Source organism: Chiroxiphia lanceolata, chromosome 1 (assembly GCF_009829145.1).
Source record: "Chiroxiphia lanceolata isolate bChiLan1 chromosome 1, bChiLan1.pri, whole genome shotgun sequence".
Taxonomy (NCBI): Eukaryota; Metazoa; Chordata; class Aves; order Passeriformes; family Pipridae; genus Chiroxiphia; species Chiroxiphia lanceolata.
The window spans coordinates 141,092,931-141,211,459 of NC_045637.1; the positions used below are offsets into that span (position 1 = coordinate 141,092,931).

Genomic DNA, 118,529 nt, shown 5'->3' on the forward strand with positions numbered 1-118,529 from the left:
AGCAAGTGAAGAGCACCCATGGCATGGAAGGTTCTGGTACCTTCCAAGCTAGACAAGCAGCTGAATGCTGGGCTTGTCCTTGCTGTGTGGTTGTTCTAATGGCGTAGCCAGAGAAAAGAGAAGTGAGGTACCAGCAGTACTGATACTGCCAGAAAGTGCTTATTTGGTGAGAGAGGGGACTTTCAAACACTGATGTGTTTTCTGATGTGTTTCCTAGATTACTTTTCTCAGGAGTAGAAAGCAGGTAGAGATAGAGTATGCCAGATTTGGGTCTTCAGGTCAGATTATGCAAGGCTACAGGTTCAGTTCAGACCAGCCTGGGGTGCCATGAAGTTCAACAAGAAGAAGTGCAAAATCCTGCACCTGAGAAGGAACGACAGCAGCATGGCCACACCTGGAGTGCTGTGTCCATTTTTTTCTGAGCTCCCCAGTGCCCAACACATAGAGATATGCTGGAGAGGGTCCCCTGAAAGGCTACAAAGATGATTAAGGGACTGGAACGTCTCTCCTGTGAGGAAAGGCTGAGAGAGCTTGGACTGTTCAGCCTGCAGAAGACAGGGCTCAGAGGGGAATCTTATCAATGTATATAAATATCTGAAGAGAGCGTGCAAAGAGGAAGTAGCCAGGTTCTTTTCAGTGGTGCCCAGCAACAGGACCGAACACTGAAACACCAGAGGTTTCCTCTAAACATCAGGAAGCATTTTTTCACTGTGAAGGTGACGAAGCACAGGCACAGGATGATCAGGGATGTGGTGCAGTCTCCATCCTTGGAGATGCTCAAATGCCATCTGGACATGATCCTGGGCAATGTCCTCTAGGTGTCCCTGACTGAGCAGGGCCTTGGGCCAGATGACGTCCAGAGCTCCCTTCCAACCTCAACTCTACAGTGATTCTGTGATTCTGACTCTGTTTCCAGCAGGGCAAAATTCCAGAGACCCTATAGCCATGGATGACTGGGATGGTGGCACTGACTGCCCATTTGTATCACAAGGCTCCTGTCATGGGTCTTCAGCAACCTGCTGCTGGAGTTTTAGCACTGGCAGGAAAACTACATGATAGCCACTGGCGTGTCTGGCATTTCCAAAGCAGCCCAAGTTACATGTGCCAGCCCAGGGTCAGATACAGGGCGGACACTCAGGAATGTCCCTCTGGGTCTGTGTGTTTTGGTGCAGCCTGTAATTTTTCGTTCCTTTCTAATTTTTGTAACATGAAGAAGCAAACATGGAAAATCTTGTTTCAATGCCCAGTTTGTTGTAAAAGATCGGGAATGTCAAGGCTGTGTACAAGGCTGTGTAGCTGCACTTGTCTGGAGAGCTGTTAATGGCCTGGAGGAATCCGTGCTGGGTTAGAGGTTTGCCCTGCTTCTTCTCAAAGCTTTTTTCTCTGCTCACTGCTAGAATTAAATAGAAAAAAATAGGAAAGGAGCCTTAATAACAAGAAGTACAATAGGGTATTTTTTCCTTTATAGACTTTCTTAAAGCAGCTTTTTGTTAGTTGTATGACATTTCTTCGTGTGGCTCATGGGCATTCCTTTACCTGGCCTGGGTGGTTCCCTCTGGCCGCCTCACACCTGGAGGCTGTGGCTCCACCAGTTGCCTTCCCCTGGCTCCGCTCAGTGTGCACATGCCTGACATTTCAAGGTGATGGCTTCGGCAGAGTTCTGTACTTTCTGACATCTTTTTGAAGGCCAATTTCTGCAGCAGCCATGGTCTCTGTAAGCTATAAGAGCAACAGTACATTCACAGTACATTCAATCCTTCATCCTCCCATCACCAGTGCATGAGTTGCAGGGTGGAGGGTTTGGGGATTTTTTACAGAATTGTCTTATCTGCAGAAAAATTCTAGGAGCTGGTCTCTCATCCTGCTTTGGAGATGCATTCATTTCTTGCTGTGGATATTTTTGTTTTGTTTTCATTTTTTTCCTGCCCTTGTTATTTTTATCCCTTGCTTCACTTTTACAAAGGTTTTTGTTGAGCCTGGTTTCCAAATTGCTCAAGGAGAGAAACTTGCTTCTGCAGGCGCTGTCTCGCTCATTCCTCACTCTGAGCTTCAGTCTGATGGACTTATCTCCTTTTTACCCTGTGTCCTGGTAATTTAATATTATAGACAATCCATGATAGAGACCAGCCAAGAGTTTATGTCAATTACGTAAGCTTTTTCTATAAAGACATCGTCTGGCTCTTCAAGCAACTCTGTTATTTGAACTAGTGTGTAAATCTTGGCAATGCAATGCAGTGTTATAAACAATTAAACAATTATTTTGACAAACAATAAAGACATACCTTTGACATTTTTGGTGACATGAACATGCTTTATTTTTGCATACTTTAAATACAGTGAATATTATTTTCTCCAATGGCTCCATTACACTGGGAGTCTTCATCTTGTCTGTCTGCACAGCTTCAAGTAGGGTTGTTGAGCCAAGCATTGACTGACATAAAGGGAACTTCAAGATTAAGGTTGCTAAAATAACTGTAATTTGGTCCTTTGCCCCCCAGTGCTTGTGCCCCACAAGGGGAGATGTGGAAAGCTCAGTTAGCATCTCATGATCCCTCAACAGGAGCATGTCCAGTGCAAAGACATTTTAGCTGGTAAGCTCCAGCTGGCATTTATTGCCCATGTGCAGTTTACAGAGACTTGGTGGAATGACAAAATCCCATCACCAATGTGAGAGTGATCTCTCAGCAAGTTTCTAAATTTCTGCCTTGAACAATAGATGTGCTAATTCTCCCTAACAAAGGTCTGTCACCTCAGGGTCTTCCCCTAAGGTCCTTATGGGGTTTCTCTGAGCAGGTTTTGTGAGCAGGTTTTGTGATGGCACCTCTCCAGGATTATGAACCAAAGCAGAAATCCCACACAGCAAATCTTGTCAAACTTTTCTGCTTTTTATGCTTTCATAGTCCACTGGAATCTTGTATTAAAAAGTTTTGGACTGCTTGAACTGCTTACAGTTATAAATACTGAGATGCTTTGGGAAAGGGGTATGGGGAGATGAGTAATTCTTATGAACTATGGGAAACATAAAATGCAAGGTGAGGAAAAATAAATGAAAGGAAATGGAGAAGAGAGAGAATTGTTAAAAAGAACTGAAGACAAATTGTAGGCTTTTCCATGTATGAGAAAACCCTAAGTGTGTGCCAGTAGTTGAGCTTAGATGAAACATCCCCAAGGACCTTGCCTAACCATGTCCTGCCTCCCAGGTCCTGGACACTCACAGGTGCTGTGACCTTAAAGCAGTACTTACCTTCTCTGGTGCAAAGCTTGTTTTAAGCCCTGTGTGTGAGCAGAAGCTGCTTTCGGTGTCTTTCTAACCAGAGAGTTGCTCCTTGGGCAAGTTGGGTACTTCCTCTGTGAGGGTGAGCTGGGTTGCAGGGAAGATGGTCTGTGAGTGAGACTTGAACTTGCTTCATAAGCACAGCCTGTGCCTCTGGCACACTCCATTTTTTGTTCCTTGCTCTCTTGGCTTGTCATATTCAATGACACACAGGTCTCATTTCCTCTTCTTCCCTTCCCTGCAAGCTGCTATAATTTTGGTGTGTCATCGAATATCCTTGTGAAGACTGGGCAGAAGCTGACGGTGTGGTGCTGACTGGAGCAGATGGAGCTACATGAACAAAGTATTTTCTGCTGAAAGAGTCTGAGTGGCACTAGTCAAGCCAGTGCTTGTCCCAGACAGAAAACTCATCTTCTTGGCTCTGTGCAGGGGTTGGGTATCACCAGAGACCTCTGTTAGGGACTAAGAAGAGGACCAGGAGCACATGGCATCTACAGGGAGAGGTAGCATGAGCCTTGAGTGATCCTTCTGGAATGTGATGCAGCATCTAACTGAAATGCTTCCTTATGAGAACCACTTCGTAGTGCTGACCTGTGATGACTCATGAAGCTGAGGCAGTACCTTTTTCAAGCAGCTCTGCTCTGTTAGGTTGCCTCTCAAATATCTTTCCAGCAAAAATAAAAGATGCTAAGAAGGAGGTCTTACAGCTGCCTTTCAGACTCCACTCTCTCCTATATTAATCCAACAACCTGTAAAACAATTGACATGAGTTCTCAGGAGATGTAATACAAAGTGTTCATTTTAAAACAAACAAAAACCAGTCCAGTTTTCAAAATGAAACTACTGTAACTCACAGCATCTCCAGGTCCACTAGTTCTAGAAAGCTTTATTTAGGGGGAGATTTAAGACAAAACAATGTTTAAATACAAACAGGTAAGAGGTACACTAGATTGAGTGCCCACCCAGAACTGGGATCCGGGCTTGGGAGGGATGGAAATCTTAGAACTGGGTAGCTACATAAACTTGCATGACCCTGAAGCTGCTTTTCTTACTTTATGACTTTTGGGTATTAAATACACAAGATTTTTAAAAGAATGTTTTGCAGTCAACACACCATTTTATTATCTAACCTGTTGGAATGAGTGCTGGTTGTTTATGATCTTAATGAATCTGTACCTCAGGACAGGAGGTTGGCATGTGAAGCTTAATTAAGATTTGCCAAGCATTTCTGCCCCCAAGCCCCCCGAGGTGCTGGTGCAACATTGGAAGGATGTCGTGGCCTCGCTGCTGACCACAGGCAGAGGAGTAGAGTCCTTGAGTTGCTGAGGGCAACACCCATCTGGGAGTGGTGTAGGCAACAGTAACGCGCTCAAAAAGCATCCCCGTGGGGCTGTAAATGTGTTAATATCAGTGCTGAGGCTGCAGACAAGGTAGCCAGTCCAACACAAACCTTTCAGCACCAGCCAAGGGCAACTTTTAAAAAAGAAGGTGTTGTCTGCACACCGCTTTTATGCACTTGCACATAATCACATACCAAAAGGAGAAAGGGGAAAATTTTTTAAACATTCTCTACTTTCTATGTTTGCTCTGGGAATGGATAAATATTTTACATTAACTATGTTCTTCTGCCAATTTTTGTCATGAGAGCACTGTCTCTGAATTGTAGAGCCTGTGAATTATAGTGGTAAATGCTGTATTGCTTTGACCTTTTGAAATGTCTCCAGCATGACTGGCTGCCTGTCCTCCCCTTCCCCCAGAAGTCAGGCAGGTTGTAAATATAGGCGAAATGGAATAGCCAGATAATCAAATTGAACCTATTTCACTGCAGTGCGGTGCAATCACAGCACAGTGAAATTCCATCAGCGTCGGAGACTGCATTTCGAGTGCCTCGGAAATCGCTTTGTAACTGTCCACGCAACCTGAGGAGCAGTGTTTGCCATCTGTGACAGTGTGGGCTCTGCATTTTTAAGCCTCCTTTAGCAAAGAAAAAAAAAGAAATCCCAAAGCCAGGTAAAAAATGATGAAGAAATAGGCTGACATTTTACAAAAACACATCATCTGAAAAAAATTACCTTGACATATAGGATGATTGATAAGTTATACTTGCCTTGTTGGTTGATTTTTTTTTTTCTTTTAAAGACACTAAAATGATTCCTCTGCTCCAGAGCAGATAACAGAATTGCTTGCTGCATCACCTGAGCTTGCCTTCTTCAGAGAATAAGTACTTTAGTCATTATATTAGCAACAGCATTGAAGTGCAGTGAATAAGCAGTGATACAAAGAGCACCATAACTCTTGCTATTCATGAGGATGAAATTTAGGAGCAATGTCCCCTGACCAAGCAAAATGAAAACATGGACATTGAAATCTGTATAGATGGTTTTTTTCAGTAGCAGGAGCCAAGCACAGCACTGTGCTTCTGTTTCTTGCAAGCCCAGCAATGCTAGCAGTGGGGTACCAGGGCATAATTAATGTTTACTTACAATCAGCATCTTTCTGTGCCAGCAATCATGGCAGACTGAAACTAAGCAGGGGAACCAGAAACCCTGCTGCTTTCAGCTGTCTGGAACAATAATTACACAGTGCCATGGCACCTCTGGGAGTCTGGCACCATTTATCCTCCCCGACTCTCAGCGTTGGTTACCTGCCACAGAGCAATCCCCAAAGCAACCAATCCTCAACATCATTTTCATACAAAAGGTGGGGAGAATGATAATGGCTATGCTATTGCTCTGCCTTCAGAAAGCCGAGCTGATGGCTTAATTGAGGTTAAAATAAGCTCCAATCAGAGAGGTAAAAACTTAACAGGGCTACTTAATCTTATATAAATACAAGAGAGATACAAGTGCATGAGGAGAGAATAATAACTGACTCTGGTGGGGTTTCTATGGAGAATAATCATTAGCCAGGCAGTGAACAGATTGGACTGGGAACAGGCTATTTAGCATTCATGCCCTGGTGGTAAAGGCTTTGAGCTGGAGCCTAATTTGAATTTTAGGGCTGGGTTTAAAATGAAAGGACAGAAAGGGGAAGAAAAAAAAAAAGAAAAAGAAAAAAAACCCCACAAAACGAAAGAACCTGTCTGGAGCAAAGTAGTATCAACCTAATTTTTGCCCTAGACTGTACTAAAGAAAATCAACTGACTTTTACTCTGTCACCTAAGTGTGGACTGTCTAATATAAGAGAGAAGTAATTGCAGGACAGGAAGGCGTTCAGTTGACTTGGGAGTAGGGATTTACCCTGCCCAGAGCAGTGTCCCCGGCCCTGTTTCTACCTCCCCCCATCACCCATACACTTTCATCAGCACCACTGGGAAAGCTACCAGAAAAATAAATGAAAAGAGAGTTTATTTTTTGCTTTACATCTTCATTCTCAGAGCTAATTCCCTTTTTGGAGCTTGAAATTAAAATACTTATTCTTTGGCAAATCACTGGAAAGGTTTGGCAAAACTCAGATATTTTTATTTTTCGGGCCTCTGGATTGTTGTTTATCTGTTTCGGTAAGTTAAATTAGATGTTAAATTTCAGAACTATTTGAAAGCACTTATTGCATGCAATGGCATTTCAAATCAGTGCTATAATTTCAACTCCTTTTTGCTACGATTTTTTTTTACCGACTCCTTGCAAGACCAGTTTCTGTTATAATTACTTTCTTTTAAAGAGACTATGCGAAAAAATGCAATAGCTGCTGGAGATGTGGAGATCCTGCCAAAGTACAGTTTCTAGGCTTTGTTTTCCTCAGTGTGTATCCCAGAAATGAAGTGATGCCTTTTCCTCACCAGCAGCTCAGCTGACACAATCCCATACCAACTGCAGCAGGGATCTATCTAGATCTGTAGCTGGAGACAGATAAAGTTAGAAGCATGTATGATAGTGCTGATTGTATTTCAGAGTTTATTTTTTTTAATGTAAGTCAAGATCCTGTCTCTCCTGTTACTTTTTACTTAGTATTTGGTAAAGCATATCTTGTTATTATACAATTTCAAAATCATGTTACATCCACCATGACAGAGTCTGTGATTTGCTATGGGCTTCTTCTGTTTACTTAATAGCTTTGCTTATACCTCCCCATTCTCCCCATCTTAGCTGGAAGTCCTTCAGCTTATGTCCATCAAGAGATAAAAATAAATTGTAGGCTGCAGCTGAGTGTAGCTGGATGCTCCATTACTGTTGCGAAGCACAGGAGTCCTCAGGAAAGCAATGAAAAATTACCCCTCTCCAGGCAATGAAAAATGTCAGGAGCCTCACGGTCTCTGAGGCTTTAAAGGAGAATAATTATGCCGTGAAGCGATTGCTGCGTGGCAGAGGCCTCGCAGCACTCTCAAAGGGAAGACTGTGAGACCCCTTTAAAAGGGAGATCAGAGCCCTCACACGACACTTTTTGGGAGAGAGGGGGTGAGAATAAAAAGACCATAAGTCCAGACTGGCTGCCTTCGTTGAAGCGAGCGGTCCTGTGCCTTCCAGAACTACTTGCAGCCAGGAAAATAAAGGATAAACATGGCCCAACAGATAACTGTATTTTTAACTGACCGAGCTGTGACCTTAATTCTGCTGGTAGCCAACCACTGCAAGACAGTCAAACAAACAAAAATGAGGTCTCAGGCAAGGAGAGAACTTGGTCAAATTTTCCCTGGAAAACCCACTTGCCCCTGTGCTGGTGAACCTTGCCTGTCCTCTCCAGGGCACTCTTCAGTCAGAGGATACAGCCTACCCTTGGCCTGGGCTGTGCCTCCTGCTTCTGCAGGTGAGGGCTGTGATGGGGTGAGTCAAAGCCAACCCACAACCTTGCCCCTAGTTATTGTGGCTGGCTTGGCCAAAAGCTGGGGCCCTCCTGACCGTGTGGAGCTGCATCCAGTGTACGACTCAAGGAGCAGGATAAAAAGGGGGGATTTCTGTAGCCTCATAGCATTCTTGAGCGCACTCTGCAGAGGAGATGTAATGAGGATGATGACCAGGACCAAGGATGACCGATGTGATCAGGTCAAGGCAATTCTGGAGCTACTTGTGCTTAATGGGTAACAGGGGCCAGAATTTGTTAGATATTTCACCTCCCTAGGAAAGAATCTGACAGACCCGAGTTCATTATCCTGGGAGAAGGCAACAGTGCTGTTCTGCCAGATTGAACAGGAGCAGGGTTAAGGTTGCAAAAATAGGATTAGAATCTTCCTAATTGTGTCTTCCCTCTCTTTTAACCATAAAAAGTGACTGTGGAAGAGTGTGAGATGCTGCTGGGCAGCTTGGTGGGGAACGAAGCTTTGGGGGAGGGCAAGTACTTTGCCCAGGGTTTGTTTTCAGGGCAGGTGGGAGGGGGCCCAGATGGTGGGATCAAAGGAGCAGTAACTCAGTCACTATGACTGCACCATCTGCTCTGCCCTGGGTTATAATTTCCAGCTCTTCCAACTTCACCCAGGGCTTTGTGACTTGTTTGGGGACTGCTTTCTGCAAATAAAAAGGGAAATGGAGGCGGCTCTGCTTTGCAGACCTTGAGCTATCTGTCAGGAAGGATATTGGGGCACATATTCTGCACAGCAATGCACTATGGGGAAATCGTTACTAGCCTCTAAAATACCACTGCATGACTTTACAATATTTTCTTTTCAGAGTTTAAATCACAGCCTTTTCATGGGTGCCATGCTCTTCCTGATAATGCAGTTGTAGTGCTGATCACCAGCTCAGGTGAAATAGTAATAAATAGCACCTTTGTACGTTCTTTTAATTTGCCAGGCAAATCTGCTAGACTAAGCCAAATGTGCTAGTACTTTGTTTTTATTTTAATATTGGTTCTTAATATTCAGAGTCTTAATCTTTTGTACATAATTTTAAGATGCTAAGACCCACACGAAGTTAAATAGTTGTCACAACAAGCTTTGTCTTTGAAATAATAATCAAGCTAAATGTTTTTGATGTTTGCCTCCAAAACCTCTTCCAGATACCATAAGGTAGCTAACAGCACTGTCCTTTAAGTGTTGGCTTTCATGCCCTGAGCAGAAATGTAATTCCAACTTTTCCTTATCTCTCCAGTGTACCGCTAGTGGAGGAGCTCTTGCCCTGGTGACCTGACTCATGGCAGCTACAGGTTAGGGCAGGACAGTGTAGCAGCTATCATAGTCACCACTGTGGGAGACACAGAGGGATGGGTACTGGCAGAAGCAGGGGAGGGGAACCCCAGGGTCTGCCCCATTTTGTGGCACTGGCCCTATCCAGGATGTTTGTGAGGCTTTGCCATGTGCTCTAAGGAGACAGCAGCAAGTAGTGCCGGGTCTGCTGCTTTAGGTGACAGCTCCTGAAAGTGATTCTTTCTCTTCTCTCTCCAAACTCTGTGTTTCAGGGGTCAGTGCAGTCCATTTGCAGCACCCTGGTGACAGCGAGGGAGGTAGTTTGTGAGTGCTGCTTCAGGCTCCATCACCCTCACCATAGCCCAGCCTTTGGAGCAACACTTTCTACCAGTGCTCTGGTCCCTGGTGCTTCAGCAGAGCTTTTGTTCACATGGACAGCAAGAGTTGCAGTTACCTGAGTGTTGACATCATGTAAACCTGTTGGTCTGTAAAGAGATAAAAGTAAACACCTCATCTGCACAGACCCAGTGCCACTGCCCATGATGGCTTTCGCTGTCCTCCCTGTTAGTTAATGCTGGCTTTCCTTGCCAACACTTCTCAGTAGATGTGTAAATTTTGGAGCACTTTGATATATCTATCAGCTCTTTATCTGAGCTTTTGGTCCTCACAGGGATGTGTCCCTACAGACAACAAGCAGACTGATTTGCACACCCTTCTCCCTTTCTTTGCTTACTCTAGAGAATGAAGAAGTGAGATATGGTAACCTTTTATCATTTCATGGACTGCTTAGAGACACAGGGGAAGATAGATCACCAAATACATTGCAGAATAGGAAAAGAAGTAGCGGATAAGGACAGATCAAGAGCTACTTAGATGTGCAAAAGGAAAAACTTTTGAGTGAGATGAGTGTTATGTGCTAGATAAGACTGCCTGGAGGCTCTACTCTCTCCATCAGTGGATGTCTTTCAGAGCAGCCCAAACTGCTTCTGGGCCTGGGAGAAACACAGCTCTGTGACTCCAGCCTTGTTCTGTGTCTGCAGTTGCCTCCAGTGCCCCTGAAGGGCTGGAGGGGGATGATTGTGCTGCTGTGTCCAGGCAGAGCTGAGCAGGCCTGTTGGGTGCTTGCTTTGCCTATGTTTTTCCTGGAGGGGCTTCCCTTGCTGGGCTGGGAGAGAGGCTGGGGTGCTGGGTGCCATGTCCTAGGGCAGGCCTGTCTGGGTGGGGGCTGTCAGGGTCCATTCATACTTGGATCTCTGCATGGTGGCACCTGGCAGCAGTTCATGGCTCCAGGATTTCTTTGTCTCACCCAACTCTCGCATCACAGACTATGATAAAGAAAGAATAACTTCAGCTGGACTTTACTGAACTCATGGGGACAGTGACAGGACCTGGATCCACCATGACCATCCCAGTCCCCAGGAATGCTCCAGCACATCATAGCTGAGAGTGCTGCTGTGGGTGATGAGTCATTTTTGCTCAGTTGAGCAGCATTACTTTAGGAGATAAATGGGAAGGAAGATTTGGCCAGGAGAAGCACTTTAATTTGATATAGGACATGAATGGCCAAGTAGGAACAAGGAAGCTGATGGCTAAATGGAAGGCTATGTGCCAATTCCATTCATAGATTCTTTAAAACCAGAGAGGACCATTATAATCACGATGTCTGGCCTGTAACACGCCACGAGCCTTAGCTCATGACCTAGCAAATTAGAAAGGCAGTAGGAAGGAAGGAAAGACACTGGTCTCCTCACTTCTGGCTCATACAGCATAGGCAGTGCTTCTGCCACCTGAGACTGATGCTGGCAGAGAGGAGTTTGCCTTGCCAGCAGCAGCAGCACTCAATGTTTCATTGTGCTGCATCCTGCTCTCATGTGCTCAGGCTTTCTTTTTATCTCAGGGATGCAAAGAAAGCCCAGGACAACCACCTGGGGAGTTAGTTATGATTTTAAAGAGCTAATGATGCCGCCCACTGTTCAATGTTTATAATAAACTGTCCTCTCCCCCTCTTAACTAAATTGTGTATATACAGGGTAAGAAGCTGTACCCAAGGACACTCTGAGCACTTGGCTTGCTGCATGGAGCTGCTGTACTCCACAAATAGGAAAGGGGAACAGAAAGTAATTTATTTTTGTGCATTTGAATGGGATAGGCTGGGAAGCTCCGGCAAAAGAAGGGGACAAGCATGATTGTGGCCTATAGCTGCAGTGTTTTAATGCACACCCGAAGACTGTGCAGTCCTTTTGGCAGCTGGCTCACAGCTCAGCCTACACAAGTGATGTGGATGGGAATTCAAAGGTTGCATGGAATTATATTGCTTTCCTTCAGTCTCGTGGCAAATATAATGCCTAATTGCTTAGCTTACGTACATTTCTGCAACACAGAAGAACACGCAGCCTGCGAAATAGGGAGCAGCACACAGCCTGCTTTACCTATTACCTGTAAAGGGACATTTTTTAATTCTCTAGTCCATGCTTTTATGATGATGACTGCTCTGTAATGAAGTGTCTATGGCTGAGCAGCCTGTGCCTCAGCCTCCACAGGCAAAGCAGTGCTCTGGGCAAAGCATAGCACATTCCAGCCCCCAGGCTCCAGGCTGTTGTACAAATAAGGAAGCAAAAGGTCCAAGCTGGATTGACTTCCAGTGCAGCAGGAATAGTAGGTGGATGAATAAAGCAAAAGGAGAGATTAATAGGAAAAAAAGTCTTATCATTAAAACTTCAAAGAGAAAAGCTAGAGCAGGACTAGTACATCAGCAAGAACAGCACTTCAGCTCTGAAACAGCTTTTTCATAATGGGAAATATGGTGGCATCCTTTATCCTACATAACACTTTAAAGGAATGCAGAGGAGAGGCACTACCTTGTCTCAGTTTTTCTTCACAGAAGAAAGCTGTGAAGCTGAGCAGGTCACAGGTGTGCTTGTCAAGACCAGCACCCACAAGATGTACCCACTCAGTCTTGAGGGACAGGTCAAGTGCTTGCAGACACAGCACTGCCCAGCTTGGGCTAATAGGAAAGATTTTCTTGGAGAAAGGTGATTTTCAGTTCTGTTTCTAGGTTAGGTACTCTTTTACTGGAACAAGTAACTAGTCAGGACACTCACATGCAGGAAGCGAACAAGCCACCACCAGCTCAGAAACACCCTCTTTGTAAAGGCAGCGAGCACTGGCACATCTGTGGCCAGCAAACACATCGACAGTAGTTTGATTCCAGCTGTTTGGTCACAGCACTCGATGAACCAGACAAGCTGACCGATGTTTAACGAGTATCTTCCAATGCATGACATATGAAATGACAGCTTTTAATTATGGTATTTATTTCTTTAGAGGACAGCAGTTTCTTTCACACTATGAGTTAACAAACTATTCTGAATAGATTTGTACTGTGTATGCAAATCTAAACTAGTTGTGAAGATAGTTTAGCTTGGAGCTTTATTTTTTTGCGCATACTCTCACTTTTCAGCTTCATACATTTCTTTCTTCTGGTGTGCTGAGGCTGTAACAGTGCTTCTCATGATCTGGTGCCACACAGGTTGGATCTCAGATAGGATGCTCAGTGTCACTAGAGTAACAGTCCCAAACTGAGAACAAGTTTATTTTTGTATTGTGAAGATGCTGGTTGAAAGAACATAGTTCTTGACTTCAGCACTCAGGTGCTTGTATCCAGTGAAGCTGGACATAAGCACACCCCTAAGGAGCTCACACATAGAAGCCACTCTGGAAAAGCCAGAGAAAGATGGGTAATGCCATTTTGTAATGTTACTTAACTCCATCTGTTTACAGAGCAAATTATCCTTAAAAAATATAGCCAGGCCTTCATTTGTATTGTAAGAAGTGCAAAAGAAGAAAAAGAGAAAAGAAAAAACAACCCCAACCCACACTCTTGGCAGCCTGGCTCTCTCCCAGGTCTCTGGCCAGGATTCCTGCAGTTCTGAGTGCCTGTTTCTCTGCTATCTTGCTTGTCTGTCACACCTGCTTTGTCTGGTTGCCTTCAGCGTTTTGCATTTACTTATTCCCACACTAAGGATCTCTCTCCCCTTCCCCAGCCAACTTTATTTTAGTGCAATAAGCTGCAAGATGAGGTTCCAAGAGAAATAAAACTGACACTATCCCTGCTCGTTCCACTTTACAGTTCTGAGTTAGATGTATTCAACACATATATCTTTTATTTTTTCAAAGTAGCAGCCGAGTACCTTACCAAATTGAATCCATTTCGGGAAGTTGTAGGAAACTAATATTAGAGCTGCCATTTAATTCTCAAGGCAATAAAAAGGACTGAGAGGCCAAGTTGCCTCTGAATGTCTTTCATGTTGGTTTGTTACACAGTGTGAGCTTGTTTTACAAGTGCTCTGTTTACAAGAATGCTGGGGGAGCTGGAGGGGGGGTGTGGGGATGTTCATTTAAGTCTCACATTCACATAGGGCTACTTTTGTAAAGGCCTGATCCAGTCCTACCAGCTGCTTGCCCACAAAACTTCGCAATTGTGGAGGCTAATTAAGATTCTTCAGAGGAGCTCTTCTCTCCCAGCGACTGCAGTGGCCTCATCAGACATGCTGTCCCTCCCCCTGGGCCCGGCAGAATGCCCTACTGTGCTTGTTCTACGTTATGGCTTATGAATTAACCAATTGATTCTGAAAATATCATTACTTTAGGGCTAAATAAAGTGCTTCCCTTAAAGGGGAAAAAGTCTGGGCTCTCCATAGGAATAAACTGATACTGTATTACCTACAAACTCCCTTCCCTCTGAGGCTGCCAGTTGAAGATTCACTTGCCAGGATACAATGGGTTCAATACAAAGGGAATTTATCATGGATTTCTGTGAAGATGGGGAGGAAAGCCAGGGCCCAGGCAGTAAGTGTGACCTATCCACTTGCATGTAAATAAAGCTTCCTGCAAGCAACTCTGATTAAAAAAAAATTAGTTTACATGAATTGACTCTGTATATTTGCCTTGTCTTTTTTGTGTCCACTTCTCTCTCCAGCTTCAAAGTAAAGAGACCCATAACTGGTATAGATCAAGCATGTCTGCAAGTTGCTTGGTACTAATGCTGTGTAGCTGAACTACAGAGCTGAACACAGCTCCAGTGCTGGAGCAAACTCAGCTGGCAGCAATATATGATGCTGGCCCTCCACTATCTTTGAGTGCTTATGGCCTCAAAAATGTATATTCAAGCCTTAAATTGGTTTTAAGCCAAAACCAAATCTGATTTAGAGCCTAAACTGAGGAATATATAAAATTAACTATGTTTCATCTAATACAAATAGCTGTGTCTGTGCAAACCCCTGGTTTTGAATATTTAAAAGAACACTAACTGCAGGAACAAGACAAGAACTTTCAAGCAGTAAAAAAACCCCAATGCAGTGACATACACAGTTTTAAATTGGTCACAATAAATGTACCATCAGATTGGACTTCATCCTCCTCCTCCCTAATGTTTCAAGTGTTTACCTACACCTCTTTCAATTAAAAAGAATACCCTCCCATCCCCAAACTAAAAATTAGAATATTAAGAACACTGCACAAAACCATACTATGCATTTGTAATAACAAAATGCTTTATTTGGGGGGAAAACAAGGAAAAGTGTGACATCCTCATTATCAAATTGCTTTAAAAAGGCATTCTTCCTTTGAAAAAGGTAACACTCGTACAGAAAAGGTGACCGGTGAACAAGCCCTCTCATTTAGCAGTGGGAATCCTTCCTTATTTTACAGCCAAAGTAAGGATTTGAACAATGTACAGCCACAGATTTCAAACTTTGCTGGTGTTTTCTGTTTCTGGTGTTTTCCAGTAGCTTGGGACATGGCCGCCTCCCAGCACTGCTCCGGTGTGACGACACACCGTGGAGATGGGGCTTTCACAGCTCTCACACAGGTCGCTTTGCAACAAACCACAAGACTTCACCATTACCACAAGAAGACACTGAGAAAGCCACAGGGTAACTAATCTTCTCGTTTATCTCCAAAAACTTTTCATGCAAGCCCTATGCTCATATGAAATTCTCGTACCATTCATCTGATTACGCCTCAGTGCGTCACCACACATCCCCTCTGCTGTGAGCCAGGACTGTGTGTGGAAGGTGCACAGCAGATCAGAGGCTACTGACATACAATCACTTCCTCAACGTAACTGCTTTCTGTACAGTAGGTTCCACGTTAGGATGTGTTTTAAAGACTGGAAATTTATATCCATTAATTACTTCTGCCCTCTCTGAACCTTAAGTTAGAATTTAAGTTGTTAAAGAAAGGGACTGGGAAGTTCCTAAAATTGTTGGGTTATAAAGCAGGCATTCATCTTTTAGTTCAGCGTGACAACTCTTTGCCACAAGTGGTATCCAGCCATGCTAAGGGGTAAGATACATTGGTCTTGTTTAAAGGGGGTTCATGTTGTCTGAAGTGTGAATGGCAAACTCTAAAAGAACTATTGGTTTTCTTTATTTAGGTTAGACATAACAAATATGTCAGATACAGCAGTTAGTCTAGAAAAATACATTTAAAAAAATCTTCAGCAGACCATGCTCCCTGTAACAAAATCTTTCAAAACCAATTTTACAAATTATTCTACATTAATGTAAAAAGAAAATCTTAAATTTAGCATCATGGATTCCACCAAATATCTATCTATCTATCAAAACATGACTTTCACTATTTGTAGGTGTTAGAATTCATAATACATTTTTCTAATGTATCCTGTACATATTAAATAACCTAAAAGGCTCCTCTTGTAGTGCATTAACCATTTAGCAAGCACACTCAGTATTTCTCCAGTACCATTTGCATTACAGTTATTTGCCTGCAAATGTAATTAACATCTAAAAGTGCACACAGTTAGATTCCCTCCCTCCCCATAACCTGTTTCCCTGCTGAAACCCAGACATCCACTGGAAACATTATGCTACTGTAGCTAATCTACCCATGATTAGAAATGTGTGACTAAAGTGTTCTTAAACTATACAGGGACTGAATTATATACAAGAATCAAAAGGACAGCCTGTATTTACATCAAGAATGAACTTCCACTACCACAGCATTATACCATGAACTCAGTACAGTGTTACAGTCGGTGTTTACTTAGGACTTCAGATTTAGATCGGTATAACACAAAACTTAGCTCAAGAAATACCCTGAAAAAATGAACATGTTTATTAAATATTACTTCTGTTATGCCATAAGCCATATCCATTGCTGGATATTCTTACAAGTTCAGTGTTTGAAATAGCGTAATAGTGTGCTGCTCTATGAAGCAGCTAAGAACTTCTAGAAAGGTTGCTGGGGAAAAAAGGAAATAAAGAGAAGCGAAAAAAAACCAACAGAAAAAGGGGGGAAAAGGAAAAAAAAAAAAAAAAGAAGGAAAAGGGGCAGCAGATACCAAGTGATATTAGATTTGAATAACTAAACCAAACTGTTAGCACAAGTCCAAGACAGGCACCACATGCAGAAACCCCTTGGAAAAGTGTCATAGAGATCTGAGTAGGTTGTAATACACAAGCTTAAGATGTTTCTTCACTGAATTTTTCCATACTATTTGGCAGGACTTTTCCCTACCAAGTGGAAGAATTTTGAGATTAAATTCCAGATTATCCAGTTTGAGATTAATGGCTTTACTCTCCAAGAACTCCAGTGTATGAACCTATATTACATTTTTCCAATGCTACTTGAAAAAGGCAAACTATAAACTTTTCAATTCACTTTTTACATTGAACTTCTCAAAGAAATCCAAAGTGTTGTCTTTAATTTGCATTAAAGTGGTCAAACATTTCTCCTGTTTCTTCCCCCCCCAAAAGTGCAAAAAATGAGTTGCTGCTTGGTCCACAAACATAAAATAATTCCTTCTGATGGAGTACTGCTGCCAACTCATCACTTCCAGCTTCTACTTCAAGAAAAACGTCAGCGTCCAAAGATGGAATTCAATTCCAGTAGAATTAACTCTACAATCTGATTCTGGTATACTGTGTGGACTGCTATGTTACCAGTCTCTTTCTCTGGTTTTAATAAGGTTGGACCAAAAACTATCGCTATACTTTGATAGGTCATTCGGTTCTTTTCTCCATTTTCTACAACTCTGAAAGAGAAAAAAATACACAAAAAGAGACTTATCAGTGTTGACAGGATGACAGAAAAAAACACAGTCCAAACCAAAAGACTAGTCATAGTATTTATGTAATGAGTAGTCTTCTTATTAGGACATGCAGCTGCTGTAATTTCCCTCTCTACAAAAGTTTTGTTTTGAAATGTTATTCCTGGTCCTCTCACAATCCCTCAAACATAAGGGCTTGGCAGTAAACATCACAACTATGAAGCATACTGTCTAAGGTCTATTTGGTGCTCCGCAAGCTCACATAAAAACAGACTGACGTATTGCTCATAACAGCTCCAATATAGGACATAAAAATGCAGTGGAAACAGCCATCTAATACTTTAAATCAGATTATTTAGCTTTAAGAGAGGGTCAGCAATACAAAGTCTTTCCTTCTCTCTCTTACTTACCTCTTCAGGTGTCTAAAGAGTACCTGCATAGTGTCCTGATTTGGTTTTGGCAACTGTTTGATTAAATCTTTAACAGCAGGGACACGCTGCCTTGGCTCTTGCTCTGCAAAAGGATGAGGTATACAAACAAAAATTCAGTATTTTTGTTTAAAACTTTGGCATAAAATTTAACAGGCTGGGAATAAAAGCCATGGTTTGCAGTGGCAATACAAGATAGGACACTGCCACCTCCCGACCGGCCCTTGCATTGCAGACAGGCAATTCCACGGTAGTTACCACCGTTTATAATCAAAACATTCTTTTTATGTCCAAAATAATTAAAACAATTGTATGTATTGAGCAGAACTCGTACAAACACCACGTCCATATTTTTCAGACTTACTAATTGCATTGACAAAGTCATTGAAGTGATTGTAAGTGAACAGCGGCTCTGGCAATTCTCTGAAAAACATCTTTAAAGCTCCTGTGATGACGTGAATATCTTCCCATTTACTGTCATTCAAGTCCAGTTTCTCATCTGATAGAGAAAAATGAATAATTAGTGTTAATAATTTAACTATAAAAGCTTTTTTTTTAATTTGTTTTAAATAAACTTAACTATTCTTTTGTACTTATTGCTTTTAAAGCAGTGAAGACTTGCTCCACTTCAGCTCCTTCTGTAACCCATTCTGGGATATAGAGCTGTGGCAGCATAAAAAGGGATACAAAACCTCAACCACTACAGGCTGAGATGGCTAAACTCTGCCTACTACACTACATGCAGCTCCCCTACACTGAGGGCATTTTCCAGAAGGGAACAGGAGTTGCTGACATAACACAAATTTTTTTCCTGTCAATTAGGAAATGAGAGGTCGGATTGTGGATGGGCTACTGTCCCCTTCCTAGTTGCACCGAACAAAACACTATGATTTTGCCAGATGAAAGAGTTTTCTACACAGAGCATGGTGAAGAGGAGTTAAGCCCCTCCACACTAAAGGGCAGTAGCAAATCTCATTTAAAAAAAAAAAACATTAACTTACAATTTTAATGCTAGTGAAAGGTTAACATGTTTGCTGTTTTTCCATAAGGTATGGAGTTATTTTGTCTGAAATAATCCCCTCTCCTCAAATTCTATTACCACCTTTATTTAGAATTCTGTTCTAGTAATGCCTTTATGCTCCACACGAGACCAAGCCTCCAGGCTATTGGGTTTTTCAAGTGGTGTATATTACATACTCAGTTCCACAATTTTGAAGTAACTTTACTTTGAAGATGGCAGTAATTTCTCATGATATACTACAGTTATAGAGAAAATTTTTTCCTGAGCTTTCCATGGACTTCAACCATCTGAAAATATATGCAATTGTAATGTAGTTGGAAGAAGCTTACCATGGTTGACTGCAAATCTTAGCTTCTGTATCACTGCAAGATTGCCACTAACTCTGTATAAGCCATCAATATCTAATCCTGAAACAAAGAGATAAATCCATTTTAACACCTCACACATATTTGAATTCTGAAATCATTAGGCTGCTTCTTTATAGGTCTACTCAGCAAAATTAAAAACAAAAGAAACCCACCTTGTAAAAAAGGGGGGGGAAGTTAAACTAGGTTTTTTTGATGGGCAGGGTTTATAAGAAGAGGTTTAATTTGCTGACACAGGTTTGGTAGGGCCAAGTTCAAAGTGGTCTCTAGAACTTCCTATGCAAGTAGAAATGAGGCAACAGCTCCAAGTTTCCCCAGTGAGACTCATTATGTCTTGTATAAGATGCTCTTGGTGGGTGGGCAGGGAATACACGGGAGTCCAACATGCAAGAACCAAGTATTTTGTGGAAACAATGTTCAATTTTTTAGGTATGGTTAAGAAATCCAATCAAGTCATGCACAGAGAGCATCTCAAAGTTGTCAAGTGACCAGGTTTGCATAGAGAAGGAATGCTGTGCATGCACAGAGCTACCCAACAGCCTACAACACTAAAATGGGTAGCCCTTGCCTTAAAGGATTGCACACTCAATCAGAAAAGAAGAAAACTGTCTCTGTGGTTGTTACTGTAGTTACTCAGCAGTGATTAGGAGGTAAGGAATTTATTTAAAGAGTCACTTGAATGCAGCATGTGAGTCAGTGCCACTGAGCAGGTGAGTGTTGCCAGAATACCTGCAAGTCCCTGTAGCTCCTCATGGAGTTGTCTGATGCAACAGAGCACAGTTACCAGCACCATGTGACATATCCCTTTTCCCCATAATCCACTAGTCATTCCTTTACAGAAAGAACTGATTTGAAGTGTATTGGCAGTAGGAAGAAGAGTTGGAGAAGGGGGAAAAAAGCTGTTCATTTCTGTCAGCTTCCCCTCAGGTATTTAAAAAAGGAAAACTTCACTATCTTCACTGCAGTCCTGTCTTTAAAATAAAAAAGAAATAAAAAAAAAAAAGGAACAAAGCAGAATAACCTCTTTCTTACAACCTGCAGATCACAGGTGGAATAAAACCTGCTGTCACAAGCAAGGTGGCAGTTTGTCAAACTGCAGTAAGGCAATGGAAGCAGTTATTTTTCCCCTCCCAGGCCATAAGATAACAGCATTGAGAAAGAGGTCTACAGGCTGCAACAAAATCCTAAATGAAGTTTCCATGAAGATGCCTTAGAATTCACATGTATTCCCCCTGTAACACTTACCCTGATTCTCAAGAGAACGTTCTCAGATTAACGGACTGGAATATATCTGAATGATGATTATGGAGATGCCATAATCCCCTCTCAGTCATGTTTTCCAAGAGATAGGGCAATGACAACAGCAAGAAACAAGCAAGAAAACCAGCAGAGACTACAGCCATGTCAGGAGTCACAACCAACATATTTTCAACAAAGATTGAAGGTGTCCTTTACAGCAGACAACCCAGAATGTCACATGTAGCTTTCAAAGTTTTCTCAGTTATTAGGTAGGAGACACTTATTTGCAATGAAAGCAAAGAAAAATTGAGTCAATGTGTGGGCACTGATAATCTCCAGAATTGCATAAAATTTAGCAGTCGGTGTAACTGGCTGAAGGGCATCAAACTGATAGACTCATCTTCTGGCAGTCAATGTGTATACAGAGCAGGAACACAACCTCTTTTGTTGTTTGTTTCAAGGAAGTTTTAATAGAAGTGATTGTTAGCATGCTTAAACCTTCAAAAAATGAATGGTTGCATTGTTTCTCTCTTCTAATCTGAGAAGATTACTACTTCTTGTAATCCCTCTTTCCTTAGAGCCTTGCTGCCAGGAGGCTGCTCTGCCTTCTCATCAGCTCAAAATATACTGAAGCAGACCAGTTGCTCAGGTATAAGATTTCCTCCCCTCTTCCCATTTTGGATTCCACCTATGTCCCCATTCTTGAAAACCCAGTGCTAACTACAGATACAAGTTTCAGATTATTTTCCCCAAATAACTCTACAGCATTTTAAGATTAAAACATTCCAAATTAGGTAAGAGTGGTGAGCAAAAGAGATTTGAAAACAAAAAACTTCAACCATACCATGTTCCTCAACATGCTCAATGCACAGCTTCACGAACTTTGGCACCGTGCCGTTTTCTCTTTGACACAAGCTGGTGAGATTTGAACCAAAAACTTGATCTGGAACCAAGTAAAGAGACTGATTTACGGTGGAACAGGGATCAAGTGACAGAACTAGTTCAGGTTAAAACAAACCTCTACAAAGGGCAAAGACTACTGGATACAATTGTCATGGTATTGGAGTGGAAATAGGAAAGTTTTGAAAAGAGTTTGCAGCAGCTCCCAGCGAGAAAAAGCTCCCAGTAAGAAAGAGTGTCAGCAGTTAAACAAATGTGAGCCTCTGAATAAGAAACTTTTGCTACTGAAATCATTTTAACCCATCAGGTGGTACTTGTAAGAGTCATACAGATAATATGTATTACATAATAATGTAATGAGAAATGCAATGGATTCAAACGTGTCCTGTTACACTCCATTCCTGTTCTGATTTCAAGATATTTTATTGTAATCTTTGTTAAAAATGTGAACAGAGATAATAAGCTTTAACTAGAGTGAAAGCTTTAGGCATTCCTTGGGGGAAAACTCTGTAAAATTTCTTTCACTCAACCTACTATTTAACAAAGCAACATGTATCAATTTATTTAATGTATAGTCTTCTAACTTTTAAAGTATAGTCTTTTAATGTATAGTCTTCTTTTTAAGTTCTGATATAGATTTGTAAAAAAACCTTAACAGAGCTCTGAATGGATACAAATGTGACCATGCATAGGCAACCTCTCTGCAAGGTCAGAATCTAAATATAGATATTTATGGTCAAAGATAAATTTGAGTCTTGTTTTCAAAACTACAGAATCCAGGGGGACTGTTTTCTATCATAAACTGGAGCAAAATGAAAATCAGCTTGGGCAGAGAAGAGAATCTTGCAACGTCTCTCTGAATTTCAGCAATGTTGATTCCTCTTATTTCAATTATGTTATCACCAAACCCTTTAATAGACCCATTTCTATGGCTTTCATCAAAGATGACCAAATAATAGACGGCCTCCTCTGTTCAAATGCATGAAACAGAGAAGCAAAGCTCACACTCTTAAAGGGAAGAAGGTTTTTGTTTGGTTGTTTTTTTAACCAGTTAAATAAGGTATGTAAGTGACCATCTTCCCAGAATGAAGCATATCTTACTTCAGAGCTTCTGCAGAGACTGCTCTTGCATTTACATCAAGCACAGTATCTACTTCATTTCCATTTTTCATGTTTAGTAATTTAAAGTAGATTCATTAACAACTCTTGCATCTTGACAACTGCTTTGGGAAATCCAAACAGCACACCAAACCAATTATACAGTATGAAAATGGGCATTTAATGATATTATTAGCATATACATATAAGGCCAGTGGTCCAAACCACCTGGAGCCCTGCTGCAGCTACTCATGCAGCCAGCTGTATGAGCAGAATCAGTAGCAAAGGACTGAAAAAGTGCACACAGTAGAAAGCCAGGCTAGCATGCAGCTGTGGCAGGTAAAGCAGTGCAGATTAGGTAGCAGAAGAAAATAGTAGCACGTAACAAAGTAATTTGCTACAATTGCCTTTGACTTTATTAATTTCAACATACAGAGGAATAATATTTTTTCTTCTTATCTCAAAAGTAACTTCTGTACTTTGGCTTTTCCACGTGAAAAAACTTTAGCACAGTTACTTCTCCACTTAGTGCATGCTGTTTCAAGTGGATTTTTCTTTCTAGAACTTTTCACTATTTTTTCTGCTCATACCAAGTTTGCCAAGCTTTCCATTTACTAAGCTTGTTCTGTAGCAGCCACAAAAGTAAGTTGGTCTTTTAAATAAAGACTTCTGTATTCTTCATTCATACAGCAAATGTAAAACTGTACAGTGCAGATCCAACTTTTAAAATTTACACCATGCTTTTAAATAAAAACAAACTCTTCATTCCTTAACGTCTTTATTAAAAATCCAATCATTAGCACGCACATGTACAAATTAAACTTGGCTTAGTGTTTACTGTTGCTAATGTCAAAAGTTACGTCACTGAGCCATGACATGAATACTAATCTGTAAAGCAGAATAAAATGTCGAAGTCTGGGAATAATGCCTCCTTATTCCAAACAAAATTTCCATCATTTACAGTTATATTATATTTGCAGATACACAAATATATCAAACACCACATGCAACAGAAGCACACCTGTTAAAGTATGTAGTTAGGCAAATTACAGTAGGATTTGGTCTGGTATTTGCCTACCCATATGCTATTTTGACCCTAGTAGAGCACCATCTACAAGTCCTGCTAAAGCATACAAATAAATAAATAAATGAAGTTTTACAGTGAGTACCAAGTCAATAATTTACACAAACAAATCAACTTAAACCTGTGCAAATACTGTTCTCTGAAAGTTTCTACAAGCGTGACAAAAGGAAATCAATTCTTTCATAACTTTGATTCAAGAGTATCTGTAAGATCCATTGTTTGTGAAACAAAACAATGTATACATTCAAAAAAACGTTAGGGGAAAAATGTTTAAGTTAGGATTCCTTTAACCTTATCCTGGTTTGCCTAAACATCTCATTTCTTATGAGATGGCACAATTGTCTGGTTCCACACAGACTAAAACACCCTTGTGAAACAGGTGAGCCCATGCACCCAGCTTTGTACCCAAAGGGCTTTTCTTTCCCTTATATGCACAGCTCAGAAGAGTGAAATGCAGTGGTTCTTTGCTAAAGAGTCCAAGTCCAAATGGGCTCCTAGGCCCTCAATTTTCACTGCAGTTTTGCCAGCAGTGAGCTGAAGGAGAGCTCATTGCTCAAAAACCCCTGTGCAGTTTAATGGCTCGTAGCAGTGCTCAGAAGTACAACAGTCAATCACCAGTTCCACTATACATCCAAGACTTTTGTTAAACAAACTATACACATGTATTTTACTCTGGAACTAGATCATTTTAACCCCCATTTTACACATGAACTACAAAACTCAGCTTTCCAAATTACTTCCTCTGTTAAAAAGGTTCATTTACCCTTAATGTAGCCTTTTTCACGGACGGCTTGTAACGTAGGGCGCCGTGTAAGAAACTTCTTGAGCTTCGTTTTGGTCTTTTTCTGATCTGTGGAATCTATATTGCTAGGTGCTTTCACTGCTGAAAAGAGAAACACATTTAGCATTACTAGCCACAGAACCAACACTGCATTTATCAGCCAAGAAACCAACATTACAAAAAAAAAAAAAGTAAGATCCAAGATACATAAAAAAGCTATTCAAATTTGCAATGCATCCACAATTTTTACCTTAACTTTTTGGAACTCCTTGTAAACAGCACCCAGTTTTCAAACCACTAAGACAACCCTGCCACAAAAACCTGCAAAGCCAACTAAATGGTAGCTTACATAAGGAATCGATGTGGAATTTTAAAAATACAGCTATGTGTGCAAACCTGTCTTGTGTCTCATTAGGTTAGGTATTTTTGAAAGAAATAAATATTTTCTTGAAAACTACATATAAGACCTGGAAAAAACCAGTCTGCCTGATTAATTTTTCTGTGCACAGGAAGTTAATTTCTGCATTTTAAAGCAATTTAGCTCCAAAATTCTGAAGTTGTAATTAAAAATGTTTAGTTTCTCTAAATCAGCCAGTACATCATTACTAACTTAGTGAAACTGTAGTTTAAGTTAACAGTGCAAATATTTATAGATGCCGTGCCCCAGATAAAAATCAAGTAAAACTATTATAATCAGTAGGTCAACAAAAGAATTCTTATTCAAAACTATTTATAAAAGTCAGATAAAACAAACACCAATTACTTCTGTGCATTTGACACCACCTCAAAAATAATTCATTTTACCACCACTTATTTTCCCATTTTTAATGTGTTATACAGTAGAAGATAAAGACATTTCACACTTTTTTTAAAAAATTTGATCAATAAAACATGGAAGAAAATTTACCAAATGGCATAGGATGCAGAATGAACTACATAAAAACCTGTTTCCAAACTTGAGTAGTTTCATTTTTATCTGTCCTTTTGAATTCTTCCCTATTTACATGTAATAATGAAGATGCAGAAAATGAAAACTGGCATTGCTAGAAAAAATGAATGGAAAAATTTCAACTCACAACGAAGTTTCTTAGAGTCTTTATTCTCCTTCTCTTTCTCTTTGTCTTGTTTTTCCACCCCAGGAGAATCTGGTACCTCATCTTCTAATGGTTCATCAGGCTCTATTACCTATTAGATTTAAGATACACAGTGATCAGTTTGCCAGTTCATAGAATATAGCATTAATACACAGGTTTCCTGTAGACAGTTCTACAATACATAATTTTTCCTCCCATAATGATATTCAGTTGGTTCTTTCCTGAACTCTAGGTGTTAAATGTCTCTTCAGAGATGATACCATTTCTGGCAGAGTGAATTACTTCAAGAAACACTGTTTCATATAAGACTCAATAAAGAAAGTTTTGCTGGGCACTGAACAAAGTACAACCAGGTCTTCACGATAACACTTCATTACATCAACCAATAAACAACAGAAATTATTTTTGGTTAGGTTTATTTTCCAAATCCAATAGACAAACATCAGTTATTTAATGGTCTGCTATAAAAATGCCTGACTGATCAGAGTTGAACACTTCTAGATCATTTACCTAATTTCATATCTCTGTAACTAAAATTTTCTTCATAGAAATTAGGGCTACCAATTGGAAAATTTCACTACCATCAAAACATACACTGAATTCACTCTGAAAAACTAAATGTACCCCTGCCTGAAATTCTTGTCCTGTGTTACTGCTATCTCAGCATATTCTCATTAAACACTGTCAAGTGAAAATGTAGATCACATTGAAGTGTGGAGGCAGGTAATCTGTACATCTGCAGCCTCATACCTACGCTATGTGCATGACTGCACATCAGGAGATGGGAAAAGAAACTTCCTCAGGTTTCAGGACAACATATTCCCTTCCAAACCCACATTTTTTCTTACTTCACTTCTACTGAAGTGAACTGGACTGCCTACACAGTTACCAAAATCTGACCATAGAGTGCCTTCTGTTACAAGGAAGGACCTTTTAAAAATAAGGCAGTTGTGTACTCCAGAGCATTCGGTAAGTAGCAGCATGACTTCACTGACTAAGCTGCATTTTAACTCAAAGGGCAGGTGTTGGCTTTAAACACCTTCATTTCTTGTTCCTTTTCGAAAACTTTGGATAGCCTTTTTACACAAAGACCAATTTATTCAACTGCCCAATTCATGTCCCCAAGGATCCTCCATCATTCTTCATGAGGCCTCAAAGCTCTTTAGGATTCACACATTTTAAACCTAGTAACTGTTGGGGGGGGGGGAAATCACCAGGAATCTAATTGGTATTATGTAACAAATCTAATCTAATAACTTGGAAATTTCTGTATGCAAAAAAGAGCTGTCACATCCTTTGTAGGTAGCTATTGCTCTTGCACAGCATATTGCCACAACAGCAAAGGAGCAAAGAGAACAGAATCTCATCTGCCCCTTCTTTTGAGGAAGATCTCATCACAGTAGGAACTAGTGTCTTGGTCATGGGAAAAATATTCACAGCTACTATTACCATAAGCTTTCCAAAATTAAAAGCTGGCTTTAGTTCTGATGGATATTTGTACCCAAAGCTTCAGTACTCCAAGTTATCAGGTAGTCTGACATACTTTAACTTATGCCTTGTTATCTTGGGTCTCTTGGCTACCAGCTCCCAGCAGTAATAATACATCACCATTTCTTCCAGAGTGCTGATAAACTCTCCTTATTCCACTATCACTTCCTCAACCTAACATGTAGTATCTCACTCACATCTCAGCATATCTCAGCCTTTTCATCTCCATTCGCATTTAAGCAGGAAAGAAGTGGCCTCAGTGGTGTTACACAGGGCAGAAGGAAGGCTGTTGCTGAGTCACTGCCTTGCCTGGCTATTAAGGGGTCATGACATTTTCATACCACAAGAAAGCAAATTAGAAGTCTAAACCATGAGCACTCGGAAAGAAACTGAACTACTCATATTAGCCTGCTGTGTTTTGGTGGAAAACAGCCATATGTGAAAAACATCAGAGCCAAGAAAAAGGAAGGCCACTGAGTGGCATTGAAAGCAATATAAACAGAGATAATGGGCAGCAGCCAATCTGTAACTATTAAAAAATAAGAATACATATGAAGTAAAACTTGATATGAGAGGGATTTTTTCCCAAAATCTCCTCCAACTCCTTATGAATTAAAAAATTGTTCTTCTTGTTTGGCAATATCAAGATCAAATGCTCAAGTATTTTCTGACACTTAAGTAGTTGGCACTATGCTGTCAGATGGGAAGAGATAATACAGTATTTTGCCAGGGCTTTTAATTTGCACTTTAGTGCAGCCTTACTAAGTGAACAGCACTATCAAATGCGGACAAATGTGTCACGAAGCATTCCCTCAGCCATCCTCCCCCTTCATTCCCTCTCTGTCAGAACCTTTCAGATCACTGAGACAGACAAGTATTTGGTCACAAAAGCAAGTTCATTTCTGAGATGGAGGTCAGCCCACACTTTCTTTCTTAATCCAGTGGACCATCGTTCTTCCTCTGCCACTATTAATTATATTTCACTTGTCACCATATCCTCAAACTCCTGCTCACTCTCAAGAAGATCAGTAAATGAAGATGTACATGGAGCATTAGTTGTTACATCAATCAGTTTACTAAATAATATTACCTTGAAAACAGAGCCTTCATGACTCAAATACATACCTGATTATTGATGGTATAGTTAAGAACTTTATACCATTCATTAATAAAGCCATCATTATCAGATTGAATTAAGAGCTCAGTTCCTTGGCGGGTTTTTAGCTTTAAAGAAATAAAAACAGATACCATTAGAATTAATAAACACACCACAATTCAAAAGTGAAATTATCAAAATCAAATTAAACTTCTCCCTGGCATAACTTAGATAATACATAGCCACTCAAGAACACTTACCAGTGAAAACAGTAAATAACAATCTGCTTAAAATTGAAAAGCATATCCCATTTCAAAATATTTAAAATGGACATTTCTTGCAGGTACCAAAGATACCATATACATTTAAGCTGGTAGAAATGGATAAAAAAACATTTTTTTTGAGGTTTTGATTTTAGAAAAAACCTCTTACATCAATAATTGAAATGCATAGATCCCTTCATTTAAATGAAATAATTCACCTCAATAACATTCTTTTTGCTGGATTTGTCCTTTGAGGCCCAGTCAATCAACGCCCCTTTGAGATCCACTGTAAATTCTGGCTTAGACTGATTGACACCAAACTTCTGGAAAAAAACAGGAACAATGATGTCAAACTTAAAAACAAAGAAATTCTTTAAAGGTACACAATCTGGCAATTCCCTAAATACAGCATTGTTATTTACAGTCTATACAACTTAACCCAAATACAGTACTTTACCACAAATCCACAGGCATAATACCAGGAAAACAAAAAACCTTACATTGAGCACCCTGTAAACATATCTATTACAAGCTGCTCAAATTAAAGCCTTCAAAATTCCATAACTAAGTGCTGATCAGATTCCAGCAGAGCTTCTTTCCCTATCAGAAATGGTAGAAGTTCAAACAGCGTTTGATTGTAGCTTGATTTTAATCAAGATAGTCACAAAACTATTAAACAAAACTAGCTAATAAGTAACTGAACAAAAAAAACCCCAAACATTGTCACTTAATCAGTGGTTGTATATAAAACTAAAAATCAACCCAGACAGTAGGTTTGCTAGACAGAAATCACATCCCTCCACACTGAGAAAGCACTTTCAGTTTTTACATTTATCTATAAATTTTTTTTTATTTTTTTTTTTTTAAACATTTACGCCCCAATGCTTTTATATTTTTCTGTAGTGGTTCCATTGGGGCATATCCTACCAAGTAAACAGAACTCACTGTCTAGCTACTAAACTAGCAAATAACCAAATAAACAGCAAATAACCAAAGCAATGAACAAAAAAAACACCTGAAACATTTAACCCACAAGTAACCCTTCAAACAATTTGGAAGCAAACATCAGGGAGCTATTTTTACCTATTACTTTTACATCTATGTTAGCTATCTAAATTTTTTTAAATAAAGTACTTTCACTAGGATTTCAACATACACCACATAGCTTTGAAATGCAATTCCTGAAGGAAATCAATTCAGTGGCCCATACAAACAAAAAGCTTTAATTGTGAGTAAAATATGGAACAGGAAAAGCTGTAAGTCACTGAGTTATAGCACAGAAATTTAATGTTGTAGTTCCAGGGAAAGCTTGTAGCATCTGCTCCATCAGAAAGGCTCTTTTCTATTCCTTTAAGAAGTCTTTGATGTGTGAATGCTGCTCCTGTGACAGCTCTGGGGGACCTAAGCCCCAGGACAAGCTCCTTGTTCCAAACACAGGTTTCCAGCCTGTACAAGAACAGTCATATCCAAGGGGAGAAAAAAAATGGTTCAGAAAACAGGACTAATCTGCTGCTTCTGATTAAATTCCCAGCATGGATGTTAATTAATGCTAATTGTGTTTTAGAAAGGCTGTTTACCACTGAAAAATCTCCCTGCCTTGAGTCCTAAGGGCAATGAAGTGTTGAATGGAAAGTAGCATCTTAACTTCTTTATTTTACCCCTGAAATATCAGAGAAGGGGAGTATTTCTAATTTACCCAATGCCAATTAGCACTTGGGGAAAAAAAAACTCCACCACTTTTCCCTTTCTAACTTAAATCTCAGATACCTCATCTAAGAACATTTCTTGTTAATTATAGTAGAGCTTTTGAGAGAGGCCCAGCTCAGCAGCAGAGTCCACAGGAACAATCTCTGGGCCACTGTGGCTCTTGCAGCAGCTGCCTGTTCAAGAGAATGTCACATAACTGCTGCACACACAACAAAAGTGTCCCAGACGCACTTCCTGGCAGCCTAGATCAATACTGCTGCGTGTTGGAAAAAAATTCAAATCAATTTATAGAGTTTGGCACTGGAGAGAGCAGGAAGCTGGTGCCAAAGTCCACTGTGGGACTGTGGGTGGGGAAGGTTTGCGTGTGATCAGCTAAAAACACGACCCAGATGATGCTGAGCAGCACAGGAGAGGAGGAGAGGACCTGCTGCAGGTGAACAAACAACAACAACAAAAATACGAGTCACTGCTGCTCTGACCAAAAGGAAAGCCCCCCAATATTTAGCTCGCTGAACTCCACACCTAAGAGATCGCAGCACTACCTCCAACACCTTTACACTCCACCCATCATTTTGGCCTGACTCCAGCATTTCAGAGAAGCACAGAAGAAAGCAAAAACTAGAAGCTAAAAAAGGGGAAAAAAGAAGTCTCCTCCCACTTCTTCACTCAAATGGTGGCCAAATTGCTGTGTGAGATCCAAGGGTAGGTAAACCCATGCAAATAAGTCAGCCTCACTGCAAAGCTCTTCTGATATACCAATATATTACATAATTATCACAAACTTAACTTTTCTATTCCAGGACATTTTAAGTTTACCACACAGGCTCTCCTATGAGCTTTCCTGTCAAGGCTCTTTTCTGTTCCTGAGTCTATGAAAATGAGATGCCAGCAGCTATTTCCCTCCTTGAAAGCTTCCAGGAGCAAGTCCTGAACAGGGTTGCTCAGACACTCTGCTTACAAAGGTCAGCTACAGGCAATTGAACCCTCCTGAAGCAAGTAGATTCTGCTGACAGAAGTGAAAAAAAAGCCTTTCCCTTGCAACTGCTGCCACACAGACATTAGGTCTGCTTTCTCAAAACAGAGAGTACTACCCAGTCAGCACCAGCCAGGATAAATTCAGTTCTTACTGAGCAGACACCTTATCCTTACCGGATTTCTTTCCTGAGCTGTCTAGAAAGTTTGGAAAGGGCAGCAGTGTGAGGCAGAAAGAGGGAGAAGTCTACTTGGTGCTGCCAGCTGTCTTAGATATGAAGCTGTCCCTACAGACACTTATGACAGCCTTTTTTAAAAAGAAAAAAAACAGTCACAGGATGTGCTTATGCTGAGATATATTTTATTTTTCCGTAAGAACAGGGTGTTTTCTTTGCTTTGGATATAGTAGATGCTGTGCAGCTTAAGGACAGATGTATACTGACATCAATAAATAGGATAATTCTCAGGATTTTCTCTAAGTCCTGAACGCCTGCACAGGACAAGCCACACAGTCTGTACTGTAACATACTCCAGCATTCTTTGGAAACAGAACTGGATGTTATTTATGCAAAGACCTTGGATGTGCAAATGACACCTGGTTTTCTTGTAATTCTGTTTCTAATTAGAGCTGGGTGGAATGTTTTAATTCCAAGTCCTGCTCACCCAAGGATGGACTGCAGAAAGAAAGCTGAGGAGACAGATACTCCTTTGTGGCTGGTAAGGGAGCTTCAGAACTTACTTTTCACACTAGTATTAATATATAAATTCCTCCTCATTCACCTTGAGCAACAAGCTACCATATTAGCTACCAACATTTTATGAGTTTCTGATTAGCAGCACTTCTGTGCTTGGCATCTAGACTTCAAAACATAACTACAGATGCTTAAATTATATATAAAAAGAGCCCTACAAAATTTACATCAGCTTTCTATATGTGGAATATAGCAAAAATATCTCTGTGTTCTTTTTCTTTCATCTCTTTATGCATAACATTTACATTTTTGGATATTCCAATTATAGTTAAAATTATCAAACAACAGTTACATCATTGTATCAAAGTTATCATAGGCACCATACAAAGATTCTAAATTAGTTGTGTTAGAAAGAATCAGACATAAAATATCTGTTAAAAAACTAACCATATCATGCTACTTATTAGTCAAGGCACTAGTGGTTCAAATAGTAGGCAAATTTGGGTTTATAATTTTGGCACCAGTGAACCAGATACACTTTCTGCTTTGTTCCAGCAGAACAATTACAGGATTATTGCAATACACTTGTGTTAATTTTCACCTTGGATGACTTTCAAAAACAGTAAGCAAGATATGTGAGGTGTTATATGAAGTGTCAAAACTAAATCTTGGAAAAATTCAAGTTTACTTTCAGGATTAGTGGCAGATAGCCTTACAGCGACAAGAGGCATGCAACAAGAACACATACAGTGATAGCTGAAACTTGGGCAGAGTTTACATAGGTGACAGCAGGTCGACGACTGAGAGCATTTTTCCAAGAAGAAAGCAGCGAGAGCAAGAGCTCAGGAATTGAGCCCACTTGGCAAAATGACTTGATGAGAAAAAGGAAGAAAAGTGATGAAGTCACAAAACAATGCACAAAAAAAGAAGATATGGTTATATCAATCACTAGACGAATGCTAAATAAATGTTCTGCTTGTAAGATGAATAAGAAATGTAATTCTTTATGTCAAACTGTTAGACTTGACGTCACCTTATTAAAATATGCACACAGAACCAAGTTTGAGAGGGGAGGTGGAATTTTTAATACCCCAAAAAAATTTCCTACAGAGAGCAAAAAGAGTGTGTGCTGAATACTTAATTATTTACAAAGCCAACTGTGAGTCTGCAGATACACAACACTCAGTCCTTGAAAGAGTTTCTCGCTTAATATTTCCAGCTTCACTTTATTTTGTTTATACTGTTGATACCCATTTTCTGACCCTACCCTAATATTTCACAATACACATAACTGACAGAGTCTCACAAAAATATTGTGACTATGGTACTTTTGTGCCACTTAAATCAACAAAAGAATGTAAGCCTTTTTATTTTTCCCACCAAATGACCACACTTGGATGGTGTAATACAACTTACACTGGTGTCCCTAAACCATGCAACTCTGCTTATTGGTTATCTTTTATGGATAATTCATTTGGGCACACATCACCCATAACATTACCATACCTTCATGAACACTTTGGCATTGTGTGTTTAATGATAATAACATATAGCTGAAAAAAAGGTTTTTTGATCTACAGCTACATTTGGATGAAGACTATTAGTAGCTGTAATCAAGACTCTGGAACTTGACTAGTTATTCAGGCTTTCTAAACAAGCATATTTACACCTCTAAAACTAAAATACTTTTTGGATCCTTAGCTATAAAAGTAAATTGCAGAAGTCACCAAAATCCACTTACTACCATAAAGCGTAATTTACCTTCTCACATGATTTTCATCTTTACGTTTTTTTCTTCCTTTCTTTTCCCTCTGCTTGACCATCTTGGTCAACTTTACCCTTTCTATTCTCTTCTACTCCAAATTTCATTTATCCATCCTCACTCAATTTTTTCAACCCCCCTTTCTGCAGAAGGGGAAAAAATATGTTTACAGCTCTGAAATGGACTCAATGCTATAGAAAAGAATTGTCAGTTCCAATTCACTACCCAAAATGAAGAGCAGGAGAAAGTGAGCCAAGTAGAAAAATCAGTCAAGAACAGCAAGATAGCATTATCTCTAACAGGCAATTTTGCTGGAATTCATATGATAATACACCAAAATAACCAACACTGAATCTGGCCTGTCTTTAGTTATTGCAGGAGATCCACAGAGTTTAATGTCAGACCTTCAAAAGTAGGTAAGTAAGGCATAGATAAAAAGCCATTTCTATACCTATTATTGTAGGAATGTAGCTGGATAAATATAGCTAATTTAATTATTGTGCTATTACCCTAGAGGTGACATAAAGAACTGAATAATCATCATCTTCAATGTGATGTTTCTCTTTAGGTCTTCATCAGACAACAAAATAGAAACAGGTATTTGCCATGCTCTAAGCAGATTTAAACCAAGATATGGAATCCAGCAAGACAAAGAGTAAATTATAAGACAACAACATGATATCGCTCAAATAGGCCAACACAAGAAGCCAAGTGTCAGACTATTTTATTACATGTATCACATTCAAAATTACTTGGAGTTTCTGAAAAGATATCCAAGACGGGTAAAACAAACAAACTGTTTAGACAAACACATTAATAAGGAACACAAAAATATCTGTTCTGGAACAAAAACTTCAAGCCTACAGGGCACCTGAAGACCTCTTCATCAGTTTCTTACTTGTCAAATATAGACACAGAAGTACGACTGTTTTCCTTCTTACGGTACATCATAATTGTTACATTACATTTTCTTGCCAATTTACACACTCTTATTTTCTCTAAATTAGGTGTATATATATTGGTATCTAGGCCATACAAATAGGAGAGCTTTAATTTATTGTGCTTTACATGACTAACACTTCAGTGAGGGTGAGGGTTGTTCCTGAGCTTACCCAGCCAGTTCCACTTCCTTGGGTTTTAGTGAACAGCAGTGACGACCCTTGTAACACTGCCCATGATGACATCCAATTCTTCCTGTAAATAATTGTAAACAAACAAAATAAATTGACTTTGAAAGTAGATATTTAAACTGCCCAACATTGTTGCCCAGCTGACCTGTATGTTAATATACTTAAGTGCATATACAGTCATTAGTGGCATCAGTAAGTCTTAATTACTATCATATTTGTAGAAGGGAATGTATGTTAACAGTCCCAGCCTGACCATCAAAGTCTAAATCAAACAAAGTTAATTAGGAGTGGAAACAGTTCACCAGGAGAAACACCATGCAATTATAATTTCAAAGGGGCTAATCTAGAACACTCAGCCTAATGTGTACTTAACAGATCATGCTAAAGTACTGCAGAATTCTGAAATTCATTGATCACATCTCAAATGCAAGTGTCCCATATTTATGTAATAAGCTAATTTACATTGGCAACAAAATATTTGCTGAAAATCTAAAAAAATGAAGGAAATTAAGAACAAATGAGTTGTTTCAGTTGTCTATTTGATTTTATGCCTGAGGACCTGTCCTCCTGAGGTCATTAAAAAAAAAAAAAGTCTTGACAAGCCCTGAATATCTATCCCCATTACCCAAACATAAATTATGACTTAGCAGCTCTCAAAGTGACAGGGTAGACATGCTGCATTTTTCTGTACAGCAGCAGTAATCCAGACCAGTGACTCCAACTGATGCAACAGAAATGGTGACAGTATATTGCACCAGCAGCAGCTTACATAAGCCACTGTCCACTCTGTCCTACTGAGCTCTTAGGAGCATCTCTGTGGAACCAAACTGGAGGTCAGATGTGCTGTTCAGCTCCACTGGACTAGGTCAGGGTGGCTCTAGAATATCAGCTGGGTGTTGATTATCTAATCCTCAGGTAAAGCATCCTTCATGTACCGAAAGTCTCGTAAACACTGAACTAGAGGTAACACAATATTAGATCTAAAAAATTAAATTTATAAAAAAAAAAGCAAAAAAGGTAAAAAGTAAAGCTAAATTAAATCTGAGGATGTGCCACACTTATGCAGTATTTTTCATTGACTCTGCAAAACACCAGAAACGTATGTTAGCCAGCACTACCTGATTACACATTATGACTTATAGTGCAAATGCCTGCCTGGGAGGCAGAGAAAGGAAGTTGGAAATGAGGTCACTCATCACCTACAGGGAGACTGATGTCGGGTGTTAACACTGCTTCAAACCCTTCACATGCAGAGTGAAGCAAGAATTAGGGAATACATGGCATGTACACTTCTTGGAAATTACAGGACATGGAGTGAAACTCTGAAAGCTCCTCTTACACCAATTCTATCCAAGGAACAAGACAGTCTATAGCCTATACAGATTTTCTCTTAAATCAGTCGATCAATCCCATTTTAAAAAGCTGTCTCTCCTCAATACACCTTTATGAATTCTCTGCCTTGTGTGAAGTCCTGGCATACATGAGCCTCTGGCTCTCTGAAGTCCATTATCTTTAGCTCACTGGGAGAAACACATGGGATAAGATTAACACTGTGTCCTACAGGAAAGCCTCTAAGGCAAATTCAGACAAAAAGTAAGAAGCTGCAAATCCCAGCATGCTGTCCCAACATAAAAGACTTTACACAAACCTTAAGCACCTGCACTTCTAGAAGTCCAAAACTTACCGAACTTTCTTCCCATTTTCTGTAATCTTTGTCACGTTTAATAAACCATACTTTTCTTGGCCCTGTAAGATAAGAGTAAGATATAAGAAATATAAAAGAAAATCTGATTCTATTAACATCACATCACCAAATTCAATCCCCCAAATAATCAATTGCTGGCAAGGAGCTATCTTTACCCATGCAATAACCTCAAGAAACTGTCTTTAAGCATATTTAAATATGCAGAGATCAGCAAAATCAAAATTCCTCTGGGGAAGTACTCATTACCATTCAGAGGGTAAAAAGCTTTCCTTCATCAAGACCTAGGTTATTTGGACAAGCCAAACTAAATAATTTGTGATAGTAGACAGTGGAAATTATGAACGTAAATTTATAATTATTTGTGTAATAGCACATTACTGTTTTTGGCCTTTACTAAAAAAGGCTGACAAACAGCCTAAATTCCCTGACAAATTCTTCAAGTAATTTTAACACAATTTCATATTTTAAATAAAACATGGTTGAAATGCATGAAAATACTAACATATTCATGTTAAAAATAGATGAGAGAAACATTTCTTTGATTTTTTTTTTCCTATCCCCAAGGAAAATATTAGAATTTTAAACTACTTAGCTATGTCTTGTTGATGAAAACCATCTATATTAGTATGCCTACTAAAAAATTTGGAGATCAGTCAGTGACGGGTGGAAAAAGAACACTGCTGAACAAGAAGGGTGTTTGCAGGTTTCAAATAGCTGGAGTGAGTATTTCTAGTTTCTGTGCAAAAATAATAATATAACGGAACATTTGAAAAAGCATTCTAGGATAAAAAGTAAAACCATTAATTTATACCATCATCTCAAGATGAGTTATCACATTCTATCATTTTCTCCTGTCATCCCAGTCAATGGTGCTAAAAGAATATTACATTATTTTTTTAATCAATTCCTTCTCAGTAACAGCTTCTAACTTCATTTATGAACTAAGCTATTAGTTGAAACTACTACTGAAAGTATCCAAATTAGTTTTATCCTTAAAAAAATGACTTCAATTCCAGATAAAATGAAAACACAAGATAAATCTTCAGCATTCTCCTCTAAATCTCAAATTTAAGTGGACCCTGACTGCAGAATACTATATTGAAGAACCTTTTTTTGCTGGAATACCATGACAACACTCTTACCAGAGACACAGATCTGTTTTTCATGAACTTTAAAAATTTTACCTACATGTTTCAAACCCAGCACATAAAATACAGAAAGGACATGTTAAAGGACAAAGGTGTTTAGCTGGTGGATCAGATGTTATTTCAGTCCAATGGCAACTATTACTCTTACTCAATATCTTCATTGGCCTTTGGCTTTAATAAGCAGAACAGCCTTTCACCATCTTTCACAGTGACTGAGCAACCTGTACTTTCTGAAATAAATTATGGTTTTAATAAATTACTCATGATGGGACCAGTGGGGATGCTCCACAGAAGAGCTATTCAGAAAAAGTATCATAATGCCCTACTTAGCAGCAACACTAGGGGGTACTAACGGGAAAATTAATGTAATCAGGAAAAAGAAGTGGAAAGCAAGTTAAGGATGAAAATACTCAAAAATTTACCAGCTTTCTTTGGAATATTTAAATCCCAGGTGATAGTTAAAGAAAATATGGATTTTTTTTTCTATTATCTAGAGTAGTAGTGAGCTTTTCTGAAAAACACAAGTTTAGAAATGCAAGGTCCGAGCCATATTTAAAGAAACTGGATCACATGCAGCAATAGTTCCTTTTGTGTAAGGCTATCAACTATGCTTGTTCAATAAACAATGTTTATTTTATTGTGAAAAACTGTTTGAAGAGTTTTAAGAATGGATTATCATGAATAAGCCAGAGAACCATTTCCCTGCATGCAGAGTAAGAATGAAACTAGAGAAGTTGTGCCTTTAATGCCCTGAGGTTCCTACTAAAGGGCTGGTAAAATTGATCAAGTTACTTATTTCAATACTGCTGTAGTACAGTTCCAAAATAAAAAGGATAAAACCTTCATTTTTTTTAATTATTCCCTGCTGTTTAAAATATAAACTGATATTAAAAAAATCTGTTAAACATTCATAACGGGTTTGACAGGCTTAGGTTTTTCACCCACTAATTATTTTACTAAATCAAAAGGGCAGAGCTTATTTATGCCAGGTCCTCTGTCTCTTTAAGGAGACTGAATCAAGTCAAAATTAGAGATATCAAATACTACAAACTATTACTGACTACTGACAGTGAGGGATACTGTGAAGAGGGGGAATCTGTTTCTGTTTTTACCTCTCAAGATGTTAGATGAGAAGACGTGACTGTTGGAGAAAGTAAACCAAGTTCTACATAATTAGACATAACTTTATTCCATGGTGAATTTCTAATTTAATCTCGTATTACTAAACTGCATTTAAACCAAAGAAATTTATATTTTTCCCTGAAAGTAGAGTTGGATGTAAAGCATTTCTTTTAAAATGTAAAGCCTTCAAATTGTTTTATCCCATTATTTTTCCCAACAACAAGAAGGCTTACCCTCAATTCTCTAGTCATGAATAACCCAGTTTCTACAACATCTACTTATCTATTTAAACACTTTGCATACTGACTGTGGCTTGATGCTTTGGTGAAGAAGGAGAGGACTCATTTTCAGGAAAGCTTGTCTTAGAAGCAGTTGATGATTCCTGAAAATTCAAATAGTCAATATAAGTTATTATTTTTCTTACAATTATTTTCTTTTTTTTTAACCCTAAAGATACTTTCTCCCTCTCTCTTTTTACATATTCATACATTAGGAAAAAAAGTACTTCTTTTCATCACTCATGACATTCCCAGATAGCAATATTCTAAACTTGCTTACTGAACAGTGTTCTTACAAGATTTACAGACAACACTCAAATTGGGTTAATTAATACATAACCATTTGAAAAAAATGTTAATACATGCTGTATCAGCTTAAAGCAAAGCCTTCATCCTTATTAAGGGGCAGATCTTTTGTATGACACTGCTCTCAAATTATGAAGCATATTTACGTATTACAGATTATCACATACTAAATACTAATATTATAAAGAACAAAATATGTCTGTGTGGTTAGTAAATATAAGATTAGTATAATAAATCACTATATGCGTAGAAAAACATATACCAACTCTATTAATTTTTGTGAGTCACGATCATTAATTTCCTTATAATCAAACACTAAAAATCTCTAGAGGTCTGGGTTTTTGTTTTAAATGAAATGTTAACCACTTATAAAAATAAAGTATTAAATCTCTGAAAACTAGAAAAATTGCCCATCTGGAGCAAAAAAACCAAAGGCATGTGCATTTCCTCTGAAGTAATGATTGCTTTGAACAAACACGCTGCTTGAAAATCTGTTAAAGAATTTCAAATGGAAGAAAAACATCACTTTCTCTGCCACCATTAACACATTTTCCCCGCTCCCTCTTTTTAACTCCCTTGATAACTCTCCCGAATTCAGTTTGCTTTTGCAGCATTACATAACACTCTGCAAACCTGTGCTTTAAAATTCGCTACCTACAGAAGTAGCCCACTAGTTTTCAGTAGCATAATAACAGGGAGCTTTAGCACTCCTAAGAACAGCCTAAAAGTTCCATATTTTCATATGTCTGCAAAGAGAAAAAAATTGTTCAGTTTAAGAAAAGCAACACTGTCCCTCCAGGAAGGTATTTTTTCCTCTGCTTACGAAATTTTCTAGCTGATGGGTATACACAGATATGTGCCACAGCCAATAAACTGTTAATAAGTATGTCTGGTATCATCAAATTCTCGTGAGCCATAGCAACCCATAGTTTCACTCTGACACATTTCAAGTACTCTTTTGAATGGCCTATTTTCATACAACTGAGTTGTGTTGTTTTTTCCAGGAAAAGAAAATAAGGAAAATAAAAAGAAGATAGCTTCCCTAGGAGTCAGCTAAAAAGCAAACTTGCGGTTCATGTGCCTATCCAGACAAATACCAGTTGTTTTCCTTCCTATTTCATTCTGCATTTGGGATAGTTTTCACACAGTAAGCAACTCTGGAACAGGAAACCCAGTATTTATGGCAACAAACTATTCCCTTTTCACATACTAATTTGAAGCAAATATACTAACAGTGTGCCCGTTAGTGGTAATAAAACAGGTGCATCAATGCACTAAAAATTATTTGTCTTTCCACAAAACAGTTTAATGCTCCACTATGTATTTTTAATTTTGTCAAAGCATTAATGTTGTGCTTTATATGAACTATAAGTCTCCTTACCATTAAAAAATACAGGCTGTCTACATGCTTTGAAGCCGTTAAAGGAACATTAGTCTACTGCCTTAGGCTTTACACATAAGGCTGACATATACAATTTCTCTTGGTTATTAAACTTAGGATTTATACACATTCATCTTTGTTTCATTGTGTTCAAGTTCTTATACCTGAACACTGCAACTTGAAGAAATGTAAACAGCTCAACTTATTCAATGTGTTAAAAAAGCTTCTTCATTCAGTGCACCACTACATGAAGGTCTTTTCAAAACAGAAGTAAATCTTACGCCAAAAATTAAGAAATTTTACTTTAAAAGCAAAGCCAAAACTTTAAGCTAGCTCCAACAAAATTGTTCATACCTGTGAGGCATAAACTGCACATGAAGCTAGAAGTGTCTACTCAGTTTTGATTTATCAGGGCTCCATCTAGGCTGTCTCTCATGCAGTACCACAACACACACTGAGTACAGAAGGATGTGTAAGGCAGAGGAAGAGGAGGAGGAAGGGAAAGGAGCAGTAGCAGGATCTCAGAATTGCTCAAGCTAAACTAATGTGTACAGGTGCAAACTCCCCAGCCAACCATGGTCTACTGCCTCCTAAACACCACATAGGATATACTCTAAACTGACAACTCAAAAGCTCAAGATCAAATCCAATAAATCCTATTCTGAAGAACTAAGTCAACTCCTGAAAAGGAAGTCTATGAAAATGTACTGGAAACAACAAGCTGAGCAAGTAAAGTTCTGAGTAGCAGATCCCTTTTCATTACAACTACTGGGTTTTGTCCATTTAAATTTCTTTTGACATCTGCAATTACACAAGCCCACTCAGGTTTTTCCTTACACTCCCAAATCTACATTAATTTCATTTTTTCTTGTATCTTTAGGAAAATGGGAGTTTACAATGCCATTTCCTGGTATCTCGTTCTGAGTAGTCTGTACTAATATTTCAGCATCACAAAGTATTTCATTTTCCATGAATCTTGGGACAGAGTGCAGTGAAGTTAAAGAAAACAGCAAGTCACCACCCTACACCACCCATTTCAGTTCCTCCCTCCTCAGTTCATATCAACTGTGCCTGTGGGTGAGGAGAATGTCCCAGCACAAGCAGAAATGGCTGGGACAAAAGTCAAAGTGAAGAGAGACAGGCAGAGGGAGAGCAAGGGAGAGAGAGGCCCCATCTCCTTGTTGGCCTAAACAGAATCTGTTACTGTGCAGCCCAAAACAGACTATCAAAAAGGGGCAGAAAACAGCTTTTGTTTTTACTGACCCACAGCTCTTTTCAGACTAAACACCAGCTCAGCTCTGGACAGGATCAAAGCCAAGCATTTCAGCACTTTCAGTACCATCCTCTGCCCTTCAATAACAATGTTAAAACTCTGTAATAACCACACAGAGCTTTTCCTCTTTCCTCGAAATATTACAGTGGCACTCAATGGAACCATCATTAAAAAGATAAATACACTATATAACACTACTATTTAAATCTTTATGTCATAGTTTTTACTTTAGCAAATGCAACTTTTATTTCAATTCTATGTATGTTTCAATTATTCGTCTGCAATCTTTCAAGTGTATTTCTACTTGGTGTTTCCTACAATTAAAACATTCAGGTTTGAAACATCACTATACCTTACAGAAGAGCCTTGCCCACATCCATAATTCTCAAATACAAACCCTAATTACAATTCATAGCTTAAACTGAATTGGGAAATTCCCAATCATAAGTAAAATCGCTGTACATGCCAACCCCTGAACTAACACTAGTTAAAATACTTCAAGGACAACAAGAAAAGAGTTACTATTCACAAAGTAACATACTAAAGTTATTGAACAGCCCTTGGTTTTGCTGAACGTTGTACATGATACAAGAGAACATACAAATGAAATTTCAGAAATTCACGCTTATTCATTTCTGTTACATTAAATACTTCACACATGAGAAACAGCTGGTATTTCAGCATGCTGTTGAGCTTGCTCCTACCTTGTCGTTGGTGTCCAGCACAATTGTGCTGTGCCTCCATTTTGTTAAAACTATTGGTTCCTGTAGCCTCCTGTCCAGACTCCTACTCTTTATTATATCTCTCTGCTGCTGTGGTGAAGCATTATACTAAAGAAGAGAAAAATAAAAGTGTAAGTAGAATCTGATTCATGCAAACAAGACTTGGGCATACCACTCATATGCCTAAACAGTGCAAATTTTCAGATTCCTACTGTCACCAAGGATGTGAAAACAGCCTTGGTTTTATTTTGCATTTGGTCTTCAGAACTCTCCGTTCTCCTTTAGTCCTCTTTGAAGCAGTAACTAAGACTGGCCTGTTGGGATAAGTCTCCATTGGCAGAGAGATATTGGATTTCTTGTGCAAGAGCTTACTGCTGATTTTGCAACCCAACAGGGTATTGAGAACCACCAAGAAATCACAATAAATACAATATTTAATCATTCAGTCTTCATATTGCACTGACAGTACTATAGCACCTGTCCAGTTCATGTGCAAGAAAAAGAAAACCCTATTATCCTGCAGTACGGTACTTAAATTCTTAAAATTACCTGGGTATAACCCTCTTTAACCCAAAGATTTGGGATGTGTAGGAGAGAAAACTTGAGGGTGAGGACTTGCTTTTTCAGAATAAACACACCAAAGTACTTATAAAAGAATTTTCTGGTGTGGAACGTACACACAATTCTACACATTCTATAAGCATGGAAAATAAATATTTAGCAGGAAATAATTGTAAGACTTATTAGAACTGTAACAGCCAAGGACAGACTGTATTCACCATAACATAGGTTTCTAGTAACTCATGCAAAGCTATAGAGACTGAGAAAATGTGAAGGTCATCAGAAGAGCACAGCATTTAATTAGATCTCAGAACTGTAGCATACTTATCATTACTAGTGTTGACATTTTACATCATAACAATCAATACATTATAAAAAGTTCTAAAAATATTTTAAACATTAAAATGCAAACAAGAAAAGACAACATCAGCATATGGGGTTTTTAAGTCATTAAAAAAAAATCTCATTCTTTCTAGTCATTATCAAACTAAAATCTACACATAGAAAGAAATTTAAGGCAACATTTTTGGAGTCCTGTAAAGCACTAGAATCCACCAGATAAGAAGTAACAAGGGAAAGTCAAGCGCTCCTTTTATTTGAGAAGGCTAAAGCAATAATCTTTGCAAGCACACTGAGTTCTATGATTTTGCTACTGATTCCTACTGTAAGCACAGAGCCTCAGGTCTTCAGACAGAATAACCTACACCTGCATATAACAACAAAGCATGCCAAGGTTTAACCTAAACAACATAAATGCTAAATCTAAGCTAAATTGCATAATAGTTATATTTATTGCCCAAATAAAGAACCAGCATTACTACTGCCATGGTAGTCACGATGCTTGAGTTAGCTTTGTATTTCACTATAAAGAGAGCTAATGCTCCAATAAGTCAACACACGCTTAAAAGATAAATAACTCTAATGTTTCATTAAATTATTTCAATAGGCATAAGAGCGAAAAATACTCCCTGGTGAATGGATCTTGCAGCACTGACAGTAAAAGTTGGTAGCTCATGTACAGACAAATGTATTGGCTGTCACTGCAGAAATTCGCTTCCGAGCCTGCACTGCCTTTGCACTGGGTTCAGCACATTTACACTCACATGGCAACATGTTTCCTTACAATAGTGAGGTTTCAAGCAACTCTCTGTTAGTCTCCTTGTTAAATCAAAAGCTGAATCATCATTCATGCTGCAAGGGCCCTAATACTGGCTTACTTTCTTGTTATGGAAATACCCACTCTGCAGATGCTCCCACAGCCCAAACTGCAGCAGCAAGCTGAGCAATCTACAACAAAATTGCCCATCAGTACTACAGCTAAAATCTAAACCATTTTCAGTGAAACTATGTCTAAGTCACAAATGGCTGCAACAAACATTATTCCTTGCAGCAGTTCTAACCTATTTAAGTAGGCAATTCAAACACATTTCTTGCTGTGAAACAGAACTTCTTATTTCAGAAATAGATTTACACTTTAGTGACACTGGTGTACATTATTTATGGAAATCCTCAGTGCACTTTCCATTTGAGTAACTTGAGGAACTGAAGCTTAAACAAAGATGTATCTTAAAGTAACGTATCTTGAATTTAAGTCTATGCTAAGATATGGGCACATATCCTAACATATGTTCAGATATGTGCCCATATCTCAACACAGACTTAAATTATGTTAGGATATGGGCACAAGCCTAATTACAGGTGTTTTATATTTAAAAGGTGCCTTCGATACTATCACAAGACATCAGAAGTTAACTTATCTAACAGACAACACTATCTTGAAGGAGAAAAGACTTGTAATACAAAATTCAAGTTTTATTAAACATATTTAACGAGAAAGCAAAGCAACAGTATATGGAGCTCATCAACAAAGCTCTGCTGAAAACTCTGGAACACTGAGCAATATGCATCTTAGCAGCTTAAATAATTTGCATTGGTGATACAAACAGTGTTAGTAAACTGACAAGTCTTTAAAGTGAACATTTGACATTTTTGCCCCATTTTCTCACAATAGGGACTTCAAGTAAACATTTTTTGCTCAGATCTTTATGCAGGGTTTGTTTTTCGTTTGTTTGTTTTATTCATTATAAATAGTAAAACTGGCAAGGTTGTGGGCGGGAAGTGATGTGGAAATAAAAAGCTTATATACTTCTGGGTCAAGATAAGTCTTCACTTTTAAATTACACGGACTGATCTGTGATCTCCAAGGAGAAGCGGAGTGAGATTCAGACACTGCTCCAGACTCCACATTGTCCCTCTAGACCAGGCAGAGTCCACTGGCTAGAGGGAAGCAGCCAGAGCCAGTAGCCTCACCAGGCTGGATGACACCACCCTTCTACTCTTTGGTCTGCTCTGACTCAATCTTAGTTCAAAAAGCCCTTGGAGAACAGTTTCAGCTCTGATTCACTTACTGATCCTCTACAGGACACCCACCTGCAGAGAAACTGCTGTCTCTCCCACATGCATTTTACAATATTTACCACTGTTTACCAGCAAAAATAAGCAACTAGGTTGGGCTTGCCTCCCCTCACACGAAATCTTGTTTTTACATAATGCTAAGAAGGCTTTCTAGGCCTAAGTCTTGGGGTAATCTTTAGATCAGGCAAGGGTCCTACACTGCAATAAAACTGACCAATCCAAGACTACACATTGACTGGCAGGGTAATCTCTGCTACAGCCTTGTGCCTTAATAGCATCTTCTTAGGGTGCAATGTTATTCTCCATATTCTAAAGCTTTTTTGTAATGTGGCACACAACTCCAAATATACACACTTATGCTCCTTGAAAATCCTCCACAAACTGAAATTTGTCACATCACACAAACCCATCATAACCTCAGTTTGTTCCCCATTTCATTGGGAGCATCTCCTATCATGAAGTGAGCACATGAGCAATTTATTTATTCTCTGAATGTACACACCAAGTAAAACAGACATCTTCTTGTAACAGCCCTTGGTGTAGGTTAAGGACATCAGTGGTACAAATTTAGGTCACACAGTATTCTTTTCAATGCTGAATTTGTTCAATACCTTCACTGTCTATGTAAAGGCTTTCTTTGCCTTGGTATAAAATTTTCTAACCCTCTCAACTGGCTGAGTGATTTATATTTAATTTTAACCTGATATGTGGCATGGCTCAAGGCTCTGTCCCAGCCTAATTGTGGCTGAAATAAATGTAACACCTCCAAGTTATTTGTAGCAGTTGTCCCCATTCTTACAGAGATGACACAGATATGTCAGCTTTAAGAAAGAAAAAATATTCTTCTTGGTTTGTGTTGACGAATTCTCAGTCAGATGAAAGGGACTGGGTGAGTAAAGGGAGAAAAGACTGGGAAGCAATGGGTACTGAAAGTCAGTAAAGACCTGAAGTCAAGTATTTTACCTTCACGCAATCAGTGATCAAAACAGCAGCATTTAAAAAATTATTGTGCTATCCTAGTACCCTTTAGCACCTCATATGTTATTGGCAGTTGTCCCAATACACTGTCTGAAATAGAAGATTCTTTTTTTTCCAAAAAAATTAAATGTTGCCTCAGAACAAAACAACTTTCTAGTGCTACTACTGTCATTGGCTTTGAACAAACTTTTTTTGTGTTGTTATAAACACCTACATTACAGCTTATGCTTTTCTTATCAACTAAATCAGTAATACTTTTTTTTTACCTACATAAATACTTTTATCTTTTTAAGGACTTCATTCCCTTTCCTTCTCTAGGGAAAGTGATTCCTCATTCTCTGCCATAGGATGCCTGGGTGGTAGCAGTTGGAGGCATCAGCTGCACTTGAAGGAACAGAACCCACACAGAATGAAGAGACCCCTGGGACAAGCAGCTCTAGCTCTAACATACAAGTGACTGAAAGACACCTCTGGATAACCTGCTTTGTTTGCTTTGCTGTCTTGGGTGCCCATTGCTTCACCTTTTAATCCTCAGGATCACCAAGACTGCTCATCTTTGACGAGCAGCTCTAAGTCAGCACTGATTGCCACAGGTCCTGCTGCTTACCTAAGCAAAAGCTGGGGGCACTTTCCCCTCCTCCCTCATCTTATCTGGGAGGAGGGAAGGCGGGTGGGAACCACCAAACACCAGGACAAATGAGGAAGACCAGGCTTTGTGAGTACAAATATACATATTAAAGAGAAAGGAAAAAGAGAGGGAAAAAAAAAAAAATCTGTCTTCTCATACTTATCGCAGGCTTGTTGTGCCACTTGTGTCATTAAAAACAATTTAGATCCTTGGACCAGCTAGACTGTGTCAGCTTCCACCAAGCAATCCAAAATTTTAGGACAAGAATGTGAAGCTGATTCAGTATTGCCAATGATACTGTCTAGTACATTGACTTGCAGTAGATACAACTGCCAACACACACAGTTTGTAACGTCAAAAGGAGCAGCACAGCTCAGAAGACGACAAATTTACCAGAAGACAACCAAGCCCTCTTTACACGTTGGCATCTTTATTTCTTTTCACCATATGATTTCGTGATATCTTCCTGACATGACCTGCATCATGTTTTACTGTCATTTTTTCAGCAAGCATGCTCTGTCTGATGGCATTCGGGTCTCCAACAGGAAAATCATCCCCCGAGTACCAGAACTGAGGCCCCTGAGCTCATACCCCATGTTGACAGTGCACAGAGTGAATTAACAGAGTGTTGGTCCATTAAGACTGCTAAAAATTAAGCTCCTCCACCTACTGCTTCCTCTGTGGATACAGCAAGGGGAGCTAATGCTGCAGGCACTTGTGAGAAGAAAACATGCAATTGCAATGTCACAGTCTGTAAATATTAACACCAAAACTATGAGTTCACTCCAGAGGATTATAGTATACATTTATTTTCTTTCAAAGGTTACTTTCAGATCAGAAAGCTCACTCAGAGGAGAGCAGGTATCGGCTTAGGAATGCATTTTAAAAATCAGAGAGATCTTTGATCTCTACTTTTTATTAGGTTGTCCTCTATAACACCCCTTTGAGTTATTTTTCAATATTTATTACATAGCTTTCCTCACTTTTTTTGTCATTTTGATAGATTAACTTTTTTAAAAACTTTAGAAATTAGAGTGTTCTCACTCCTGAGATCAATTTAATTACCCCCACCCTTAATACAAATTTCTCATTTGCTAAAGTCATAAAACTCATATTAGAAAACTAGGTTTCTGGAATAGGGCTGTAGCCCTTCTCAGCATGATTTAGGTATTATTCATTCACTACACAGGAAATAAAAATATTTTATCATAGTGATCTGCACAGGAATGAACTTTTATTAGTTGCTTTGTTGGGTTTTTTTTGTTGTTTAGTTGTTTGGGTTTTTCTAATAACTGGCAAAAACCAACAGAATGCTGCATAGCAAAAAACTCAAAGTCTTTTGCAAGATGTAGTAGAGACTATGGTTAAAATATTATTACCCATTTTAAAGATTAATTCACTATGTTCTTCTCTTCCACTACAGAAAGCTGGGTCACACTCATCATGAGCCTTAATAGACTTTGCAGCAGTTGTCAAAGCTACTCCATCTGAAACATCGTTTTCAGCCAGAGGCATTCAGCTATTCCTAGATGTTATTTAAATTCACATGACTGGAGGGCTTTCTGTGAGACTGTCTAAAGTAATTTGTTTTGTAACTGCCCTCCCTTCCCAACATATACCCTCATAATTTTTAACACACGTACAAGAAAACTGTGTTATTCCCAAGCATGTGCACATTTACAGTTAATGCTATTACCATGAAGATTTTTAATGTCACAGTATTAGCTCAGCTAGTGTGCTATTTCCAGAAACCTCTGAACCATTTTTAGTTCTAAAGAAGTTCAGATTATTAAGAACCATCTAACAAAAGGATTATCTTCTTTTTCTAGTTTAACAGCACTACATGACCATGCTGTTCCATCACTTTATTTCACAAGTTTTGGAAGGCAATATTTGAGCTAAATACACTGGGATCTAAAACTGACCAAGAGTAGGGTTTTTTCCTAGTAACTTACTTTTCATTTAAGCAAGTGTTATAACACCAAAGTCTTTCTATGGTTTTCTTTCATTACTCATGAGAGTTTTCAATATAGATTATTTTTCTTCAAAGCAGTTTTGTGGTCTGCATTGTCTTTCCAATTCATTTGTTCTAAGTACGTTTAGAGTCAGCTTCAGTAAGATCTTTGAGAGACTAATCTTCAATCACACTTAATTACTTACAAGAATAACATCTCCAAATATATAGCTATATAAACTAGCCAAAATCTTTTGTTGAAATATTTAATCTATTCCACAGGATTTAAAGTTAAAAGCTAAGGATTTCTGGAAATACATAGGGGCTCTTCGATCATGAATCCAAGAGTCAACTGCTCATTTTCTTCTGTTAACCTTACATTTGCTGCCACCCAAGATTTACTAGTTTCAAGAAGGAATTAAAAAGTACATTCTGCCCACATGAATAAGAAATAATTTTCAAGGAAAATTTGTAACAGTAATATGTGATGACTTTCATATAAACAAGAACTAAAGCATATCAGATCACTAATTCCAAAACAAAGGCTATGTTTCATTCTGGAGGTGACTGTTAATACAACAGAACTCAGATTTTATTTATAATCACTAAAATAGCATGCACTAATAAATACTAGAATAAATCCTAATAAGCCTCAGGTAACAGTACTAGATTATCTTTGTGACTTATTCTAGTTGGATTAAAGGCAATTTGCTATTTAGCTCAAATCCAAACTCAATCCATTTTAATGAAAACCAGCTTCTCTTCCAAGTCAGAACATTCTGCATTACAGAAGTCATAGAAAGAAGTACCCAAGACATTTTTCCCCAAGATGAACTTCATTTATATATAGTGAACCAATAATTGCTTCTGGTAAAACCCGGTCTATCAGATTTTCAGATGTCTAATAAATCTGACAATAAAGCAATAGCTACATAGCTTTTAAAACCAATAGATACAGATTATAGTGTTACATTTATGCATGTTACAAAATTTAAGTTATTTAATGTCAGACTAACATAGGAGAATTCCCAAACCCAACTCTTCAGTGACTCAGATACAAAGTCTTCTACTAAGATAACAAAACAGCTTAGTATTTAACTTCACTCATAAACTTCAATGTAAATATTTTCTCACAAATATTATGAAAGCACTATCTATTAAGGTTGCTCCTTTAAAAGTGAAAGTGACTTAGGACACTGGGTTTTGTACCGATGAAACAATAATGGAGAAACATGCTCTTTCATACACTTATGCACACAAGTCCATGTAAAACACAATTTTTTTACTGGCCACACCTTACTATGTAGGATTGAACAAGCATCCTAATAGGAGAAAAGATGTATACAACAATATCATTATGACAAATGCCCTATAGTTTTTCAAAGTGAAAATGAGAATTAAATAGCATTAGGTACATCTTCAGACTACCAAGTGTCCCTAGATCTGTCACTTCCCTACAAATTTCTATTTTCATTAGAAAATTAATAAATACCAGAACACAATCTTGTGAAACTGTGTCATCCTCAAAGATACCACAAAACTCTGCTAAAACTATTGTTTTTCAACATTTGTCTTACAAGCATTTAGGAGGCTACTAAAAATAGACCAGTTTCTCAGGGACATTATTCAGCGAAAAAAAATTTCTTTTTTCCTATAAAGGTTTCCTTATCACAGCAAAATCACAGATATTATTCTGCAGCCTTGTATGAAAAGCTCAGTTCAGCAGAGATACAAGATCTCCTTTGACATCTGAATAATCCATTTTTCATGTCCTTGAGTATATTTTTTTTCCTCTTCACAATCAAAAATTACACAAAAATGCAATAAATAAAGTGCAATATTTAAGTCCTCTTGTGGGGAATAAGTCCCATTAAAGGCCCCATAGAACATGTATTCAGGAGGAGGGGAAAGCCCCAAGTTGTTAAAGTTTCTTTTTTAGGTCACTCACCTTAGGTAACTCCCATTCTGATCGGGAACCATCAGCACTGTAGTAGTATGGTCTACCTTGTTCATCTGCATGTTTTATCCACTGCAGAAAGAAATGTGATGATACAAAATGTAATCAGAGTGACAGTCGAAACAAAATCTCTGAGACCTGACATTTAAAGTTAATTTTTAATAAAGTGCCATCCACTTCAGCAGTGTCTAATGCACAACCTACATTAATTAACCAAGGTTAGATTGCAATGAGAACAACATCCTGAATGGGGTTCATTAACATCTTTTCTTTCTGTAACTCCTCAGAAAACAGTCCTGCAATATCACACAAGAGACTGTGATAAATAGATATTTTTTTAAGATGGCATATCTCATTCTCATCACCATTACGTTCTCAATTTAAGGAGGCACAATCTTTTCATCACATCTGTGTCAGGATCTTATACATAACATTACAAGAAGCTCAGCCAGCAACTGCTGATAATTTAAAAGATACATGCATTTGTTGAACAACTTTTGTTGAACAACTTTTAAAAAACATTAATTAGATGCAGTTCCTTGATAAAACATGAAGACAATATAATTTCTGTAACCTCTATAAGCAACTCCTACAATCAAAGAGGTAAACCCATAACAACTGGGACTGGTCATGCAGAGAGAAAAGAATTGTGATGAGCAAAAATCTACAAGAATACTGCAGAAAAATATGCACAGAAACACTCACAGCAAGGCTCTTGGCTCAAGCAGGTTTCACAGAATCATCTTACAATAAAATGTGATAAGAAACACTGTTTTCTATCAATTCCAGTGCAAATTAAAAAAAGTCAGCACATTTGCTAAAACAGAGGTATGCTCTCTACAAATGTTTTTCAGAAAGAGATGAAATAGGATAAAATTCCAAAACTGTGATAAAACTCAATTATTTAAAAACTTCTTGCACATAAAAATTGCATATTTCAACTAGAGAAGAGGTGGTGCTATAATACGATTAAAAAAGGATTGTTTCAGTGAACACTTTTGAGGTTTAAAAAACCAAAATGCAACTTTAGTCAACAATTAGAAAAATGGACTGCTTTGCAAATATAAGCAACTACTGTCCTTTATCCTGTGTGGGAGAACTTCTTATGACATGCCCAGAATAACAGTAGGTTGTCTGTAGCAGTTAGACAATAAGAATAGAGTACAAATCTGCTGATATGGCTGTAGTTTAATTACAAAGTTTGTCTAAATCTGAAAGCAGTATCGAAAATATCTGATAAAGGAAATCATGAAACTGATAAAGTTGTATTGTATTATATTACATTCAGTTCAAAACCATCCTGACTGGAAGGTCTATGTAGACAAGAGCAGCTCTGAAAGGAGAGTAAGAAGTTAATTCCTGAAGTACAACCAGGAGGATGGGGAAGGGTGGAAATTACAACAACTATACATAATGTGTTCATTTAATAATATCTAATACGCAACTGGAAATAAGAAAACTTTTTAGATAGCAAAGAACATACATACAAAAAAAAAGTCAGTTCAGTTGCTAAAGTTTCATGCATATTTAAGAAAACAAAAGGAGATACTCCTGAGGAATGCTTTTCACTTTTGGAAATGCAGATTTCATTTCTAGAAGTGAATTAGTGGAAAAGATTTAGAACACGTGATGAGAAGAAAGAAAAAGTACCTTTTCATTAGTATAGTCATTGGTATATAGGGTTTGACCATGTTCATCCAACTCTTCTGACCAACCCTTTGGAGGAGAACCATACTGACTATCTGACTGGCTGTAACAAGAACTGTGGTCGTTTTCTTCTGATGAAAGATGCTACAAGTAGTCAGAAACATATAAGGCAGTTTTGAGAATGAAAGTGCTTTAAAATCTGAAAGATCAAAGATTATTTGACTAGAAAGAGAATAGTAATGAATTCAGGGAGTTCACATTTTATATCTTACATCAGAGAATGAGATGCATTTTCACAGTACAGACAATTCAAAGTATATTCAGAACAACTGGTTTATACTGATACATTTTTTTTTTATTTCCACTATACCAAGTTTCATCTACTCAAATCTAAACTCCAGGGTTTTTTGCTTATCTAAATTTTATTCCTACAAATTAACATTACTGAATGATGAAGAGAGTTTGCTTTAGTAATCTGCATTGCCTCAAAAAACCTGGGATACCTGCTAACATGGTTTTCTGGCAATATCACAACTTTCATACCTAAATCCTTTCTTGTTTCTCAAATACATTTGGAAACACAATTATCATTAAGGACAACTTGAAACTCCAGTTGCACCTTTTGATGCCCCCACACTTCACAGTACTTGAGCCATTCATCCTAAAATACTAGGAATTTCCACTGTCCTTCTTCCAACTCTGACACACATGACAAAGAGCAATGCAAAAGCAAGGCTTTCTACCAGGCATAGCTAGCTGAGATGCAAAATTATTTTCTGAAGACAGAAGTGAATTATAATGTGTGGAACAAGTTTGACGTGTGCAATACAGAAAAAAGATTTTGCACACATGTCAAATAATTTCTGTTCCCTGTAAACCTTGTTTGTCTCCTTGCTAATGTACTGGAGTCTTAGTCTAAGCATCCATTCCCTGCATCAAAAAAAAATCTCCTTGTTTTCATCTCCCATAATATCTCTATGCCATGGTCTCCTGAGGAATTCAATGTAGATTTCCTTTCACAGTGTCTTGGATCCTCAGCTAGCAGGAGGCATTAACACTTCAGAGGGAACATCCTGCTACTCAGAAACTACAGCAGTAAAATACTGACTACTGTTCAGTAACACTAGCATAAGAGTTTTGAGAAAAACTGTAAGAAGAAGACTGCAGGAGAACAACAGAATTTCAATTTTAAATAGGGAAAAACCTCTCCTAAAAACTTATATCTTACAAAAAATGTTCAGTTATCAGAAACATTTTTTTAAAAATCAGTGGGTTTAGAGACTACACGTTTAGTGACATTTCCAAATGATTTCTACACAGGTTTTTGGTGTTACTTTTCTGAGTACCTTACCACTTGTGTGACAAAGTCCCTCCACTGACACAAGCCAGCTTAACAAGCACAGCAAAACCCACAGGACATTTTCAGATCATTAATAAAGGAACATGAAAAAATTTAAGTGTCCTCCACAGTTTACAGAATGTGAGCATGTAAACTATGGATTAACCAACGCTACCTCTCTTGCACGTGGGATAATGTGAAATTCTGATATGCCAATTTCTAACCACTATGGGGAGTCTTCAGTCCCATTTTTATACTTGCAGAATTAAGACTGAGGAGTTGTTGATATTGGCCCCACATGAACTACTGTTTTATAAGATAACTATATTGTATACATGGGCAGGATGAGCTCGCTAGCCTTCTGGTAGTCATCCTAGGAGAAGGACAACTCTAATTCCAAATCCAGGCAGATGGAGCTCACTTAGCCCTGTAAGGCCATCCATCTAAGAGAAGGTCACTGATTAAACCTACGTCCTGAGGACCTCACTGCCACCGTCCAAGCTTGCTTGGCCCTGGCAGACGAACCTTAGGATTAAAGGGTGGGTCCAGTTCCGCGCATGCTGCGTCTTACCTAAAAAATCCACTGCGCAGGCTCAAAGGTGAATGAATGATATTGTATACATATATTTTGTTTACCTTGTTTTAATGGTTAAATATTTATTGCATTGACATATGGTCAAAGTAGTAGACTTTGGACATTTTTATTGTTACTATCAGCTGGTATTGTAATGCTATACTGCATTTGTATTTGCCTCTTCCGAGTAACTCCTGATACTGAAGAAACACCCTACATGTGTAAAACTAAACAGAAGACCTAAAAATGAAAATTCTCCTAGAAAAATAACTGCTGTTCAGTAAGAATGACTGTTAATGTGTCTATCTGTAAGGCATCCACATAATATTTAGATGCTTCAAGGTTTAACTCATGTCCTGTACCTTTGCAGATCTAAAGTTCAACAGAATTCCTGAGCTGTTACAAAGCTTGCCACGCCAAGGCATTCCTTGTCACTCAGCTAGCAAGAACAACTGCTAGAGCTGCATCAACAGGGGTTAGAGAATGCTGGCCAAACCACATTCAACAGCTTTCAATTTCACTTTCAACACTTTTTCTGTATTAACTGCCTATATGCTTTTTAAGTATGATCCATGTTTTTTCCCCCCCGAGTCCCATCCCCAATTATACTATACCACACTTAAATAAAGCCATCTTAAGCAGACAATTGCCCAACCTTTCACCTTGTGAGAAAGTTGCTGTGACACTAAAGGGAATTACTGAAAAGGTCCCCTACATTATCACTTCTTTGCTTTTTTCCATTTACCAGGAAAATTCTTGGGGGCAGAGACCAGTTCATCACCATGCATTTAATAGGAACAATTACTGTCTTTTTTCTGTAACTTAACTAGTCTAATTTTTAAAGTCACTACTACTTCTAAAAGTGAAAATAATAAAGAACACTAACTAAAGAAGATAGCATCCCTATATTACCATTTGTTTGTTTTGGAACAAAAAACAGGGAATGAAATTGCACCTTGGTCATATGTTTTAAATGTAGTTTTGAATTTAAATGAAATTCCTTTGCTTTTGTACAGCTTGTTGGGTAATTTACTGATGTCTGCTTCATGTTATGACCTCCTAGCTGGGTATTAGAGGTTTGCCTTTCTCTGATATGGTGACATTTTCATTCCTTTTACAGTCCAACTTAATTAAATCACTTCACTTGACAAATTTCTCCTAGTTACTGTTAAGTACTCCTTTCTCAAACACCTTAGGAAGTCACTACCTCTAACACATTTTATCTGCAATTCCAAAATCTATACACTTTTCTAGAGGCCCTGTTGATAGGACTTCACTGCTTTCCCACACCCCATCCATATAACAACCATACAACTGTCAGAAGCTACAACTGTTTGTGCTATATCTGTTACCAACTTCTTTGACAAATTAGGTGCAATTCTACCCCTTCTTAATTAGCCAATAAAATTCAATTTCCTAACCATAAAGTTCTAAGACTGACTATAAACTATTTCATGTTCTAACATATTACACATATATTAGAATATGTGATCATTCAAAGTTCTCATTTTTACATCACCTTGACATTTTGCTACCTAATACGACACAAGCTCCTCTGAGGACAAATCAATAAAGATACAACTAGGATTTTACCTTCCTGCATGTGCTCCTTTATCACTAAATGAGCATAACTCAGACTAGTGTAAAAAACAACTTAACTTTATTATAACAAATTAAATCTAGTTTTACTAATTATTAGGACATATTTACTCTAATTCTTCACAATCAGACAAAATTTGGGATGCCCTATATTTTACTGCAGCTTAGGCTTGGATCTCAACCTTTACTCTATTTTTTTAAGTACTTTTGACCAAATCTTAAGTTTTGGTCAAAAACAAAAAGGAACACAAACAGTGGAGTGTGATGTACAATCTCAAAGGCAGAACAGACAAGGCAAGCGGGGGGAAGGGAGATCTAAAAAAAAAAAACAAAACAGCTTCAAAATCAACACATGACTGCTGGTAAGTGGATTGAGATGACTTTGCAACATGTATCTCCCTAGACTCAAACTTTGATAATCCATTCAAGACACAAATTACTTAAGGAGCTTATGCTACTGGAAATACAAATAGTGTCTAGTTAAAAATCAAAACATGTATTGTCATCCACTGGTCTCACAAAGACTGAAAACTTGATAGTTATAACAGTCTGAAGGTCAATCTGTGATAGCTCAAGCATCACAAATAAACAGAAGATTTGAGTTGAAAGATGTTATGGACAATAAAAAAAAATAATTAACAAAATCAAGCATTCTGAAGATGCAACCATGTGATGAAGTCATGGTACAGAGGTATGAGGAAGAATCAAAACGATCACTTGCAGATGGGAAGGGAGAAAGAATTCTTACAAGACCTTCCATGAAAAGAAGGAAGAATGACGGCAACAAGAACACCAGTTACACTTACTACAAGGAGAATTACTACTCAAAAAAGTAATCACCTTATCCAGATTAAAATCAGAATCTTATCCAGCAAAAGGACAGTCAGTGATTAATTAATAGACCATCACCAGATAAGTCAAAGGGAAAGACACCAACATTTCACCTGTTTACCTGTTGCTGCCATTAGCCTGTGGCAAGAGAATTTGGCTGTTTAAATGTCGTGGCTACTATGAAGACCATCGCCAAAGGCAATGAAAGGTTTCCTTTTTCTCTTTCTCTCCTGTTTCTGTTACTACTGTTCCAGGGGTAGACTTCTACGACAGGCTTCCAGCAATCAAAAACTTTTGAGTAGTCCACAGTTCGGATATAGATATGCTATATATAGTTTATATAAATACATTGGCCCAGGAAAAAATCCACCTAAACTATATATATTTGAAAAGGGTATATAAAAGTGAAGTGTGTAGAAGATTTCTTGAGAAGTATTTGTTTTTTCTTTCAATCAGGAAACTGGTTAACCTAAGTACTGTTTGAACACAAGATCACTATTTTAAGCATATTTAAATAGAAATATACATCTCACAACTATTCTTTTGCTTAATCTGAACCACTGCAGTTCAGATAAACAGATATCACTGTCTGGCTTTCCCTACCAACTGGCTGCACAGAATAAATTGACACCTCAAATATTATCCCAAATTATCTTTTAACACAAATAACTTCACAGTAAGCTTCAACTCTCTTAAGCAAGGTTGGTAGCAAAGCTTTCCCAAAAGCAAAATGTTTATATAATGAAAAGAAATCCATTGATATATCTAAAAAAGATGTTTATGGTCTGAAGATAATCTAGTCAAAAGCTGCAATACCTGCTGAGGAGCTGTTTTTACAGGCATTTTTACAACTTAGTACTCTTGTACACAGTTCATGTACACATTCTTGTACACAAAAGTAACTGAGAAGTGAAACTGTTGACTACTTCATACCAAGACACATAACAAAAAAGAGAAACTAAGACACTCCTTGACAGCTAGCTTGAAACTCAGAGATACCAAATTCCACAACAAAAGAGCATTCATATGCATTACAATCTCAATGCTTGTGATCTCAGAAGGAACTACCTCATGATCTGCATGGCTCTGGGAATCCCCTTTATTAATGCTTGCATCTCGGGCCCACCGCGGAGGTTTCCAGGTTCGCTCCTGTGATCCTCTGTTGTAGTAATAACAGCGTCCTGTCGTATCTTTATGGGTTTCCCATTCCCCATTTATTTGGACCGGAGCACTTGTAGGTAGTGGTGGAAGTGCAGACTGAGATATTTTCAGTTCTTGTAAATTAGCATAAACTGGTGAATCAGGCCTCCCTTGGCTTGGTGGAGTAGTTGGCTATTGAGAGAAGAAATGTACTGTTAAAGAGCAAATGAATTTTTGAATGCTCCCTTACAAATCAGAATACAGCAGCAAAACAAACCAACAAACTCCTCTTTTTGTTGTTAAGTACCAAAGCACAAAGAACAGCCACAAGATGCTGGGGTGGGAGAACATTAGATTGTTAATTCTAAGGTAGATGTCACAAGCTCTCTTTACTTAATGCTGAACCAATTTCTCAGCATTTTTCCAGATGACAGCTGATAATTATGTCTTAAAGTGGATTTGAAATACACTGGAGTCATCATCAAAAAATTGTATGCTTGCCTTGCTGGAAAACTTCAGCTTTACAGTTCAGGTATTGCTTAGAAACCGTAAATAACGTGATCTTGTTAAAAAAAAACCAAAAACGTAGCATTTCTGAAATGCCACTTGTTAGGCAAAGATTGTTCCTCAACCTTTCCTCCTCACTGCTAATACAATGACTGTGAATGTAAAGTAGCACTTTTATTTTCTCAGCACGATCTAAACAGAAAGCTCAGCTGGAAAGATGAGTGCAATGTTGTGACTAAGAAACTCTGAAAAACACCTGGACAGTTTACCTGCATGCCTTTCCAAACAGATGTTTATTTAAAAATATTATAGGCAACACTACCAAATGTTTTGATTACCGCTCTCTTCTTGTAGAAATTAAGTGGATATTCTTACCCACCTGATATACATGCACAAAAGCAGAACAACGAATACCTACATTGACAATTTCTCATTAATAAATAATTTTATAACATAACAGTCAGCAGAAATCATGCTTAGAAGTCCACAGTACTTTCTAAAACCATGAGTACTTTAATAAGCCACTAAGGTGCTTAGGAGAGAAACAAAGTTTCAGATGTTCAATTTTTAAAGTATAATACAAACATGCAACTCAGAATGCAAGAGTATGTGTTTTCACAAGAGCTGTGATTATAAAATCATGAAAGTAGATAATTATTAAACCAAATTGAAGAGTTTCCTGGTAATGCAATAGCGTCTCCATATTTTGGGGTACATTATTTAGGCACTCTAAAGGAAGAAACTATATAATTCATACCATCCCCTTGGTTTGAATTGAGAAGCTTTGCTGTAAGGCAAGTCCTTGTGCCTCTTGTTGCTACTGCATTATAAAAGATCTTTAATAATGTACTTTTAAACATTAAAATCATAAGATGCTAATCTAGGCCACATCTAATCATAAATTATCAGGGTTTGCTCAGGCAAGACAGCTTATCATACCACACAATCAGATATAAACTGATTGCACCACAGCTAGAACCAAATATGGGCAATATCCACAACCAAAGGGGGAAACAGCTAGAGAGGAACTTAATGAGATTATAACGGGCATGGACTTGTTTTGCATGCCTCTAAAAGAGAAAACACAGTTTACTAGATATAGCAAGTACAATACATTTAAGGCAAACCACAAGTGCTAAAAAAAAAAAAAAAAAAATAAAAAAAAAAAATAAAAAAAAAAATGCAGCACTGGCAAAATCAGAGACCCAAAACTAATTAGTACCCTCCTCTACCTAATTCAAAGGAAAAATCTGTTAAAAAACTTGATGAACAGTAAAAGACTATTTTTCTACTATCCAGGTCACACATGCCTGCCTTTTTTTTTTTTTTTTTTTTTTTTTTTTTAATGTGAGGAGGGTAGAATGGCTGCCTTTGGTAGAGTTGATCTTGAGAGCACTGACAGCATAAAGAGTGCTACTACGAACAAAGCATCATCCTTCAGGGATGATCCCCGATTTCCCAGGATGCTGGGGCAGAAACCTAGATGTCTCCTCATGCAAGACTGCAGTTCCTGCTTTGGTTTCCCAATAGCCTGCAGAGCTGCATTTCCCATGTAAATCATCCTGCCACACAACCACAGGGCTTGTCATTGAAATGACACCACACATCTGCACCACAGAGCACACAAACCTTCCGCTGCTTCCCCTGTTTCAAGGAAGTGGCACCTCTAAGCACCCTGGTTGCTGCAGTGGGAGGCTGGTGGCTTCCACAACTCTCACCTCCTCCTGAAATTCCTCTTCCACACAAGACAATAAGAAGGCTTTCTGTCTGGACCACATTTGCCAGCTGCTTTTTTTGTTTTAATTAGGTGCCATCATTAAAAGAACAGTTCTGTGTATTAATAAAAGTGTTTTCTATATAGGCTGTGACACAGAATGCTTGGTATAGTTTTAGGAACGTTTTCTCAAGTAGCACATAGGAATACAACCAGCACAACTCCAGATGAAACTGCAGGACGTGGATGTGCTAAGCCAATACTGGGAGCTCACAGCCAGTGTACTGCCACACGGCTCCAGCAGCATATTAGTGATGTTTAAAACAGCAACGTGATATGAAAGTGTAATGAGGGATTTTCTTCCGAATGCTTAGTGCTTCCAAACTCAATATACCAACTCCTGATTTTCAAGGAAAAGCCAGAATTTTTGTCCTAAGCAACAAGACAACTAGCTGTCCTGCCAGCCAATCCTCCAGCTACTTTCATTACCTAGTGTTCTCTCTTCTGACAGACTTTTAAGGGAGAATTGCAAGATTTTTCAAAGTCCCTTGGAAGTTACTGCTTTCAGTAAAGAACTTAAAAAAAAAGGCAAAACCACCAATCTGAAAACAACACACAGCTTAGCTCATAAGTACATTTCTGAGAGATACAACTTTATCAGGAACTATTTTAAATAACCACGTAGCACACAACAATACTTCCTCATACGTCAAGCCATGTGATGAGATTTGTTGTTGTGTCTACAATTACGCTCAGTTCAACAGCACCCAACCTTATCAAGGCCAATTTTGTCAAGAATTTCTTATTTATTGATAAGAAAAATAACTTTTAGAAAGTTCAAAGTTTTCTGAAATTAACTTTAGTGTACTTTCTACGCCAGTGTTGGCAGGAAGGTCAATCTCCCCCTCACCCCCACCTCCCCAAGCTGGGAAGGGAGTCCTGGAGGGCCAGGTCCCAGTAGATGTCCCTGTAGAGCTCCAGGACCCTGCATCACCTCCCCCTTTCCTTTCAGATGACCATTTTTTGAGTTCAAGACTGTGTTCTGCAAAAACATTTAATAGTTTCAAGTCAAAAAGTGGATTAATTTAACTGTATTCCTTTCATTTACATAAACCATTACTCACTGCCAATATATAAATCCAAATAGACAAAGCATTACCTAGATCAAAATACTTTCTGACCACTCCCATGGCTGTTTTCCCAAAACCAGACATACGCAGTTAAGGGAAACTTAAATATACGCTAAACACTAAGCAAGACTTCCAGCTAGAACTTCACCCCCCCGAGGTTCTTTTTTGCACTAACAAACTCTGAATGCTCATAAACACGGAATTAAATCTGCCAAAAGAGATTCTTTGTCTTCTCACTATCAGAATCACAAGAACACGTCCTTCAACGTGCCCATGCACGCACACACAAAATGACTTGTACTCCAAACATTTCAACATTCGTTTGCTATTCGGTATGGATTTCAGACTTTTTCATGTTGCTTTCTCCTGCTAAGAACAGTGAAGCACTCTTGCTAGAAAAGTGATAAAGAAAAATTAGAAAACAGAAATACTTCTATGACACTACAACATGAATGAAAATTGTACACCCCATTAAGCAATCTGGCAACTTCAAGAACATAAGGACCTCTCCCAGAGCTCAGTAATGCCCTGTATTATTATACTATAGAAATCTGCCACGTTTAACTTCAGTCTCTCAGAAAAGTCTGCTAGCACTAAATCCTTGCAAATTGATAAGTAAAAGAGTTTCATGCAAGCAGGACAAAGTTTCTGGGATCAATACACAGCATTCTTCAAACAGAGACTGCACACAGAGCATTTTCAGAACCCAGATTTTCTACTGGTGCAGTAGGAAGCAGATACGTGCCTTTAAATAAAACAACCTGTTAATCATTCATGAATGAACAGTCAACATTTTCAACAAAGGCCACAGATATGCTATCAGGCCTCTGAAAACCTGAACTCAGTGCAATGAAAAGCAAACTTACTATACTTCTTCAAAAGGTACTTTTCGTTACCAAAATGCATATCAGCTTCACAGAGGTTACCTTAAATTTTAATGTTACCTTATACAAATGGTATAAGGTATATGGTATTTTCAGATGGCAGTATTTATTTAAGCATTCAAAATTAAAGTAAACTAAAAAAAAAAAAAGTTCAGTGTCCTTAAGGAGGGTAAGTCTTCAGTTCTGGGAGAAAAAGAGAAGCATAGATGTCTTCCCTAACCAGCACCTGAAAATGCTTTTGGTTTATTTAAAGTTAAATGTCAATACTCTTTATGAAGTTACAAGTAACAGATTGTCCATACTCATTCGAAAGAAGAGCATTATACTGAAGGAGAGCAAGGGAATACTGTCTCTTCACAGCAGCAAGCTGAAGAAAGGAGAACAGCACATCCCTCAGCATCCCGAGCCAGGGAATGAAGCATCCGAGTTCCCTCAACAACTGAGCTTCTTGCCAAGGAATTGCTGCTGTCCTTTTACGAAGCCCTGGGACTTCAATACCAGCTTTATTCAACAGAAGTGATACAAAAGAAATCTCAAAAACTCTACAGTTTCATTTTCACAAAGTGACATCTTCAGCTGGAATAATTAGCTCATCTTCTCCTTCCTCTTTCTGCCCTTGGCTTATGTTTTTACAAACATGTTCTGGACTCTATTTTCTTTCTAACAGATACAGGCATATTTAACATTTATTGTAATACCCAAAAATCCATGAGGAAGATTTTTCAGCAAGTCCTCTACTGCCTCAGAAGTGACAACAGCAAGCTAATTTAACAAGTCAAATTGAAATGGGAACCCAAACAATTTTTTATGCACTAACCTTCTCCAACTTTAGCTGAATAATTCACTCTGTAAGTCTAAGGAACACATAAAACAATGACAGTAAATATAAGCCCGTTAATAGTTGATTATAAATTTCAAATAAGCTCTAGTAATGCAAATGTTATTTAACAGCATTGAAATTGTGGTGTTCAGTTGATTTGCCATTATAAAGTGGTAAGCAAAAATATGACATTATAAAACAATACAGAACTAAAATAATCCCATACAAGTAATTAAATATATCTGCTTAATAACGGCCATTCAACAGTTAATTTTTTTAAGTGTCCCATTTAAAAACTAAGCAGATAGACTCCAGGTAATTTTTTTTAATGGTTAGCCAGTAAATTTCCATCAGCCTGGAAACAATTAAGCATCTGATTCACCTTTGCTAATTTTATCTTTCAGTAAATTTTGCATTTTGCTTGCACTGAATTATAGACTGAGATATTACTCCCTTCTATTACTGGAAATAGCTGCATACAATTAGTTTTTATATATACCTCTATTAATATTTTAGTTTATGAAACCAGATTATGAAACAAAAAGTCTTAGTACATAGGGCATGAGAGTCTGCCAGAATGTGCTTATGTTATTTCAGCCATTTGAGTTCCCTTCTGTTTTAGCTCTCTCATAAGACACACACACAAAAAAAAAACACAACAAGGTTGACAAAAATATAAAATCTTTTTCTAGTGCTACTGTAAGGCTTTATCAGTATCTAAATGCATAGCAAAAAGCCTCTCAAACTAAATACATTCCCTTCCCTCAGTAGTCCAAAAGAAGTGACTTATTTTCATACTAGTCAAGACAGTAATTTATTTAATTGTACTACAAAATCCTGCAGCACAAAAAGCCAAGAGGTGGCTGCTTCTGGCACATTTACAAGTACTTGGGAACAGAAATGGAAACTGGCTGCAGCAGCAGGAGGGCTCTCTGGTACCACACAGCCTGCCACAGGAGGAAGCACTTGGCTGAGCCTCAGAGTACCAGGGACCACTCCCAGGTCATTCATTGTAAGTGACCGATCAAACAAAGTTGATGGAAAACCTTTTTTCCTGCATGCTGTGCAGATTTCCCATTCACATGTCTGCAGTCGTTCACTGCATGAGCAAACTATTACATAGGAACTTAGGAAATTTATAGCAATAGAAGAAAGTATATTGAAGGATTGCAACAGTGATGTCAAATATTTTAAAAAACGGAAATAAGACCTTACAATGGGATCCTTTGTAAAACATGCACAAAGATGACAGTGTTTACCGTACTTGTACTTTGCCACTTGCACAATCTAGCTTCTCCCTTCCATGAAAAAGCTTTTGTCCAAGGATATAGACAAAGCTGCTTTTCCTATAGTAGAAAATTTCAATACCATATGAAACACTTTACGTCATACATGCTTACACAGCAAGCTTACCCTGATTTGGAAAGAGTGGCCAAATTTAACAATGTTGAAAAGTCAGACAGCAAACTTCCTTCCCTCCTTTTTCACCCTGTCCACTTCACCGGATAAAACACTGATACTTTCAACACACATAATGTAGTACCTGAAATCTAATTCAGAAATTTAGTCAGCATCTTGAATCTGGATGTGCCATGCAGAAGGAGATTTACACATTTATTTTTCCTCCACTTTCATGGAAGTTCATTTCAAGTTGGTTCTCTAATAAGGATGTTTCAACAACACCAGCAGAAACAACAAGTTTATTCTGCGTTTTAGTTCAACTGCTGAGAACTCTTCAGCTCTGTGAAACCTGTAGTACATGTTTGAGTGCAGATTTGTGAAGAATAAAGCTGTTGGGAATAATTTCTGATGCCTCTCAGGGATAATTTGCTATAAAAACTAAGACAGTACACTAAGAAAACATAAAAGCCTAGCTTGCTTTCTTTCTCCATTGGGAAGTTGTCCTGTAATATGCCAATAGATACTGCTTTTCAGACAAGAAGTATCACAAGAGCACAGCATGCTCTTCAGTTGTTCTAGAACTGTTACAGCAGAATAATCTCTTAAAGTTTCAGAAGTAGTGAGGAGCCCTCGCTTATCAAGCCATTTACTGTTTTAACTGCTTTAACGTACATCTCATTTGCCTCAGAGATGTCAAAGTATTTTTAAAGACAGATTACTAACATCTTCATGGAATACTTCTATGTTGTCTCCATGTAGGACCACAGCATATCTAAAACATTAGCTCCTACAAAATATTACTGTGAGAAGGGAGTGTAGAATGCTGTTATTTGAACTCATAATAGCTTAAAGGTTGTGGGAAAGTTTCCATTATAGTCACTTCAAACTGAATAGCAATTTTTTCTACACTTTACATTTTCAAAAGTACAGATCTCATAGCCTTTAAGTGTACTTTTGAGGGCCCAGTGCTTACACAAAGCAGTGTAAAGCCAGGAGCCCATGAAAAGTACAGATGGGAAAGTAAACATCACCTCTGATAAAATTCCCAGGTTACTCAAAAGTTACTTAAGTTGTACAACTGAGCAAGCTCAAAACCCTAAAAAGACAGTTTGAGAACTACTTGAGAAACAGAATGAAGTCTAACTACTACCATGCAGGTTGTTCAGTAGAAGAAAAATTGTAATATTCTACTACTTGAAAGAGAAGGAAAAAGCCAGAGCCATAAAGAATTTTAAAACTATATATGTGTATATTAATGGCTCACTTTCACAATATATAGTTGAAGGTTTTTTTCAAAAATAGAGAAAATAACAACTTTCAATAGACCGTTCTAAAATAGAGCAGTCATCAAATCTGTGTTCTGTTAGAAAGGGTATTTAATTCCAAACACTTGACAAGAAAATGCAGAACTCCCACACAATTTACAGCTGCTGTCCTTTTACTCTGCTGTAAAAGCAAATTTCACTTGTGTAAAACTCTGCTTCACTAAATGTTGCTTGTGGCAGCAAATTCTACAAGCATTTGTTATCCTAGTATTCTTTTGTTAGGTGTTAGAATAATTTCAAAATATCTCCTTGAGCTTAGGAACTGCAGTGCTTAGAAGTTTTTAATAACATATGCAGCTGCAAAACACCACCGGTATTCAAACAGTGCAAGCAATGCTAAAGTATGAGCAAACTTACTGGGATACTGGAAATACATAATGGAATTAAGGTGGCAAATCCCAGTGAAGAACAGTTAGCTGGCACAGGAAGCAACTGTGGTACACTATCAAACCAGATACTGGAATGGTATCTGTTGGTTTGCCTTACTAATGTATTAAAAGTAATATATTCTGTCGTGTAACTGGTAGACTCCATCCTTTCCTGAACACCCAGCCACTTTCTACCTCACTGCCCCCTCTACATCTGCCTCTCTGAGCATTCCCTGAGTTATTACTTGCAACTACTATTCACAAGGTACTACACTACTCATGCACCCCAAATCTCCATTGGGTAATTTCCTTGATTAGAATTTCCCCCTCAGGAACAAACTCCAGAAAATAGCCAGTGTAGCTGTAGCTATTCACATTAACTTCCGTAAATATTATATTAAAAATCTGAGAAACAAGTTTCAACACTGCCCAATTTAGAAACAGAGAAAAACACCTGAAGAGTGTGTTCTAGGGATCCTGACTGGCTATACAACTTCAAAATATGTGATATGAAGAACTACATTTTATATGCTGTCACGTTAACTCTACACCTTTACAAACCAAAAATCAAATTACACACTTAAAGTCTAAAAAAAATATGATAAAACCTGTTCATCAAGTAATGTATTCATACTCTAATATAAAACAAACTTGAGTTAAGGAAATAAGAATCTCAGGATATTCTTAAGTCTGTACAAACAAAGTCCATGTTTTTAATTTCAGGCAAATTTATCACAGCTATCCTTTTTAACACATCAGAATACCTGCTATTAAAAAACCAAAATAAACAACTTTTTTTCTCCTTTTCCTTTTGGAAAAACTGGTTTACTCATCTTAGTAGAAAGGGAAGTCAAGAGAAAAGTAACTTGCCATTTTAAATGAGTTAGTTACCCTAACTACCCATGCACACAAGCAAAGAATTTCTTTTGTGCAGAAAGGCAGAAGCCACACTGACACTTCTGCTTATACCGGACCAGAAGTTCAGCAAATGCTTTTGCTAATTCAGTTCATGTCACCAGATTAATAAAGCACATAGTTCAGTGGACTCAGCCAACAACTCAAGGTTTAGTAAACAAGAGAAACCACAAATTTTATCTATTTCAGAAAATAAAAGATTATTGACACGTTTTTAATGTCTAGCTAAGCTGGTCTACTGGTCACTGGCCATCAAAAGGAGCAGCCCCATCTCTCTTGCCCTCTGCCCCTGTGATGCCAATGTGACCCTACAGCAAACTGACAGAGGAAAGGGAAATAGCAATATATTAACCCCACTGAGACTTTAAAAACAAAACAAACAAACCCCCCATAAACAACCAAAAAAAAACATATTTAGACTCCTTAGGTATTTGTAGGTCACTGCAAGGTCAGTCAGTGACACCTTTGAAGTGTCTGACTGACTAAGGTGACAGGAGAACAGGACCTTCTCTTTCAGAACGTCTTTGTCAGCTCTTAAGGAGATTTAGGTGCATAAATAAATTCCAAAGGTGGCTGAGAGAAGGAATTATCTTCAGGTATCTAAAACAGAATCAGTTATAGAAACAATAAGTAAAGAATTGTCTATTTCTCCAAGGGACAGGGCAAAAAAGGCTAAATTGAAAAAAAAAAAATACTAAGGTACAGAGCAAACAAGGAATTAAACTTTGCAACAGCCTCATCAGGAAAACAGGGAACTTTCCTTGAAAGTTTAAGTGCAGTTTAGTTCACACCTTTCAACAGCACTTTTGGCATTCTTACTCCTGTCTCTGTGCAGTGAGAAAGAATCACAATGGGTTGTTCTCTATTTTTCTTACTTTCACAATGTCACACATTTGTATCCTTAATCCTGAAAGGCAGCACATTCACATTTGAAGTTAGAAACAAATGGAGAAGCTATTAAAAGTGTATAGTAAGAAGCTGATTTGTTGTACAACTATGGACAACAGAAAGGTTGGGTTTAAATCCTTGGTTTTTCTTATGAAAAATTAACAGTCTGTAAGGACGAGCAATATGGTACCATAGCGACTGGAGCATTAAAGAACATACCCGAAGCAAAAGAGGCCTCATGCAGCCCAAGGAACTCATGCAGAGAATAACAAAGATTCTTAAGATGAACAAGGACAGCTCTTCCTGTCACCTCAGAGTACTGAACACAGCAGTAGGATGAAAGGTGAAGAGAGAAAGACAATTTTGCTTACTAGCTTAAGTCCCCCACTTGGAATGAAAACTCTGAACTCTGTTAGCATTTTGAGAAAAACTATTTCAACACAAAATTTAGCACATGCAACACTTTACATAGGCACTAAAAAAATAAAGCGTTTTCTTCACAGCCACACAAACCCTTCCTTCCAGCCACAAGAAAAAGGGTACCATACATGGCTGACACACCACCAATGGCTGATAAAACTTGATGATAAGCATTACTCATTATGACTATTTCAAGAAACACAAGCCAAGGTTTTGATGGGCAAAATAAGCCCATCTAGGGAATTCAGCTGTGGCACAGAGTGAGAGTGCTTACCAGTGAGGCACTCACCAATTCTGGCAATGCTGAAGGGCTTCCACCAGTCTGCATGGACAAGCAAAGAAAACTGCTCATCAGTTTGCATCTAATATATTACCTTACAGAACCAGAAGGAAAAGGGATACTTTTGCCACAGTGTCATCAAATGAGATGGAATGGAAAACATACGGAGGCAAAGGACTACATGCTGCACTGCTACGTCTGTCAATTTTTATTTTCAAGAAAAATAGGAACAGTGCATTACTCAGAGTGCTTACTGTCCCTTCTTGAAAAATTAAAAAAATATTACTGACATTAATTTTTAGTAGAAAAATCTGGGTCAGGAATGGTGGGAATATCTTAACTCAATTTAAGCAAGAAAAGATGCTATATTCTCCTTTCCTCTGCAAACCACCAGGGTATATCAACACTCAAAATAAGTTACAACCCAGAAGTGTTATAAAAACATAACAGTAAGGGAAGGGGAGATTTTTCTCCCCTCCCCTCACGCACCTTTCCCAAAAATAAAAAATCTGAGGACAATTTTCTTCAACCTGTAGCAAAACTGACATGGATAAAGCAAGAAATTTCCACCAGGTCTACTCATTCTTCCAATTTCAGACATCCCCACAAATCTGAGGGATGAAATTTGGAGAATTAAGCTTCTCAGATTTCAGAAAAAATAAGGACATGCCACCATTCTCAATCACATTGACCCCCTAGTGGCTCCTGTCCTGTTCATTGAGGTGGTTAACCCCAAAAAAATCAGTAATATGCAAAACAAAGAAAATATACACAGTGCTATACTTTGTGGGATTAATACATACGTTTTTTATAATAATACATACATTTTTTTTCAGAGCAAGAAAGTTCAACTGTGGACAAATCCACTTCTGTCTTCAGAGATGATCACAAAGGCAGTAAAATCACCTCTATACTAAGAAGCTTTCCAGCACAGAACTTAAGTCACCCAAAGCAATATCCTGAAATGTGCCAGACAACTAGAAATGCTTGTGCTTTGACTGTGAATTATCACTTCACAGCCCTCAGAATCGGAGCTGGTAACTTAATTTCCAGGTACAATTTGCAAAAATAATCCCAAACTGTTATGAGCTGGCAAACCACACATTTAATGAAGAGCAGTTTTACTGGCACCTGTGGTCATTTCCCCCTGGTTCACTTATACAAGCTGCAGCACTGACAGGAAATTTTCAAGACACTTGTCTTCCTTGAGAAGTTGCAAATAAGCAAATGATGAAACAAGTTGCATTTTGTAATACAAAGTAGGGGTCTTGCAAACTAAGTGAACTGGGCTTTGGGGCTTTTGCTTAACTTCTTTGCACTTCTGAGTAACTGCAGTGCAATCTAAAATTCAATATTTATCTATTCAGAAGCAGTTAGTTGTAATTTTTGAAGTTCAAATATAATTTCTATGTGGCCATTAGGATAAAAAAAATTCTGTGGATTATATGTTACAATAACTGAGAAAGAACCACAAAACAGCATCAGTGCATACTACATACAGCATGTCTATTATATCTTCAATAAAAGAATTTGGGAAGAGACTACGGCAGGGTGTGAAATGGTCTAGAAACTTAGGTAAAAAAAAAGGGAGGGGGAAGGAGAAATGGTGTGTGCCACAGTATTCAAAGAATAATAATGGATGGGCTCCTCAACAATTCCCCCAAAAGCCTAGCACAGCCATCCACCCTCAAAAGCCAAAACTAGATCTGAGTATCTCTGTTCCTTCAACAGTCTTTCTTAAACATAACAGTTACAGGTTTCACACAGAAAATTACTGCATTATGTCCACTGGTATGTGTTACAAAACAGGTGTCAGAACACGTTCCAATGGCCCCTTATGCTGCATGGACGACTAAACAATTCAAAGGCTTGGTACTATCTATTGAACATATAACGCTGTGTTTGATGTAGAAGCCAACTGTGTAAGTAACAGGGGACACAGACACACAAAAAAAGTCTTACTCCAGCTTTCTGTGTGGATTTCATTCCTTCAGACAAGTATCAACAACTACTGTAATTAAATGTTTAACAGAAATCCCCCTGCTTGTTTGCAGGTCCTGAGGATGAAAGACTTGTTATGAAGAGCTGAAACAAAGAGGTACAGCCTGCCAGAAAAGAGGAGGTGGTGTGTGTGGGGAGGGAGTCAAGTATTTTGATATTTGAAATAGATTCTGTCTCCAAAGGTCTGCTGTCACAGTTAGATCAATCCAGACAAGGTCTGCTAAAGATGCACTGATCATAAAGATCATATCTTTATGTCTTCCCAGGGATGGCACCGTAGTCAAGCTAGAGCCATTCTGACTATGAGCAGCAGTGCTGGATTAAGACTGTAAAAACTCCTCTTGAATTCTGGCTCCAGGAATGAGATAAGACTCTCAGATGTAAGAGAGAAATGAGTGAGAGCAGCTGTAAGCAAACCAGACCCTGCAATAAAAATAGGAAGCTGAGATCTCTGTCACATCCCTGCCCATCATGCAGACTGTCTGTGCAGACTGCCCAGTACCAAGCTGGGAAGCAGGAAAACAGTGACCCTTCCCACTTTTCCCATGATTATAAAGAAAAATTCACAACTTACTAAAAGCAAAATAGACTGACATAATTGAATTGTCTTTCTGCCATGCAACACCATTTTTCACTGCTGACAGCTAAAACTGAAAATCATCCCAAGCCCCAAATATCAAAGATCCATTCTGATTTATCAGTAAACGAAGAAGTTATTAAACTGCCATAAAAAAAAAAATACTGCCCCTAAAACAAAAGGCAGAGAGGCAAAAGGAAAAGTCAGGTTGGAATACCTGGCACCAACCCTCTCTGAAACTTACTCCTGATGATCCCAGTGAAAGAGGCCACACTAGCACACACACCACACACATCCCCTGCGCAGTGTACTCCAGATTACAAAGCACATTCTAAAATATTAGGGGTGAAAGGTAATCTAAATTTAAAAACCTCAAATAAACAAGTTCTGTGACTTTTTTTTAACTGTAGTAAGCCTTACAGAGTCTTCTGACAAATGTAAAACTTTTGACAAAATTTAGAGAGTACATTTAAATGAACTAATTATACAGATGCTTTTGTTGTCAGCAATCTAATTTATATAAAACGTTAGAATTTAAAATTATGTCAAAAGCTTTCATGTAAGAAGACTTGCATTAGGAAAGACACAAATAAGTTATCAGCACTTAGTACACAGGAATGCATTTATGGTACTCGTTATACAGCATGAGGGAGTTCAGAAAATGCTGTCAAACTTCATTAAGAGGAATGTTATGCTACTCAAAATTACTAAAACATTCCAGGCTTTTTTGACTGTCCTATGCAGTAAAGTAGACCTATTAGCAGAACATTATAGCTGAGATAGCAAGAATTTGCTAATAGTTTCATGCTGATTAAGCAACAGGCAGTCAGTGGTGCCCTGTGCTCGCCACTGCAACTGCAGCCCTCCCCCACGCTGCTGAATTATAATTCTGTGCTCAGCATTCAGCGGATCAGCTGGACCCACCAGCCTTTAGAGAACATTCTCATTGAAACTACAAGTATAATAAAGTATGGCAGCACTATCTGCCAAGCTATTGGAAAAAAAAAATGCTTTTAAGGACATATATGTTTTAAAAATCTCTACCCTAGAGCATATAGTAAAGTTGAGCACATGAAGCTGTTCTTGAAAGCTGACAGAAAGCAGCTGTTTATCTGCAGAAAACACAGGTTGAATGGAAGCTGAAATTTCTGGGGATCTCCAAGAGAAACATATACTAGGGCAAAGGGCATGTTATTTTTCTACAATGGTCATCAGTAAATGACACACCTTTAGATATCTGTTGTATTTGTTTGATGATTTAGCTAAAACAGAGTATCACAAACAAGTGACATTTAAAGCATTTCTATTTCAGGAAAAACAATTAATTTGCCATGAATAGAACAACAGAAAAACAAATATATTTAAAATAACTGTATACAAGAATATTTTGCCATTGACTTCTATGCTGTTTTCTAGCAACATTGCCTTTGAGTTCCCCTCAAAAGGTGTATTATGGCAACTGCAGACATTGTAGGAGCTCCGAGTTCCAGGTCCCATGAGGGCCTGTAGAGTAACAATGCTGAAAGCTGATCAGCGCACTGCCCAGAGAGCTTTCTACAGCACAGCTGTCAATTAATAGAGCTTATTCTTCCTGTTGACTGTTAAGATTTTGCTGTTCACTCACATCTAGTACAACAGTTATATTAAAAACATAAAGCTATTGGGAAAATTTAAATACCTGAATAGGCTTTAGGCTAAGATTACTCCAAATGGTTTTGTCTTCACAAGAGCAGCAATTGAGTAGAGAGGGTGATTAGCTGTATCTTCTAAATAACACTTACTGGAAGTGTTATAGCCGTGCTTTTTAGATTGCCATTGAAATGGGGGATTAGAGGACGGGCAAGCAATCTGGCACAGCAACAGTGCAGCAATGGTAACAAACCTACAATGAAGCCTCAAGCTTCAAGATGAGCCTTGCAGTCATCAATCCCCTCAGAGGAACACAGCGAGATGTTAAACAGCCAAGCTCCGCTAAGAACACCTACTTCACGTTTTAGAATATGGATTCATCCCTTTTGAGCAGAAACTGAAGTTTTATGCCACCTTTTGCCATGGCAGCACAGAGCTTTTGGCCGTACTAGTTGGCATACCATGACAAAACGCATCTAGTAGCAGCAAGAAGTTACAAATATCAATTAAAAAAACAAGTCACTTGTCACAAAGTATGCCCTTAATGAGATTCTTAGTATAATATGCTCTTATGAGAAGATTCCCCCAGCAAATTATTTGGACCAAGAAGATGATTGATGGTTTTGGCAGCTTGTTTTCATAAGCTTCTTTCTCCACATAAATCTTCCCTCAAGAAACAGTAAAGATTACAGATGATAAAAAAGACATTTTCACACACTATTCATCATTTTTAACATGCGTAAACATAATTTCAGTTAACAAGTAATCTTTTAAATTGTTAAATTAAAATTAGATGACATACTACCACTTATTCATTTAGCTCATTATTAAAATAGATATCTAAAATTTCATTATTTTAAAGTCAAAACTCATTTACATCTGGCAGCTTTCAACACATTAAACCTTCCTGTCTTTAAAGACCACCAGTCCCTGTACTAGATTATCCTTTATTAAATCTGCATTCAGATCCAGTATCCTCTCACATGTTTACTGTGTAACACTGAATATAATTAGTGGGTTCTGTGACAGACAGCAGGATTTTGTACAAGGTGCAAGACAGTCACTGTATAACAACTTAGAGATTACAATTTCATTTTCAAAGGAGTCTTTCATATTTTAGGACACTGCATTTCTTTGATATCCTCACTGTCTCCCAGTACGTTGGAATGGGACATTCACCGGCCTGCCTGAAGCAATCAAACCTTAAGGCAAAAAGCAATAGATGGAAAACATGCCTGACATTAAAATGAGTACTTCTTGTTTTTCCAATACTTCACATGTGTTTTGTATTGAAAACTCCCCTGACCAGGAAAAAGAATTACTTCTGATTTTGGCACTTATGGAAATGAAGTTCACAGCTCCACTGGACAAATATTTAAAAATTAAATTCCCTTTACAAGTTGGGCTTTTAACAGGCTCTTTACGTATTGTCACCTCCAGTACATATACCTACATCAGCTGTTTAGTTTGCATGTTGAAGTTTCTAAATAAACCATAAAAATCCCACATATATTAGCATCTATCACTTATACTGGAGGGGAGAGAGATATAAAGAATTAAGACGAAATGTCACAAGTCCTTCTAAATTCACAAGACATTGTCTCCACAATATATATGCTCCAGCACACAAGCAAAACCTTCAAGTTCTGTTAGGGCTGCTTGAACCACCTCGAACTCATGTATTTTAATGACTTAGGACAAAGAAGATCTACTATTACATCATGTATAACATTTTTGTCTGTTAATGAAGGATAAAGTAGAAAGCTAAGTCTCATGCCAGAGAAGACATACAAAGAACACTAAATCAAGATTTCAGTTCAAAATTATGCCTTAAAAAACATAATACAGTGAACAAAGTAAGTGTCAGCAGCTGGCATATTTATATACATCATATTTATATATTTATATAAGAGGTGCTTCAAATTTTGAGCAAAGCAGGAATATTTTCCTTAGTAGCTATTTAAGACCACATAAAGAAAAGCCTGTACATAATTATACCATGGTGCTTCTAAGATATTGCTTCTAAGATATTTTTTAATTTTCAACTTTTAACTGAGCTAAAATAGGCTACAATAACTCCACTTCTAACAGTAGGATCCTGTTTTGCAAAAGTATACCAAATAGTAGGATGAATATTTTTAGAAATACATCCAACCCACTGTGCGTAACTTCAAGAAGTTAGAGATATTTGAAGATCACTTTTGAGGGCTTTTTTAAATGCCGAAGGCAAGTAAGTACACAGTTGTACATTTGAAGACATCTCATAACCCCAGAAATACTCAGCCATAGGCTATTCGTACTGCTTGCAGCAGAACTAAGCAAGCAATAAAATTGTTATGGGAATCTCAACCAGGTTTCATCTCTTTTTCCCCCCTACAACAACTAAAAAAAGTATTTGTTCTTTGACTGTATTTCTTAGTCTGTTTCTCTCTACTTGCAGACAGTTTGTTGGCACCCAGTTTTAGAGCAGAAAGCATGAAACACTCAGCCATGCATTTCTGCACTTTTTCTTCCCCTTTATTTTCCTTACACTAGCAAGAATGTCTTTCATTTTTAAGAACAGCTATTTCTGCAGTTCAGTATCCAGAGTAAATAAGTATCCCTCTGTCACTTTATTTCATGTTTCAACATTAAAAAAGATGTTAAAACAAAGTAAGTCTGCAACTACCACTTTACCTCAATGAAATTAGACATTAAACCAGCAATTTTTGTTTCAGATGACAGTTAAGAAGATACAAAAAGACTTAGTATTTGTGGAATTTTATTTACTTTACAGTTTGAGGCTGTACTCAAGCCCAGATCCAGCCATACCAAGGACAACACAGAGGCCTGGCTTGGCACTCAAATCGCTGTTTAACATAATACTTTGAGAAGCAAAGCAGCAGTTTCTGGACAGAGAGTAAGAAGGCACTGTGAGAAGATGATGTGAGAGCAGGATAAGCATATGGAATTCCTGAGACCACCTCTAGGCACAGAATTTAAATGTATCCCTTCACACTACAGTCAAAAACTTTCCTCAGAAAATCAACTGCAAAGAAAGAATTTGTCAGTGTAGTATTATCTTACCCCACAGCGTTCTCTTCAGTTGTTTTAATAAATAGCATACCAAAGACCTGCAGCAGCTAGAAAGCACTGTCTTACAGTCCCCACAAATGCTGTACAGGGTATCATCACACCTTAAGTTTGGACACAATCTGCTGAGGCTTTACATAAGAAGATTTACATAAGAAGAAAATAATAAAAGAGTTTAGAGCTAGATCTTTACCTCAGCACTTGGGATTTGGGTTTTTCTGTTTTTCCATGAAAGAACTGAAGGAAAAAAACCCCAAACCAAAAACCCAAGCCCAAGCACATGTAGTTTTTATATATATAATTAACTGAAAAGTAAACAAAACTTAAAACTTACACCTTGATGCATCACAACCCACAACCTGCTATAGGAACTAAGTGCTAAGTGCTCTCAACCTTGGGAAACAGAGACAGGTGTCTCTGAGATTGAAGGACGAAAAAATAACAGGAAAAAGTATCTAAAGTTTTACTTCCCTCATCCTGTATGTTGTGTCTTCTCAGGCAGTCACATGACCTTCAGGTTGGCAAAGGCAAGAGGAAGGAAAGCAAGTGGAGCTGAAGGCTGTAGCTTGTTACTGAGAAGGCTGCACTGGGCGATGGTTTAGGAGCTGCCACCGGCACAAGCGCGAGCAGATGAGCTCAGCGAGGGAATGAGAGATGAGCAAAGGGTCAGGAGGACAATGCTGTGTGACCACTGGGCCACGGGCAGGGCTACACTGTCTCTTCTGAAGCGCTCAGTATTCAGCTCCCTGCCTAAAGCAAGGCAGCCACAGAGCCTGGCTGTGGAGGCGATGCAGTCCTCTGGGCAAAGCCCGGGGGCGTGAGCACGAAGGAGTAACACATTACATGCAGTATGGAAAGTACAGAGCCTCAGGGTAGCGTGAAAATGCCACTGAAAATTAGAGTGCAGCACCTGGAAGGAATGATAAGAAAAAAGTCACAGCTAGGACAAATGGACTTACTTGGAGGACAGAAAAGAAAAATGATGAGCACATCTCATGGGGTTTTCGTGAAGGAGCTTAAAGTTGGTAGCCACACTGTATGATGTGCATCTCAAGATCAAAGTGCTATCAAGAAACAGAACAACAACCCCTGATTTTTTTGTATCTCATATATATAATTGTATGTAGAGAATATATGTATATACATATATACACATGCACATACATAGTTCCCTATGCCTAAAGCACAATGCAGCTATGCATGACATATTATGACATGACATGTTAATATCTATTAGCTTTTTCAGTTGGATGTAGAGAACCAAGAATTGATATGGATAGTGCCAAGCATGTTGATAGATCATCAGTGGCAGAGGGAAAGTACCTTTATTCAATTTCAACAGGAAAAGCAGTCAAATCAAAGTTGCTCAAGAACCTCATATTTAGTGTTACAACACTTTAAGGCAGGATAAAACTTCTTCTAAAGATAAACAATGGCTAAGTGCAATACTATAGAGTTTCTGTCGTAGCATGAATAATTTCTAGACAATATCCTGGCAATCTTTCAAGGCCTCTGGAAAAGAAAAGTGTATACAATACTCCTAGATAAGTTGAACAAGCAGTTGAGAGTGTAGAAAGTTTGTTAACTGTACTTTTGGTTTTATCAGACACAACATTTTATTACAGTATGTCTTTACATAAGCATATTTGTTGCATGTGTGTCCCATCACATCAATGACACTAAAAAGTCAGTCCATCAGATTTGCTGACTTTGCACTAGACTGTGACTGCTCAAGTTGCAATAAAGGGCAATGAACATGCTCATCACAACACTGCATAGGCCAGCACCACCATCTCACTGCTGTACTGAAGTAAATATTTGTATTTACTTCAGGTGGTGACTAGAGCAGCAAAGTGACTCAACTGAACAATAATCCACAAAAAGCAAAAAGATGGCAACTGTGTACACTAGACATGTCCAGAAATCATACATAAAACTCTGCTCTTCAGCACTGTGTTTCAACAAAACACAGGGAAGTTGCTTAATTTAACTAGATAATCTGAAGATCATCCAGAAGCCCTAGGTAAACCATTAAAAAAGGGAACAATTAAAATTATGTTAATTAAATTCAAAATGTAATATATAATTTCAGATTCAAAACAGGAGCCAGTAAGTTTCTAATCATGATTTTGATTACAAACAGAAGTTGAAGACAGATAATGTAACATCAAAACTCAGCATAAGCAATAACCTTAACTCAGACAGCTCTTCAACTTCTAGCTTTCATTTACAAAACTTTTATCAGATAGAGAACTAGAACGAATTAAATTATAGACTCCAAACACCTATGCCAGCCTTCACAGCATCATTGTACACAAGGTCCAAATCTCTGTCAAAAGAATTTACAAAGACAAGACAAGCAGATAAAAACCGCTGAAAGGAAAAAATACCAAAATTAAGGTTGCTTTAGTTCTCAACAATCTCTCAGCCACTTCAGCAACAATAAGCACATTAACAATTTAAAAATCCAGAGTCCTCTGTATGCAGCACTAAATGTGTACTGACTATCAGAGAAGGTTTTTATGAAGCCTTCACAGAACTATTCCTACTCTTCACCCCTTCTACACTATTTTCAGCACCATTATCTCCTTTTCAAGATGAGAGAAGTTGGCAACTGCATGCTATTTAGAATTCAGAAATACCATTGAATTAGCATGCTGCGTTTCTGTTTTGCTCCATTTCCTACTACTGACATTCTCCATGCTTATTTGATTGCTTCTCTGCACTAGCCTAGCACTTTCATAAAAGAATCTACTACAATAGAACTAAAATCCACTAGAAATCTACTGTCTTTCCCAAGAGCTAGCTCAGAAGCCATATTAAGATAGGCTGAATTCAAAATTGATCCATGTAATTTAACAGTACGTTGTCCAGTTACTCACCATCGCAAAAGTGATCTGAAAATCTTCAGTTCATACTATCCTAAAAGACTGCTTTGGCCAAAAGTATTGTTCTTATTAGAACAAACTCCACATAAAGACAAAACCCATTTCTCTCAATCAGTTTTAAATCAAACATACCTGGCAGGTATGTCAGAGAAATATCAGCTGTCTGGATACTAGATATGCATAGATTTTACTTTCTTTTTTTTTTTTAAGCACTAATGTCTATTATTCCAGAGAGCTGTCTAAAAAAAAGGAAAAAAGTGTTCTGTATTTTGTTCTACCGAGTCATACGTTCCCCACCGTTTTGTCATGCTGCTGTGAAACAAATGACACTTTCTTTAGGATTCTACAGAATAACAGCACATTTGTTCCATAGGCAAGCACTGCAATATTAAACAACTGCCTAGATCACAACTAGGTAAAGACATACCAAATGCAGTTGTTCATATCCAGAGTTATGTGCAAGAGCAAGATATGATCCAATATTCTCAAACAGCCTCAAACAGAGTTTTATCTACTACAAAGTCTTTTCTATGTCTGGAGGTTCCCAACTTAAAATGACAGAAGCACTGCCAAGGGAGAACAAGCAAGTCCCCAGTATCTCCAGCTGCTTTCAATTTAGAAAGCAGCGAGGCAAAACACCCATTCCTTTTCCTAGGGCCACTTCTCTGTTTAAGCGTTTACTCCACCGTCTGTAAAGATTCTGTCCTCATCCTGCTGAGGCTGGCACTTTGCACTAATTCAAAAGAAAAGGCAGGTGGGACAGCAGGCACCAAGATTCATATTGCTCACTTGAAATTACATTTTCTAGATAAAAAGAGAAAAATCAATTCCATATTATGACCCTTATTCCTTAGGCAGTGCAGTTTGAGCTTCATCTGAGCTGGTAAGTAATTCTAGCAGGATGAAAGGCAGAAGTTTATTCATGTAAGTTGAAGTCTTGGAAGTTCCACTTTATCATTTTCTTCATGAAATTAAGGTAAATAGGGGTGAAAAGTCAAAAGACTGTGTTGGCACTTGCAGAATTTTAATCGTGCTCTAGATGTTTGTTTCAATTCTGAAAGCTCAACACGAAACTGCATGTAACAAGTAGATCTGTACCTTACTCAGCTGAGCATTCGAACACCAGCATTAGAACAACTAAAACCAACCTGTCTCACAGTTCACGATTTTTTGACAACTGCCTGACACAGTGTTTGTTGGGCTTTTTTAAAAGAAGGTCAATCTGATTTGCAGCAGGGACGTTCAGAGGGGTATATGGGATATGGGCTGTGGGCAGTGTTCGTGGGACACGGTGGCTTCTCATTTTAGGGCATCTAAATTCAGAATTACTCACTCAGACTGAGAGGGACAACTATCTGCTACCTGACTTACATATTAAAAATACTAAGACCAAGCTGATCACAAACAGCACCACTGTAAAGTGAAACTATCCAGATCTGTTGACACTAGGTAGGAAAAAAAAACCACAACAACAACAAAGACACACAAAGCCAGCCAGGAAAAGTATTCCTTAATGTCATCTGCCTAGAACCTTTGAGTTACTGATGTAACTTAGCAAACATTTCAAGCTGTTTACAAAGTTCTGGCAGCAGTTACTGTAATTACAAAAAAAAAAAAATTAAATTAATGTTTTATAAAACTCAAACTATAAAGCTTTTAGTTCCTTGTCATTGAAAGTTATTCTTCACCTCATTATAATAGTCTTATTTCAGCATTTAACACCATTAGAATAACAAATACTGATTTTAGGGAGTTAAGAGATTAAAGGACAGTACTCAAAGCATAATTCAAAATATTACATTATATATGACACTATGAATCTGCAAATATGCTCAGTTTTATTAAGAAAAAAGTTCTTGTATGCTTCCTTGATACTGTCAAATTATTTATCCCTTGAACAAGTGAATGAAGAAAAAAAAACAGCATGAAATTTCCTATCATTGAAGCAAACTAATTCTGGGCCTCACAAAACAGTGATAGCCATTTATTTTAGAGGTTTTAATATTTGACCAGCAAGGCAGTCTAACTAATCATTTGCCACCAGTCCTTAAACTAAGTGACAAAGCCAAGAATGCCAATATCTCCAGAAGATCTGTTCTGACAGCTACAGAAACACAAAATATTTTGTTTTCTTGACTAAAAAGTTACAGCAATCCCACAGAAATTGCAAAGGTAAGACAGGAAGAGCCCTTTAAGATCTTTACTATTCAGAATTAATCAAAGCAAAACAGTCATCCTAGTGATAATCCCCTTTAGTGCTTCACAGTTTATGCAATAGTCAATTACTAAAGAGGATGAAAGACAGAACAATCTTTGCAAATAGGTCACTGTCTATATTTATAATGATTAAAACCAGCCTGCTACTAAAAGTAACTTTTAATAAGCATAAAAAGTAACATTAAGACCAGGCATGTATTTACTCTTAAATATATACTATGTCTCCTGTGACAGAAGAGGAGGTAGCACTGATCAGACACAAAGTTTTTTACCATAGGCCATGCATTAGCATTGCTGAAAGCAGACTCTAGTTTCTTTCTGTAACAACTTTATTCCAAAGTATTATCCTCAAAGATAACACCTAAATATCCTGGACATGATCTCTGAACTTACCCAACTCTCTCCCTGTCTGCACACCTTCTCTCTCAAAACTTATTATTAGATTTTACCTGCAAACTCTGCCCAAGGCTGATTTCAAGACAGTAAATGTCTTCTACTTTTGCTTCATCTTTTCCTGCCTGTTTAGGCATGCCTGAACATGTAATTTTTTTTTTTCTTCAGAACAGTTACTGAGGTCTCTCCTTCTACTGCATATTGCTGGGACCTCCCATCTGCTTCTTTCAAGTACTACCCATATCTGCTAAAGAATTCCTCTTCCAAAATTTTCTTTTCCCTCACATTCCCAGCATCTCCGAGGAGTATTTTTGACCTTCCTAGAGGATCAGCACATCACACCTGACAACATTTTCCTAAAATTTTATTGAATTGCATGGATTTTCACACCTTTAAGTGACACCATCATGTCAGTGATTCTTACACCCAGCTGTGCACTTGCTCCTGAACCATTTCATTCAGTTCCAATTCTACCAGCAGTTACTGTCTCCACCAGAGATTTAAATCTGGTTAAATTGAAACTTGTTTCCTGTCAAGCCCTACTTCCTCTAATTACCTCCAGCCTTCCTAGTCCATAAACTAACATGACTCTTACAATGCCTTATGCACCACAGTTGCACCCAATAGTGGGAATTTCTTTGCATAAAACGTGAAGAACGTTCATTTCCCAGTCCTGAGGTTTCTCTTAACCACATCTTGTGCCACATCTCCATTAGCAAATACTTCTGCTCACGCTGCCACCTCTCTATCCTTCATTTCATATATCTCATCTGCTAAAAAAATCCTTCCTTTATGCAGTACTTTGGAGGCTCTGGATCTTCCAGGATTTCCAAAGCCAGCACGCCTATGAGCTCAAGACTGTACAGTTGCAGAATCTGCACTTCATTACTGCAAAGGAGAAGGAGGATCATCTTCAGGGAATAATGTAACCACCTCTTAGAAGAATCTCATAACAGAAGCATTCCTCTGAAAACACACTGAAGGTTGGGCTAAAGCTGAATACTATCACCTTAATATCCCCCAAAAAATTACTCACACAAAGGTATTATTAGTAAGGTCATTCTAGCTTCTAATCTTACAAATTTAAGAGAAAACACCTGTAGCTTAGAGTTTATTATAATGCAGACTGCATAAAACTGAACTCTACAGCAGGCAGGGGAGGGAGAAGCACAGTCAAGTCTTGTGAAGTGAAATCCTGTTTATGCGTGAAAGCCGGGAACTTGATGTTCTCACTACAGACTAAGAGCAATAAAAACAGCTTTCTGAGCCATTAATTTCTGCACAGCTGATTTCTACTAAACAATGCTCATTATTGAAAGAATTCTAAAAAACCGCCAGGCTGTTCCAGTGAGAAGCCTGGCACTCTGAATATTTAGACTGAGCAAACGGTGACATCAGTGCTACCACTGCTTTAATCCCCACGGCTGCTAAATGTCAAACATTTTCATTGTATTTAAAGAGCTTGTGATTACGCACAATGAGATTAAGTTACAAAATAAGACGAACTGCAAGGCACAGCGAGCACCCGCGCTCTCCTTGCCCTAGACTGCAAGTTCTTCAGCAACATCAGTCAGAAACTGCTACAAGTTTTCCACAGCCCAAATCCAGCATTTTTAGCATTTATTTTTAAGCACTGTGAAAACTCCCCTCTTCAGACCTTCCATAACCCAGTGAAGTCTACAGTATGTGCATTGCTGCCCCGTTTAAATCCAAACTTATAAATCGGTTGTAGCACTGAGTACAGTGGGGCAGGGTGGGAGAGGGGAGAAAGGTGAAAAGATTAAGTGTCACTGCATCAACAGGCACAAAGTCCAGTGAAAACTGAGCAGCAGGCCATATATTTATTATTCACAAAAGACACCCATGTAATATTAATTCCATCTACTTCAGAGAAGGAAATGCATCAAATTATAGTCAACACAGAAGAAGGAACTGTCCTAACATGCAATATAAATTTTAATGTAGTAAACTATTTAAAGTAGGATATACTTTCCAAGCATTCCTTAATATTCTCATAATCTGTTTGGCAATCGATTACTATGGCAGTCAACAGGCCAACACACGCTTCTAAAATAAATATCTAATTATCATTTTATCGTTCCAACTGGCTCATATCAACTACACTGAGCTAGGACAGTGCTGTAAAGAAAGTGCAAGAAAGCTCATTGGTATACAATTGGTATACTCATTGCATACAAAAGACATTATTGAAGAAAAGAAACTAAATTCAGCAATCCTATTTATTCCTTATCTGGGGGCAGGGGAGTGAAGTTAAAATAAAATTATCATGAAATACATAAATATTAGAGGCATATTGTCCCATAACTAGAGAAATTCTGAATTTCAAGAATGAGGTCAAGAATACAGTAGGATATTGAAAAACCAATGATTCTGAGTATTTCAATGAATACATATATGAGCTCATACAGTTCAAGACTACATAAATCACCTAATAAATCTTCTATCTTTAAGATCTTCCCACACTGACTCATTCCTAAGCAGATTTGTCTTCATTGTGTCTTATTAGCGAAGTACTGATTCACAGCTCTCAATGATTTTCAATTTCTAAAGTTAGCATCAAGTTTGACTTGAGATCCTCTGGTTCTCTGAATGCATGCTGCCAAGTGGAATTTAACCAAATCAGTTTTACCCAAGCAACAACAGTTTCAACAACAGTTTCACACTACAGAGTAAGAAAGTGCAAGACCAGGGAGCGTTTAAAAGAACTTAAAATAATTTAACATCTCCCTACAGAAAGATGGGGGAGGCAGATGTGAGGTGGGGGAATTATCTACATACACACACACATATATAATTATGTGTATGTACACATACATCACTGGTTTAAGAACAAACCTGGATTACAACACACTAATTAACTTGGTTACCCGTACCAGAAGTGACCTGATTAAGTCAGAGTTCTAATCTTTTGGTGGGGGTGGGGTAGGCCTGTTAAAAAAAAACAATAAAGACTGAGAGAAACTGCTTTACTAAGGACAAAGGCCATCAATGCTCAGTTTTAGCCTGAAGTAGGAGTACACCATTCCTGAGATTCTTCCATACTAATTAACAAACTCACATGTTTTGAGTTTTAATCTAGAGTAAAGTTGTGAGAAGCGGAATTGGCAGGGCTGACTCATTAAAAAAGTCTACAAATAAAATAATCAAGGCAGAAATTAAACTCCATGAAAATCTTAAGTGTAACATTTTAAAACTATTAAACCCACTCATAAATTAATTTACAGCTCTTATGCTACCTATACACACTTAGGAAAAATTAACAGTAACTAGCACTGTTATTTCAACAAGCCAAGTAGTGAAGAATTACAGCAGTAGGCTCCCTTCCTCTGAAAGAAAATGTAACCCAAATTCAGTGTCATATCAAAACAACCCTAATAAAGAAAGAACAACAGTGTTTCTGTAACTTTCAATCACAGTATAATGTAAATGGAATTCCCAAAGCACAGTAATTCTGCAAGGACTAGAGCTATACTCATCAACTGTTCAGATTCCAATAACAAGTTCATGCTGAGAGAAGACATTTTTACTTCATCTGAATTTATTAGCAATAAATCTCAAAACACTAGCAAGCAATTATGGCAATAATGAGAGAAAACAAACCACATACAGGGGCCATTTTTTAGCTTACCTGTGCTTGTTCCGTGGAGCTACTACTGAGTTCATCTCCAGACTCTGAATCTTGGTGAATTTTTTCTGAGCCTTCTCCTGCTGAATCACAAGATTGTTCATGCAAAAAGCTGGTCTTCTCTATTTCCAAGAACTCTGGGCATGGGAAATGACCCATGGAGATGGTTCTAAACTGATTGGAAACCTTGGGAGATTGCAACTCGTTGTTAAGTTTTCCATTGTTTTGGGTAAGGTCCAGACTCAAACCAAGAGTTTGACCAGGGGTATTGTTCGGTCCCAGATTTTGATTGGCATCTCGAACTAAGCAAGACACTTGAACTGGAGATTTTCCAAAACTAGAAAGCTCTGGTGACTTATTCACATTTTCTGTCGATCTCTGTAATCCATGTGTCAACTTCAAAGTGTTATTTGGCAGCATGCTTGCCTGCTTAACAGGTGGCATCAGTGCTTTTCGGGGTATTTCCTTCACATACTGTGCTGGCACATAAAAGGGTTTGGAATTTTCGTCTCTTTTGACCTGCCACCAATCATCATTAGTTTTTTTCACTAAGATGTATTTCTCCCCTTGCTTAATCACAATTTTCTTGTCCTTGGCCTCGTACTCATAGTCGTATTCCACTTCAATGTACAATTGTCCTGGAAGCATCTTTCCACCCTTATCAGCCATTTCTGTTTGAAAAGATTTCACCTTTTCAGGCAAAAGGTAAGCAACATTCTGTTCCAGTATTATTTTCCCGTTAATAATCAGAGCTGTAAGACAAAAAGAGTATATGCAATAAAGTGATTGTTTAAGAGAACTACAAGAGAAAATAATTTCAAAAATAATCCTGCCTATGTCAACCTTAGACTAATTAATTGATGGAAAAGTGCAGTATTTTCAGATATCTCTCCTGGTGATGAAACAGAAAAATTAGTAGAACAGCAGCCACCGATTTAACTCTCCTACTCACACAAGTCTCCTGCTATCAAATGGCTTGTTATTTCTTTTACTAAATAAGGTTGATTGATCATCAGAGGTTTGGTGGGAGGACTGGTCTGACTCAATCTCTTGCTCACACACAGGCTTAATTTCTTCACGAAACTGTGTTACTACACTGATTTTAATCAAAATAGTCAAAAGAAGACTATTATTCCCTTATTTTGATTCCTCTTTCAGTTCAGGACTCCCTTCAGAGTGCTCAGCATTCCTTACAGAATCCCTTAAATCTTCCTGCAATGCTACACCCCAGTCACTAGGTTCAGAATGTACTGGCAATCCCTGACCCACACGTGTTGCAGGCCCCGGAGAGCCTGCTCACCTTCTCACTGGAGCAGGAGACAACCAGGGGGCTGCGTGACCCACACTGCCTAAGGCTGCAGGTCACGGTGCCTTTTAAACAAGTGGTATAATCACTTTTTCTTATTCATTTATCTAAATTGCTACTATAACTGCAACACCCAGAATCATGGTAGTATGAGATAAAAGTATTCAACATTTCCCAAATGCTTTCGTTTCATTGGTTTAAATTCTGTATATTAAGTTTGCTCTTAAGAGAGCTTTTTGTGATATTTAACTCATAGAAAACCTGATATAACCAAATATTTAAGGGTTAAAACTGAAAATGCAAACAAAAACCTCAACAGTAATAAACAAAAACTATGAACCAAAACCAAAATGGATAATAAATGAAAGGATAATAATACATGAAAATTTTTAAAAGTACTTTCAGCACCTTATAATCCAGACAACTGCATCCACACCCATGAATTACCAGTTCTCTCTATTTAATCATGTAGCATTAATGTCAGAATTCATGAGTGGATAAGCATCAGTCTTGCCAACTTACACTGAACAAAACATAGTAAATTAACATGAAAGATGTGATTTTTAATCTTGAAAAACAATGCACGAAAGTAAACGGAAAGACCTCCAGCATTCACATAGAACACAGGAAAATTCAAGTAAAATGCTGCCACATTTAATCTTATAAAGATTAACAAATACATCTTTTCATTTTTAAATCCATGTTTAATGAATAAAAAAAGTTATGTAGAAACTTGTAGCTCTGCAAGTTAAGACTTTATGATGAGATTTGTAGCATTTACCCTGCCACAGAGGGGAACTAATGCAATTCTATGCAGGCACACACATGCAGAGTGAACTCAGTTCCTAAACAGTACTACGGACAGAAATAACAAAAAGAACTTCTGGGGAGAGCTAAAGCAGAAACCACTGAGAGTTCTTCAATTTTCTTTTGCCACTTCTGTTATTTGATCTGAGCCTTGAAAAAAATACATTTGCCACATAACTTAGGAGAAAAAGTAGAAGATAAAAAGCTAAAGTATGATGCCAAGACAGAAGTGCCCATCTTTAATCTGTGTCTTTCTCTCTCTTGCATCCATCATCTTTTACTTCCAGAAAGCATTTCCTACAGGTAACTAGAAAGCGACCACCATTTACAGGACTCTAAATGGAATCACGAAGCCAGATTTACAGTTTTATTGAGGACTTGGCAGAAGGAATGATGGTACCACATTCAACAGAGCTGACAATAGGAACACAAAGCAGTAGAAAAGAATGCCATGATTCTGGTGTTTACTCTCTACCATGAAATGGTATGTTGACATTCATATTATTACAGTCTATTTGCAGCCTCGGTACAAAACAATTTGCTTACCTGCTGCTCTACATAAATAGATATTTTTAAGTGCAGCTCTGCAGTTGTTTAGCAACAATAGCAGAAGGTAAACATGAACAAATTGCAGCCATTCCCACTCTGTTCCTAGTTTTGGAAGCTCTGCCATGTAAGCGTTATTTTTTTCTTGTTACTAAACCAGACTTCTTGCAACACTTCTTCAAAGTTGTTACCAACCCCTTTCATGGCTTCCAGGTCATATGCCAGAAAAATGCAAGTCTTACCGAGTTGCAGTCTATCTCAAAGCTCTGCTACCTCAAAAGTTGAAATATAGAGAAACAGTGAATGGGTCCTTGTCCTTTCTCCCACACAGAAACCAAAAACAGAACATAAGCCTCCAATTTCCCACAGGGCTAACAAGTGTTTAAAAGCTTGAATTTTTCATTTCTCTTCTGCCAGTTCCATATGATTATTTATTGAGAATGCATGCTTAAAATTTTTTCAAGGCAGAGAGATTCAACAAGTTGCATTTTATGTTTAAAAAACCACAAAATTTTAAGAAATACTAGTTAAATAAAACACAACCACTACAAAAATAGTTCTATCCACTTCTGAAGTCAGTTTTGCAGTCTCATCCCTTTCCAAAACAACAACAACAAAAAAAAAAAAAAAAACAACAAAAATAAGCAGCAGAAATTTTGTTCTTTCATCCAAGCTGCAAAATTATCAAGTCAATAGCAAACATTTGGTAACGTTGAACATACGATCAAAAAGAGACAGGCTCTGTTCTGTGTTTGGCCAGAACACCAAAGCAGTTATACAAAGACATCACATCATCAGGATCAAGAAAGGCTCTAATTCTCCTCCACAACACAGAAGAAAGAGATACCTATGGTATAGGTAGGAAATTAACCCTGTAGGTCTGCAAACAAATACCATGGCCTTGATTTAATTCAAATGCATTAATTTTTATTTTGCTTGAATTTTTTTAATGCAGCTGTTGCGTCACATGTACTCCATGTGCAGCGCAGAGGATGGCTAATTGTAATGTCCTTTCATGAAGCTGCCTCAGAGAACACAGACTGAAGAGCCATGGGAGCCTTGATCAGACCTCCCTATGAGGGGTTCACAATGAAGCAGGTGTGAATGCACAATATTGACATTTGGAGTACTGATTTCATTGTGTTACTAATCAACAACTGAAGCCATATGGCTGGTCAGACCTTGTAACCTCACTGCATTTTTTTTTCCTTTACAATTACCTGTAACATTGATGGCACCCAATTTAGTAAAGAAGGTTGAAGAACCCTAATTAGAGGACAATAAGTATGAAAAATCATTTACTGTAAGCTTTAATACCTCAAATACAGTCTCAATATCTGATTAAGAGGTTAATAATAACAAATGGTCTCACTAGCAATGAAGACCCAAGAAAACTCATTCATGAACACCAAAAAACAGACTCAGGCCTCACTTTTCTTCTAGTGAGGAAAAACCCAATCGCTACAGGGTAGCTAAGGTGAGCCACATCCCCACGTGGAAACATGAACCACGTCTTTCATGGAGCATTGACACGCGCGGCCCCGGGTGCAGCAGCCCGGCCACGTTCGAGAAGCGATAGGCGAGCAGGTCTTTCACCCGAAGCAGAGATCCCTTCGGACTCCGACTGCCGATGGAACTGTTCCCATGTCTTACTCAGCTAAGGCTGAGTAAGGCTGGCAACCCTCGGTGTTCGAGAGGTCAGCTCCTCCCTCTCCCCCAGCACTCCGCCCGCGGGCGCCGCCGCGCCCCTGCCCGGGACGGCACAGCCCGATCAGCTCCGCTCCTCCCGGGACGGCACAGCCCGATCAGCTCCGCTCCTCCCGGGACGGCACAGCCTGCTCCGCACTCAGGGCCCGGGGGCAGCTCTCCCCACAGGCGGGTGCACGCGTAGCACCAGGGATTCTGCGTGCAAACATTAGCCTCTAGCTAGATTTTATGTGTGTCCCCACAAAACGACACTGTTTATCTAAACCCGATGTGACAGCTTCAGCCACCCTCAGACAGGTAGGGTTCAGAGAGCTGTAGGGCTGCTCTGAGGTGTGCCTTTCCTAGGGCAACCCAAACCCTGCAGCAGCACTCTCACCTCCCTACAGCATCCAGTCTTGACTGCAGAATGATGCTCACTCAATTACCTTGAAACACAAGACCGTGTTTTCTTCAAGACCATTTACAGTCTCGTAAGTACGATCATATATGACACATATACAGTAGGCTCATATATCGTATTATATATGATCACTCCTAACTTCAGCATTATCCTAGAACTCAAGACTCCCCACCACCCCCAAAAAAATCAGGATTTAAGCAATAGGTATTTCATACCTCTCTCTTGAGATTATCAGGAACAGAGTATTTTCTTCTGATCTTCCAGAACCAGGTAACTGACTTGAGAAATACTAAAAATACTTTGTGATATTTCTTTTATTTTCCTCTGGGGAAAAAAACCCCTTACTCACTGTGGCCATGGAATTGTTACTTACTTTATAATACAAGAAGATAAGTTCTTAAAAACGCCACTATTAACTCATTGCCTTAAGTTTCTTTGTGTGACCTTGTTCACAGTGTCCTATAAAGCAGCAGCAGTTGACTTGTGTAATCTTTTTCCATTTTCAGCATCAAACTTCACCCACTGCTGAAATGAACCCTTCCACAGTGCTGATACAGAAATAAACTCAATTACAGAGGCTAAATTAAGATAAATTCTTAACAGTTCAGGCCAGATGAGATATCCTGGCTACAGCTCAATAGATTCCATGGTTCTGCTTCTCCCTGGGCAGTTTTCCTAAGGGTTCAGGCTGTACTCTGCACTGCCACTGCCTGGGAGACTGGTCCTACAATAATCTTGTCAGAATCCAACCCTATTCATACCTTTCTTCCCAAGGGGCACCACTCCTTGTCGAGCACACCTGACTCCTCAGCCAGTATTTTCATGCAGACCAGCCTTCACCGGTGCCTGTAAGAACCACCATCTGCAAAGTGTTCATCTAGAGCATGCAAAAGTTGTATAAAAATAGATGCAAACATGCAAATGGAAACAACATATATAACCAAAACACAGACAACTTGCAAGCTTTATGAAAACAAGCTTAGCCCTTCACTGTTTTCTCAGAGATTACTAACATACTAAGAAATCAAGCAGTAGCTGGGAGTAAACTACCTTCCGGGAGCTCACACGTCCCTAAACACTAACGGCATAATAAGTAAGCATTCAATAATTCCCCGTGACTCAAATATTGAACAAGCGATGCATTTCAAACAATTGTCAGGACAACTTTCCAGCCGGGCTGCAAGCACCTCGCACCTCCACGAGCTCCCTCCCGGCCCCGCTGGCTCCTCGGTGTGGGCTTTTGTTAAGTTGTTGACTCCGAGGGCCGGCCACAAATAGCGCGACACACCCGCACCGACCCGCCCGAGGTGCCGCGCTCAAGTTCACACAAGGGCGCCAGATCCCCCCGGCCCGGCGGGGGCGCCCGGGAAGGGCCGCGGGGCCGCCGCTGCCTCCCTTTGTCTCCCGCAGGTGAGCGAGCGCCGCCCGCACACGGCGGCTCGGGCGGCCCTGCCCGGCTGCCCCCGGGCACGGCGGGCCCGCCGGCACTGCCCAGGTGCGGAGCTGCCTCCCGGCGCCGCCCGCGGAGCGGAGCCACCGCCGCCGCCGGGGGCACTGCGGGGCGGCGCCGCCCGGACCCTCGCGGGGCGCCGGGCGCGGGGGGCGCTCCCACCGGCGCCCCGGGACTGGCCGGGAGGGCGGCACCGCACCGGGAGGGCGGCACCGCACCGGGGAGCGCTGCGGCCGCCCTGCACCGGCCCGGGCGCGGAGGTGCCACCGCGGGGCCACCCAGCCCTGCCCGATCGTCCCGCCGGCGGCCCCGCGCTCCTCCCCGCTCTCCTCCTCCTCCCCGCGCCGGGCCGAGTGCCGCGGCACCACCGCTCACCTGCCGCCCCGGGCCCCGCTCAGCCTGCGGTCGCTCCGGTTCCCGCCGCGGCCCCGCCGAGTGTCGGCTCCGGGCACGGCGGCGTCACCGCTCCGCGTCACGTGCCGGGGCGGGGCCGCGCGGGGGTGTGGCCTCAGGGGGTGTGGCGGGGGCGGGGCCCCGGACCCCGAAATTGGGGATCGCTCTGGGCATTCCGTTCGTCCCGCCGTCCGTCTTACTACACCCCCCCCTAAACCGACCCAATGCGGCCGCTGCAGTGATGCCATCATCATCTAATTCACACGGTGGTGTGAAACATCTCGACCTTTCTGTCCCCAGTGAGAACAGCAGATGGAAAACAAAAACTGCACCCCTTCCTCGCTGCAAGTAAGGGTCGATCTGTTTAATTGTTGATAACTGAAGAAATTATATTTTTTGAGTAATGAAATAAATAATAAAATAAATAATTAGCTTTGTCTGTTACACCTTATCAGTTACAACTTACTTGTTGTCTCTTACTGTTAAAGGTATTCACACCTTGTTTGGGAATATTTAGGTGGCCTTCACAGCATTTTGAAATTATGAGTAATCTTATCTTTCTCCTTTAAAAAATGGTGTCTAGTTCTCTCGGTTGCAAAGATAACCTTGAAAGCATGAACTGACTGTAACTGATACAGCAGTATCTGAATGAATCTGCAAACATCCTGAAACAATGGCATGGAGGCTGTAAACTGTCTGCACTCCATTAATCTAATGAAGGCTAATGCTGGCCTGACTTTTTCTTTGATTATTTTAACACAAGGAAGAAGGAAGGAGACAGTAAAATCATCAGAAGGTGAAAAGAACAGGTTTTCTGATGGAAGGAAAAGCAATGGCAAGAAACCAGATGAGTTCCAGCAAGAGACAGAGAGAAACTTATTGAAGAAAAGATAAAAAATAACATCAATAGGCGTAATTGAACATGTGGACTTATTTTCATAATGAACCCCAATTCATACTGTATTTACACTATCAATATTTTCTTGGTGTCTCATAGCAGGTGTTATATGACAAACATGTAAGACAAGTAGTAAACACTGCCCATACCTTATAGCTTTGCTTCTGTGTATCTTAACCTTAATACTTTGGAGGATGTCTCCTTGACACACCAAGAATCATTTGACTCTGGGCTGTCTGTTCACAAAAAAACATTATTAAAATTCTGTTGATGTTGTGAGGCTGATACCACTGTCACACCTACTCCTTCAACAGTTATTCACAGTCGTCAAGAACAAATTGGAGACCAGCATTTCTATTGTAAGGGAAATAACGTCTTGTATATGGATGTTTATTTATCATTAAAAGGCAAAAGGAACACGTAAAAGGACAGTAGTTTTGTATTCATACTTACACTTCTGTAAATTACATATACATGAAAAAGATATAGAGTAATTCAGGGTAGGGTGTTTGGCTGGATGTTTTTGTCTAGTAGGATTCTATCTGTATGTCCAGTTTTGTGGTAAAGAATAATATACTTGGGACACTTGATTATTTTTGAGCAAGCTGACTGCATTTTACCTACTGACATGCCTGAGGTATATATAAAAGCATCTCAAAAATCAGTCATAGTAACCACACTGTAATTATCCTTCCTTACTGCCAAGGTTTTACTAGAGTGCTGCAGGATATGGCATTAGTGATTCAGTCTGAGGCACTCTTCCCTCTGAGTCAATGTTGAACCAATGGTCCCACACAATATCAACATGCATAATAGAGCCAAAGGTGCCAGAAGATATGTAATTTTGAGTCCCTGCCCAAGTGCAGTCATGAAAGATTCCACATTACAAATAAACTGTCCAGCCCAGGTTCCAATTTTAGCATCTGTTATGTTTTCTGCCTTTGAAGGATTTCTCCATCATTTCACTGCAGTAGAAGGAGTTCACAACCTCTACTCACTGTGACTTTTTTCTCTTGGAGATGCAGGAGGGCTGTCATACTGACACCTCACATGGGACTATATGTATATGCTAATTGGAAACATCCAGTACATGTATTGACCCCACAAATCTCAGACTGAAAGCATTACCACCTGTAATTGCTTTATGTAGCGTATGCAAGCTATGGTAGAAATTACGGTTCATGTATCTGTTGTATTCTGAACGTTCTGTATAATAACTTCCACACAATGACATCAATCTCTGTATTTATAAACTGATACCTCATAAAAAGTAAGAGTTTGAACTGTGCCTGTCTGTTCTGTTAGGCCAGACTTTCAAAACCTTTGTCCAAATTTAATTATGTTTTCCAAAAGGAGTTGTCCTAAAGGCAGGTAAGCTCCCACGCATTCTGTTAAAGCAGTCAGCCACACAAAGGTGAAGAAGCCAGATAAGAAAGTGACATTGTAAATGCTGCAGTTCTGGAGAAAAAGTTGATACTTACAATCTATCATAAAACACAGATCCATAGAAAACAATCTTCATAGTTCTGAAAATCCAGTCTTGGAAAAATCCATTTCTGGTGTTTGAATTAGACATAGAAATGTTACTTTCTTTCATTAGAGTCAAAGTTCCGAAGTACTAGGGTCATATGGCTAAAAAGATGAGCTACTAATTTTGAAGAGCAAATTCCCATTTTACTTTTTTCTGTTCTTTTTCTTCTGATTCTGTTTCAAATCTCTGCAAGTTCAGCTGTCCATTATTTTACGCCTCAGTTCAGTAATTCTAGATGTGTGTCATGTTTTAATTAATTTGAAATGCATATCTGAGAGTGCCTGTTGCTATCCTATTACTCATTGTGCCAGGACTGATGTTAGGTAACCAGCAGAAATGTGCTGCTTAAAACGTGATCAGTATTAAACCCGAGTTGTTTATTCATTGTTTGCCACCCCTCCTCACCAAACAGACTAATCTCATTATGAACTGTGTTGATTCTTTCTTTCGGAAGTGACCGAGAAGGCAAATACAGAAAGCTTTGTCACATCTAAAAGGCAGATACTGCAAATATCCACCTTGTTCATTTGATGTTTCCCTGGGTTTTCATTCCTTTTTAGAGACTTTTTCTCTATTTGATCCTATAATCTCAGCAGTGATATGTGCTAGAGAAACCATTCTGAATTTAGACAAATGCACTTAATTCAGCAAACAGTTCTGATATAAATAGAAAATATTTTTATTTTACTTCTAATACTGTTTAAAAATTTATTTTATTAAATGGCTCAATTTGCCTGATATAAAGCACATTACCTGTGGCATCTCCTGTCTACTCTGCTCCTACTCTCAGGTTTTTTTACAGCTTCCAGCCTCTCACCTCTATCTAAAAATACTTTTACCACCTACACATAGACATACAATCAATCCCTCCTTTCTGTTCTTTCTCCGTACTACAAAAGCACTTTTTCACAAAGTGCAGATGCTGTGGGCTTTTTGCATGAACTTGTCAATTTACTCTCCATCTCCTGACTCAACTAACAGATGAGCCATTTTTATTTATATAACTGTGCATTATATGGAAAATCAATTGACAGGGGAACAACTAAAGAACATAGAAAAAGGAACCCAGATTCCTCTGAAGTTCTGCAAAGAACTTCTTTCGCCATGACACTACAAAGGAATGTTCTCTGCCTTAAGGAGGAACTTTTATCCACAGTTCAGAGAAAATTGCTTGTTTTACTGTGAAAAATCAGCAAGGAATTTGTAAAATTTTTCCACTTTGCCAGCAGATTATTTTTGCAAATTGTATTAACCAGAGTGGACAGTGTCCAATACATGTTTTTTTTACTTTGCTCTGTTCATTAGCCACACGGCTTTTATGGTGTTCAGCATTTACATCTCTCTCACATCATCCAATGGAAGCTGTGACAAAAATTCAAACATGCCTATTGTTTGTATTAGCAGTCTCAGTTTGCAAGTAAAGGACAGTTTTATACAACTATCTGATTGTCAGCACTACTAAAGAACAAAGTGGGGTTTGTTTTGGTAAAACTGATCCTTTAATTCTACTCTTGCCAAGACCTGGCTCACTGCTTACCTGTGAAGTTAAACTGTTTATGTCTTCTCGAGCATAGTGTTCCAAACTATAACACTCTATGTTTAGCACAAAAATATATCTCTGAGTCACAGCACAGAATTAAAAGTGGAGAACAGTAGTGGATAATTTCCTGACAGAATAGCTAAAGCTGACAGTGGGTGAAGGGGGACGTTTTCTTTGTGCTACCTTGACTTAAGACCTTTGCTTAAGCTAAATCTTAGTCAGCTCTGCACAGCCAGCTGTGTCTTGATTTCACCATGATTTGAGCTACCAGGCAAAACATACAAAAGGCACAATTGATCCATTAAATAATGACATCTCTTTCCTGGCATAAACCTATAATGAAAAATGCCGATATTCAAAAAAGCATAATGTCCATTTATACCTTGAAAATTAAGGAGAGTCCTGCAACAGTGTCTTTCATTTCTAAGTACATTATTTTTTGTCCAGTGGAAAGGAAGGAAATATGTTTATGAACCACTGATAAGCAGAATAAAGATGTTACATAGCTGTGCAAAAAAGAATTTAACAAAACCTTGCGTGTTAAATTCTTTTTTTCATTTTTAAGTTCATTTTATTGTACTGCACCAAATTCAGGCTTAAGGAAGATGCACGAGGGAGTTTCTGGTTCCCCAAATCACACAAGTTCAGAATCTGCTCCAGTGCAAGGGCCCAGCATGACTTGGTAAACAACCCACTTGCTGATGGGTACTCTGAAACTGGAAGTTCCAACTCATACTGCAATTTTCTAGACCTATGCAACCCCAGAGGCTTCTCAAGGTCCAGTGAAGTTCCCAGTGGGCAGTTAAAGTGCAGTTATGTGAGGTTGTCTGGTTAATACTGAATATTTTTTATGAGGAACAGCAGAAATTGATAGACTGGGTGGGGTTCACCTCAGCTTAACAGGCATAGCGAAGAGTCACGGGAGAGGTTCATCCTGCCCAAAGTTTTTTGAGTGTCTGTTAGTGTGTATCTGCAACAAAGATAGGTGTCTAAGCTCCCTTCGGACTCAGTGGAATTCTATTTGTTACAGTAAAAGGAGTCTGGAGAGTAATTCATCTCATTTTAAAGTAGGTTCCCACTTCTGGTCAGAGCAATTGCACTCTAGAGTCTGTTCAGGTACTTAAACAGTGGAAATCACTATCACTGGAATTGGTAAATGTCAGAAGTTTTCATGTTCAAAAAGAATTAGACAAATTCACGGGGGGAAAAAAAGAGTGACTTAGATTTTAATTTTCAGCTGCCCGAAATTAATTTAATTCTACCTATGACCAGAAAAATAGACACTCATGTGTTATATTTCAGTTTTTCTCTGAAACCTTTTCTTATACAGGCATGCTATTTTCTCTAAAATGGTATTGCTTAGTCGCCATGGTGTTGGTCTTGAAGAAAACTGAGCTAGAGAGCAATCCTGGTGGAAGAGGTTTCACTTTAGGGATCCCAGCGATTCAGAAAAATATTTCATCTGATAACTGTGATAATCAACTCGGTAAACATTCTCACAGATGACAGTCTAAGACTATGGCCGTGCTGGTAAACAAACTGGGCCACCCACCACGTTAAACTGTTATCATGCTCCCTGACATGTTTTTGGCACATGGTTTTGGCCAAACCAAACAAGTTCATGTTCAAGCAGTTTGAGAATTAGCACGCGCCAGAGACTGTTCCCATTAGGCCTTTTGGATACATCCACCCTGGTTTTGAGGATGGAAGAGTGTAGCTGATAGATGATGCCAGTTCACTATGGCCAGAGGACAGTCTTAGCCAGTTCTATTTACTAGTGCAGGCACAGCTTTAGTGTCCAAGGCTGTCTATGTGACTGAGTGACCTGCTCCCGCACAAAGTAGTGTATGTGCAGGGTGGCTCTCCTATTTGAGCTGTGAACAGACATGAGTTGGAAATTAGGAGGTGCTTTCTACCTATAATAGAAATAATAACTAGGGTAGCCAGTGGTAGCAAGGGTAAAAAGTACTCTTTTATCATTCAGCAAGGAAGAGACCCTTTTTTTTCAACTCCTTGTTGTCAGTAAAGTGTAGATTTTGAACGGCTCCAGAGAGAATACTAGAATCAGAAAAAATCTTAACTTATTTCTAGATGCTGTTAGATACATTTAGACAAAATATGTGATTTGGTTGCTATGTCCAAGAAAGAAGGAAGTGAAGGTCCCTGAATTCTCTAAGGCTATGCCTAAACCAATGAGGCCTGAGCATCTCTCAGACAGGGAGGCCAACCAGCCCAGTCATAGAGCTCTTCCTCTTCAAAATCAGGTGTTCACATCTAAACTACTTATTGGGAAAGGTCCCATTGCAGGACATGTGTGGGAGACAGCAAGCTGGTCTCTGACCAAAGCCATGGGGAGGACTGCTCAAACAATTTCACAGTATAGATGATCAAGTTCCAGTGCCTGCCACCATGTTTAATTGACTAGTACAGATGTCACCTTTTGTTCTTCCTTCTCCAGTTCCTCTGTTCCATTATAGCCCCTGCACCAACTCTTCTCTATTTAATTCTGCTTCATAAAAGAAAAAATCCCCAACCCTCCTATGCTAATAGCTACTGCAGAAAGAGTCAGGTATAAGGTCATGACATTTCCATGACAAGCTGTATTTCTATCTTTCATTTCTGTGTTTTGCTTCTGACAAAAAAAGTTATTTCAAGTTCCTGAGTGGGCTGGTATGAAGGAAACTATGTGCTGGCTCAGAGTTCTTAGTAATTTCAGTATATCATAGCCATTCCCAAGGAGTCACTGGAGTTCAGAGCCCAAACCCTTTCCAATCCTGTCACTCCTTCTTCAAATAGAGATATCCTCAAGAATCCAAGTCCACATTTTGTCTTATGTTTGCTTTCCTGCAAGGTTCTCTACTGGTTTTCCTTGCTCTTTCTGTTTGGCCAATTGTTTTCCATTGAAAATCAAAAAGAAACCCTTATAAAGTGTTTCATTGCTTGAAGGCTGGCGTAGCAATAATGCCATAGGTGACACAGTCAATGCTGCTGTTAGTTCTGCTGTCTCACCTGCTTCTAGCCAGAAATGAGTCATTCCAGTTTTTCACTAGAAAGGCAACCATGGGAGAAAGTGATAAAAAGGGATTGGCTGGGTCTTTGGTATTTCCATGTGGTTTTTAAATAGTAAAATAGAAGATTCATTAGAAAGAATGGACTTTTTTTGTATTTTGGCTGGACCAGCATAGGTTTACCCCCCAAAGTGACGTGAAGGATCCCCTGGAAGATTTCTGGTAGATCACAGATTGACTTTACAGTTGCTCTGTGATAAAGAAAGGGAGAAATCAAAGACTGTGTTAGCTGTGACATTGTTTTGCACCTCTTTGCCATAGTTGTTGTCTACTGCCTTTTCCGCCATTCACTGAGCTGGCACTCCCTAAAGTGTTCATGGAAACATCTTACCCTCATCAAAGTCATTAAGCCAATCCCCAGACTCTTTTTATTTTCACCAAAATCCTTGATTCATGTAATCACAGACTTCATTTGAAAAGTCAGGTTTCAATTTAATAAATGCTAAACTTTTAGAGGCTTATACCTCTTTTGAAGACCATTAAATAAAAACCTGTGCAGTATATGGGCATTTTAGTCAGTTCTAATTAGCTCAGTCCCTAATTAGAAAGTCTAGAAGCCTTGTGTATACTAGGTCATGACATTACCAGTACATAATATATTCGCTCCATCCGCTGTTTTACATAACTGAGGTCATGATCTCTTCCTGCAGAGTGGGAAGAAATATGATGCAGCACCTGTCTGCCCCAATGACAGAGTGATGCTGTGTAGGATGTTGGTTTCGGTCAGGATGAAACTATGTCCTGGAAGGGAGGGGCCCCAGAGCAGTTGCAAACAGCTGAGCCAAGATAAAAACTGTTAACACCAAGGCAGATTCCCAAGGAAGTAGTGGCAGAGCTGTAAGTATCTATTAAACTACTGATAAAAGAGTCCCTAGAAGGTGCTTCCAATTATGAAATAATAGCTCCTACCTTAGGGATGAATAAACTCCAAAGCCAAATGAGAGATGTTCACTGGCTTAGAGTTTTGTTAGCATTATGTTTGCAATTAATGCAAAGGGAGGGAGAGTTCTCAGGCTTCCTACTGAGACAAAAAAAAGCAAGGGAGGGTGGGGGGTGGAAAAGCAAAATTAAAAACAGGCCCCAACTTGGGTCAAAACCAATTTAGATGTGATAGTTTTTATAGCAAAACAAAGACCTTGTAGTTTAGTTCAAATTAGGCAGAAACTGGATTTAAAATCATGTTTATAATCTCTTCCAGATTAGCATCCTAACCATAAAAGTCACTCTAAATGGGCCACTTTCAGTCCCTCTGACTGCCACAGTTTTGGTGCGTGGAAAATATATAACCAGTTGTTTCAACAAAGGGTGTGAATGCCTCTCAGCCTGGAGCACTCCTTGAGGATGGAAGATATCTGAAGCTCAGTCTCTCTGCAGTGAAGATTTAATTATTAATGCTAAGTGGAACAGCAGCAACAGGATTGCAGGCACCCCAGAATACTTAATAGTGTGGCGATTAACGGTGAAGGCCTGAGAAAGCGGCGGTAGAGGGGGCTTAAATCCCTTCAAGCAGACACCGAACCTGCATTTTTCGTGCCAAGTGTGAATGTTCAAAGAGAGGCACCTCCCTCCCCCCAGCTCTGTGATGGGAATGCAGTGACATCCCTTTTCCTTTGCTCTTCCTAGGCAGCATCGTTCAAATGAATTCAGATCAAATCTGAATCTTCTTGAATGAATGAGGACATATCTCTTGTGATTTTACTATTGAATGGCAAATACATAATCCATTTCCACTCCTGTTTAATGTACATTGGTTTGTGCTATAATAACCTCAAGTTATCCTTAAAAGTTCTGATTCTTGGTCAGAAAATAAAGGGCAAGACAGTTACTTTTGAGCAGGTCTCTCAAAGTGCAGTTTTCTGTGCCAGTCCATCCAGCACTAAATGATGCTCACCTCCCTGCATCATCTTAATAGAATAGTAACATAAACACAGAGCTGGTAATCTGGACCACATACTCCATGCATGCCACAAATTGAGTATCTTAGGTGCTGGATGCACAATAATTCAAGAACAAGCATGAAACAGGTTGTTGTGGAGCCTGAGAAGCTGTCATGCCAGCAGAAGTTAAAATAAGTCTGCTGATACAGTAGTGGGGAAATAATAAACAGTCACTAATATTTAGCAGTTACAGGTCTTCAACTATTGTTCTTGTAATCACATACCCACCCAAAACAATTGCCTTCCTCAGCCTTTGCATTTTCTTCTTGAAAGAGGGCAAGGGAGACATGAAATTTGAAGAGTTGTCTTCTCTTGTAAGAGTAGTTATGTATTTTTCTGCATGTTTCATGAGTGGGCATTACCCATTATTCCCATTTTATTACGCCTTTTTTTTTTTAAGACATCGAAAACATTCATCTTTGGAAGAGACCAGTACAAGGACATCCTTTAAGAACAAAATCATGGCAAGGACAAATCAGATCAAAAGATTCTAAGTGAACTTTTTTCATAAAAAGAAAAGAAAAAAGAAGGGAACATTCGATGATACTGAAATGTTACAAAGCAGAAATTGAGAAAGGTTTTCACACAAACTAGAACATGGAACTTATTGCCAAAGTCTTTCACCAAGGCCAGGAGTGCAGCAAGATGAGAAAACAAAAGGCATTTTTCGCAGGTAGCTGTGGAACAGCAGCAGTCACAAATGCTCAGGTTTTACAGCAGACACCAGCCTTTTGTTCCTCCCCACAGTGAATAGGAAACCAGGGCATGTTGTCTCATTTGTTATTCTGCAGAAGAGCTTGAATTTTTTTAACATTCAGAGACAAGATATTGGCACAAACAGAGCCCTGAGCTGAGACTATGGGCTTATATTTATGTGACTTTCTGTAAAAAAAATAAGAATTTTGAAGTGTTTAATCTTGACAAATGCAGGGTGTAAGTTGTCACATAAAATCATCACTTTCAGACACAAACATGCTCAATTCCCTAGGAAGCATCCTTTATAAACTCCAGGTTAGTCAACCAGTGTTGTTCTCTCCTGTTTCCTTGTTTATTTTGCAGAAACACAAGAAAGTTAAACAGGTGTGACAAAAGCCAATCCCACATAAATTCTATGGTTTGCAAAGTGAGCAGGATGATTAACCATGAATCACAAGGCAGAAATTCCTCCAGGGTATTTTCAGGAGCTGTGATATAGCCATTGACAAGATGCTATCAGAATTTTGTCCCAGTCTTTTTAAAGGTGCATACACTACACTCACCACTTTGTGCCTGCAGTCATTTTTAGGTCATGCTTCAGTCACGCCTTGGTATCCCATGTGTGACCAGCCACATCACCTGACAGATGGCAGGATGGTAGCTGGGTCACCTTTGAGCCCTAAGGCCAAAACAGGTGAATAAAAACATTTCTACTGCTGGAAAACTTAAAAAAGAAACAAAAGGAATGTGCAACCCGTCTCTCTTCTTTATTTAAAATCCCCCCCCAAGCAATTATAGATGAATTATGCACTCTTCCCCTCTCCTGTGTATGCACTTTCTTGCTGGCTAGATCTTAGTGATCTATTATTCATTGGCTTGCTCTCTCTTCCCTGCTTTTCCTCTCTCCCCACACCGCAGGGATTTGGCAGGGCTGCTGGGGGGGCTCCTGCCCCGACTCTGTGCAGGCCCCCACTCCTCCCACTAACCCATTATGGGTTATTGCCATCTGCTGGAAAACCAGGGGGGACTGCCAGGGAAACTCATCCAGGAAGGAAGGTCAGGCCCCTTAAATTCAGTGGATGACGTTGTGCTCACTGCAGTACAAGTAGCATCTTTGGGAGTGTTGGGGGACCAAGCTGCCCCTGGGGCTCCTCAAAACTGGGCTGTCAGGCAGGTTGGTAGGCTTGCTTTAAACACAGATCTTTTCAGACCATTTTGTTAGATATACAAGAAAACTTCTTTCTCCTAAGGGTGAATTGATCTCAAGCACAAGTGAGAAGACTCGCGTTTAAAATTCCCCTAAGAAAGCAGGTGTTTTAGGCAGTAAAATCTTCAACATCTTGCAAAAACAAAAGACCTACTCTGGAAATAGGGATGCATTCTGATTTCAGGAGCTCCTGAAACTTTCTTTAGCCTATGACAAAACACCTAATGGTCCTACTGGGCCAAACATGGGGAGAAAAATATACTGTATTCTGTAGGATCACAGACAGATGACTGTCAATACACACTTTTAAAACAAGCTTTTATCATTTCATATCATGTATCCTTATGTTGAAGTTCAATTGCTGTCATTGTCAAAGGAAAATTAATTAATCTCTTAATGGGAGATGAAATTACAGCTCCAATTTACTGTGCTACCTTTTATTCCTGACTGTACATTGTAGTCATTTAATATCCCCCAGACAGGTGCTTTTATAGAAGCATACAGATTACTTTTATAGTTCTAAATCTTCTTTTACTTCTTTATTTGCAACTTTAAGTGCCTTTTTAATTAGCTTGTCAGGCAGCAAGAAGGCTAAGTGAAGTACTCCAGAGGGTAATAATCTTGACCAAGGAAAATACAGTATAGAGGAGAGACAATTACATTTACTAGACAAGCCTATGGTATGTCACAAAGATTTAGTTCATATGCTGGATAAAATTGCAAAACAATACAAAATAATATCTTAAAAGGTTTGAGAATCCAAGCATTTGCTCTGGAACAATTTCTGACTAAAATCAATGTTTAATCTTCATTTTAGTGTCCTGAATATTTGACTTGATGTGAGTATTGGGAAGTTTAACACAATTACTAGATGACAGATAGTGTTCAGATTAACTTCCTAGGCTGAGGAAATCTGACAGCCATTTGTCTCCAGACAAATCTGACAAGTCTGACAAGATGATGTTCTGATGACTCTTTATTTTCTGTAAATTCTGCAATTTTCATTCTGTAATTGCACAGCAAGAGAAAGACAACTGACCTTGTTAAAATCAATGCTCCCAAAAGTAAAAGAGCCTTTGCTTTGGTTAAAATCTTCTTGAGAAGGCTGTTGAAATTTTACTATACATTGATTTTTCAACATCAGAAAGAAAATCAAAAAATGAATCTGCAGAGGCTTGAAGAACCTTCTCACACTGGGCTTTTGTCACATGTATCTTGTCTCCAGATTTATTTGTGTTAATTGACCAGAGGATGAAGTTATTATTTTATTATCCACCTCCTGTGCTGGTGAATATAATGAGGGAAATTAAGTACTCAGATTTGTTCACATTTACAAACTACACTGCCATGAGTAGCTGGTAGTAAATATAACATGGTAAAAAGGTGGCTCCAGTGCTGAAGAATTAATACTATATAAAATTAAAAAAAAAAATGGTAGAGAGAAGAAGATGCTGTGAGAGCTGGACAGCCTTGATGCTGCAACCACAGAGCGTGACAGACCCATGGCAGAGTGCTCAGAGCTGCAGGGGACCACTACAGTTCTCCCCTTCCCTCTTCTCCTCAGGGAATTTACATCTCTGGGCACCACAAAAAATACTGCTGTTGGATGGCAGCATTGGTCTTATTACTTGTTTTGGGGAATGTTTCACTGGAGTGTGTTATTGAATTTTAGCAAGAACTAATCAACTAGTGTACCAAAAGCACACCAAGCCTATCCTGCTATTGGTTCTTTTAGAGGTATAGTTTAAATTTTTTTTGAGTTACTGATTTTAGAAATGCTGTAGAGTAGGAGATAAGGGAATGTGATCCCTGCAGCTGATTCTCACAGTTTTATTCATGTTCATTTGATTTAGGATCTGGTTTGGCTGATGCAGACCACTGTGACGCCGGGGCTGTGCACAGGCTGGTTTCTCTCTCTCTCCTTGCCCACCAGCCCACAGGGTGCCTTCCTTGGCACCCCTTACTGTGTAAGAGGGTGGTTCTGTCCTCCCACATGATACCCAGGGCTAGGGAGGTGGCAGGTGCACTTGAAGCCTCTTCCCAAAACCCATGGGGGGACCCCAACAGAACCCTGCCTAGAAGCCAGAGCAGAAGCAGGGAGCCTTCAACCCCACTGCCTCGTGGTGCCAACACCTGGAAGGTACTCAAAGAAAGATTTGGCTGAGGGGGTGCTGGGGACACCAGAGGAGGCTCAGCTGAGACCAGTTTCCGTGCAGAGAAGGGGAAGCAGCAGACAGAGCTGGTGGTCACCTCCCACCAGGAGTTTCTCTACCTCTGCCCAGGAGACCATACAAGGTTCCATTCACTCCTCAACATGCAAGCCTTAGCAGCAGCAGGACACATGTTTAAGGCAGTGAGGACTTTTTTTAACAGGTTTTCCGTTCAAAATCTGGAAGGTTTTATATAGCAGGGTAGAGATTTTTCTGTCAACTCTAATCCCAGCCAATGCCACGCCATAATCTCCTAATTATACTGTGCAGTAGGATCAGTCTGTCTAATCCCTAATTATATCTTTGCTTGGAAAATGTTTTGTCTCACTTCGGTCTCTTCCGCGCTGTCTCCACCTGCCCAAAGGATCCTCAGAGCTGCCAATAATAATTAACTGCTGAGGTAGATCTCAGCAGTTAATTAGAAGGAAATTGCAAATTCTCCCCCAAAAGAGATTCAGTTATCCAAAAACTGTGAAAACTTTGACCCAAATAGTTATTTGTAGGGAAAAATAACGAACAAACAAAATCATGATTAATTGTTGGTGACAATTTTCCCCAGTGCAGAGCGAGGATTCTGCAGGATGCTCTTGGCCTCACTCCCTCGGAGGCTCTTTCAGTTTGCACCACTGAGAAACCCTCACCCGCAGGCATCAGAGACTCACATCCACTCCAGAGGAAACCTCACCCATTAGGGACCATTTAGCCTCGGAATAGCGATTACCCGGCTATTCAGGAGAGCATCCCTGAACAAGACATTATTTATTGGTCAATTGGACACAGCAGCAACGTTTTGGGTCGGCATGACATCCTGGCAGAGCCTTGTCATTCACCCAGTGCAGTGGGGGCACAGCTGCTTTCTGAGGGAGTATTTGTCAGCGTGGTGCTGGCTGGCATCTTGAATGTGTAGGAAGAAATCTGTATATGGAGTCTCTTTTTTTCTTTTTCTTTTTCTTTTTTTTTGTTCAGATAAATACAAGGAAAGAAAGTGTTTTGCCTTGGGTCAGACAGGATAGGTTTTGTGGACAAGGCTTTTTTTAGCTAAAAGAAACACCTGCAAATTTTATGTACTGCTCACTGATAATTACCTCTTTGTTTCTTTTAGTAACATTTTGGTTCAGCTGCTGAACTGAAAAAAATCAGTAATTTTCTCAAACCAGTTCATAATGCTGGGATGGGGCTGCCTCCCTGTTCAGAATAATAATGTCAGTCTGGTTAGTACAGGCATCGGTTTAGTGACCTGTGGAAAGGCTGCAGAGAAAATAATATTTAATTCTTCTTGAGTCCTGTATGGCTTCCACAAAATTAAGGAAATCTGTGGATCCAGCCCTACCACTGTAGCAGCTGATAGAAGCTGCTCAATAATATTTCATCAGGATTCAGAGATTTAATTACAATTACTATGTGAAAAAGGTACAGAGTTAGATTAATCTCACATTATTGAAAGTGTGAACCATAAATATTGTAAAAGGACCATTAAGGGGTGGAAGGCTAAAACAGATGATCCAGCAGCACCAGCAGGGCTTCAGGACAGGTTTGAAAGCAGCATTTAGTTCAAAATGCTTTAGGAAAAACAGTAACAGGCCATGAGGATTTTGGGGTATAGAAGAGGAAGGCACTTGATGCAAAAGCAAGTTTTCTTTCTAGAAAATCAAGAAGAAAGAATTGGAGAGATGCTAATGGGGACTCTGGGGACATCACTAATCCCCTCCCCCTCCTCCCTCTGACAGGCACAGGACATTGCTGCGCTGTCTGCGCCAGCACCGAGCTCCCTCCTTTATTAAATGCCTTAGCATATTATAAGCAATGTGACTTTAAATTTCAGCCTCAGTGGGGACACCACTTCTTTGTCCCCCCTTTGTTCAGTAGGGCAGCTGGTCCATCCTTTCCCTGTATTCAGAGATAACCGTGAAAATGCCCCAACATTCACCATGACTGAGAAAACCCCAAAACTGTGAAATATTAGGTTGGATTCCCAGACTAAACGTGTCTGACAGTGCCTCTGTGATGTCAGAAGCCTTCAACAGGACCAGAGGACAAACACGGTGGCATCAGCCCAGGATGTCTTTTGCAACAGCAGATGTTATTGGTAGGCAGCTCCTGAGATTAGTCATCGCAAAGGTGTCTCAGACCTTGGACAGGTATTTTGGATGTGTAGGACATCCAGCATTGGAGGTAGGATACACATGGACAAACTGCATATCCTGGAGTTTTCAGTGACAGCATTGTTGAACAGGCACAGTTCAGTTTTGTTCACACATCTCTGATGGCATGCACAAGTCTGAGAGCTGTTCCCCAAACCAGTAGGTGGCAGGTAAAGGCTGCTGGCACTTGTAAAACTGGCATGTTTAGAGCAAGAAAACATGTTTTTGTGAAGCTCTTAATCTTTGAGTCCCTCCAGCACATCAGAGCACAGAACCTGGGGGTTCTCCATGCTCCCTATTCATAGGACAGGTGACAAGTCTCCTCTCAGGTGCTGTCAGGGAGAGACACCATCAGTCTAGTGTGTGCAATTCATGTAACCTGGTGGTGACTGTGGTGGAGGGAAGTGCTGCTCAGGTGCTGCCATCATTGTGCCCCTGCTCTTTGATGGAACCATGGGCTGCCTGTGGCACAACCACTCCCCACACTCTGCGGAAGGGAAGAAGCTCCCGCAGGAGGGACAGAGCTCTTGGAGTTTGCATAGGAGGAGACTTCAGGCAAAGAAAGGTGAGCAGGAGGACTTCAATATTCACTGACTGTCTTTTGCAAGGAGAGAGCTGGCTTCTCACTTGGGCTCAGGCTTCTTTTATTACCCAGAAATGTGTTCTAGGACAGAGGAACTGCCATTTCTTCAGAGGTGGGGTTACAATAGGGTTACTGTGAGGTGCAAGCAGCCTCTCTGCCGGATACTGCACAAAGGATTGATACTGCCTAGACAATTTGTACAAGTTGAGTAGGATTTTTGACACAGCAATGGCCTTAAAACTCAGGAATTTATAATTGCCATCACAACCGTCTCATTGCATGACTGATACTCGGTATGTGACACAGCATTAATTATGCATTTTGAATCAGAAGCTGCAACTAATTACTATTGTCCTGATGAGTGTTTCTATACTTCATCCTGTTCACACACATGGTGTTGGTAGGAACATATCAGAGATTTGCTCTACCCAAGCCAGTCATTTAAGAAGTATAAAACTGCAATGAATCTTAGGCAAGTAGTGCCAGCAAAAGGCTGAGGACCAGCTGGATGTACATTCCCAAGTCACAGCATGAGGGTGAAATTCATGTACTCTTCCATCAAGTGGAAAGAGTGGATTTTGACTCCCTGGCTTGTTGACCTCATACCTTTTCTGGCATCACACCCAACTCAGAGGTTTATCAGGTGAAATATGACTGTAAATAATACTTTTCCGAACAAGCTAATTTCATAAGTTTTAAAGCAGAGCAGCAGCAGAGGCTCCTTCCAGGAAGCAGTGTGGCAGCTGGCGCACACCCACGCCTGCCATGGGGCAGCTCAGTGCCAGCCGGGTGCCTCAGGGCTGGCAGCATGCTCCACTGAGTCACTGCTCCTTGGGGCAGCACTGCCGTGGCTCCTCCCTGCTAAACACCTCCCTCATGCTGCCTCCTGCACTTCTGGAGGTACTGAATCATCCAGCAATTCAGGTGATGGCTCCAGCACAGGTGACACTCTGGACACTGTCACAAACAGCCAGAGGTGCTCAAAAAGTGCCTGCAAAGCAAGCACAGTATCCCCAAGCACCTGTGCTGAGTCTGGTACAAGCCTGTTTTGTGGCAGAAATGGCAATGTGTGCCACGGCCTTGCTACCCAAGACCCAAACTTCCCGTTTAGTCTAAACATGCCCACAGCTGTCCCTGGTATCCATCAACATCCTGGTTCCGGTTCATGCCATGGCTGCTGCTCACACCACCAAGGACGTGAGTCACCAGGGAGCGGGTGAGCAGGCTGGCTTGCTTCAAAGCACAATGCCCTTTCCTGATGTTTGGGGATTGGTTTTGGTTTTGGTTTTTTCCTTTTAATATACCCTTTCCTTTGGGCAAAAGCCTGCTGTCCTTTGCAAGGTAAGATAGGAATGGCCAGTAGAGAGCTCAGCTAGGACAGAGCTCAGCTGGGACAGCTGAATCACACAGGCAGAGGCAAGATGTCACGTACACCTGCTTCAGAGCAGTTTAAGAGGCACACTAGGAGCAAGGAGCTTTAGTCTGAACACAGCCCTACCACCCCAGCCCTTCCATCAGCATCTTAGTTATTAACATTAATTATTTAACGCTTAATTAATAACATATATGCTACCTCTATTGCTAATATACTGTTAGACTCAAAAAATCATTCTGTACCGCCATGTGTGATCTTTATACAGAAAAGAAGTCTGACCTCTGTGAAGTGTTTCATAAACCAAGAACAATAAAAATGGTTTTCCCATGGGATCTGTTTTCTCTATCTGAAGCAAGACTTTCCCAATATTTATATGTCGGCTTTTCATTTAAAAAAAAAATTAAAATGTTCAGCAGTAAGAGTCAGAAAAAACAAACTGTACAGAGTCTCCAACACGTGACAATCTGGGGTAATCTCACTGACAGTATTGCACACGCATTAGCACACAGATCAAATGAAAATAATATTTCAGAGGGGAACATATTCCACGTCACTCCCCCACAAGAATATTTCAGAGGGTAGGAGAGACATGCAGCTGTTTGGAAAGTATTAGTCTCTGCAGAGTGAGTCAATATTTAGTGACATATCTTTTTCCAAGTGAATCGGAGTACAGAACAAGATCTTTACTGATGCTCTGGGGATGCTTGTGCAGAAAGAGAAGTGGTAGCAAGAAGCTTCCTACCACCCTCCTGGTGTAGAAGTGGCAGCAGTCACTGCTGGTACCTGACAGCGAGGTGCCCCCTCAGTGGAGCAGCCACTGCCTTGCTGCTGCCAGCACTTCTGGTGTGACCACAGCATTAGAAAGACACACTGCATTTCCAGGGCTCTGTGTGCTCCTCAGTGAATGTTCACTCTGCTCCGTGGAGTGGGCAGCAAGGAGCCCACCATGCAGGATTGTTGCCAACTCAGACTCTGCCGTGAAAGCAGACGTATAAATAAAATGTGGGCTTTTCTGACACTCAGTAGCAGGCCCAATCTGCACCAAGTTGTTTTATGTAGTTAATGCCCTGCTGGGGCAGAGTAGCTGCTCCCTTCCTGCCATGTGGAGGGATGCTCATTCGCAGCTGCTCTGCTCCCTGGAGTGGGAGGAACTCCAACCACGGCCTCCCCAGGCACTGGTGGGGCTGCTGCTGACTTCAGGCTGCGTGGGTTGGGGCTGCATGAACAGTGAGAATGGCCCTGCCTCGCCCCACAGTCACAGCACAAACTGAGTGAGGTCGTTTCAACCAGAGAGCATCCACAAGGATGTGTCAATACTGAAGGATCAGCAGAACATAACTGTCTCGAGGAATAAGAAATCCAAACATACATATACATGCATGTCTTTACACACGTCTTTGTATACATACATATACATACGTATACATCTGTATATATATATATATGAACCTGAATAAATACTGTAACCTTTTTGTAGTGCTATGAGTAGCCTGAGGTACTTGGTGTATTAGACAGTAGTCAGCTTCTATCTGACTTTAATGAGTGTTTGTTAATGCCTGTGCATTAAGTGAATGCTGAGTCAAATACAAATGATCATATCAGTAACATATATAGAAAACAAATCTAACTCCTCAGCTAAATGCATGGCCCTGCTCTCCTCTGTCTGGTGTTTACAGGCTCTAAGCCTAGAAAACAGTTCTGCTACAATCACTACACAAAACTAGCTACAAACACAGACTAGAGTCACAGGGATGATTTAGGCTGCAAAAGTGCCCTTTAATAGCATTCATAACATCCCAACTACATGGGGGATGCAGAAGAAGTAGGTGCCTACCCACAAGATGAAAAGCAGTGTGCCCTGGGCAGACACTGGAATAGCTGCTGAGGAGGGTAGAGCCCAGCACTGCTTTCCATGAGGGTTGAAACACTTTGCAAATATTCTTTATAAGATCATCTTCAAAAAAAAAAAAAAATAGAAAGAGAGGGGAGGTTTTTGAGCTCTTTGAAGGTATATGGGAAGCAGGCGTAGGGAATCCTCTGTGTAGACCCATACATGAGTCATTACTTTCTGTTTTGGTTCATTTAGGTGCTGGGTTCAGGTTTCATTGCTGTTACTTTCACCAACTGGTTTAGTAGTTTTTTTGTGGTTAAACTAGTCAGCCAAGATGTGGGAACCCCTGGTCCAGCCCCTTCCTCCTCCCAGAGGTGTTGCAAGCCCTTGTTGCCCTCTCAGCTCCACTGCTGCAAGTTCTCCCTTTTGGTACAGAATCCATAAATATTTCTTGGGTCAAGTTCGCATGAGTCTCTGGCCTAGAGGTCACCACTCATCAGCAGAGGTTGAAAAGCCCTTTCCCATCCTCACTCCTATAAGTATTGAATACCAAATACTGAAACATGTCCTGCAGCACATTCCCTGCTACCAAGACCTAATCTGAGTGTGGGAGGGATCAGCACCTCCCCTCTCCCTGGCTGTGGTGTCCTGGGAGGTGACAGACATGTAGGGACTTTGATGTCTGCAAGTGTAGAAAAGTAGGAGATAATAGAACTAGATCCTTACAGGGTGAGGGCAGGTTGCTGTGATACACCTAAACACTGGGTTATTATGTTGTCTGAGGCTCCTCTTAGATGTGAGTGGGTGATGTGTAACTCACACAGCTATAAGGATACAACAGACATTAAAATAAAAGTTGGCCTCATTAATCTTTTCTAAAATATCTGAGGTCTGCACGAGTTCAAAACTTCCCAGTGGACGCTCAATTTTCTGTTGATGATCCTGTCAATGATGCTGCCCTCTGCTAGCAGCAGCACCAAGCAAACTTCCAGCTCTGCTCTGTTAGAGGGCCTCATGCTAATACAATAAAATATTTGCTTAAGGTGAGAGAGTTTTCCTGGGATAGCATTCGGGACATGTAAAGGCAGGGAGAAAATTCAATTGAGGAAAGAGAAGCTCTATACACCTTTATGTCTTTCCAGTGTAACACAACACTCACTTTTCTGAAGAAGTCCCTTTGACTTTCCCCAACCACATGGGCCATTTTGTCTTTGAAATTCTCTCCAGGCACGTTGGTTTTATCTGCTCTTAAGGGTGTACCTTTACTCTTCCATTTTTTCTCTCGCCATATAAAATTTCAAACCCTTCACAGTGATGCGCTTGACCTACTGAACTGGAAGCAAAACCTCAGGGAGCCCATCATTAACCATGTGGCAAACTGGTCCTTCCCACTGGCCTCACCTCCCCAAATTTCTAATTGCTAAAGCAGCGGGAGACCTGCCCCAGCAGGGAGTTGCACTTCAACCAGCAGAAACCGATAACGGCAGAAGTATTTTGCTGTGTCAAATCCCTGCCAGCACTGTAGCTGCATATTTTCCCGATGGTTATCTCCTTTCCCAGGGTGCTCTGTGGGTGCAGCTCAGGGGAAACGTGTCTCACCAAGTCAGCGCCAACCCGCGCCAACTTTAATTCAGCAGCATCTCTTCCAGCATCGCTTCCAGCAACCGGCCCTGGGTATCACCCACAGCACAACAGAAACGCAGCTCTGCCACTGTCCGGGATGGGGTGGTGTGTCTTTTCTCTCCCCTCCACCATGCCTTGTGTTCCTACTTTCTCTCAGACTCCAGAGGAACAATCCTCGCCTTGTTCCCGCTCAGTGACCTGGCGCTGGGATTAACACGCATGAGCGGCTGCATCATCTGCACGGGGAAAGAATGCTGGGGCTGCATCCGGGTGTAAGTGGCCATTTACACCCGTCCTCAGCCAGCTGCTGGGGTGGATGGAGATTTAACACAGCCCAGGAAAGATGATTAAAAAAAAAAATTCAAACCCAACCCACCCTGGTTTTTGAGAGGGTGATCTATGCAGTTTCTGGGCTGGAAAAGGCATATGCAGGGAAAGTCTCGTGTTGAATTGCTGGTAGGGCTGCAGGGAGAAGGACTGCACAGAAATGGGGGTCACATAGGTGGTATTTGGAGCAGCAGAGCCCCCAGATGATGACTTGCCAGTCAGCTGCACACTTGATTTTAATAATAGTAATAATAATATTATTAATAATGTTAGTATTGGCCCTTTGTAGAGTGCTGCCAAGAACCTCAGTTCTGCCTGAGGTTGTGTGGCCCAGGGAGACCTCCCACACTAGGACTGGGACTCCAGGAATGCAATCACCAACTGGGGGAACACGTTAAGGACACCAAAGTGTTTTGCTCTGCCCACCAACCACAGAGCTGATGGGAACAGTTTCCAGCCCCTACCTGGGCAGCAGTTGGGGCCCCCAGGGAAGGAGCCTGCCCTTCACCCTCTGCAATTTTCTCAGGACTGGGCTGACTAGCATGTCCAAAGGGCTATTTTTTTTTTTTTAGTTTCTGAAAAGATGATGTCAAGGTTTGAAAGTCTAGAAATTTTTTAGAAATACTGTTTATCTCCGTATGTAGTTTCTTGCAGACTTGGACAAGTCAGCCAGCCAGAGCTGGATCTGACTTTCTGCTCTGGCTGGAGGCTTAGGGTGGTTCTCCACTTGCCTTGCTGGAAAGCCCTAAGGGAAAGCAAGGGAGGCAACAGCATCCACCCACTGCTTCATTTGGCTGTCCCAGCACCATCATTTTCAAGTGTAAGCAGGATGCTGCTATTAGGCAGGATGAAGAAACATGGCTATGAATGCTGTCAGAGCCAAACACCGGAGCTGGAAGCAGAGGGAAGAGCCATCCCACAACACAGGCCAGGTTACCTGAAGGTCCCCTGGTTCAGAGGAGGCTTGTGCCTGAGTAGACACACCTGAGAAAATCTTTGTTAAGTACAACTTGGTGGTGCCAGCCCCACAGGGGTCTTTAGGCATCAGAGTACACTTACAGAGAGAAACCATTTCAATCTATATCATTTTGTCTTAACCCTCAGGCACATTTTGGGAGTGCCTCTTCCCCCTGGGAGCAGGAGTGAGCCCTGCTGCTGTGAGCAGTGTTTGAGACCCCTGCCTGTCCAGGCAGCAGAGGAAGGGCTACAAATATGTGCTCCATGGTGCTGCTCCTCCAGGGTCTGTGCCCCCAGCCACCTGTGATCCCTGCAGCCCAGCAGGATGGGAGCAATGGACAACCATCAAAAAGGACTCCTGAGACACCATGTGCATCCATGTTATTCGCTTTCAAGTGCTTCCACAGCAGATGTAGTTGTCAAATGATTTTGTTGCTATCCATTATTTACTGTATCAAATTAGAAATCTCAGAATTGGTTACAGAAAAAGGAGTTATTAGCTGTCTAGTAATTTAAATGATCTGCTCCCCCTTACTTTACATTTCGTGGAGTTATGTTGACACTTGAAAAAAAAGTTCTGTTGCTATAGCTACCAAAAATGAGCTTCCAGCCATGAGATTATCATCAATAAAATATGCCAGATGTGTCTCCAAGAGCTTTCATTAATAAAAAAACAAGTGTGATGAGAATCTTCAGACTAATTCTAGGGGACATGAATGAAATGCTTTTAAATAACTAATCTGATGAAAAGTAAAAAGCAACTAGCACCCGTAAGATTTTATCCCAAGCACTAACTGAAGCATTGCTCCCAGTGAGAACACATGCAGCAAAACAGCCTTTTCAGAAACACACAACCCAGAAAGCTGAGCACAAGTGAAAGGGGAACCCTGTGTTTTACCAGGCTGACGCTGGTCCCTTCCCTCCTGAAGAACTGCTGATGTGCAGAACAAAACCCTGGGGCACGTTGTAATAGTGAAGGCTGAATTTCCTGTCCTTGCAAAATCTCTTCTTCTTTGCAAGTTGTCTCAAAAAACTCAGCATCTTGTTCCCTCTGGAGCGCCTTCCCATATGTATTACAACTTCAAAAGAAAGATGCATCCACTGTTGGCCCCAATGAAGGCCCACCAGCTATGCATCAGCAGAGGGGGACAAAGGGAGCAGAGGAGAAGCTGAGAGAGAAGTCTCAAACTCCGGTCTTGCCCGAGGACCAGCAGGTCCCTTCCCAGCAGCATGGCAGGGTGCTGGGGGGCTCTGCTCATCCTTCAGGTTTCACCAGCCCTTGGAGTCTCTCTGTGGTGGGTATCTGCTCTTGTTTGTTACAGCTCTTTCACACAATATTTTCCAAACATCTCTGGGTCACCTTGCCTTGTCCTAGGTTGCCAAACTCTGACCAAGAACATGACAAAGCCAAACTCCACCATTCCCGAGGCTGATAACCCAATTTCTACCAGCTTTATCAGAAAAGCATATGAACCAAGGATCCGCTTCTTCATCTCCACTTGTGCTTACACTCCCAGAGTCAGGTGTGCGTACAGTTCTCCTCCCCTGACAACTCCTGTGCAGGTTCCAGTTGGATGAAGAATAGAAGGAGATTTTTTATTAAAATTGCTTATTTTTATGCATCTTGGTACCTTTTTTATGTTTGTTTGTTTGGGGTTTTTTTTTTAATGCATTTTCTCTCATTTCCCAGTCCATAGCTCATTTTCACCAGCATGTGACCAGGTTAATAAACTCACTCGAAGCTATGTGGATGCTCTGAGTCCAGTTTGAACACTGCATCTCTGATTAGCCTGTAACAGGCAAAGTACTTGTTTGCTGCAGTATTGTCACTGAATTATCCTGCCCTGGAACTGGATGCCAGTGTTTGTCACCATGGGAATGAAACATTAATTTAATGCTATCTGCATTTATTACAGAGCAAGCCCATTGTACAGGCTGCCAAGGGAAACTGACAGTCCTCTACAATAATGACTGTGGGGGAAAAATATCCATTTCTCATCAGGAATGACTCTTCCCACCTCTCACGTGCTGCTCAAGTGTCTGTGGATCAGTGGAGACAAGTCAGCTGGAAATGAGAGAAAAATACAAAAATGTCTCAAGCTTCACCTACGAGTTGATTTGATAACGATTCACCCACTGCACAGGTCTGACTTTCTCCATCTTATACCATTATTTTGCAGTTCAAATAAAGAAATAAATTTTTGTGACATTTCAAAGTATTTTCTTGAGGAAAAAAGAAAAAAAGATTTAAATAAAGAGTGGCAAATGCTTAGGAGAATATTCTGGTACCTGTTCTGAAACATAACACGCAGCTTTTCACAGTATTTTAATGTCGGGATCCAATCCTATGCAGCTCGGCGGGAAGGAGCTGCATCGCCGGCTGTGGGAAAACGTGGCTCTTGGCGTGGCAGCGGGACACGGGAACACAGACAGGGGGGCAGCGGTGCCCGGGAGCCCCGGGCTGGCGACAGCGGGCGATCCGAGCGACCGTCGCGTTGCCGAACGCCGGGAATCAAACGCGATCCCAAGGTATCCACAGGGGAGCCCCCGCGCGCCCCCTGGCGCTGAACGGGCACCGGATCCCGAACAGATCCAGGGCCCGGCTGCCAAACCGGGATTCCAGACCAAAGGCAGAACAGAGACCCAAGCCAAGGGAGGGAGCAGGGATCCCTGGATCGGCGGTTCCCAGCGCACGAGGCCCCATCTTTCCCCGTGCTCTCTCGTGGCCGTGAGGTCTCGGATCGATACAGCGCCCACAGCAGGAGCTGCCATGAGCCAGGTTAGTGCTGGCTGTCACTCACCAGCTGGAACTTTAGCCCCAGATGGGAATTCCTTTTTTACTGCCCTGAGCAGTGAGATGACAAGTGCGGCTCATGCTTCATCACATCCTTGTGGGCTCACTGACACAACGGTGCTTTACTGGGCAGCGAGGATGAGCTCTGCCATGGCAGGGGAAGAACTCATCATTTGTTATTATAAGCTGAACCTCAGATCTAAAAAGTGTCACACACCAAACTCGAAACTTTTATTACTCCACCACAGCCTGGCCTGTGTTCATTCCACTCGATACTCGTGGCTCAGCTCGTCTCCTGTTGCATGGCCCTAAGCACACGGCCTCATGTTCCAGAGGAAAGCAGACCTGTAGGAGCAGCAATATCAATTTCTTTCAGTAAAAGCAGGCAGCTTGTCCCTTTCCCCAGCACTCAAGCCCGGGTCCCCAGGGGGGCAGGGGGGAGCCCTCCAGGCTAAAGGGGCAGAGGGTGGCAGCGGCAGAACCAGGACTCCCTTCTTAGCGTGTGTGAGCAGCAGAAGCTGTGCTGCCTCTGCAGGACAACCCACCAGGGTGAGGGAACCCGACAGGGCACAGCCCCCAGTGCACCTGTGAGAGGACACCCTCTCCCAAAGGAGCTTCCCTCTTCCATCAGCAGCAGGAAGGGGGGGTCACCCTGCTACAGCCCCCTCTGCAAACCAGGCCCTGGACACCATAGTCACGGGGCAGCCGGCACTACACACAGAGAGGCCTCGCAGTGGTTGAAACAGCTTTCCTGGGCAGCAGATTGAGTTCTGTCGTGGTTTCTGCTGAAGGGTATTTCCTACAGTAAAATCGTCTAAACAATCATTTACACCCTCTCAGGGGAAGATCAGCACGAAATACTCTGCCAACACCCACTTGCTTATAGGATGCTGGGTGATCATGTAAAACATCTGTCCTGACAGCACAAAACCTCCTGGCTGATGAGAATTGGACCTGTTGATGAAGGAGATAAGCAGACAGGATAACACGACATTTACACTTTGCTGAGCTAATTTACTTCTAACCTTTTAATTTCCTGACAAAAGCCACATCAAGAATCCACTAAAACAGCAAGTGGCTTCACAGGTATCTTCAATATGGTGTTATCAGCCGTGAAGTGTATCTGTCTCCAACTGCAGGAGACAATTCAGTTGACTTACAGGAGTTCTCAGGCATTTGTTCCTCGCAATAGAAGCCGTGGAAATAGCTCCTTAACACACGCCTGGGGACACCTCTGAGTCATTTCCACGCCCAGTTTTGTGGATTTAGGAACGCAGAGAATGTGGGTTATGCTGCTCTCCCACTGCTGTTACTTCCTGCAGGTACAGAACAACACTTGCCTTGGTACTGTAGGAGAAGCCATTCGATGGATTGAGTTCTGTTCCACGACAGGGAGCACACTACTGAATATCACTCCTGAAACACCCCTCTCTTTCCACTTTAAAGTCATCAGCCTCTTACTTCCTTTTCAAATTTAAATAGGCTCTTTTCTTTTGTACTGTATTTTCCTTCATGTAATTGTTCCTCTGCCCATTATACTGGACAGCTGAGCTGAATGATACCCTCTGCACCTTCAGCTTTCACAGTGGAACATTAAAGGAGGCAGCAGCTCAAATTACCCTCCCTGCCCAGTCCCACGTCATTCCCCCCAGCAAGGAGTGCTTAAAGATAAAAGGATGAACAGTCCTGTAGGGAACTCAAAAAGATTCATCAACTCGAAACTCCCCAGGCAAAAATTCTGACATACCCATCAGTCTTCAGTAATCATCTTCCAGACATGATTTCTGTGTTATTTAGTGAGGTTCTATTACATACTTAATACGTACTTAAGTGACAGTTTTGCACATAGCACATGGTAAACAGAGTGATGCATTTTGACACTTCCTGAATTGGTGTTACAAGGTCTTGGTGCACTCAACACTGAAGCCGCTCAGGCCAGCCAATGTAACAAACTTGTTCTGTCAATCAATTCCGTATCAGTTTTGTCAGTGCAGGTAACCACACCTTTTCCCTGTCAAGAGATGTAATAATATTTTTTCTTAATTTCAG

The 118,529-nt window shown here is 39.7% G+C and overlaps 1 protein-coding gene across 14 annotated transcripts; it reads right to left on the reverse strand.

Moving 5' to 3' along the window:
* Positions 1-15,734: 15,734 nt before the first annotated feature.
* ARHGAP12 (Rho GTPase activating protein 12) lies at positions 15,735-91,835 on the reverse strand. Of its 14 annotated transcripts, none has more exons than XM_032692737.1 (20): positions 91,745-91,835; positions 90,681-90,796; positions 85,157-85,905; positions 58,007-58,270; positions 52,599-52,739; positions 50,940-51,020; positions 42,438-42,563; positions 38,803-38,877; positions 36,205-36,266; positions 34,503-34,584; positions 32,377-32,499; positions 28,476-28,580; positions 28,024-28,122; positions 25,393-25,501; positions 24,299-24,415; positions 21,298-21,396; positions 19,179-19,256; positions 18,193-18,327; positions 17,811-17,913; positions 15,735-17,385 (listed from the first exon to the last, which is right to left on the reverse strand). In XM_032692737.1, the coding sequence occupies exons 3-20, from the start codon at positions 85,820-85,822 to the stop codon at positions 17,211-17,213; spliced, it is 2,640 nt and encodes an 879-aa protein (XP_032548628.1). In that variant the 5' UTR covers positions 85,823-85,905; positions 90,681-90,796; positions 91,745-91,835; the 3' UTR covers positions 15,735-17,210. The 14 variants fall into 14 exon arrangements, with proteins under 14 accessions (XP_032548628.1, XP_032548592.1, XP_032548612.1 ...); XM_032692701.1 differs by having other exon boundaries at positions 24,299-24,418; XM_032692721.1 differs by having other exon boundaries at positions 24,299-24,418; positions 90,681-90,765; positions 91,745-91,779.
* Between the last annotated feature and the right edge of the window lie 26,694 nt (positions 91,836-118,529).

Excerpts from the sequence above, each read along its gene's own strand:
- ARHGAP12 (XM_032692701.1), bottom strand. The coding sequence starts at position 85,822 with ATGGCTGATAAGGGTGGAAAGATGCTTCCAGGACAATTGTACATTGAA. Across the intron at positions 25,502-28,023 it reads ACTATACCATCAATAATCAG|GTAATAGAGCCTGATGAACC; the intron begins GTATGTATTTGA and ends TAAATCTAATAG. Across the intron at positions 21,397-24,298 it reads TGAAAAAGGCTACATTAAGG|ATCAAGTTTTTGGTTCAAAT; the intron begins GTAAATGAACCT and ends ACTTGGTTCCAG.